The 144179-nt window shown below is 37.8% G+C and overlaps 1 protein-coding gene and 1 long non-coding RNA gene across 3 annotated transcripts; both read left to right on the top strand.

The window, feature by feature from the left end:
* The first annotated feature begins 32328 nt into the window (after nt 1-32328).
* On the top strand, nt 32329-34745 carry LOC145987294 (uncharacterized). Its single transcript, XR_014441647.1, has 2 exons — nt 32329-32404; nt 34384-34745. It is a non-coding gene; the product is annotated as an uncharacterized LOC145987294 (long non-coding RNA).
* A 12067-nt stretch (nt 34746-46812) lies between these two features.
* LOC145986687 (aminopeptidase N-like) lies at nt 46813-107694 on the top strand. Of its 2 annotated transcripts, XM_083120999.1 has the most exons (12): nt 46813-46914; nt 53326-53685; nt 61823-61922; nt 63241-63322; nt 65738-65927; nt 73098-73290; nt 75355-75629; nt 77919-78124; nt 98430-98597; nt 100586-100729; nt 105586-105667; nt 107327-107694. In XM_083120999.1, exons 2-12 carry the CDS (start codon nt 53398-53400, stop codon nt 107501-107503), a joined length of 1905 nt encoding a protein of 634 aa, XP_082977125.1. In that variant the 5' UTR covers nt 46813-46914; nt 53326-53397; the 3' UTR covers nt 107504-107694. The 2 variants fall into 2 exon arrangements, with proteins under 2 accessions (XP_082977125.1, XP_082977126.1); XM_083121000.1 differs by lacking the exon at nt 100586-100729.
* The last annotated feature ends 36485 nt before the right edge of the window (nt 107695-144179 follow it).

Genomic DNA, 144179 nt, shown 5'->3' with positions numbered 1-144179 from the left:
CGAGGGGATTTAATCGAGCGGCTTATAAACTTCACATACCTGGAGGCAACACTCTCCATGACAGGAAGTTGGACACACCACATGAAAGCAAGAAAAACTAAAACGAAAATTGCAATAGAACAAGTCATAAGGACAATAAATGAAGCCTGAAATGCCTTTCCCGGTCATTCTAAACCTCTATTCATCAATAATATTAGGAATATTAAACTGTGGAGTATAACTGTGGGGGTTAAGAGGGGGCAACACCACAACCGGCACACAAACAGAATTTTATAGGAGGGTAATGGGAGTAAGCAGAGGTACGGGTATCTGTGGGATCCTCAAGGAATTGGGCTTGAACAGAGACACGGTACAAGCACGGATGAGGGTTGTTAAATATTGGATGCGATTATCACAAGAGGGCGAAACTACGCTGAGGGGACAATGTTTGGAAATACAGACATACAGACAAGAGAGGAAAGCTATCACAATTGGGGTTGGGAAGTGATAATATCCTATAGAAAGCGGAATGTGTTGGGTATGGGAAGAGGGAGGGGCATTTCAACAGAAAAATCAAATCAGAGCAGACTGCCAAACGAAGACCTCAATCAGGGAACAGCTAAGAGTAATGAGAATGGGGGAAATTGAAATATATCCATGTTGTGGGGGAAAAGAAAGAAGCGCGCTGGCATGGTTCAGGCTAGGTGGATGGAAACAATTAAGGAAGAGGGACGAAGCAGGGGGAACGATATGTTCTTTGTGCAATGGAGAGGAGACGGAGGAGAATATTCTACTGAACTGACCTTCTACACGATACCTTAGGCACAAGTGGCTGAACTTAACAGGGAGGGAGGTGATAGAAGTGGTAGACGACAGAATAAAGGTAAAAGAAGTGGGACAGGAAGTGGGAAAATACCTGGGAGATGTAAGACAAGTGAAAGATTGAAACTGAGTACAGGCATATATATAGAGACTGGAGGTCAAAATGAGCCGGCCACATGACTTTATTTGCATGTGAAATATTTGGATTGTTAAACTATACTTATTATGTTTAATTCTCTTGTATCTGATCAAACTTCTAGGAGTTATTTGTATACTAACGTAAGGAGGGAAGAGGAAGTGTGTGTAAAGCAAAATTTATGTAGTGCGTACAGCTAGCACAAAGAAAATGTAAATACGTATTAAATTACAAAGTCGCGTTTCTGCTTTTTCGGTTAGTCGCGACGATGAGTGAAGATATAATGGATGAAATGGGACGTGCATGTTATTTTATATATTCCCACTTGGCCCCTCTTTCATCATGATGCTTCACATTGACCACTCCTGCATGGTGGTTTGCCTGCGTGTTAACGCTTTCTTCGATTATTCTCGGTACTTTACAACGTTCATTTGTCACATTAAGTAAGACGATTTTTACATGTGCACCACTCAAAATGGCTTCTGTGTGGATACCTTTCTTCAACATCATTGTTTTTCACAAACTTTCGGAAGTCTTAATACACCGTCTCATACATTAGCGACTACTTCTGAATTGAGTCGGCCAGCGATTATTGAACGTATCTCAGAAATATGTTTATTTGCAATGCACTTTGCTTCTTCAAGTAGCGTGAAGACTGATGTATAAACTATGAGATGACTCGTGTCTCTGGCTATGGCCTTTGCGGTTTGATTTGATATGTTTTCGTTCATATTACTTCGTTTTTCTGCCAATTTAGGATAACCACGAACACGAGGACTGATGATGATATGGTGAGATGGATGAAGGGACAATATGGACGACAACACGAGTCCCACAGAGGATTATACTGACAGTGAGTCTAGACGTCAGAGCCTCGGTAGTGTTCAAAATGCAGTCCAAGGTGCACTACTTGGAAGTGAGGGCCTCTTCCGGTGATCATTGGTTATCATAGATATAACAGTATTACCTCCGTAAATGATCTCAAGGATTTGTTAAAGGCCTGAACCTGCAATTAGATAAGCAACACATCTCAGGAAACTTATCTTGATATGAAGACCACCCAGCCTTAATATGGGCTGCTTCAGAGGGCTATCTGCGTCCTCATTGGCTACCATACAGTGTGCTTTCAGATATATTGGTTGATCAAATGTGATGATATTTGTGTGATTTACCTCTTTGAGTGCCCACAAATATAGTGCAATGTGGATTGAATGCATATCTGGAAGTGAAGAAATCGCTGGTTTCCCTGGATGATCACCTTTTTCGATTATTTGCAGCAGGACCTGCTACAGATAGACTTGTGTTGTGTGGTCCATATATGTTTGTTATTGTCCATTCATCCATCCTTATCTTCGTGAATAATGAAAAGTGGCAGAAAAACGACGTAATATAAACTAAAGCAGATCAAAGAAATTCTGAATAGCCTTAGCCAGAGGCACAAGGGTTCATTTCATAGTATATGGAGCACTGTTCAAGCTACTTGAAGCAGCAGGGTGCATGTTGCTAATGAACTTATTTCTGAGATACGTACAATAATCGTTGGCCTGTTCAATTCAGAAGTAGACGCTAATGCAATACATTAGGATGATCGATATTCTTCCGAATTTCATTAAAGCCGAGCGTATTGGGATGTGGAGTTTACATCTTCAACCAGTTATGCATGTGTTCTCCTTTTGCTGCATCAGGGGCAACACCTGAGCTACAAGTGCACGTCCGTATGCACAGGAAATGATTAAATTTAATATGTTAGCACCAGGTATCTGCAAAAGATTCTGCAATGGACATTCTGGCAAAGTGACTGATTAAAAACCGTATCATAATAGCTCAATGTATTGATAGTGGCGGCAATTAGACGTGGGGCATGGGGAGCAATGTGCCTCCCCCATACACATTTTTTTTTGTCCCAGCACTATGGTCTCCTAATGCTAAGCCTTGCCTACCAGTGGATGTGACCCAAAATCATCTGCTTGAATACCATTTTCAATACGATTCTTTCTAATTGCAGTAGACTATAAAGAAAGGAAACTGTCCATGCCCTCCCCCTTCCCTTGCTTAGTTCAGACACCTAATCGCTGCTACTGTGTGTATACATTTTTAAACAACAAAAACAACACGTAACAAACGCAAATGAACGAGACACTGCAGAAGACAAAGTATTATCAGCAATATCATAAGAAATGGAACACGTAAGATATTGGGAAACTTTGCTTTAAAGTTCAGATCTCCTCAACCCTTGACACTAAAAGAACGAAAAAAAAAATCTCTAGAGGAAATCATAAGCTATAAATTTTGTACAGTAATTTTTGGACGTACATTACATAGTTTCTTACATATTTGCTGTTTTTATGTTTAAAAAATACTTTTACGTTAATTCTAAAAATGAAAGAAAATATTTGAATAAGATTTTTGGTAGACCTATCAAACAAAAAAAAACAACAACATAATTTAGCAAATTTTCTGCTTTTACATTTTGGTTATCTCCACATTTGTGTACATACATTGTACCGCTTTCGATATATTACAATATTTTAGTTTTCAAGGTAAATTTTTGCCGCCATTTTGCAGGATGGCGGATTTTCCCCAAACATTTGAAATGTGGATACTTTATGTATTATTCACCACACCATTCCGCACAATCTGGCACAAAATGATTTGTATTGGAATTATTTCAGGTTAAATTGTTTATTTCCTCTACTATTAATAATGTATGTAGAGATAATAAATGTGTAATTACCATTTTGAGACTTCGTTTTAAACGTTTTTCAAAGAAAAAGATGGTATTCGGAGGACATTTTGTGGGAGATTGCATTTACCACGTTTGCTTCTCTCGATCTCCTTTGCTTTCATTTGCCTTTTTTATTATCTCAGGGAGAGGCCTTCGTCCCATCGCCCCCTTGCGTGTAGAAATTGGCATTAATGAAATAAATACCATTAATTGCCATCACCCTTGTTTAATTCAACTTAATTTTATATGTGCTTTGTTCACAGTGAAGGCGAAAATAAGTTAAAAACCAAATTGGTATGTGGCTCACAGAAAATAGCATGATATGATTCAATACATTTAAATATTAATCGCGCCGTCTATAGTATAGTAGTTTCACTTTTGTTCCAATGTCGATTACGGATTCTTCTTTCTTCCCATAGCTTCCATAGAAGAAATTTTTGCCACATTTCAAAATTTGCATCAAGAGAAGAGTGGGACTTCCTGTTCGAGAGGTATCTCAACCTGCCTAGCTCTTACGACTCTGAGAGCAGAGACCGCTTCCTTCGGTCGCTGGTTACCTGTATTAGGGACGACTATAAGGTTCAAAGGTGAGTAATGGATTTATCTCTCCATAAGAAGCTGAAGATTTTAACTTAAGCCCGATTTAGACGGAAGCCTTTCTTTTAGCATATATGCTTTCTAAAATCTTATAGCATTTTTTATGACAGACAGTGTTTTACATGGTAGCATTTCATGTAACATTTCCGTTTGCAAATGCCATGCGAAGCGTGCAGAAAACATTAGACTCTTCAGCACGAATGGCATACGAGTTACCCGGTATTCACTTAATAACTAAACATTGTTAAGACGAAGAGATGTAATTAATAAGAGGAATGATTATTTAATTTACGAGGTACCGTGTGAACAAAGTGAAACCTTTCATATTTTTTGTAGCGTTGAGTAACCATAAATTTCACCTATAAATTCAGATATTTCTGCCAGTGGCCGGTGTTACAATTGAAAAAAATATTTATGCTATAAAGTACGAAGTTAAGCAGCGCCACTGATTTGTACAGTGTCTCTCAAAAGTTTTAGTACAACGACATTTTAAACTAGGCAACCCAAATTACGTAAGGCGCTTGTGGGTTGCGTGTAGTGTTAGACAAAGTTTCAAGGTTGCCATATGCACAATAGATATTTATGAAATACGCAAAAGGAATAACAACAAGCATTATTGTATGAAAGTCTAAAAAAATATCACCATCAAATTTGTCGCAAAAGAGACATATTTTCTGAAAGAAAGAAAATCGATTTTCTAGTATTTCATCGGTGATGAGTCTACACAAAGAAAAGTATTTCTTATTTGCGACAAATATAATACTGATATTTTTTTAAAGTTTTATATAATAATAATTGGTTTTATACCTTTCCCGTATTTCATAAATATCTATTGTGCTTATGGCAACCCTGAAATTGAGCCAAACTCTACACGCAACCCACCATCGCCTTACGTAATTTGGGTTGCCTAGTATAAAATGTCGTTGTCCTAAAACTTTTAAGAGACACTGTACCTAAAATGGTTACGTATGAAATATTTTTCCACTCGGTTGTATAGTCATCGACTTTCAAAAATGTGAAGTGATGCATTGTCTTCATATTCTTCGGCCGCCATTATATCTAAACTCGTGACCTAGAGCTCGCATTCTGATTGGTTACGCTACTCGAAATGCTAAGAAAATTAGAACCGATTCTATCTATGAAAATGTCTTGGAATATGCCATGGCAACAAAATGATATAAGATTTCACTTTACACGGTAGAATTAAGAAAATGTTAAGAAAAATGCCAAGGAAAATACCTTCGTCTAGAGCGGGAATTGGGTTATCACAAATCAAAAAGTTATGAAGTAATTCATGCTCCCCATTGGTCATTTAGCAAAAGAAGCACGAGTAAATGTTATTGAAAGTAATTATATAGTTATATCCCAACAAACAAAATAAAATATTTGAACATCATAAGATAGAATCCTCCTTACTATCGGATTAAAAATTCTTGATACTCGAGTTTGGACTCCAATTAACCTGTAGATCTACATAGAAACGAGTTAAGCTAAAATTTAGCTTATTCAATTATGCATTAATCTATGCTAAACAAATTTATTTCAAGTATGCCTTCTATTTGTTATCGTCGTGAGAACAAAAAGTGTTTTCTTCTAAGTGTTGTAATTGATCGCTCTCTTTGAAATTCTATAAATAAAAAACGGGTGGTTCAATCGGTGTGCAATTCTAGTACGGTGCAGGCAGAAACGTTTTTGACATAGTTCTTAATTTTCAGACTTTCAAAAATTTGTCAAAAAATTGTTCTTATTAATTTTTCCAAACACCAATTTTTAGTATTGGATAGTCCTACAAGTACAGAATTGGTCTTGTTCTAAAGCTCTTTGCATATATTCTTAAAATCCATTATCATTATCAATTCATACTTGCGAAACTGATTTTTAACAATTTTTTATTGAATGAAGTAAAGATTTACGTAGAACTTGGAAACACCGCACACAGCAATGACCTTTTAACCGTGGAAACTGTGGGCTGTCACTGCATGCGGTGTTACGGTTAATCTCATTCAAGTCCAAACACGAATCTTAGAATTTTATTCTCAAAATCTTTGTTCCTCTTGTAATGTAAGGAATTCTCTGCGTCAAAACACTAGAGCAATATTGTAGTAATATATGAATTTGCTCAAAGTAATTGAAACTAGACATTACGAATAAATAAGTCTAAGGCAAAAGTTAAAGTGTTGGTTTTACTAATCTTCGTTACTTTTACAATCTTTGAAGCAAACAGATTTCAATCCCTAGGAGGAAATCTATTGCTTGATGACATATTGATGGTTGTCTTTCCATATAATTGGATCCTTTACTGTAAATCAATACAAGTAATTCCATTGAAAGAAGCAAATATGACTTCATAACTAAGCAATCTAAATTAGTTTTAATTTTTGCAGAGTACTGGATCATATATTGGCCAAGAAAGAAGGAATTACCATCGATCAAGCTAGAATGGTGTTTTATTATTTCACTATGAATCCTTGCGGTATGAAGAACATGCTGAATCATCTCATTTCTAATTTAAGCGGATGGAAATCACTGTAAGTAAGAGTTCAATATTTACAGATTTTCTTGATGCATTAAGGTGCTTGTAGATGAATATTTTCCTCAAGTGAAGCAACTGCTGAAACGTGATGACTACAGTTGGATCGCTCTGTATCTTTTCTATTTCTAAATATCTGTTCTTTGTAAATATTTGTTTTAATAATCATTTCAAAACCAATTTCGAGACAGAAGCACCTTTCCTTTCCCTGAACTTTTTGGCTCTATCTGGTCTCACGCGTCTAGTTGAATACACGTTACAAGGTGGAACACCAACTCGACTATTTCGTGGATTTGGTATCAAGTAGTGCGTCTTGGGTCTGCACCGTTTGCACTACTAAAGCTGTGCAGTGTGTGGTGCATGGTCACGTGGTGCGTGATATCTAATCAAATGAAGATTTAAGGCAGCAGACAGACATCTGTTGAATCTTGTGAACTTGAACACCCCCATTCGTCTACTTGGTTGATATCAATTCTTTGCACCAGCCTGACACCTGGATACACCAGCACTACACCTAGAGTCAAAAAGTGCAGCGAACTACACACGGACAGTTAAAGCTCTGGCCTTCACTGGATTGTTTTTCACTCATTTCGAACTGTTTTTACTTCCTTATCAAGTTATCCGAGAAAGAGTACAATTTTAAGTAAAGTAACTATCATACAAAGTCTTTAATGTAGATTTCGGGGATCGTTATCTACGGCTATGACAGCCGCAAGCGACTAGCTCGTTTCGCAAGAGGGACGCAAAGGTGATGAGGTGACACCCCAGATAACACTGGGGAACAAAAAAAAGATTTTATTTTGCGGCATAAAGTTTAATAACAGTTTCAGCACACAAAACAACTGTGATTGCCAATTGTATGATTGGTTCAGTTGAATTGACTCCAGTTATAAAAATAAACACACCATGGAAAATGTAGGAGGTAAAATTACTCAACGCTTTTCTCGGTAATATCAAAATTTGATAATGTGCTGAAATTCCTATAAGAAATTTATTTATTTAGTTGTAAATTGTTGCTAGGCAACTTATGAAGCATTGCTAGGCAATATATCGGACACTCAACAAACCTTAAGGAAGAATACCAAAACATAAAAATGGTTTTCGAAAAAAATTGAATATGCTGAGCATAAGTGGCTCGTGGGTGTGGATTTGAAGATGGTGTTTTTTTTTTACTAGGACAGCAAAGTGGGTACACAAAATATCCCTATTTGCTATGTTTGTGGGATAGTCGTGCTAGAGAAAAGCATTGGACGATAAGAGTTTGGCCCCCAAGGGAAAATATTAGTGGGAAAAGCTAATATCATTCATGAACTGCTGATAGATACGGACAAAATCATCCTTCCGCCACTGCATATTAAACTTGGGTTGATAAAACAGTTTGTCAAGGCCTTAGATACAAGTGTTGATTGTTTCAAATATATATGCCACACTTTTCCAGGACTAAGTATTGAAAAATTGAAGGCAGGAATCTTTGACGGACCACCACAAATTCGTACACTTATAAATGATGCCAATTTTACAACTTACATGTCTTACATCGAATCTGAGGCCTGGCTGAGCTTTGTGTTCGTCGTCAAAAACTTTTTGGGGAATCACAGAGCGGAAAAGTACCCCGATATAGTTGGAAATATGTTGAAAAATTTTGAGAAATTGCGAGCTAATATGAGTGTGAAGATACATTTTCTACATAGCCACATTGACAGATTCCCTGAGAACGTTGGTGATTTTAGTGAAGAACGGGGAGAAAGGTTCCATCAGGATATAAGGATAATGGAAGAAAGGTACCAGGGACGGTGGGATCGCCACATGATGGCCGATTACTGTTGGAGCTTAGAGAGGGATTGTCCTAAAAAGCAATACAGCAGGAAATCGTATAGAAAACGTTCCACATAGTTTGTTACTTCATTGTGTACATATTTTCTTAATTATTTTGATCATAGGCCTATATAAATTTATTTTTATAATAATGATTGTAATCACAAGAAGAAATATTAAATTGTTATTGGAAGTACATTTATATGTATGTCTTATGTTTCCGCCATTTTTGTTTAGTTGCATTTATTTCATAAATTAGAGCCAATTCAGGAAATATATTATTATATCATTATTCAGCAGCATGAAATTGCCCTAAATTAGCTCTCAAACAATGTGCCGCAATTTCACTGTTCCCCAGTGTAATTAATGGAACACTAACACAAGCAAAGGGGCTCGTCCCTGTGAAATAAGAACAACACTTAAACATTCGATATTAACACTTCAGGGACGACTGGTCTGGCAAGGTTGTAAGATGAATAGAAATGGGAATAAAGGAATGTTCGTTTACCTGTAGATGTAGATGTGACGACACGGTCCCTGAAAAGACACTTCAATAGCGCACCACTCCCGCGGTAATAGTTTACGTATGAATATATAATCAGCCAATAACGTGGAGGCAAGAACTATACACGCGATAAATTTCTGAGTACAACTGGGGCTGAGAAATGATCTCTCGAGCTATTTATGGCGGATTTGAATTTGCGATTGTTAAAACCGTTAGCGATTCCGCGTCTGTCGCAAACGGTGCTTTAAGTATAAAGCTGCGATTACTTATTTTTGTTTCATACTATTTTGTGTTAGTGGATATTTCATCCGCTGAGGATTGCCGGTGTGTGCTTATAAGATGCTCTTTCCAGCTTCTTCAACCGGCCTCTTAATGAAGTGATTAGACTATCAAGTTGTGACGCCAGGGGTCCCGGGTTCGAATCACGCCTTTTCCATGATACGACACACCTGCCTGGGGCAACAAATTGAGTTCACGAAGGGAAGTTAATCTTTTTTGTTTGTGACGTGTACCCGGCCAGTTCAGTCAATTGGAGAAGACAATTTATTTACACCAACCCCCCAAAAAGTAATGTTATACAAGAGGGGTGAAAAGAAGGAAAAAAATAACAGAAAACCATGCACTTAGTATTCTAAATATGCTGGAATATAAGCACTGGACCATTTTCCGGTTCACTATACTGACGGCGTACGTATTATGAGATTTCAGCTGGTGCTGACAAAGCATTTTCTCATGTCAGGTGCTGACGTCGAACACGTTTATCACGCGTCACATGGAACACTGAAGCACTTAAACGTTGAGATAGTGAAAAAAAGGATGCGTATTGCCGATTCTCAGTAAAGGGTCAGTCCTTCTTGATTATTGTTTGGGTCACTCGGAATGTCCATACACTTTGAACCGTTAGTTTCATATGTATTTTTTTAAAAAAAAAAACTTACCGAGAGACACTCGAGAAGAAAAAAATTGGTTTAAAATATACACAGAGGTGTAACCTGAGGGATTTACCTGTGGAGTGTCTCTCTCACAAGTAATGAAATTATATAAAATAGTCAAGGATTTTTTTTTAAAAAATGAAATATTAGATGTATACATGGACCGTGCCGCCCCCAAATACTATTGTCTGTCTATTTTTAAACTAATGTTGTTGATGTTACAAATGTTGTTAAAAGGTTTGTCAAGTTTTTCTGCGATGTCATAAAGAGAAAATGTTCCGTGATGGTACACTCTATAAGTTTGTGTTTTCTACGTGAAGTACTGGGTTGAAAACAATGTGAGGCCAATGGGAACAAAAAAAATACTAACGTTCTTTATTCACTGACGTAGTATACTCCATTAGCAATCGCTGTGGTGAGCGTTCAATGGGTAATGGAGATCGTCCGAAATGTTCTGTAAGATCCAGCGACGGATTTCGAACACACGAACAGTTTAGGCGTATCTTTGCGAACCTGGGGTCGACGGGCAGCGACTGCACTGTTATCCTCGAAGGTGCGACGATGTGACTGCAGCGGACTGATGAGTATATAAATTGGGCGATGGAAAAGGAGCGGCTGCCAATGCGGAAATGGCAGGTGGAGCCCTGAGCATTCTTGATGTGAGGCTCTGTCTTCGGGGTGCATCTTCTTGAGGATCCTGGGGTGGACGGAGATGGGACTGGGGCGTACTAGCTTAGACTATCTGGGCTTTTCTGGTCCTGAACATGATGAATCTGTAGGGGGGGGGGGGTTCAGTTAATTGCTGTGCATGAACAATCTTCTGGTGGTTGCTGGTCACAAACGAAGTTCTGGTGATAACTGGTCACGAACCTTCCTGGTGGTTACGGCTCATGAACCTGATGAAACCGGGGGGAGGGGGCAGTGCATAAGGGGTTTGCCGAATCCCTCTTTGGCGGCCCTTGATGGCTGAGACGAACGGTGTGGAAGGTAGGGTCAGGGGGTAGCTAAAAAGGAAAAGTTAAACCAGATCATTCCGAAAAATATTTCAGAGTATTGCACTCAATGTGTACATGGGACCAGCTTATATTCTGAATTTATTTATGAAACAACTGCGATGAGAAAAGGCAAGGCCCTAGCGTAAATATATTCGTTACTATGGGAACTGAGGAGATAGCAGAAATATACGCATAGGAAATATCCTGTAAGGGCCGCATTCCAAAATATCAACAAATACAAACTGTGATTGAGAGGGTAGACACTAAAACGTCATGTAAAAAAGTCCATGAAATGTATATAAAAATGTAGAAACTCAATAACATGTAAAGCGGGTAAAAACAGGAAGGAGGGGGAGAGGAAGGATTCCCCCAAAAACACAAAATTAATATGAAATTGCAAACCATAAGGTGTGGCGAGACTGTAGGGTCTAGCCCCAATAGGCTGTATGGCTACGTCCTTGGTAGCGAGACGCACTAAATACGTCGGGCGGCCTGAACAACGAAAAACTAAAGAAAGCGTTTGACAAAAAATTTTGGAGGGTGGAAAGGCATTCAAAATATGCAAAATGAATGTAGCGGGAACGGTCCAGAAGAACCTGATGTCAATTATATCCTAATCGGAAGAGGGGATACGAGAAAACGAAGCCAAAAGAAAAAAGTTCATGCATTTCGCAGAGGGAAATAAATGAAAGAAAAGCAAAGCAAACTCCACCACGTACAAAATCTAAGGTAGGCGACGCCAAGGTACGCGGGTTCGAATCCAACTGGGCCTTGGTTGATTGTGAATATCCAATCATCAATTTCATCATTTCATCACACATCCCCATCTTCGCAAATTAGCCACGAGGCACAAACCTCGAAGTAAAATGAACTAAATAAATAAATAAAATCTAACGTAGATTATTATGGGGATCGTTATCTACGGCTATGACAGCCGGGAGCGATTCGCTCGAGTGCAAAAGGGACGCAAAGGTGATGAGGTGTCACCCAAAATAAATAATGGAACACTTACACAAGCAAAGGGGCTCGCCCCTGTAAAATAAGAACAACACTAAATCATTCGATATAAAATTTCAGGGAAGACTGGTCTGACAGGGTTGTAAGAAGAACAGAAAGGGGAATAGAAGAATGTTCGTTTACCTGTAGATCTAGATGTGACGACACGGTCCCTGATATGACACTTCAATACCACACCACTCCTCGCGGTAACGCTTTACGTATCAATCGATAATCAGCCAATAACGTGGAGGCAAGAACTGTTCACGTGAAAAATTTCTGAGTACAACTGGGACTGAGTAATGATCTCTGGAGCTATTAATGGTGGATTCGAATTTTTATCGTTAAAACTGTTGGCGATTCCGCGTCTGTCGCAAACGGTGCTTTAAGTATAAAGCTGCGTTTACTTATTATTGTTAAATAGGATTTCGTGTCAGCGGATTTTTCATCCGCTGAAGATTGCCGATTGCCGGTGTGTGCTTGTAGGAAGTTCTTTCCAGTTTCTTCGACCGAGCCTCTTTATGAAGTGATTAGACTATCGAGTTATGACTCCAGGGGTCCTGAGTTCGAGTCACGCCTTTTGCATGATACACTATTACCAAAATAATGTAGTTATAATAGATTCATGATGGTTTGAATTATTTTGGATAGGTAGATAACGTAGATATCATAACCTTTTTGTGTGTTTAGCTACCAAAAAACAGAATCTCTGAACGACAATATCTTCTGCTCATCAAATTTTTTGTCGGGTTGTAATGGGTATAATTCGGATTGAAGGATTTATGGGGATACAGTAACACCATCCAAAAATTGAAGGAGGTATTATGCGCCCCTATTTCTCAAGTCCTTGGTATTTTTAATAGTCGTTATACTTAACATTACATTACATTTTTATTCCTTAACAGTTATGCTGTAGTGACAAATAGATTGGAGTCTTTTTTTTTCGAGAAGAATTACTATCATGTGATAAAAATAGTTTAGTATTAATACAAGAAAAAGTTCAATTAAGTTTGAGTGCGTTATCAAAAACAATTTTTAAAAGAAATCATGAATTCAGTGTTACGCACAAAAAATACACAGGTGCAAAACAAACAAACATTCAAATCGTACAAACAGTCCGTGTCGAGTTCGCTGCACTTTTTGACACTAGGTGTAGTGCAGGTGTATCCAGGTATCACACCCAGCCATTGTTTAAGTTGTTTATATAATTCATTTTAATCTGTGTTACTGGTGAAATAAGACAATCTAATCTACCGAACATGGAAGAACTACAATCACAGAGACGCTGACCAAAGTCAACAGGATATAAACGTTGATAGAGTCATATAAAAGAAGAAGAAGAAGAATTAAGTTATTTACGGTATTAAGCGGTTTGTATAGAAACATATTTGCTGGTCCAGTCACGGTAAACTTAGCATAATGTCTACACTTGTATAATGGTACTTTTGGAGATTTAAGAAGTGTGCACAGTCATAATTTACATAAATAACGTTTGGATATTCAATACTGGCTTTAAATGAAGCATCTGTTTAAATTAACGGCTTCCATTATGTTAAGGATTTTCACAGAAACCACCATCTAATTTTGGAGTTGACTTTAAGAAAACATTTACATGATAAAGTCTTCTGAAATTTGTGTATCTTCTCTGAGTAGGTTTTAAATGCCGAGCTCCATATTGGGAGATATATTCTTAAATTCCACGGACTGTTTTCATATAAATGCTCAAAAATGTAATATATGGACAGGAAAAACAACTGCAGTTATAAAACACAACACTCAATTACAGTAGTAGTAAATATGATAGGATAAGGACCGGAAAGGAAGAGCTCTCTTCAGCAGATTTGTTTACACTTGAACCTAGCTCAACATGAGCATATGAGCTGTTTGCTCTAGTGTGGAACTCTGCCTAATCCAAGATTTTTGTAAAAATGCCTTCTCAGAAAGGAAGAGCTTTTTAGATTGATTTGCCTATACTTACAAAAGGCACTTCTGTGAGATTGTTGTCCATAATCCTGTCAAAAATATGCCCCTCTTGATATTTTTTTTTACCCACACCTAAAACTAGGCCACCCTCACCTATATACACACCCACACCCACACCTACACATATTTACTTCCAATTTAAGTTTAATTGGACCTCAGCCTCAATCCAATATTAAAACAATGCAATATGCAGAACTCCTCTAGAATTGCTCCGTGACTCTCTCATTTCTCACATCATAAACATATGATTTTTCTCCTATGAGAATAACACTACATATGGTGTCATCAGGTAAAGCCTCATGAAATTCACAGATAATTTTAATGTTTGTTCTGTCACTCACCACAACTTGTTTTCTTTTTGAAGTGTTAATTACAAACATAGGTCTCTGTGCTTTGAATTCATCAGGTGTGTAGTACATGTCAGTATTGCCTGTAGTGACTCTCTTGAAAGCCGAAAAAGCCTCATATAATTTGAGGAAATCATTCTTGGACATGTCTAAATTGTAATTTTCTCTAGGAAATACCTCATTTCTGCCATTTTTAAGATATATGTTCTTGATGTTGCAGTTATCAAATTTGCTTGAATTTTTTTCCTGATTATTGTGTCTTCCAGTCTGAAACAATACCACTACAAAATCAGGCATGTCATATTGTATGCTGGAGAATGAGTTTGTAGCATCAAACTCATAATATGTACCAGATGCGGGCTTCTGTACATATTGATATGTATAAAATTGTAAAGGAATTTGTGGATTTTTTATTATATCTGCTTTGTATTTAAGAGCATAACTGGCCTCGTATTCAACAACAGGGATTCTTAGCTCCATAGTCTGAATAACGCATTTGCCTGCATCAGGTAGGGTATTAGGCAGAGCTTCTCCTGCAGGGTTTATTGCACTGTACCTCATCAAAGCATTATTATCATTTGCAGCTCTTCTAAATGTAATTCTTAACCCACCCTTCCACATAATTTCTTTGTAATCTGAGAAGAATCCTGGCAATAGGCGCATCGGGAACAGCACAGTGTGGTTTTTAGATAATATCTTATCACCAGCCTCGAATCCTCCTATTTTGTAATATGAAGCCTCGGTTTTGGATAATTTCAATGTGGCCAAAGCTGTGGAGGTAATGCCGGGATAATCCACTCTGTTTATAACAACGCCATGCTTTCTGATCTCAATTTCAGAGAATAGATGAGGCACAAAATTGTCTACAAGTCTTATATTTGAATTTGCCGGATAATCTGTTCCATCGAGCTTTACAACATCAAATTTGATGTATAGATCTGCTCTGTGAGGGTGTATAAATCCATCCCCTACATCAAGATCAACCTCAATTTCTGTGTTGGGTTGATTTAAATTTGCAAAGGTCCTCCTGTTTGGAGGGAATGATTGTAGCTCATAACTCTCAATATTTTCCATTGTATGTATTTTTATTTAAATATTAATCTCTATGATTGCAGTTGTTGTGGCTCCAGCAAAATCAACTAATTCTTCTTTTTCATTAGTGACCATCAATTCAATATAATCTATTCTGTTGTGGCACACAGGAAAATATAATGTTGGGGATGGATTGTAGATGATTGGCTCCATAAATTCAGAATTAGGCTTGAATGTTGCAATAATACCTGTTTGTTTGTGAGAGCCTATACCATTTGATTTGGTGATCATACCCTCTGCCACATTACAGTGAATATTTAGAGTCTCTATGGCTAAGAATTTAGGTATATTCATAGCAGTGTGTTTGATGCCTGGTTCAAGTTTTGTGTTGTTCTCAAATCCTAACAGCTCTCCTATAGTAGCCAGATCCACTGTTTCTGTGGCAGATACAATCTCTACTCTGTGAGTGACAGAATTTTGACTTAACACTACACCTCTGGGTAATTGAGCATTTAGAGTGGACAGATTATACTGCCCTGGAGTGATGACAATTTTTTCATCCCCTACTGCAATTGTGTTGTTGTGGTGTGTAATATTTGGGATTAGGTACATGCCGTAAAATGCTCTGAGAGCTATTGTTTTGGGATATACAATGTCATCATGCAATTTAAGTTTCAATATTGAATTTTGGCTGGTGAGATGGAATACTCCCATGATGTTTCAGATACCACAAGGCTTTTTGAAAATCTTCAATTGATGGTTTATTTATTTGAGACATGTATCTAAGAACAGATAAACACAAATGTCCGCAATTAACATCTTTGAAGTTTTGAACACGGGCATTATTGTAATAAAGATTAGCTGAATTTAGATATTTTATTAAATTTTCAGGTGGAACACCTCCAAATGAATCAAATACAAATGCCTCATTTTTTAAATATTTAAGATAACAGATCCAGTGAGTGCCCTGATTTTTGTACTCATCCAAATTAACAATGCCACACTCTTTGTTGAGTGGTTGTTCCGGTAAAGAATCAGACATGTACACACCTCTAAAATGTTTGATGCCCAGTGGGTTGATTAAAGCTTCAATATCTTGGTTTGTAAGCGGCTCTTGTTTTTTTTAAACTTATTCATGGCTCTCTTAACACCTTTGCCCTGTTTCTCCATGGCCAGGTTATGGCGCCTCTGCTCATCTAATTCTGCCCTATTTTTCTTGGCATCTATTACTGTTTTTGCTATGGCAGCTGAACCCCCAGCCAAGCTCCCAACAGCCCCGAGGGCAGCTAAGATGGCAGGGATGGTAAATATAAATCCCCCCACATGTGATTTTTTTCTTGATTGCTGTAATTTTTTTAATTGGGGGGTACTAAGCAACAATTTCATACCATGCCCCTTTGCAAGACAAGAATTTTTTTTCTTGCGCTGTTTTTTGGTCAAAAGACTGTCAATAGTTTTAAGAGATTTGAGACCTGCATAAGGTACTTGATACATAACACCCTTGGCCTTCATTGTAGGTTTATTATATACATATTCACAACCCCCACCCCAGTTTTTGTTTGGTGCTCATAGCTATGGTGGTTCCCAATGCTGCTATTTTTTCACTCAAAGAAGCATCTTTGCTTACAAATCTGCCAAATGCAGCCTCTTCTAATTTCTTGTCTGCAACATGTCTCTTGTCAAGATCAGAATGTGTGTTGTATGCAATATCATGGTCTCTACAAGCAGCATCTAAAGGATTAACACCAGGATCACCTCTGTTTAATCTATGGTCCAATTTTGTGCCTGGACCACAATATTGATAGCCTGGAATGTGTAGTTCAAATGGCAGCTTGTTTATAATGTCATTAACAAGGCCCCGACCCTCAGAAATATTCCAAAATTTAGGTGGTAGAGTATTAATAATTTTTATGAGATATCCAATCCCCTTAGTGTCATTCACTATAAAATTAGACAATTTTGTGCTTATCATGTCCATAATTCCAACCTTTTCATTGTAAAAATTGTTGTTCCCAGCATTTTCCTCCCCAGCTATCACCAATAACCTATCTACAAGTTTCCTGACATCATCAACCCACACAAATTCTTTGGGCAGGGTGTTGTATTGTTTGATTCCACTGCCAGTCTTGATTTGTGACCATATGGGCTTGATTAAATTGTTGTATTTTGCCCCACTGCTCGACTTAACCCTTTTTTGTGTGGGATCATTGTTCTGGTATAGAGCATCTGATTTTATTAATATTTCTTTGTAATCCTCATAATCCTGATCTGTATAGCTGCCAGGCCTTTTCCTAGTCATCAATTCCCACAATCCAGGTGTTCCGGAGTACTTAACAAAAGCACCTTTTTCTCCAAGTCGAGATTCTGAATATACAATTATATCATCTCCCATAAATGTTACTCTGAAATTGCCAATTCTATGAATAATGCTGCCATCCTGCTCTGTGTCAGCATATAAGCCAAAAACCTCATCTTTATTGTCTTTAGGTGTGGTTAAATATTTTTGAGCAAGAAGACCCAATTCAATAGGATCCTGACTAGCCTCAATTCTTCTAGGAGCAATAGGACTAGGTGTATGAATACTGGAAAGTGGGGTGAATGGATAATCTAATATGTTCCTTGCAGCTACAGGTACAAGCTCTGTGATCAAATTTTGATTTTGCTCTGTAACAGTTTTGATATTCTTACCTAAATTATTAATAGCATCAATTACAGGCTGTTCTGTTTGTTTGTGTTTTTCATAAATTCCTCGGTTCTCTGATTTCCATCCCTTAAATCTTTTTACAAGATAATCTCTTAATTTAAGATCATCAATAATTGGCCTTTTCATGGTTATTTATATACGTCTCAACGTCTAGAAAATGTTTCAACGTCTAAAAAATTGTTGATTTTATTTCTGTATTTGCCACTATTGGGTGTTCTTGTCATATCAATTGTGACAAACCCATAACTGTCCTGGTTCCAGCACCTGCTGCAAAACTTGGAAAAATCATTGTAGCTCAAGTCCCCACCTACATATTCATCATGTATGTGTTTGAGGTTGGTATGGTCTTGATGAAACACACATATAAAATTGCTGTTGTCTCGGATTAGCTGCTTGGGTATTTTTGAAAAAGTCTGTGCCAGGTAGAAGCAATCAATGTTTTTGTGCCGGCCCTGTGTAAAGAAATTTCTAACCTTGTTTTGATTATCCAGTATAATGTCATCAAACACAACAACAGAATTATCGAGACATTCATGAAGTGGCTTAACATCTGGTTCAAAAGTGGCTATATCCAATCCATCATATAGCTTCATCAGCTGCTGATATTTTAATTGTTCCAAGCTCTTAGAGAAGATATACAAGTGCCTGTTTTTCCAGTCTAACCAGTTGGGTGCCAATAAAAAATTATCAACCATTAGTGTAGTTTTACCACAAGCAGATGGCCCAACAATAAGACACCTAATATTATCAGGCAGCAACTTGCCATTTCTCTTATTCTGTTGTTCAGGTTCTGGCAGCCTTTTTATAACATCCCAGGTGTTCATATTATTATTTTGTTTGCATCGATCCAGCTGTTTTCCGGATGACCCAGCCATTTGACAAGTAACTTTTTGCCTTTTCTGCGGATAATTTTTTCTATGAGATATGTGTCAGGCTGTTTAGTTTTGCTGAGCTCTTGTTCATAGAACCTGCCTTTGAGAATTTCTCCTCGGTGATCCTTTATTATATATGTGTTAAGGGTCCCGGGTTTAACTTGAACCACTGTAAATAATTCTGTGCTCCAGTTTCTTGTAAAGCCTCTCTTGAATAAGTGCTTATATTTGCTTATTCTTACTTGATCACCCACCCTGTATTTGGCCCTTCTTGTTGTTTGCTGATATTTAGGATAATAAACAGTACTGATCAATTTTTGCTCATCAGATGAGCTTATTACTTCAGAGGGTTTCATGTTGATTGTGGAATGGACCGAGTTGTTATATTTATGTAGAAGTTCTGGAAGAATATTAACCCATTTATAATTACCTTGAAGTGTAAATTGTTTATACATAAGATTTTTTAAGGTTCTGTTGAATCTCTCTACAATTGAGGCCTTGAGGTCACTGTAACTCAAATAATGTTTTATTGCCTGGCTTTTAATAAATTGTTGAAACACTGAATTATAAAATTCTTTGCCATTATCTGTTTGCAAATAGCGCGGGGATCTTCCACTCTGATTGATAATTGTCCTAAAAGCTTCTGTAACACATGTTCCAGTTTTGGATTTGAGTGGCACAGCCCAGGCAAATTTTGAAAATGTGTCTATTACAGTGAGTAGATACTTGTAGCCCTTGTTGATTTTGTCTAAGTTTTTCAACTGCCCACTTGCCATTTCAATCAAGTCGCTTTGCCATAAATCGTCTATGCCCTTTGTGACTACTGGGAGTCTCTTAAAATTATGTCTGGCCTGTCTGTGTAATTCATCAACAATAATTTTTCTAGACATAATATGTAAACAAGAATATTGCAACTATGGGGTGTTCAGCAGCTGAGACTGCAGGATTTTCTAAATATAATTTGTCCCCTATTTGTATTTTAAATTCCAGAGAGCCATCATCTTCTACATAAGATGTTTCTAATGTATTGGGGTCTGTAAAATCCTCCAATTCTACATTGGTGATTTTCACTTTGTTATCAGCATTTGTTATTGATAAGGTGGGGTAGTGGTGTGCCTGTGGCTGAAGCCAATATTTGATCTTGATTGGTCTCAATGTGCCCCCAACAAAAAACTGGTAATAAAATTGTGCAGGGGACAGCATATATATTTTGCCTCCTGGTGTAAATGGAGAATCATATTCTTTGTTGGGGATGCTGTACAATTCAAGAATTACTGAATGTTTTGGATTCTCGATTATGCCTGTTATTTCCTTTTCTGCTGTGAGCAATCTGCTTGTTACAGATTCAAGGTGCTCATTGATGGTCCTAACAATCTCATCGTGCCCAGGCTTGATTCTTATGTCAACAGCAAGTTTTTTGTATTGTTGCACAATTTCTTGTAGCTGGGTGGCAAAAACAGACAGAGCATTTGCTTGATTGGATTCCATGGTCCCTAGCTGTTGCTTGATATTAGCTACAATTTGTTGCAAATTTTCAACAACTGCCAATTTCGAATTTTGAGCAGTAAGATCATGGACTTGTCTTCTGATATCCTCAAACAGGGCATGCAGTTCATTAATATGTTGATTGGTTGGAAGAGTAGCAACTGTCTGAGTGAGATGTTTGATCTCTGCTTGGATATTCTTGATATCTTCTGATTTCAATATCCTATTCACTGCCCTCTTAATATTTTTAAGTTCCTGTGATGTAGGCAAATTTGATACTGTATTTTGCAAAGATTCAAGTGCCAATTTCACATTGTGTAATTCAGAAGCATCAGCCACATTTTGCATAGCATTTTGGAGCAGGGCTATATCTGCCTGAGAGGGTGTGGATTGTTGTAAAATTTCAAGCTTTGTTTGGATATCATCTATCAAGTGATGAAAATGAGATAGTTCAGATTCAGTGTTGAGGTTTTCAAGCTTTGTGATCTGTTGCTGGACACTGACAAGGGTATCTACAATCCCAGGCAATCTGGATTCTAGTACATTTGCCAAATCACTTTGCACTGCTGCTATTGTACCTTCAAGATGGGTTATGGAACTTTGAATTTTTCCAAAATCTTCATACGTTTCAAGTTGCAGCTTAATATTTGCTACACTCCGAGTTATTGCACTTAAAGCATCAGAAGATGGCAAATTGTTCATAAAATTTTCAAGTGTCTCAATTTTTTCTTTAACCTCGGCTATGGCATTGTTCAGAGGGTCCAGATTAGGTATTTGGAGTGACTGAATCTGTTCTTTTAGAGTGGAAATCACTAGATCAAAATCTTCTTGCGATTTTATGCTTTTGACAATTGTTTGGAGCTGTGTCTGGACATTATTTATCTGCTCTTCCAATTGTTGTTTCAGTTGCTCAGAGTTGTTAGCTTGGGTCTTAAATTTGGCTTGAAGAGCTGCAACTGCTTCTTCTAAACTTTGAAAATTATCTAATGTCGCCAGGTCAGTATATTTCTGAAGCAGCAACTTGAGTTCAGAATCAATTTTAAGAAGAGGGTCCATGCATTGTGATTGTAAATTTGTAATTTCTAATTGAAGACTGGCATTGAGAGTGGTTTGTAAAGCTTGTAAATCACTTCTTAATTTCTTGACTCTGACATCAAGCATCAGAATCTCATCACTGTGATCTTCATGTCTTGTATGGCCAAAAATATCATTAGGCATTTTGTTTAGTAGTTATTTATTATAGAGTATCTGATTCTTAATTCTATAAAAAAAGGTATAAGCTTATCATAAGATCCAGGGACCTCAATATATAAGCAGTCACCAGCAGAAACAGTATAAACAGTGCCAGAAACCATGTTTGAGTGCTTAATTCTGTAAATATTTCTCCCTACTGAAATTTTGACATCACCCTCAGGGGTTGTAATAAATTGCAATTGCCCACCTACAGGTAATTGGTAATAATTTAAATTATTGTTAAATATGTACAATATTTTGCCTGTTTCATCATCAACATTTGTAAATATGCTGTTCAGATGAATAATTAACAAGCCACTCAGTTTAGATATCATATCAGAAGAGGGTTGTGGTGCTGGCAGCTCCATAACAGCCCGTTTTTTGAACCCAAATAAGTTCATAGGCATGTTTATTTATTTCAAATCATGCTCTGTAATTGGGCATTGATTGCCATTTTTCAAATCACAATGACCCCATGGTAGAGTATGTATGCCACATGATAAAATGCATCTCTTATCATCATGTGGGTCCAGAGCCACTTTTCTTACAACATTTGAAGTCAATAAGTGATCCACACTCTGGATTCTGGATTCTGATGTTCTGATTAAGCTCTGGGATTTGAGGCAATTTTTGTAATCTTCAAATTTAAGCTCTTTTTCCACAGCTACTTTGCCAATGCCCTTGGCTTTTTTGACAACAGCATTACATGTTTTAAAACTGTACATCTTGGCACTTAACCCAGCAAATTCCACAATAACATCACCAAGTGTCTCATCTTTTAACTTGCCGGGCACTTTTTTGTTGTGGTGTTGTTGAATCTCTTTATGTTCACTGGTATCAAAGTATTGAAACAATTCAGGCTGGGTCATATCTTTATAAACATCTTCTGTTTGAATATCAAGAATAAAACTATCCGTGTCCATGTACATCAGTTTTACATTATCACCATAAAAAGGTTTCAGCACATCATAATACAATGTTAACATATGTAATTTGGACAATTCCAATATTGCAGCCCCTACATAAATAGGTTTATCAAACTTAATCCTTGTTTTTTTCATGTTGAAAAGTGCCATATCTTCATCATAAATTCTTCTGTAATTGAAATTAGGCTTTGCAACCAATTTTTTACTCAGGCTGGGGTCAGTAATTATTTTAACATCGGTATGTTTTCTGACATTTTCAATTGTTTTGCCATATACAGAATTTACCATCAATTTAAACAAGGTCTTATCAAATTCGCTCTTTGCAGATGTTCGAAGCTCCGTGTTTGTATCAATGTATGGTTTCAACCATTCTGAGTGCCTGAATCTCAAGACTTTGCCAAGTTTGGTCACTTGGACACCATGTTTCATCAGGAACTGGAGGTTCTTGTAATATATAACATAACCCTGTTTTGCCTCCAGTGTCATCATGAGCTTCTTCTGTTTAGAGCCAGGTGAGCACTGAACCTCGGGAATTGGGGGCAGATCAGAAAATTTGTTATGTAAATTATCTGGAATTGTCAAATCAACCTCTAAGAAGAGGCCATAGTTACTGTCATCATAGTTCTGAAGATCTTCAATATTGAAATCTTCAACCCATTCAAGCCCTGCATATGGCAGTTTTTGCATCATGGCATGACCATAGAGGCTGTTTGCATCCACATACAATATATAATTTGATGGCCGTGTTGGATCATGATCAGGCATATATTTGTTATTTGCTCTGGCATATCTCTGAGAACATTGCACCATCCCTCCTCTTATACCTTGCTCCATAAACAAGTACATATCTTGATCCTGGATCAGATCCAATTGCTTTTTGGTGTTTAAAAACATTGCAGACCATGCTAGGCCCGGGGCACTGAAAAAATACACTGGGTCCAGTCCATAATTTTGCATACAAAATTTTCTGAATGCCTGCATTATATCTGCTGAGATGGTCACATCAAGTTTCAAATAAGCCATGTGATAATCACCAAATGTCTTGCATTCGAAATTGTCCCACACCAATTGGGCACGGTGATAATCCTCATCAGTGATTCCAGATCCTCTGATTTTGCTGTAAAACTCTTCTTGTGGTGGCAGGGAACACTCATCAAATTTAGAAAAATCTGTGACATAGTCATAAGGATATACACCCTTCCGCCTAATTAATTCCAGCTCCTGATCTGGAAACACTGCACGTGTGATTTTGAATTCACCATCAGATAATTGAGTGGTCAGTGTAGCCAGGCTATCAGATAAAAATCTGTAAGAATCAAGAAATCTTATGTGAATAGGAACACCATTAACTTTAATTATTTTGCTAATAGATATATATTTCTCATTATTTTCAGCTAAAATATTTAAATTCTGTTTGTCAAACCCCTCATATCTGATCAGATGATGGAAATCATAATTGGATGCTCCATGACAAAATATGGGGACAAATCTTGGTCTCTTGATCTGAATATTACAGCTATTACACAGGGCCTGTCTATATCGACCATCTGTATGAGAATGGTGATGCACCTTGATATTTGTATCTGAAAATTCAGAATCACATAGTGGGCATTTTTCTGCATTGTTGAAATCTTCAATCTGTTTCTCTGTTAAAGGCAACATGGGTTTTGATTTTAATAAGATGTTAGATGCTATGTCACGGCACTCATTTTCTATTCTATGTGCAAATATTTTGATGGCATCTGGCCCCATGTATGAATCTATTTTGGTAACAACACCATCCTGTACAATTACATAACAAAAACTGGAAGGTTCATGTAGCTGGTATGGTGTAATAGATGATTCTTCAGGATCTGGGCTACAAAATGCAAGAGATTTGAGATTAGATTCAAAATCACAGACTATATATGCTGGGTGTTCCAACAAGGCTTCAAATTTTTTGAATTTGGCATTTTCACTTGGTTTAGGCATCACCATACGAACAGGTTTATGATTGCCACAATATTTCAGATGCTCAATTAATTTGTTTTTGGCAATTTCTGCACTCACTTTACAAACCCCATTCACTGTTTTTCTACCATCAAATACACTTAAACATCTTCTGCATATTCTGAATATTCTATTAGATTTGTCTAGTTGTGTTCTCACTAAAGCTAGAAGATTATGTATCAGAGTGTAATGATTTGTGCCATCCTCTTCAATTAAGAGCAGATCAATCGGAACAGTAGAATCATCATCAAGTATACTGATTCTGAGAGGTGCTATCAAGCAATTGCCACGGCCAGTGGAATAAATATATACATTAATAGATAATTGTTTGCCATTCATATCCCTGGCCCTTTTTTCAAATTTATCAATATTTTGAATAGTCATTGGATATTCCAAACCCTCCATTGCATCGTCAAAAAGATGTTCATGTTGTTTATAATAACTTATTCGCTCAGGATGCCTTGAAACTGGATACAAAGCAGCTAAAATACACCACAAAAAGCATTTCTGGTCGGTATTTTCAATATTAACCACGGCTCTTCTGTTTTTAATATTTGCAGGTAATGGCAGATATGTAGATCCTTGTAATGGGCAGAATTCAGAAATATTAACATATAACTTGTGTGGAGAGCCGCATAGGCTCCATCCAGACTCTCTTGCCTCAAATTCAGAATGTTTAATGTTCAATTGATCTATCAACCTGCTTATTATTCTGTCCGAATTTGCATTTGAATATACAGGTACAGTTTCTGTTATGTGGGGCTGTGTAAATTTTGTGCCGTTTGGTTTCTTATATTGTACAAACAATTTGAGGGACAGCTTATAAGAGCCATTTTGTGCATTTAGAATTGCCTGCAGATCAGGTTTTACACTGTTCAAGAAATTCTGAATACCACATCTTGGCTCTGATACAAACCGGTAATCCCTAAGTTGGGCATTAAAACTGCTATGGATAGGTGCAAAGCATGGCTGCTTTGCTGCTCTGGCATTAAGAGGTGCCTCATGCTTTCTCTTCAGACCAGATGTAGATGCTTGTGGGGGCAATGTTGATGACTGTGCGGAACAAGTATTTTTATGTGTATATGTGAAGTATTGCATGCTGTATTTTCTATTGCATTTGGGGCAAATTTTCGTGGGAGTTCTGTATTTGTCTGGGTCACAAATCTTTTGGTGTCTGGCCCAATTAGAGCTAAATATATTTTTATTGCACTGATTGCAATATTTTTGATTTGGCATTTTTGTTGTTTGTTTATTATATACAATTTCCCGGGTTTCAATTCAAAACTTTATACTGGATCAGTTGGGTTCAGCACTGTGCTTTGTGTGTATATATATGTATATGTGTGTGTATGTGTGTTAATATTTTTGGCTTTGGTATTTATATAAAATTTCCTGGGTTTTTAAATCAAATTTTCATGCCTATTATGACAGGTTGTAAGGCCAATAGCCCACAAGTGGAAAAATATTGATTCACACTGACCTAGCGCAAATGCCTGCACGAACATGCATATCTTGAATAGCAATGACCTTGTTATGCATTAATTTTTGTATAACAAGCTGGGGCAAATATAAGCCTGACCCTAAATAAGAGTGGATTACAACAAATATCAGATTTTATATTGTTCAATATGAATATTTAAACCAAACAGGTCTGTAAGTATGAGGAGCACTGTTAACAACACATCTGTTCTCCCCTGCCACTCTCACAACACTGACTGATGCAATGCTCGGGAATTTCTGTAACTAGCGGCACTGGTATTGATTTTTGTTTTACATGTTCTCCCCAGCGCCACTAGTTACAGAAATTCCCGAGCATTGCATCAGTCAGTGTTGTGAGAGTGGCTGGGGTCCAATTGAACTTAAATTGGAAGTAAATACGTGTGCATATAGGTGTGTATGTGTGTGTGTCTTGGCATAATTTCTGGTGTTGACAAGTTTATGGACTGGCTGATGCAATTTTTGTAAGTATGGGCAAGGAGCTCTTCCTTTCCGAGCAAAAATCTTGGATTAGAGGGGGTTCCACACTAGAGCAATGCTCATGTTGAGCTAGGTTTAAGTGTAAACAAATCTGCTGGAGAGGAGCTCTTCCTTTCTGAGCAAAAATCTTGGATTAGGCAAAGTTCCACACTAGAGCAATGCTCATGTTGAGCTAGGTTTAAGTGTAAACAAATCTGCTGGAGAGGAGCTCTTCCTTTCTGAGAAGGCATTTTTACAAAAATCTTGGATTAGGCAGAGTTCCACACTAGAGCAAACAGCTCATATGCTCATGTTGAGCTAGGTTCAAGTGTAAACAAATCTGCTGAAGAGAGCTCTTCCTTTCCGGTCCTTATCCTATCATATTTACTACTACTAATTACTCTTCTTGAGGACATTAATTTTCGAGTACTCACATGACCAAGCGGCAAAGTAAAGTTATTTCAAAATTCCACTACGAAGTTCTGCGTTGTACTTCTATTTTCTGTTTTTGTTATTGTGTATGACTTATAATTCTTAAATTAATCCCAAACGATAAGCAAATGTAGATAGGATAAACACAATGATATATAGATCCCAGATCAGGTTTCGAACCTGGAACCTCTAGCTTCGATTTAATATTTTCGCATGGTATTTTAAGATAATAGAGCGTACACGGATAATGGTAACATTTGACCAAAGGACGGGAGAAACGGATTATATTCTCGCCTCGAACATAGAAATCTATAACTAGCTTGGTACAGTGTCTCCCAAACGTTTTTGGACAACAATCGCAGGTAAAATGAAAGATCTTACATGGAAGATTTTACCTTGCTCTGAACTAAGCCAAAAGGCATTTCGCACCGATCTAATACATTCTCCAATACATTTCAAAATGTTATTGAATGTTTCATGTCGATAATTTGACCAATGCCTCAATTCTTGACGCTGAGACGAAATTTTCTGCAACTACCTCTTCTCTTCAGTCCCTTCTGTTCTTCTCTTCTCCTTCTCCTTCTTCTCTCCCCTCCTTCTGCTCTGCTTTTATCTCATATCGCCTTCCCTACTTTTCTCGCATCTTATCTCCATCCCACTCATCTCCATTCCTCGTATCTCCTTTCCTGTCTTAGATCTCCGACTTGACTGCACTCTTCTCCTCTTCTTTTCGTTCTTCTCTTTTTCTCTCCTTTACTCTACTCTCCACTCCCCTCATCTCGTATCCTCTTCTCTCATCTCGTTTTCCTTCTCTTTTCTCTTCTTTGCTCCATTTTTCTCATCTCTCCTAGAATCTTTTTCCATTCTCCTCACTACATCTCCTCTCCTCGTCTATCCTCGCTTTCTTCTCTCCTCTACTTTTCCTCTTCTCCTCTCGCTTTCTCTTTCTCCTGTCCTTTGTCACCTCTCGTTTTCTCTCATCACTTTTCCTTTCTTTAGACTCATCAGCGATGAAATACTATAAAACCTATTATTTTTCTTTCAGAAAGAATTTTGTAACTTGCGATATAATATTGATATTTAATACTTTGTACTTTTATACACTAATACTTGTTTTTATTTTTTTCGGATATTTTATAAATATTTATTGTGCATGTGGCAACCCTGAAATTAAGCCTAACTCTACACGCAATCCACCAACGCCTTGTGTATGTTGGGCTGCCTAGTTTAAAATGTCGTTGTCCTAAAACTTTTGAGAGACACTGTACATTGGTACAGCGTGTTGCGAAAGCCACGGGGCTCTCATTCATCGCTTATTACATGAAACTGTGATACATATTGACACCTATTTGTATTATTAAGTTTAGTGCTTTGACATACTTTCAAATTACGATTAGTTTCCAGTTCAATGATTCATTTTGGTTTTCGACCGAGATAGCACATGACTTCAGTCAGCGTGGCATGGCACTGATGCCGGCATTTTCGACCCGTGACGTCCCACATATTTTCGAGCACACACATTTAGCATAAATATTTATCATACATAACGAGTACTAACCTGTGTTATAAGAGTTGTTCAAAGTGGTGGCCTATGCATTCACCCATTCCAGGCATCTTTTGATGAAATTTTGATTGACGTGTTTCTTCTGTTTGCAAGTTGTTTTCTCGCCATTGTTAACCCGGCAGGACGCGCACTTTTTTACACAAACCGAAGAAATTTGCTTCTCAAATCCGAATTTTAATTGTATCAAAGCATGTAAAAAATAATACCTTAAACGAATAACCTAATTTCATTAAGTTTGAACATTTTTATTTCAATACACAAAGATGACCATAACGTAAGAACACTCCTTGGGTAAAAAATACCCAGATAAATAAATACTTCTCAAGTCCGAATTGTAATTGTTTTAAGGCATGCAATTAGTAATACCTTCATTGATTAATATAATTATATTAATTTATATCACTTGAATTGAATCACACATTTGATAAGACGAGGAAAAAGATAACACGTTGGAATATCAAACTGAAACATATGATCGTGCGTTGGGTGAAATTTACAAAGGCAGAGTTTCTACAGCACTGAGAGCGGAACTAAGGAACTAAGTTACTATTATTTGTAGGCTACCCTAAACAATGGAGTCTATATAAACAATCTCCACATTATATATAAACTGAAAGACAATGTACACTGGCCTCATCAAGTATTTCTTTACCCTCTCCCTCCCGAATCGAGGCTCGGCTAAACGAAAAACCACGGTTAAGGTCTCAAGACAGCCAACACTAATTGACATACGTGGAGGAGCAGTTGGCAGAGCACACTACGTCGCCAAGGACACGGGTTCGATTCCCGGCCACCTGGGAATATGTGTTCTTTAGGAGTGTCCCTTCATCAATATCATCATCATCATCATGAACCCCTCCCTCTAATTCTTAAACATAACTCAGGTATTCTAATGGTTGTTAATATATTCTTGAAAGCAGAAGTTAAGCACGAATGATTTTCCGATTACATGCGCTTCATGACGAAATATTGTAAATAGTTTATCAAGCAATTAACATGCAGACCTCCTCGATGTTGTAGTTGTAATATCGTCGCTTGTAAACGAGGATTTCGGTTTCGATGTGTGGAGGTACATTATGATTCGAGTCTCACTTTAAACTGTAGGTCGAGCCCCGATCAGTCTGTCAGAATAAGGAGTACACTTAAACAGCATTCAAACAAACGATTCTAGCTGCTGTAATTATAAAAATTAATATGCTGTCTAAGGCGCTGTGCTTTGGTCTCCGACTCCGGGACGGCATTGGCTTCGAATCCGCCTGAGTTCAGTCTCTGGGTTCTCGGCCGGTATATAGGAACGGTGGCAACCCACCATCCTGAAGAAATTGGGAAGCTACGAGTGAGTAGTGTAACATAACAATCTCCTCTAAGGGCTGAGGGTTCGATGTGCCGACTCCACGTCACCCCATTACCGGTTGAAGATCTCCACGATTGTGGTAGGTAGACTGGCAAGCGGGAGATACACCGAGGCCCTTCCAGGACTGTAGAGCCGTGGATTATTTTAAAATTTCCAAAATTTTTCTTAATTCGTTTTCCGTTTGATTTGTTTTGAAGATACATTCATGGCTCCAAGGTTCTAACATGGGACCTCTAGCCTCGTAATGCATTATCCTTACCCCTCCAAGGATCGGAAAATATAAATTCGAATTAATTTCATTAGGCGAAATGACTTCCGTCTGAAGAACATCACGTAACTAGTGAGGAAACCGATGCCCAAATTACAAGCAAACGAATGCGGGCGTGTAGAGGATACATTTTTCTACCCAAGTCAATGCACCTCGATCACAAACTTGTAAAATACACCCCCCTCCCCAATTGCAGGTTAAAGCCTTACGTTTTGGTTTAATTGAATTTTCATCTGTGTCATACGATCTCCGGCCAGATGTGAGCTAACTAATAATTTATTTATTCGATAGCAATTCAAGGAAACAATGGTATTTACACTCCCCTGTCAATTACAAAAAAACAGACAAAAGACCTGGTAACATTTTGAATATTTCTTGAAATACACATGTGGGATGTGACTAATATTTCTGAATATATTAAATATGACTGTCCCTCACAAAATATTCGCCCTCATCTATGACTCGACAGACACGCCTCTCTGTCTTTCATATACTACTGACAATACCGATTTAACCTCAAAGATTGCAGTTAATCATTGGTAATCATTATTTTACTTGGGTATATATTTAAAATTTACAATGAGACACAATACTACTATTTCCCTTAAAACAGGCTTCGAGATGCCTTCTGTCTCTCTCCAGACATTTTTGTTATTTAACGTCGCTTCTCTCTGCCACTCTTGCCCAGTCGCATGGTGAAAATGAACGATTGTTGGGTGAGATTTGTGAATGGACACTCCCAATTGGGACGCCTATGTCCAAGCTGAGACTCGAACGCGGAACCTTCGACGACGAGATCGTGAAGAGACAACTAAGGCAGCAAAGTTTTTTGTTACTTTATAGGTCGCTGTTCTATCTCCCATGTTAATCTCGACAAAGCGAAAGGATGAATTGATGAAATGACGATAACAAAAACAATCATGACTGGTCAGTTTTCGAACCTGGGACCTCCTGCTTTGCAATGCATTACGTTCTCCATTTGTTTCCAGATGTCTTGATTTGTCTCTAATTCCCCTACATTAGTTGTAATAAACATATATTTTGTAACAATATCAACATGTCAAATGCTATTTTTGAACTGACACTAACTCCTGTAAGAGATTACACGTGTGAGCGAACGCACACAGACACACAAACACCAGAGACACACATTTGTCACCATCATATAGAAATCCTAACTCAAACAGATACAGATAGATTCATTCCCGTGTTGCATTTGTAAATCCGCGCTTCTTTTACTAGTATGGTGACATCACAGTGAAATGATCCTGTAATTAACTGTAGATAAATCGCAATTAGTAGATCTGCATGAAGTTGTTTTCAGGTAAAAAAAAAATAGTGTTATACTTGATGTATTGTTGCCGGCACGTATGAATAAAATCAGAACACATTCACGGGTGGGCACACGCAAAATGAAATTTATGTATGTGAATATATCTGCAACCGCATCACTAATGTACGTATTTGTATTTTTGGTTACATAGTCACTTTTCTACCACTTCTGGTTAACGCGACAATCAGGATTGATAATAATTAAATGAAATTGACAAAGGGAACTTCACAAAAAAAAATCCATGTGCAGGCTGTGAATCGAAACCGGGCACTTCGGTGTCAAGATCGAAAATCGACTACGTAATGCCTTCGTCTGCCGAAGGGACGTCCATGCTTCTCAGTGAATATCATCAAATCTAAACACGCCCTCCCCCTTCCTCCTGTTGGTTGTGTCGATCGAGTTCATTCAAGGTCTTGTTTGAATCGTGTTCAAGCGATAAGCAGGTGGGCAGTGTGGATTGAAACGAGGCCTCCTCGGACATGTTTTCTTACTAGCCAGGACCGCATTGCGTAGTACAGCATTATCAGATTAGAAATAGGCTACTGTACGAACAGAACTTGCAAGAATTACTAAAGAGGAACTTTTGCATGTCACAAAATTTCATAAAAAAATGCCTAGAATACAATTGGCCACCACTTTGAGCAACTATTGAAACACAGATTAGTACTCGTTATGCAATATATATATATGCATGCTAAAGATTTTTGCGTAAAAATAAGCGGGACGTTACGAGTCGAAAATGCCGGCATCCGCGACATGCCGCGCAGCCTGCAGTCAAAATGAACTCACTGATGCGTGTTTTTCTCTCGCAGGGATGCTGACCACCCTACATTGTGGATAGATTTGTTTACAGCTTCCATTGGGCATATCAATACAGAGGAATATCTTCAGAAGGTATGAAGTTTTTCTGTTTCTATTTCTTTTAAATTAATGATAGATTCTCTCCATTTGTTGATTGTCATTGAACTCTTCCCTACCCAGATAGCACAGTAAGCTCTCTTCAATTTTCAAACAAGCTTTTCATGTAAAGCAAACAAGGTTTCTGTAAGCTTACAACAGGCTTGAATCAAGCCAACTAGTTACGACGTGTCAAGCAAACTTGTTACTGAAAGCTACATGCTTGAAACAAGTTTGCATCATGTTAATATCAAGCTTGCCGTATTCAACTGGCTTTGACAAGCTAAAGCAAGCTACATCAAGGATTCCAAATGCTTTCGTGCTATCTGGGTATCTTCGTTGTTTTGCTTTCAAAGCATTAGGTGTACGGTAAGCGCCATAAATGATTCTAGTTTACTTTATAGTTAAGAAGAAGCATGTTGTAAGCATGGTGGCATAACATTTCAGGATTATACGTATACTTCACCTGCAGAATGATCGGCAAAGTTGATGGTAAGGGATTAGTATACGTTTGTTTTAAGCCAATTTTTGCACACATAGGCTAATCGAGACAGGACCTACAGTTTAAAGTGGAAACCGAACCACTACGTGCCTTCACAAACCCTCTATTACAATGCGTTACCACTAGGCAGTTGAAGAGACCCCATTGGTGGCAAGGAAGTCTCGACGTGATACGTTGATGACATAAGCATAAATGGAGTAATAATATCCTTTCTTCCCATAAACCATTTAAAATTAACGGTACAGCAAAATCTGCCATAGAGCATAAACTATACTTTCAGTTATTCAGTTTGTCGAGTTATTGTTGATTCTGATGTGCAATATTATGGTTAAAGTCAATGCCGGATCTACAAATCTTGCCCCCCCCCTCGCAAAATATTATCATAGTTCCCCTCTACTTACGTACCTTTACTTGTCTGCGGGATCCCATCCACTATGAGGTTTTGCGGCTTGTAGATCCGGCAATGGTTACAGTCCTCACTCGAACGCCATTTCGTTATCTTTGACACAGCTCAACAGAAAACCGTCCGGATGGGTATCTGGTTTCGAGCCACCACGTGTTTCTTTTTCTAAAAGGTATGTAAAATTACATTTAATATTTCTTTCCGATCGAAACGCTGTTACCTTGTAATGATCGTGTGCAGTGTTCGATCCCCTTGGAGGCACATTACATTCTTTCGGATCCCACTTCAGTCCTGATTAGTCTCTCTAAGCATAAAATGACGTAGTACAAATTTGAATTAGAACAGAGAGAAAGAAATCACTTGTGGTTGCTCGAAATTAATTGCTCCTGAATCAGTGATGACGGGGGAGGTGGTGGGGGATAAAAAATTCCCCACTTCCGAGAAATTTTCAATAATGTAGCAGAGCATTCGGACAGTAACTAAGATATTTGGCAACCATGTTCAACTTTTCTTTCATCCACTTTAATTGAACGTAGAACGTACTTTTTGCGACTTTTTCGTCATACACGACTTATAACTAAAAGTCAATAGAAAGAATACATTTTAATATAGTTCGTTTTGCTAACTAGGAATATGTAATAAAATTCTATTTCAACGAAACTCAATTATATGAACGTGCACGGATGGTTTAATGTGAATTTCAATTGTCGTAGCGAATCTCAACTTCTCTCAGATATTTCAACGATTATCCAATCAACAATTTGCTGTGGAATGGTCTGACGTGCTTGTGCAATCGTATCGAAATTTAAACTTAATTTAATTACATGTCAGAAGTAAGGAGAATTTTGGATTCAAAACTGTCCTGAATCATGGTAAATATAGGGACTTGAATCACAGTGAGACTAGTGGCTCACAGTAGGAACGTTTTCATTCCACCCAAAATCAGAGCAAATCATATTATAATAAGTATCTTTGATATTTCTATTATTGGGGTTGCCCAGCCTAAATCAGGGTTATCTTGTGTATAATAGATATGTTCCAGTTCCTAATTAGACCTTCCTTTGTCTGCAGGCGAAGAAATTTTACGACGATCACAAAGGAGAATTTGGTTCTGAAGAAGAAGAGATTGTCGAACGGCTGTCAAGAGACAAGGTGAGGGTTCAATGGACAGAAGAGAACGTCGGTGTAATAAAGGAAGCCTTGGGAGAAATTAACAGGGAATTCGAGAACGAAAACTTATAAGTTCTTTCCTACCAATTCTTGCATATTATTCTGATCAAAGTGACATAACAATTAAAGTCAACAGCATTCAAGATATTTATCTATTGTTCACGTATTTATATTGTAGTATAATCTTTCACAGAGTACCGACTATTGTCATTAATTGTATCATTATATCAACTGGTACATAATACAAGCACAGTTTGCATGCATCAGTGTTTTTATTGTATTCGTATGTACTTGACCATTTGGATTTCATTTTATATTTTAGTATTAGTCTCTCCCTCTGTGGGCAGCCTTGGTCTCTCTCTCTCCCGTTTTACAGTACGTTTGGCAACATGCTGTGTATCCGACGTTCATTTGTTTCGTCTCTCCCTGAACTTTCGGTGCCTTGTGACTCGAAAATGCCCGATGTCAGTCGAAGAGAAATTAACTGATCCTTGATTTGTTGTTTCCCAGCCGCCGGTGGGAATTGCGAGCTGTAAAGTCGATGACTCATAAGTGTTCCACCCATAGACAAATAACCAGTTTCACCCACGCCTATTCGTGCGTGAGCACGCGTCAAGAAGGTTCATTCCTCGGGGCTTAGCTGACGTGAGTGCAGCAATACCGTGAAGCGCCGAGAACGGGTAAAAAGGTAAAGTGCTCACCTTTGCTTAGCACCACGCCATGCAGGCATATAGGGGGTGTGGGGTTAACGTCCCACACATTCTTGATCCGGTCGTGAGTGGGGTTGATATGATCAGCATCTCGCCCCTGACCGGCCTGGGTTCGAACCCGGGACCTTTAGTATGGTAGTCAGACGCGTTACCGACTTGAGCCAGCGCGGATGAGAACGGGGCAAGTGAGTAATATGACAAGAACTTAGAACAGTGTTAGTGCTTTTCTTTGTCAAAAAATAAAAAGAGAAATATGATTCTAGAAGAAACCATACTGATACATTTTGAGTCAGGTTTGCAAAACCCAGTGAAATGGACGTTCATGAATTTATATGTGGAGAGTTTATCCTTAACATCGACGAAATTCGGCAATACAGATACCGACAAATGGAAGATGTGTTTATTTGAAACTAGTGCGACTGCGAACAGTGACGAAATTGCTTGAAGAATTCCACGGTGAAATGAACCATCTACGATAATGGGACGATTGCGAATGTGACATTTAGCAATGCAGGTAGGGTAGTGATATTAATTCGTATATCATTTACCAGTGGAAGTTCATAATATGTAAGTGTGTGAAAAACTATGTGAATACGGCACTGTAGATGTTCCCGATGAAACGTGGAGCACAAAATTCCGATACCCAGTGCACAGTGGCGTACGGTTGATAAAAATATCCTTGAAAAAGCCTATTCAAATCTTTTTTTGGCTGTCAATTATTATAAAGCTTAGTTGATCAATTCTGGTCAGACCTCTACGTGTGAGTGGCTCGAATGATCATTCGAGATCTACCTGTCAACGGCGAAATTTACTGTATTGCATGTGCGAACACTGGCAAATAGAACTTACAGTGATGCCGTTGTGAACAAACTGATCAGTGACGGGAATGTAGGAAACAGCAAGCACATCACAACTGCAACCAACCGAACAGAAGAAGGAGCAGCAACCCATCTACTAGAGTCACAACGACATGGAACACGAACAACAAGAATGGACAATAGAGATAGAAACCAAAAACACGATAACCAAAATTCATGAAGACAACTATGTACCACCACCACAGTTAGTGAAGAGAAGCAGAAAAACAACATCCCTCACCCTCACCCCCTTGCGCTGGAAGCCGACACACCCACCAATCCCCAAAATGAGAAAAGGGAATCTGAAGAAGACAGTAACTTGTTGTCAAACTACGAAAGCGACACCAGCAAGAAAGTAAAGGTAAGTCAAAGTTGGTTTAAAACAAAACCGAAACATAAATTAGAGGAATGGCAAATTCAGTAGCTAAACGACGTTCCACCATAAAAATGGAAAACTACTACCAGAATAGTGCTTCAAAATTCAGTCTAACTCCTCAGGAAGTCGTCACAGTGTTAACCAACACCGGTGGTACATGAAAACGTCGACCAGTGTAACAAATAATTATGGGGAATATAAACAACATAAAGTGTATACTAGTTCTAATTTGGTTAGTTCTAGTGTTAAATAGGATAATAGAGACGCAAGTTATACGGGTGGCAAACATAAATATTAAAAAAACATGCAAAGTGAAACTAGGTCTCTCCGTAGATTTCTTCAAAACTCAAGTAATGACGTTGCACCACTGCATGCAGTGCTTAAAAAGTACTTAGATTGCCATCACATATATATCGAGTATAATAATTACACTCCCAGTAGCACAGGAAACACAGCAATTTTAATACGTAAAGGATTAGCCTTCACCAAAGTTAAAAATGACGCTAACGGAACAATATGGTCCTTGTCTATAGTTAACGTCTATGGTCCTTCAGGATCACGATACCGAAGAGAGAGGCGTAATTTTTATGTGCAAGACGTACCGCAATGCATCGCAGGGAGTGCCGGCTCATTGTACACTCGTGAGCGAAAAAACCGCCCACCATCGAAAATTTCAAAGTCCAAATTTGCACGATGTGACAACAAGGCGGAACAGTGTAGCAAACCTCACATGCGAGAAAGTAGCATCGCCAGTACGTCGATGTCTTGGTGATGCTACAAAACATATGTAATTGATGTATTTATTTATTTCTGACGAATAATTGCAAATAATTAAACAATTGATAAATTTCGCAACACGTTCTTTGCTCCTGTTTCATTCCTCAACATTGCTGTTGCTGCAGATATCTTCTGAAACTCTGTGAATATGTGAAAGATGATTCGTATGTTGGTTCCAAAAAATGATAAAATATATTATTTTCAACTTGATATACATTACTTGCTAAATTTTTGCATAAAATGAATATTGAAAAAAAAATACACAAACATGCGCGCACACAAACAAGCACCCATAAAACACACATATAGCCAGAAATGAACACAATATCAATGGGGTGTTTGGTCACATAAACAAAACGCGTGTTGATCTTAATTACGTGTCTTACCGTGTCGACAATGAAACTGCAAATGGTGCGAGTTCTTCACAGTTTGTAACACTGTCGATCATCGTGGCAGTCTTTCCGACTCAGTTTTTGGCTTGTAGGAGCAGGTTAAATTCCTACAGGCTACAACAATCATACGTAACGACATAAAAAGTATCATGGCCACAAAACCAAACTGTAATGTATTGGGGAAATATGTCAACAGATCTCTCGCGAAATGCAAAGTTGCAAGAAGTGGCTGTCAGTGGCGTCGCGTGCGGTTCACAAGCGGGTGTTTACAATATTTTGTTTTATATACTGATTGGAGATTTAATACTCTCCCTTGTAACTTCATCTTCAATATTGAACAAGTAAGAATAACAGTTCAACTTATTTTCAACGATTTCCCCACAAAATCATGCTATATCTGAAGTAATACAATACTTTTTTATTCAATTAACACCCTTTTAATTACGTTATTTACAATTAGTAAGGCTAGTGCAAACTAATTAGTATAACATGCAATCTAAGGTATGTACAACGCAAGATTATCATACTTCGCAATATACTTTGTATTACACGGACCATATGTTAACCAACCACATTCATTCAGCATTGAAAGCACGTGCATCGTTAGCGGGACAGAGAGGAGGGCGCGTCCAATGCAGAAAAAAAATGTATATATAAGATATTTGGGTATTGTACAGGATGTCTCATCACCGATGAATCAACCATCAAATTTTCCGTTCTTCCTAAAATAATGTATCAATGGGAAAACGACGTTTTTCCAAAAGACTCAAAACTTCTCTCCTCGTCCCGCCCACAATAACTAGGTTGTGATGCTGTGATTGATGTATCAGTCAATGTGACATTGCTTGTATTACTTCTTTCCTAGTGTTTCGTATTTTCCCTCCTAGCCATGGTTCAGAGAGGGCCTCCCTGATGGCGCAGTGGTAACGTCTTCGCCTTGTAATCAAGGGGTCCCTGGTTCGATACCCGGTGGAGGCACAAGTGGTTCGGATCCCACTTTAAACTGTAGGTCCAGTCCCGATTAGCCTTACTGTGCATAAAGTGGACTTAAAGCAACAAATCAATCAATCAAACATATTTACCAACCTTGATCTCATACATTGCACGAGACGAATCGTTCCAATTCAGATGCAGTCTCTTTTCAAGCGAGTCGCATGTGCAAATGGTAACAAACGGCCAGGACGTGTCTTGTGTTTGTCCATGAATGGCCGCCTCCAAACAATAAACAAGGAAAACAAAATTGCGCGTTCACAACGTTGCATCCACATAACCAATTGTACTTCGTGTACAAGTAATTTTTTGAATGTTCTTTTAATAACGCATTTTGAAGTACTTACCTCTTGTACAATGTAGAGGTCCAGCTGGTGAGGGCCCATCCTTTTTACTTGAGTTCGTTCTGCTTCGCTCAATCGCGAAAATGACTTTTCTTTCAAACAACTAACAGTATTCACAAAACACAACACTACACCACACACACACGCACGTCTGAAATCCAGTGCACATAATTTCACCCAACCGCTTGTCAATAGATATCTTGCTCTCGACATGACACTAACCGCCCTTTACCCGTTGCCGCCAAAGAGCATAGGCTTTTTTTGTTGCCCCGAAAAACTAACTGTACTTGATCTTTCCGAAACAAACGTGCCCCCTTACAGATCTTCCACAGCAGCAGTGTTGCCAACAATGGAAAAAGAAGTTGCTAAATCTTCAACATGCGCTAACTAAAAATCGCTGAATCAAATTTGCTGGTGAAAAATGCAAAATGTATTTTAAAAAAAAATGCTGTGGGGAACAACTTACACGAGGTTTATTCAAAGTATGTGCGTTTATATGCACATTAAAAATGCATTTAATTTCCATTGTGATATTTTAAATGCATATATTATTTCAACCTTCTAACTTCAAAAAAGAAAATATATATATGTAGCAAAAATACAGCTCTAGTTTTCTGAAAGTTATATTTTGTTCTTTACAATAAGCATATTCTAATAACGTAGAGAATAGTAAAAAGGATTTACTAATATCAATTGATAACTTTTTTCGGTACCAACTATTTAGGCCATAGGACCCCATACTATTCTGAGTATAGTTACCAGAGTAATGAGCGTTGAATTGATGTAAATGTAGTCGGCACTTTCCTTTGCAATTTAAGTTGGTGAGAGTTATTTCTTTGGCATGAAAAACGTCGATTACTAAATGAAAGTTGCACAGTCTGAATTGCCCTTAGACGCACATGCGCAAATCATATAAACTTTGAAAGATATTATGTAACTCCTGCAGACTAGTTTCTAAAGAAAAGTTCACTATTCCGTGAATTTTAGCACCCACTGGAATTTAAAATCCGGCAGGTTTAGCGACTTCTCACTAAAGATTGCAACTATGTAGCGCCGATCTTTCCGAGTCCTCCTAGATATGCCTTGTATATGCTGCACCCTGGTGCAGAATGTAAGAAGTATTGCAGCTTGGATCAGGGTTCGCACCACAATGTTCGCACAGCGCAGTGAACATTTTCGGGCTTCAGTGGCCAACCAAGCCCCTTAGCTGCCAGTTCACAACACACAACACAGCCATTGTGTTCATCGCAACCGTGGAACACAATGGGAGTCAATGTTACCAACTATCTAGAAAAGTTATCAGACGTGAAAGACGTCGTGTCAGTAAATTGTGTGTGTGTGTGTATACTCGAACATCAAAAAAGTAGTATTTCGAAGAAATATATGTGTGTGCATTTAATATGTACATACAAGAGTGTTCACGTGCTCATACGAACATTATCACGCCTGGTGGCTGTACGAAACGTGCCATGCGGCATCTGTAGAACGAGACCGGATGAGCATATTGAGTGGAGAGAGTGAGTGAAGGAGAAGACAGGAAGTTAGAGTATTTGGTTAAGGCGTTGTATTATAAACTCATATTGACATTTTGATCCCATGGTCGAGTCTCCACTCTGCCAATTCTTTTTTTTTCTTTCCTTTTTTTCCGGAATATGGTAGAATTAAATAATATATGATTATTAAAATTGCCCTAATGTTTTACCTATCGTTTCAAACCATTTGAAAATAACTTTCCCAAGCACGACATTTTTTGGAACTAACATACGAATCATCTTTCACTTATTCACAGAGTTTCAGACCATATCTGCAGCAATAGCAATGTTGAGGAATGAAGCAGGAGCAAAGAATGTGTTGTGAAATTTATCATTTGATTAATTATTTGCAATTATTCGACAGAAATAAATAAATACATGAATTACATATGTTTTGTAGCATCACCAAGACTTCGACGTACTGGCGATGCTACTTTCTCGCATGTTAGGCTTGTCGTCACATCGTGCAGATTTGGACTTTGAAATTTTCAAGGGTGGACGTTTTTTTTTCGCTCACGGGTGTACCTTGCAGGGGACTTCAATTGTATGCTCTTTGATTCAGATCAAACACCGGTACAACTTTTCACTAGCTTTTAAATACTTAGTCCAAAAATTAAAAGTCAACGATGTGCGTGAAGAGAAACAAGGAAATGCACGAAGGTATACATACGTTATCGCAAATACTGCTTCACGACTAGATAGGGGTTACATTTCCCACGTGTTGAAAGAAACAATTATATATCTTAGACTTTTACCTACAATCTTCAGTGATCATCAGTCTTTGATTACCAATATGAGATCACCAGTACCATTATTAAGAATTGGGAGGGGCTCTTGGAAGATTAACACAACGCAATGAACAGATTAAGCAGTTAGAATACGTTTCGAACAGCACTAGGCAAAATGGATCGAACGGCCGTTATACGAAAAAAACGTCCACCGGTGGTGGCACGAAGTTTTCAAAACGAATTTAAAGGTTTTGTCAACAATATTCTTGGGATAAACTACAAGCTATACTACGTAGTTTTTGTAAACTACTTTTGACCCACTCACTAAGGTCTCTCATAATGTTAAAGCCTTGTCTACCAAGACAAAGTAAACTGTCCTAGCCCCATCCCCAATTTTGGCCTCTGATCATCAGCTAACGTGACTAAGATAGCATCAGCAACAGAAAACATACCATTGTAACTTCCTGTTTGCTTGACGATACCTCCTTGGTCATTCTACATAGTACAATGCAATGGAGCACATTTAAAAATAATATCACTATCAACAGAGGCAGGGGATATGAATATAGAAGCTACGTCGTAAGAACATGTTAACAGTATATCAATTGACGACCTTTGTGTGGGTTTTTCACATTGTAGCAATGACGAGACTGGAAAGCGAGGGGGGTGTTAAGTATGCTAGGAATAGTTAAAGATGGGTCTATAAAAAGGCCCCTCTGCTACTAAGTAATCCTGCAGTCTGATTGATCTGGTTCGGCCTATCAACATTGATTACAGAGCAGGAGAGTTGAGGGAAGATATAAGTAAGTTGGACACGATTTTTCTTGATCAGATCTAAATCCTCAAAGCTGAAACTTAGGTCGCAATTGCAGATTTATATAAATCTTTAATCTGAACGCGATGTTCAATATGCTGCAATACTTGCTATTTTGCTATAAGCACTTAACTTCTGTAGATCCTCTCTGTGTACGATTAATCTCTATTATATACCTAGGTAATTATGTAAAGGCTATCTTCGACCTGGGTCTGAAACACACACACACATTTATTTATAACTAAATTATTTTCAAGAGCCGAGGAAACTTGGTAAATCTTCAATGAATATTATATCGTACATAATAAATACATGATAGCATCTATAGCGTGGGAAATTCTTTCGCATTACAGGTATTTCAATGTAATAGAGGGGCTTTATAATTTGATTAGAGATAAGAGGACGGTATTTCGAAACCAACACAATGCAATTTCCTGCTCATTCTCGTAACCTACTCCATATTCGTGACTTGGAGTCATAAACTTATTTTAGCAAGCCACAAATTTGTTCCGATGCAAACACTCACATAAAGTACTTTTATTCACCCTACTACGGTTTGGTGAATGCATAATTTGTGGATATTTGTCACGAAATTCGTTTAGTTAAAATTGAAATGTTTCAAGACTTAAATAAGTAAACAAACCAACAACGTCATAAGGTAAGTTTGAACTGCGTTTGCAGATGCATTATTTGGCTGCTAACACACATTCGAATTTCAGATGGAAAATCAGTATAATTTATGCTGTAACAAGATAATATATATAATTATTTTCCTTTTTAGATTTAATCAGATTTGAGGCTTTGTGGTTTCTAACACTGCGTAAGGACATTCTGTATTGATTGCTGGTTCCTCTAAACAGGCGAACTAATTGCTATGATTTATATTTATTTCAATTGAATCCTAATTTTGGTGTTTCAGTCCATATTTTTTCTGGAACATTACAAAACGTATCTTCAAGTAAAAGCACTTACAAGATGTACCGATAAATAAAACGTTGTGTAAGACCACCTACAAAAAGATAAGAGAACTATATTCCGTGTCGCAGGCCTTTCCAGAGCCAGTGCAACGAGTTCATTGCCCATGTAGAAACTGATATATCTAGTTTCGAGTTTCGGCATTATTATTATTATTATTATTTTGACAATGTACTCCGCATTAATGTAGTTCGTAAATTGTCCTCATGATGATAACACTAAAAATTACATTTCCACATGGATTCAAAAACACGTAACCACTCGTTCCTAAGGACAGAGCTACGTGGGAATTGTTCAGAGAAAACGTTTGTTTGACATAACCAAACCATAGTTTCTAATGATCTAATATTTGTTTAAATAGGCAACAATCACATTATTGTTCACCAGAACTAATTTATTTTAGTAATGGTGTATATTTGTTCACAGCTGAATAATAATATGGTCAAATCTACTAGATTTTACAAAAGGGCAGCCATACCTTGTGTTTATACTCACTAAGAAGCCAAACCCAACAGGAATAGGCAAATAAGGGCCGGAGACGGATAAATACTGTTGGAAAGCTTATGTTTCTTTTAACATATTCCTTTTAAACAGTAGCGGCTTTTGCCTATTCGCACGTGCACACCCAAATAAATCTGTAATGCAAAACATTATTATTATACTTATTTATTGAACTCTATCTCCTTTGTAACATCAAGTGTTCCCACGCCGCTCCACCAAGAGAGATGGTGGAGAAGCCTGCGATTAGTGATATCAATCCGCGTCGACTGAGCCGCGCTTGGGACTTGAACGCAATGTTATTCTCGCTCCCTATGACGCTGTTCAAGCAGTCGCGTAGAGGACGCTGATTGGGTCTTTTAGCTTGATCGCCGTGCGTGGGGTGGTTGCATCATTATGGAAAGCCGTGAACGTGCGAGCAAATGTAGTGTTCCCAACCCATAATATTAGAGATCGTGTGACAGAGTCGAGCCAACCCATACATCATTTCAAATTCAGGGATTCTTTTTTTTTTAACGGGAAATTTCGATGGCATTTTGTCCCTCCGAATTGTGTCCCGTGCATGATAGGGGAAGACAAAGGGGAAGGTGATGAGGACAACAGAAAGGGAGACGGGTGTTTTAAACATTACTGATATTGCCTTTGCTTAGTGCATCTTGGCCAAAATAAAGGGTGTCTGTGGCGCAGTAGCCGAATTATCAACCCACGCGAAGGGAGTGTACATCAATCAGCCAGCTGTTAAGAATTGTGTGTTTCTGTTACTGAGTTGCAAAATTGTTTAGCGCTGTCTAAAATCTCGTACCTCTTTCAGTGTAAACTGCTTGATTTCTTGATGAGTAGGGAAACACTACACAGCGAGAAGAGAGACTTAATATTTAACGTTGTTGAATTTTTGAAGGGAAGTTAGCTACATACCCTGTAGCAACTGCAGCAATATATGTATACGGCGGAAGGGAAGGAAGTGTAATAACTACAGACCAATTACGCTTTTGAATGTCGCATACAAAATCTCTGCAATTCTTCTACAAAATAGAATCTCCGAAATTACAGAAAACAAATTGGGCGAATATCAAATGGGATTTAGACCAAATAGATCTACAGTTGACAATATATTCATACTGCGACAAATATATGAAAAATGTTATGAATATAATATCGAATTGCATAACATATTTATCGATTTTATGCAAGCATTTGACTCAGTAAATAGAAATATAATTCCTACATGTCTAAAGAAAATTAATGTTCCAAACAAACTAATAAGATTAATAAAGATGACATTACAAAACACTACAGCAGTAGTAAAAGGAAACAATGATTTTAGTCAGAAATTTGCAATAAATAGAGGAGTAAAACAAGGAGACCCATTATCAGCAATTTTATTTAGCATAGTCATGGATGAAATAATTCAGAAGTTGGAAATCAGAGGAAACATTTCAACAAGATTAAGACAGGTCGGTGCATATGCAGACGACATAGTAATTATTACAAGAACTAAGCAATCAATGGTGGACTCACTAGTGAAACTAAAGCAACAGGCAATGAAATATGGATTAATAGTGAACGAAAAAAAGACAAAATATATGAGGTGTACAAGAAGAAAAATCCAACAACAAAAAGAGGATATAGATACAATGCACATAGAGCAGGTACAGTCATTTAAATATATCGGGTCAATAGTAAATGGAAACAATGAAATCGAAGAAGAAATTAAAGAAAGGATTGCAGCTGGAAACAGAGCATTTTATGCGAATAAGATGATATTCCAATCCAAACTAGTTACCAGAAAAATAAAATTAAAGCTGTATAAATCCATAATAAGACCTGTGGTGACATATGGCTGTGAAACCTGGGTGCTGAAAGAAGATAAAACTCGAAAACTAATGATATTTGAAAGAAAGATATTAAGGAAAATATATGGCCCAACGAGACAATCTAATAATATATGGCGAATAAAAACAAACGAAGTGCTTGAAATATTAATAAAGAGTAAGAATATAAGAAGATTTATCAAATCACAAAGATTGAGCTGGTTGGGTCACATTGAAAGAATGCCTGAAGAAAGAATTGTGAAACAAATTTACAATTGGAGACCTGTTGCTACAAGATCACAAGGAAGGCCCAAAACCAGATGGATAGACGATGTCAGAAATGACATAAGAAAATTGAAGATACAGAACTGGAAGAAATGTGTGTTGAGTAGAGAAGAGTGGAAGGATGTAATTGAGCAGGCCAAAGCCCATAAAGAGCTGTAGCGCCTTATAAGAAGAAAGAAAGGAAGGGAAGGAAACATTCTGAAGTACGAAGAAGGGCAGTGTGAACTGAGTGAGTACTGTAATTTTCTTAAAGATTTATTATTCTCTTGATTTCGCTTGATTTGGTTGGTTCGATCAGTCTGTCATTAGATAAAGAACAGCTAGATAGATTACAATTGATTTCCTCCATGAGGTAGTTGGATCGTTTTATTTGGTGTACGCCAATGTTATTTTTCTCCTTGTTCATTAATATCAGCGCAGCGGAGGAGGAAGTTTTTATGAAATATATTTTGCAAATCGACAATAGTATTGATATTATAGATCGGTATTTCTATGTATTGAGTTATTTTGTCAGATTATTGAATGTTGAATTACATATTGCACAAAAACATTGCTCTTCTCGTGATTGGCTGGATAATTTCCGAAATATATATGAAATTTGTAAAAAATCCGTTTTAAAAAATCATGAAATATAACTCTATCATATCCTCGTTTTCAGTGAAAGTTTATCAAAACTTGGGTTGCCAATATATTAAGCATCAATATGTGCTCAATAACGGGTGTGAGTATTTGACAGGGGTAGTTACAACACTTCTGGACGCGTGAATAAAATGCACACCAATAGAGGCAGGCCACGAGCCGCCACTGCCTGACACCAATTCAACGAAGTAGGTTGTAGGTGAGTCCACGTTGCACCGTGAAACCAACTACACGCACGAGTGCAGAGAGAGTCAAAAAGTGCAGCGAAATAGATGGAGCTTCTATTCATCAGCTGTCGTGACTAAGATAAAATCTGCAACAGGGGAAAACATACCATTCTAACTTCCTGTTTGCTTTACGATATATCCTTGGTCATTCCACGGTGACGCACAAACAGAAATAATAATAATAATAAGAAAATAAAGTTCATTATCAACAGCGGTAGGGGATATGAATACTATAAAAGTTACCTGGTAAAAAAAAAATGTTGGCATTCAATATTATTGACGACCCTTGTGAGGATCTATCACAATGAGATGATGATGAGATTGGAAAGGGGGAGGGGTGTTTAAGAACGATAGGAAAAGCTAAGGATAGGATTATAAAAGGCCTTTTGCTACTAGGCAATCCTGCAGTCTGGTTGATCTGGTTCAGACTATCAACATTGATTACAAAGAGAGAGAGAGAGTCGACGGAAGATACAGGTAAATTGAACACGAGTTTTTCTTGATCAGGTCTAAATCCTCAATGCGGAAACTTATGAATCCTGAATGCATGTTCAGTATGCTTCAGACCTTGCTATTTTACAATGAGCACTTAGCTTCTGTAAGTCCTTTTTGACTACGATTAATCTTTATTTTATAATTATGTTTAGCTTCTGTTTGACCAGCGTTACGGGCTTAATGTTGAAGAAATCAAGCTCAAGAGGGGCTAACACACGCACACATATTATTATTATTTACAACTAAATATTTTAACCTCAATGAACAATTTAACTTAACATAAAAACATATGTTTTTTTTGTTGTGAAGTTTTAATATCATCTTTATTCATCTTAAATAATAATAAAACAGACTGCTTGCTTCACAGTTAATTTGCTACATTCCAACAATGTAACATTGACAAGATCCATTGTATAACTGATCCTTTTTTAAAGACGTTCTTTTTTATATAATGAAATATGTAATGTTTTAGTATCTGACATGTCGCAAGGGACATTCGATGTTGATTACTGGCTCCTATGAACAGACGAGAAAATATCCATAATTTATGTTGTAATACGATCACAATTTAAGTATTTCTGTTCATAGTTTTTCTGATACATTACGAACATTTGACTACATGAAATAGTACTTAGAAGATGTATCTAGAAAAGAAAAATGTGGCCTAAGACAACCTGCAAAAAGAGAGGAAAACTATATTCAGTTTTACAGGCCTTTCGAGAACCAAGGGCCAGTTTAGGCGTGGTCAGCGCATCAAGTTCATTGCTGATGCAGCAACTGAGGTTTCTGATTTCGAATTCCGGGAAGTATGTATTTTCGGATGTTGTTTTCATCAATGTCATCTCATCTTCGCATTAGCAAATTCAGACAGAATAGCAACGCTAAATAACGAAAACTACTCCAAAAATACCAAATTTTGCTCTTTTTCTGACATTTTCACAGTGTACTCCGTGCCACCATTGCATTCAAGTACCTTCTAAATTTTCTCATGACGGTAACGCTGACATTCCACATGGAATCAAAAACGTAAACATTCGTTCGAAAGGGCAGAGCTACATACATGGGAATTCTTCAGACAAATCGTATTACTGTTAAGTCTTGTTTCCATGTTCAAAAGGCAAACTTTTATAGTATAAAAATATATATAAAAACGTAACGTAAAATCTTATTGTGCATATTCGTCTGAAGAAGACCCTGTTAGAGGGTGGAAACGTTACTTTCTTATGTATATTCTTTATACAATTAAAGTTTGCCTTGGTCAGCTTTTTAAGGTTTTATTTACAAAAAAGTTCAGGAATGCAGTACGATCGGCGAAGCAAGTGGTCCCGCGGAAATGGCCTCCGGCCTCTCTGAAGATGTCGACGTAGCCACGCCCATCGCAACCTGACAGGTAAGAAGGACATCCCCTCAGGACCCACTGGTGTATTAGTGAAAACAGCTGACAATCTCGAACCTAGCGGAACGAGTACAAACGCAACTAGTGCACACTCCGTTTCTGATAACTCGCCAGAGAATGTACATTCAGTCAAAACCGTTCACGAGAATCAAACAATTCGAGTCCCCATGAGCATTATTTATCAAAACCTAAGAGGTATACGCACGAAAACGAATCAGTTTCTTCTCAGCATTTTGGCGAATAACTACGACGTGGTCTTGTGCGCTGAAACTTGGCTCAACACTTCAATATCCAACTCGGAAATATTTTCAGAACAATACAGTGTTTTTAGATCGGACCGCAACCCACGAGAAAACGGGAAAACCCTAGGAGGTGGTGTTCTTATTGGTGTAAAGAAAGAACATTGCCCTGAACTGGTGGATTTACCGTTAACTGAACAAACCATAGACTGTGTAATTATAAAATTAAAACCGGAACATGCACATGCCATCTATATTTCTGTAATATACATCCAGCCGTCATCACCCCTACCGGTATATGAAACTTTGTTCTCCCACATAACCGCACATTGTCCTCTAGGGGCCCCATTGCTCATCGCTGGTGACTTTAACATCCCTGACATAACTCATCCTACTAACGACCTCCTCACGTTAGGTTCCCACTGTCGTGAATTGAAGTACTTTATTGATTTTAATGATCTCAAAAACTTAAATACTATACAAAATGCCAACGGTAAAACCTTAGATTTAGTCCTAACAAATATAGATAACGTAACGATACTCCGGCAGGATGCACTGGTGCCGGAAGATACTCACCACCCTCCCCTAGGAATAAATGTACCACGCCCCAAACCTAAGCGTAAAACTTCAAAGTCGAGTATTAAGCGATACAATTTTAAGAAAGCTGATTTCGTCAGTATGTTTCAGAAATTTAAATCAGCTAACTGGGAACAATTACATAAATACAACGATATCGATCTTGCAGTGGACAAATTTTATGAAATAATTAAGTGTATATTTGATGAATGCGTCCCATTCTCCAGCTCAACTTATTCTAATCAGTACCCATGTTGGTTCACGCTAGATATTATAAAAGGTATAAAGATCAAGTCGCACCACCATAAAAAATGGAAACAAAAACAAGGGAATGTAGGGTATCATGAAGCTAACTTTAAAGCCCTAAGAACGAAATTAAAAGCGGAAATAAACAAAGCTTACCAAAACTACCTTAACAGCTGCGAAGCTAATCTGACTAGCGACCCAATTCTATTTTGGTCTTTAGTTAAGAATCAAAGGAAGAATCCACCAGCCCAACCAACCAAACTCAATGGTGAACCTATCGATAACAATAACATCCAGAATGTTTATGCTACATATTTCGAATCTGTCTTTTCCGCGGAACCGTCCTCTTACGAAACCACACGTACGAACGCGCTCCCGAAATCCCAACTTAGTCTCTTAAGCATTACAGAAATCTCCCTAAAAGAAATCGAAAAAGCCATCAAGAAACTCAAACCAAAAAGAGCAGCTGGACCGGACCTAATCCCCCCCTACGTTTTTAAAGGTTGCTCAGAGGCGCTCAAGTTCCCTCTCCACACCCTCTTTAATTTAATCTTGAAAACAGAAAAATTCCCCGCAAGTTGGAAAACGACGGAGATTTGTCCAATCCCCAAAGCAGCAGATAAGACAGACATAAGTAACTACAGACCAATCGCGAAACTGTCAGCTCCAGCTAAACTCTTTGAGCAAATAATTTATAATCATATTTACTATCATGTCAAACCTATCCTTTCTCCACACCAGCATGGATTTGTACAAAACCGTTCAACTGTGACTAATCTCGTCGAATTAACAAATTACGTTGCGTCAACTATTGACGATAAAGGACAGGTCGATGTAATATACACGGACTTTTCAAAGGCCTTCGACACTGTACACCACGATACTTTAATTCAGAAACTAGCTTACATCTGCCTCTCCCCGCAACTTATAAAACTACTTGCTTCATATTTACAGAATAGACGACAATATGTCATGCACCAAGGACTAAGGTCCTCCTATTACGTAGCCAGCTCCGGTGTCCCCCAAGGTTCGAACCTAGGCCCCCTGCTGTACTTGATTTTCATTAACAATTTACCAGATGCACTAAAAAACTCCGAAAAATTAATCTTTGCTGACGATGTCAAAATTTTCAAACAAATTAAAAGTGATCACGACTGTACGAAATTACAAGACGAACTTAACGAAGTACTTGATTGGTGCAAGAACAACAAGGTTAATCTCAATCTCAAGAAATGCAAAGTAGTGTCATTCACACGTAACAAACATCCCATACAATATTCATATAACATTTCCGACGTAGAAATCCTAAGAGAGAATACTGTAACTGATCTTGGAGTCACATTTGACAAAGTTTTAAATTTCCAGACACACACTGCGCGCATCCTCAGTGAAGCGCACAGGAACCTAGGATTTGTGATGAGAATGTGTAGCCAGTTTAAGAAAAAAGAAACCTTTTTACTACTTTACTATACGTTTGTCAGATCAAAACTTGAATATGCCTCAGTCGTTTGGGACCCGTTATTTATAAAGGAAATCGAAAAAATAGAAAAACTCCAAAATAAATTCTTAAGGTATTTAGTATATAAATTAGATGGCATTTATCCAAAATTCACTTCGGGTGACATCTTACGCAACATGCTGAGTGTCCCGTCCCTTGAAAAAAGAAGACAGATGCACCAGTTAACATTCCTTTCGAAACTTGTCAATGGAAAAACAGACTCCTCCGCACTTCTCGCAAAAATAAACTTTTACGTTCCATGCTCAAAATTAAGACCCAGAAATGACCTCTTTAAAATTTCACGCGGTAGAACCAGGATGGCTGAAATGGATCCCATGAGGAGGATGTGCGCGTTGTACAATATAGTCTCCAATAATACCCCTGACATTGATCTATTTAGACCTAAAAGCAAACTTATTATGTGAACCCTGTATATAATAGCATTGTAACCAAATATGTTGTATACTTTATGATATACCACCCTTGTATTATATATTGTTGTTATATAATGATTATTCTGTTCCGTCTCATACGTAGTTATTTTCTACTTGTCTTTGTTGTTTTCTCTTACCAATTTTTAATTACTTGTTTTGTCAATATGTATGTAAACTGAACTCAGTTAACCTCAAAGCACTGTAACTGGGCATTTGCCTGTAGTGTTTAATAAATAAATAAATAATGTACAAAAATTGTTTAAATAGGCAATAAACATATTAATGTTCATCAGCACTAATTTGAATTATTAATCGTGATATTTGTTCATAGACACCAAAATGAACTGGTCATATTTAGTAGATTTAGCAAAAAGGCTACAAAATTCTAGTTTAGGCTTACCAAGAAGCTTAACCGAACGTGGATTGCAAGCTCAGTCAGGTTTTCTGCGTAAACCTATCTGGGATGTCCTTCTCAGTCGGTTTATTTGTCCATACAATAATTAACGACTCTCTATTGTTCATTAACTATTTATATTTGCATTCCCTCCTTTTAAACTTTAATTTTTCTATCATGACCAATGTAATGCCTTTTTTATCACAATATCAACGCTCAGATTGAAGAAAGTGCAATCAGTTTTCATACAGGAAATGGCATTCCAACATTCGGTATGTAAAAGAACAACTAACGTGTTATATGACCGGAAATATTTCATGTTGCCAAGAGCATCTTCCATATTTTTTTCTGAACAGTTCGCAAATGAACATTGTCAATATACTTCCTATTTGCCTGACCGGAACTGTAAGCGATGATGACGCAATCATTCTGAAAGATCACAACGGTGGCATGCATCACGGTGCTATATAAAAATTCATTTCATTTGGAAATAGTTTTTTTTTTAAAAAAAAAATCTGAAGGACGTAAGGGTAACATAAGCGAAAAGGTTTGTTTTTCGTGCACTGTTTGCTTAGCTGAGATAAATAAAATTGGGCCAACATTTTAAAGGGGTATCTGAAATTCTGCCTGATCCCTTTGATTAACACTACAGTTCAAGAACTAAAAAATCATGACTTTCATGTTTCCATAATTATGCATCAATTAGTAATACACATATTTGTTCAAACAAATAGCTATTTTATTCACAAAAATTTGTATGTTTTTAATTTAATTAATTTTTTTGGTGCCTGACAGGCACAACCCGTCCAGTCACGTAACAACAAGAGTTGACAACTTTACACAATATAAGATATAGATTTTTTAATTTGGATTTTTCATATTTAGCGTCGCATTCCGGTTCCTATTCGCTGATGCCGTCGATGGGGATGAATGGTGAATAGGTGGCACTAATGAAGCAACATTTGCCCGTGCTAAAGCCGAGACTGGAACACAGGATCTTCTGTAACGATTACGTGAGTCGACCACTCAACCCTCTCGTCCACCTGTGTGGCTTTCGTGACGTGTGTGCAGACTTCCTTTAATACATACATCTGTTATGAAACCATGAAGTGCATTTTGGTCCATAGACAGTAATTGCGCTAATTTCTAGCAAAGGAGGTGAAAAGTTATGCAATTGACTCATATCGCATGATCCGGCCCATCTTAAAACTGATCAAAGTGTTCACATAATCATCGCTGGTAATTCTATGATTTATAGCCACCCCGATTACGTAGTGCTAACATCGTCGCCTTGTTATCAAGGAGTTCCTCGTTCGATACCAGGCACAGTCACATAGTGGTTCGGATACCACTTTAAACCGTAAATCCAGTCCCGATTAGCATTTCAGTGAATAAAGAGGACTTAAAAACAAACCATAGCAAACATATAATTTACACTTTGGGCAAGAAAACCCAATGCATCCCTAAATTCTGAATGTTAAAATCTTTCATCTTGTGTACAAGGTGTGTGCCTTTTGGGGGGACGGGGGTTACACAAGGTTACTTCCTCGGAATATGTGTGACTTGTGGTTTCTAAACTAACCAACCTTGTATTGTTCTTGTTCTTGCAGATCATCAGCCAACGTTAGTGAACATTGCCTCCAAAAGCGCTTTACAGCGAAGTCTTTCGCCGGTGAAAGAAAATGAAAACTGGGCACATGGCGTCGACCAACAAGGTTTTGTTCCCGTTATTGTTTCTTGCAATTTGCAATTTCAAACAATCCCAGGAAAGCTTTGTTGAGGTGGCGGAACCTCTGCACAGAATGAGAAGTGTCAGCAACTATAAAATCGTGGACACTGATTGGGAAAAGTCTCTTCTGGATGGATCCACAGCTGACCAATGGATAGACGGTCTGACCACGGAGGAATGGTCGGATGATATCAAGCTCCACAAAAAATCAATTAGTGTGCGCTCTGCTGAAATGCCGGAGGTGAGTAGATGTGGTCAATAAGCTTATTTATTTTTATGGTAGTAATGTGCAGTAGTGTGCGCAAGATTTTCGAAGGGAGCATTACGTATACTATTTCAAGTAGCCAATACTTGTTTATGGCTCTTTGCCTACTTTTGAAGTTCATTTTTTTTACACTCCTGCCGTTGTATCTCCCGGTGGCCAATTACAGCGCAAAAAGGTTATTTTGACAAAATCCCGTTTCCCTGCTGACTGCTTTGGGGAGGGGAATTTTTAAAGTTACCGCTTCTTGCCCGAGTAAGTATAATTATTTTTATCAATTCGGTAGATAATCACAGAGATCATCAATACACATCCAAAATTATTATAAGCTATTTCACAACTGTCTTTTATCCATATTCTTTTTACTTCGTGCTAAAATTAAACCTTAGTCAATTTTCCCCTTACTACACGTTCATGCTCAGCATGAACGTGTAGTAATCTAATTTAATCTTTAGAAAAATATCCTCACAGCAGAGTTAATTGCCAATGTAAGATTCATGTCTCTCTCTCTTTTTGTACGAAATTACGTAATTTAAAATTTCTTTTGCATAACTTTCTGTATACCCTGTAGTCGTTAACTTGTTTTTACCGTATGTGAGTTTCTGATTGTGTCTTTCCAATTGCATTGTTGTCTTGTATTAAAGGATACCAGATTTGATCCTCAGTGCAGGCATATTACATAAAGATTCAAATTTCATCTTAAAACTGTAGGCCAATTCTGATTAGACTACCTGAGCATAAAATGAACTTGAGAAGAACTTTCACACGTAATTTTAAAAAATGAATTAAATATTAATATTAAACTATTAAAATTTTCATAAGAATTAAAAACTTTACTATTCTTAATATGTGTGCGAAACTACTTGTGCATGTATCCCATTTAATACTTAAGATCGGTATGCTACTACAACGGAGACTTAGATCTCAAAGTAACTTATAATTGGGAGTGGAAAATAGCAGGATTTTGATTGAATAATACAGTAAGAACTGCATATCCCGGAACCTCTATAAGAAGGAAACCTGTAACTACAAAAAAAAAAAAAAAAAAAAAAAGTCCCCAGAACGGACCTATTTTATACCTGAAAATGACCTGCTTAAGGCGGAAACCTCCTTAACGTGGAGACGGGGAACACCATTTAGAGACCAACGAGATGTTTTTATTCTCAAAAAGACGGAAATTTTTTTCCTTTATTTATATCGCTTGCAAGAAAACAATCCAATACTGCAAGTGGAACACGCCTCTATTGCCACTCGCTTATCGGTAACATTGTCGATATGAAAGAATGCGCTACAATACTCATAGATGTTACGATTCCGTTTCTTTCTCTCATCTCTTACCCTCTTTCTCCACCTTTCTTTGTCTATTTCTCCGCTATTCTTTCGTCATATTTCTATTTTTGTTGTTATCTCTCTTTGTTTGTTTCATATTTTCTTTATCTCAATCTTTCTTCACCTCTCTCATTCCATCTTTCAATCTTTCTCTTTCCCTCTATGCACATCGCTCTACGACGCCAGGGGTTTGTGAGTGTCCATTTTACTTCGTTTTTTGTGCCACTTTTGGCTAATTTGCGAAGATGGGAATGAGTGATGATATGATGAAATTTATGAATGTATCGCATTTTTATTCATGTACGTACATGCATTAGTACCCTGCATTATAAGTAATGCGAAATGTAAATCTGTCTTTCCATTATTTCCTTCAGCGCTCTATACTGTATTTAAAGTTAACCTATATAAGAAAGAAAACTGTTAAGACGGAGAATTTTGCTCGGAACCATCATGTTCCGGGATAGACAATTTTTACTGTATAAAAGAATGAGAGGCCTCCCTGATTGCATAAAATAATGTCACCTTGTAATCAAAGGGGTCCGTAATGGAGGCACAGTGGTTCAGGTCCCATTTTAAGCTGTAGGTCCAATCCCAATTAGTGGAGGCACATAGTGCTTCGGATCCCACATTATATTGTAGGCGCAGTCCCGATTAGCCTCACTGTGCATAAAGTGGACTTAAAACACCAAATCAATCAAACAATTAAACCAATCCCAATTAGCATATCGAAGCATACAGTGAACTTGAAGAAACACAATTTGTACTGCGAGAAAGTTAGATTTTTTAAAATATACTTGTCTTTTGATTTTTGAGGCCAATCAATTTAGTTTCTGCGTCAGTTTTCCGTGCTCTAGGATAGTGTTTCCCAATTACCGGACTTGGTCTAGCATCGGGCCACTAGAGTTCATTAGATCCAGTGGTTGCTAACTATTTTAAACCCTATATTATATTTGTCAACAAGACTATACATATACCATATGCCATCATTTATTTATTAATATTTAACTTCAAGGATGGACATTAATGTATCAATTTTAAAAAAATCGAAAGGGGTAAAATTTTTGAGCTGAGCATGGACTATTAAAAAATAAATTTACTGTGCTGTGATCTCACGATTGACAACCACATTAGGTGGCCAAAATGTGTCAAGACTTGCTCCACGAACAGGCTTACCACCCATTACGTCACATTATATATATATATATATATATATATATATATATATATATATATATATATATATATATATATATATATATATATATATATATATATATATAAAAAAGATAGAATACAAATATTTTATGCTAAATACAAATGCAAAGTATCCATATCTTAGGTATATTAGGCTCAGTCAATAAATAACGAGGCAAAGGATATTTCACAGCATATACGTAACGAATCTCAGAAGTAATGTCCACCACTGTTTAGGCATTTATTCCATTGTGACAACAGTCGCAAAATAGTACCCTCGTAGAACTCCTTAGGCTGCTGTTAGAACCAATTGCGCACGTACTCCTTGACGTCATCGTCATCGTCCGATTGAAAAAATTGTCCCCGCAACGCTTTTTTTTCTCCGAAGATGTGTAAGTCACACGGGGACAGATCTGGACTATAGGGGTGTCTCCGGACTTCCAACTTGTTTGTTTTTTCAGACACTCCTTTGTTGCGTTGGCTGTGTGTGGTTTATCGTTGTCGTGCAATAGGACGACACCACGAGAAAGGTGACCGGGACGTTTCCATTTGATTGCCTTCCTGAGCTTCGTTCATGTTTCACAATACCGCTGGGCATTGACCGTAGCTCCATGCTCCAGGAAATCGACGAGGAGCGGTCCCTTGCGGTCGAAGAAGAACAAAAGCATGACCTTGTCGGCACTAGTGTGGAGGGTCTTGAACTTTTTTTGGTGGAGGGGAATCTGCCTGCTTCCACTGACGAATTTCCGTTTCGACTCGGGCTCAAAGTGATGACACCAACTTTCGTCGCCGGATATATCCTTTCCATTCGTCGGTGGATTTCACAACCCCCTACATCTTTCGTTGTCAAGAAGCGCACTACACCCCACTGCTCCTCTTTGGATGCTTCCATTACGCGTCGCACTCAAACATGGAATGACTGGACACTGCCGATGTTCGGTTAGCAGCCTTTGTGCATACCTTGCCAGACACGTAACGCCATCTAGTGCGAGAACGTGCGCGAATCAGTTTCGTCACTCTTGCATCTCCATTTCGGGTCCGTCGACCCATTTCTAACTACCACAGTTTTGGTGTAATATCCTCTGCCTCGTCATTTATTGACTGAGCCTCATAGAGAATAAACAGCATCATAGAGGGTTCATTCAGGGACGTTGGAACTTTATTCGAAGGGGGGTGGGGGTGGGGGTGGGAGTGGCAAGTTCTTAGATCCACCACCATTTTTTTCTAAATCTCTTTTCATATATATATATATATATTAATTATAATAATTAATATAAATTATGTTAATAATTATATATTTTATTTTTATATATTCATGTAATTTATATTACATTTTAGATTAAATTATAGATGCTGCTGCCATCGTCCTCTCCGCTCTAGGTAATATAATTGCACAAACAAGCGATGATAAATACATTAACCAGCCAATCGATGCTCTGTTGACGTATTCAATTTCATTTATTCTTACTAAACTGTGATGGTATGTATATATTGGATCAATACCAGCTTCATTGAGGTCACATCACGATCTAGAAGAGGTGCTCCTTAATATATCAAAGTTCTTAATTGTTCAAGACTCTTTTTTAATCATATAATTTAAATATAGAAAATTACCAATGGCTAGAACAAAGTTTGAAGAACGTAATGACTGAGAATAGAAAGCAACCTTTGGAGAAGCCCTTGCATCGCGGGTTTGAGGGGTCCTTATAAAATATACTGTTCTGATTTCACAACGTTCATCGGAAGTGAGCTCCCTACCACCCTACCAACACTAAGACCGATAAAACTTTCTTACAAGCTCCATAAATTGCTTAAAGCTGAACCTAAGGAGTCATCAGCACAAGTAAGAACAACACATAACCACACAGAGGTTGATACTGGCTGCGGGTCCAGGCGCCAGAGCTCTGATGGGAAATGTACAGTAGAACCAAAGGCAACGTAGACACACGAGTCAGTGCATCGTACTCCCTCCTGGAGGGGAGGGGCAGAGTGAAGCATATTTTGACAACTCATCAGTAAAACTGAAAAACTTTTCTCAGATAAAGAGTACAATTAAGGAAGTCCTCTTTTCAACTGCAGCTAGAAGATCACTTGCTTGGGATGGTTCACTTGGACAGCTCTGCTTAACTGACAAGGTTGAAGAAATTTAACAAAAACATGAAGTGAATCATGTTTTTCTAGAAATCGAGTTTCACACATTGACAATAGTTTTTTTAATGTCTGGTACATAATGAAATGTATTCCTTTTTAGTATTTCTCTTCTGCATATATATTCGTATTATTAAAAAGAACACATCAACTTCACTTACTGTACCAAAACAGTTTTTTTAAAAAAAATAACTTAGTGGATGTTATTTTCACTTTCCACAAAAAAATTAAAGAATTTTCGGGTCTGAATCTTGGACCCACAACCTGGATACGTCATTGCGAGGGATTAGGGGTTGAGTATCCGCTCACCGCACATGTATACTATGTATCCACCGACTCCCAAACTTTTTATGTGCAGAGCCAGTAACTATTTGAGCGATTGATTGCAAGATTTTGCACCATACTTACGCTAAATATATTGCATAATTTATAATTAATTTTTATTATGAACAAAGACAAACCAGATGTGGAACGTGGGCAGTAGTTTTGGTGGCCGTGACCTAATTAATTAAAACAATTTAAGGGACGTTGTATCTCGTAAACATTTCATGTTGTAATACTAGTATATGTGCAACGGGGAACAAAACATCTCGGGGTCGCAGATTCAAACCTAGTAACCAGCCATCCTATGACATTCTCTACAGTTCTCATTTCTGTAAGGTTAGTGCTGATGTTGCACCTTTAATAATTAATAAACGGGAACATTTCTCTCCCGTTTTTTTGGCGGTTTTCAACAGTCCAAACCCCAGTAGTAAATAATCTGGTAGAGAACGTTTGTCTGTAAAAGAGAAATTTGCATATTTGCTACGTAAATTTGGAATCTCCTCCCTCAAAATAGTCTCGCTCGTCTCCTATCACCTACTCACTCGTATTGGTGAGTTACTCCTTTCCAATCATCGTTGCGTTTAATCTAACTTTATAAAGATGTGACGTTAGGGATAACTTTTCAAAACTGTCATGAATTTTCAAGAATATCACTTACTATTGTCAATTATAATCAACTTTATATGCTATTTCGAGCGCGATACATTGTCCCCTCTCCCTAGGAATCGAACCCTGTCCCTTTAATGATAAAACGACTGCATTTGCCACTACGCTTTCATCGGTGAACAGCCAGTTTTTGTAATGTTAAGTTATTCTCGGAATCGTAACTGAATGATAGCAAAAAAAAAATTAAAATATCATGCAAGCCATTAAAAATATTCTTAATGCTCCTTAGAACAATTTTTGTTTTCAGAATTTAAAATAGCGAAATGATTCTTGGAAAGGCAGACAAAGAAAATATTACCCCCCCCCCCCCCCCGCGGATGGACCTAGGTTAGGGCCATACAATAAACTGAGATCCTGTAACCAAAATATTTTCAGAAGTCTGAAAAAATCGAAGATTTTTCTTCCTTAGTCGGAAGTACAGTGTTGTATACAATCGTAATTTTCTACTATTACGTAAGAGCAATAAGGAGGCAAAACAAACAAGAAATATGTGAGGTTCTAAGTTGGTGTTTCTTTTCATGGTTAGACGTTCATTATATTTAATTTTGACGCGCTGTGGTGAATTTTTATTCTTTCATGTAAATTAATATTACCACGTCCTGATTTTATAATTAAATTAAAAGTGCATATGAGCAATTTTTGATGGCAATGTTTGAAGACGTATTTTATTTAGTACTTGTTTAAAATATAATTTCTATAATTTGGGATATTTTTAAGTGTGTCAAAAGAATCAATGTAGCTCTGCCCCAGCGCCCCCATCCCCCCAAGAAAATCCAGCGAGAGACGAAATGTGGTGCGATGTGTTACCGTGCGATCAATGTTCAGTTTTAAATGTATACGTTCAAACAGGGGCAATTACAGTTGAACATGTAACAGATTTTTCCGTGAAGGAATCATGTACGTGCTTCATTGGAAATAGAACGAACACTTTGTTGTTAAGCTTTTAATTTTGACGGCTTTACCCTTCCACAATAGCTTCATCTTATGTAAATGATCAAGAATAATTTTATTCTACTGCTTACCTCGAAAAAGAAGTTTTCTCTCTTCCCCTGCATCCACATTTTCAGAAACACATTTGATATGTTTATGTTAACAATGACACGACGCGGTGGTCGACGGACTCATTGTTATTCACAAGTTTCCGATTCACCCGATAACTGACTACACCAAACTTCAACTGAAAATTTCAAGTCAAAGCTAGGAGAGACGTAATTATATTTCGAAACTCCCATCTGGACAATGCTTCCCGGACAACGGTGTTGTGGACATGCAATAGCAGGAGGGAGGCCAGGAAATCTTCATAGGATATTTGGTTCCTCCACAACAACTGTTTCGCGGAAATATGTCGGCTTGGATCTATTTCGGAACTGCAGACCGTTCATATCTGAGTGCACCGACCTCTTCCCCCCACCCCTCCCTGGAGCATTGTTACAAGCGAGTGTATTTGTAAAAAAACCTGTTGGAACTGGAAACAGGATGAGGGAATTCCTAGGAGGGTTAATTCACGTTTGCACTTGCTTTTTAAAGACGAAACTGCCATTCTAAATCTGCTTAGCGATCTGTCAGTCAAGTACTTCTTCTCTTGTTCTTGCTGTTAGCGGAAACTTCAGCCCATGTTCATTTGACGAATGTAAAAATATTCTCTCAAATTTTATTCAGAACCACAAATGAGCAGAAAAAATAGTACATTTTTTTATGGCGCGAGTGGGGGGGGGGCAAAAAGACCATATTACCCCCCTCGATGATGAGTGGGGAGCATGATGCCCCCCCCCCCTGGTTCCGACGTCCCTGGGTGCATTTGATAAGTGTGTAGCACTATTTTCTTTCTTGTTCATTAGCCAAATTCAAACAATGAATATTACATCATATGCTATTAGATTCTATTTACAAAATACATACAAAACTACTCTAGTTTTGCGAATGTTTATGTACTACATAGATGTATTTAATAAGCCTACTGAAATAGGAAGTTCACACTTCCATTCGAAGAAGTCTGCATTTTTGCAACTACTGCTTGTGTCTGGTTATGAATTCCATGTTATGTATTTTATTTATTTTGAATTAGATATGAGTGTCTCTTTACAGTAGAGAAATAAATTAAAGCTGTGGAACATGAAAAGCGCAGCCAAGTAATGTATTTTAATTTATTTGAAACATTTTATGGAAAGAAGCCCAACCAAAAACACAAATTCCGCTTTCTATCCAAAAAAGCCGGTTTTTTCGACCATTCCCAAATCTATTTTTACACATGTTAACAATAAGAATCTTAAGAAGTGTAGTGCACGTTTACCCAATAGGGTCTATGTGTGATTTTGTTATTTTGCAGTATTCTTGCATGTTGTTTGAACGGAGTGTTTTTCTTTGTGGTATTGCATAATTTTGCATGAACCATAGTAGATATTTTCTTAAATTGGAAAATTGTATACATATACTAACTCTATATTCTCTCAAAAAGGATGATCCCATATCCAGATTAAGAAGGAGATATCTGAACTTTTTCCTTTTTGGTTACGGACGAGACGACGGATATCCCTATAAAAGGTCACAACAAGATGGTACAGTATTTTTACATTAATTATTCATTCTTTATATATATATATATATATATATATATATATATATATATATATATATATATATATATATATATATATATATATATATATACATATATATATATACGAGATATGTAACTTGGGACCTAACTTTGGAGGGTCATAATCGAACTTGGAGTTTAACTGTGGGAGGCAGAATCAAAGAGTTATCAACCCCATAAAAATTTCAACTAGGACTATTGTTGAAAGCCAGAATATACTGTTACATTTGAGAAATCGTAAATATTGCTGGATTCTTTGATACTAAGGTTCCAGAATGTTAACAAATGTACCATTGACTTATAAATTTTTATTAACCTGAAAATTTGTGGGGTAAGTGTCCTCTTGGCCCAACCAAATTACGCCTCTGTATAAACTTTCGAGATCTATGTTTGAATGTTCCTGTTTCAGCACATCACGATCAATTTTCTACTTGTATACCAAACTAGTAAAAACTGCCAAACTTGCGAACCATCACTGGTTGGAATATTTATTTATATATTTGGGTTTTAATATAAAACAACGCAAGGATTATTCTCGTGTAATTTGTAAATATTTTTGCTTAAATATTGTGGATAAAATAGCTACACGATTTTAGGTTTGGAATCCTTAGATTATCATAATTACTTCAAATGAGTAAAAGAGTTTAATACAAGAAGGTTAACAATGGAATCTCCGAAAGTATTGAAAGTATTTAATTTAAACGACTTCATGAAGAATTCACGACCTAGAAGGAATTTAATAGAGGCGGACAACTCGGGTAACAGCCCCTAGCGCCACCCTCGGGGGCACCAAAAGGGACGTCCCGCTTGAGTAGCGCCAAAACTTCATGTCTGATTACGTAAGCGTAGCTATGTTTTCTTAAGAATTTGGATTTGTGTAGACAAGGATTAATTGAAGTTACTGCTGCATAACACAATAATTATACTGCAAAATCATGTAGCAATTTAAGCTAAGAGAATCCTCTCATTTTGATGTCATTATGTACGAATTAAACACATACCTAAAATGAACCTCTTTTGAATGGTAACACGTGAGACATTTAAAAAAAACGGTATTTTTAATTATTAAAACCATAAATTTATTCCATATTTCCATTGGAGAAAATAGGGGACCAGAAAGGATGGAAGGGTGGAAAAGAAGGGGCGCCAAAAATGCACCTCACACGGGTGAAAATTTTATGTTGAGCCACCCCTCAATCTTGATGTAAAGTTAATACCAAAATGACCATTACATTTCTGGTTGGTTAAATAACTGAGAATCGTCTCTTCTTTTCCAGATCTTGTGATTAGGTCAATGTTCAACGAAACAGTTTCTCCAGCTAATTACCAGAAGACGTTGAGTAAAATGGACAGTGAGGGGTAAGTATTCAGAGAGATTGTTATGTGTATGTGTGTATAATGGTATGTGTGTGTTTTTTTGTGTGTGTGTCTACTGAAACCGCCAGAAAAAACCTAATGGGTGGAGAAGGAATATTTACTTGGGAGTGGGGCATTACATTTAGTGCACAGCTGAAGAAGATCACACGCAAAAATAACATTATTTCTTGTTGACTGGAGGGTTATCGTCCCTCCTGTCCCTCTTGGTGCCGTCTCTCTCTTTTCTCTCACTCCCGCCATCTCCATGTGTGTGTTTTGAAACGTTTGTCAAAGTTTAAGAACATTTTATGCACAAATAAGATAATCGAGATTGAACCTACAGTTTCAGGTGGCCTCCACCGAGGTCGAATGTGGGACACTTGTTATGTTGGTGTTCCAATACGTTTCATTCCGCTTGTGCATTTCTCACCCTCTCTGTGTTCTTACATTCACTAGATTCTCACTCTCTCCCTATTCTCTTGTTTCATTGATTTCCTTGTTGCTTTCTGCTTCTCTCCCTTCATTTCTCTCTCTCTTTCTTTGTGAATGTTTTCTCTTGCCTGCGCCGGACCCTGTGGCCTCTGTGGCGGAGTGGTTAGCAGAGCGCGCTGCAACGCCAGGGGTTCCGGGTTCGAGTCCCGGGTAAGACATGGATATTTGTGTTTGTCTAGATGATAAGAAACTGAGAAACTGTAACAAATTAAAAGTGTAAAAGTGTGAATGGTAGGTGATACCTCCATGTAGGTGGCATTTCCTAAAAAAAAAAAAAGAGTGGTTAGCAGAGCGCGCTACAACACCAGAGGTTCAGGGTTCGAGTCCCGGGTAAGGCATGGGTATTTGTTTTTGTCCAGATGATAAGAAACTGAGAAACTGTAACAATTGAAAATTGTAAAACTGAGAAAAATTGTGAATGGTGGGGTATACCTCCGTGTGTGGGGGGTGGGATATTTCCTTTATATGAAAAAAAGTGGTTAGCACATCGCGCTGCGACGCCAAGGGTCCCAGGTTCGAATCCCGCACAGGATTGGTTGTTTGTGAATGTCCATTCATCAATTTCATCATTTCATCACTCATCCCCATCTTCGGAAATGAGCCAAGAGGCACAAAACGCGAAGTAAAATAAACTCAATCAATCAATCAATCTCCTTCCTGCCCATGTCTCTGTTCTTCAGTTTGTCAATTCATTTTCTTTTATTCTATGTTTCCACTCCTCTTTTCATTTTCTTATCACTCCCCTTCTGTTCCTATTTTATTCATCCCTGCGTATGTCTCTGTGCCTTTTCTCCAGTAAAATAGTGTATTAACCTCTTCTCTTGTTGGAGGACACTCTGCAACTGTTATCCACTAGTATGTCTGAAATAGTATTTTTAGTTTCAGATGTCACTACACAATGTGATCATTGTTTACTACATTATTGTTATATTTTAGAAGAGTCTGCAGTGATTTCTTAGTTTCAATCTTCAAGAGAGGGACGATCCTCTCTTGCAATGATGCTTGACAATCAGTCTCTCCTTTCTTTATCTGCTTCCCTTTCTCACTTTCCTTCTCTTTCTTTTTCGCTCTCTTTCAATGTGTCCCTTTTTCTGTTTTTCCCTCTTTCCTTCTACCACTTTTCTCCCGCTCTGTGTTTCTCTCTCTGTATTTTTTTTGTCTGTCTCCTTTTCTCCTTCTCTTTCATCATTTCTCTCTTCCTTTTTCCCTCTTCCTTCTATCGATCTCCCTCTCTGCCCGTATTTATTTATTTTTCTTCTCTCCCTCTTCCTATATTTTTTCTCTCCATTTTCTTCTTCTCTTCTTTCTCTCCCTTTCTCTCTCTTTCTCTCTCTCTCTCTCTCTCTCTTCTTTCTCGCTGTGAATATGTCTAAGCTGCTGCTATTCATCTACTTATATCTCTTAGTCTCATCCACTCTTTCTCTCTCATGATCTCTGTTTTCATCTCGTTCTTCTGTTTGTCTGTGTTACATTTTTCACTCTGCATGCCTTTGTCGCTTGAGGGTTAGAATCAGGAGAACATTTGGGAAAGCGGTCTTGCAAGCAAACTATCCTTTGAGGGATATGTGTTATGTGCCTTAGTATGTGCAAGGGATAATTCATTTCATCCAATCATTGTCTACCCTCACATGTTTGCTAAAGCGACTTAAAACAAAGCAAATGCGAATTCGCTCTAACACACTTTGTTACTCTGTGGATCTTCGTTCGTGTCTGCTTACTGCCTTATCTTACTTACTTTCTCTCTCTCTCTCTCTCTCTCTCTCTCTCTGTCTCTCCCCCCTCTCTCTCTCTTTCTACTGTTTACCGTTCTGCCACATACACGCACGCACACAAAAAGTGAGAGAAGAGAAGAGAGAGTGAGATGAATTTTCAGAGATCGCTAGTACATTTCATGTCAGAAAAACATTCGTAATTCATTCTCCTCAGGAAATCTTCATACGACGACGACGACAAGAAATATTTTTGGCAAACTTTTGATGAGCTCTGCCACGAGGATGGATCATTGCCTGCCAGCATATCTCTCCCTGATGTTGCAGCCATGTGGACCAATTACAGCAAATTTCCTCTTGTCAACATTAACAGAAACTACGAGAACAACACAGCAACTCTAAGCCAGGTAATATAAAATATTTATAAAAAAAAAAAGAATGGGTATATATATTATACATGAAGGCTGAGTCGATGCCGATGTATCGGAAAGTATCGGATGGATTTAATTTACCGATACTGGCCGATACTTTGGCGGTGTTTTGATGTTTGAAAACTGCGCGCGACACTTTCGCGGAGTCTAATTATCCTGAAAGTTAAGTAAAATTCGAATTTTCAATTGATTTTGTACCATTCATATCAGGGTGAAATTCATTCGTTAACAAACAGAAAAGAGATAAAAATAATTACTAAAATCACTCCTTACGAATTTCATGTCTCTTGCACATTCATTGCTATGGATACCTGCTGATAGTGTTATTATTAAAAAGCGGATCAAAGAAACAATTAAACCGGGTATGTATTTGGTTGATGTGTTAAGGTATATCACCAGTTTCACGTTAACCAACTATGGCACAAGACAAATCAATAACATTGGATTGGATATCTCTGACGAGTACAAATCTTGTCAATGGAAAATTGGTCGAAATTTATTAGGTTTTTTAAATGCACTCAATCCATGGCCTTGCTTGAAGAGACTTTATGGATGCATATGTTTTTATCATTGTGTAAAAAAACCTGCATTTTGTGATTAGATAACAGATATTTTCATACCCTGAAGTATTTCTTTACTGCTTTAAAGGAAAACTCTGGTAAATTGATGCTTATTATTGAATAATCATTCACTAATATTAATAAAAAAATTGGGCAACAATTTTCAAGCATCGGTATCGGTAAGAATCGTAAGAGTATTGGTATCGATTCAAAGGGGTATCGGCTCAGCCCTAACATAGTTTATAATGTACGTGACACACATTGTCTTCTAATGTAAACCGATGTCCTTTTTAGTACTCTTTTCTTCTCTCCAAAAGGTGTCGGTTGTTTCCTTAGAGTATAACAGAAATTAACTTGGTAAGAACTAATGTTCTTGCTAATTCGGAACACTAGATATATTTCAGGTGATCATTAAGAAACTGGCGGGGGAGAGAATTACTTAATTACTTTATTAGTTATCGATTTGAAACGGTGATGTTTTCTTTAGAAAAATGTTACCAAAGGTTTATGGGAATATTGACAAATTCATTCATTCATTTATTGTTTTCTGCCCAAGGGCAAGTCTTTTCTTCCTTCCTCCTTGCTGTTCGATCTTGAGCCTTTAGCTTTGTAGCATCGTCGGAATCACTTATTTAGACGTCGTCAATCATTTGGTATCCTTTTCTTCCCTTGATGTTCTCTCCATTGACCATCCCTTCAATGTCATTCCTTACTATACAATTTCTTCTCATCCAGTGAACAAACCAATTTCTCTTTCTCTTCGTTATTATCTCCAGCATTGATCTCTTTTCCCCAACTCTTTCTAGCACTGCTTCATTTCTTACATTTTCTGTCCATTTCACCGGTTCTATTCGTCCCCATAGCCACATTTCTAGAGCTTCCAGTAGCTTTTTGTCACTTGTTCTCAGTGTCAACGTTTCCGCACCACATGGAGCTGCACTCCGTACAATGCATTTCATTAGTTTTTTCCTCGGATCTTTGTTGATAAATCCACAGAAAATATTTTCCTTCCTATTAAGGGCGTCCGTCGCTTCTATATCTTGACTGCATTTCATATCACCGCTTATGACGTATCCAAGATATTTAAAGATGTCTACTTGTTCGATTCTCTCACCTCTGACACTCATTTTTTGCCTTTCTCGGTTCCTTTCCGATCACTATGGTTTTCGCCTTCTTCACATATATTCTCATGTCCATCCCAAACTGTTCACAGTGGGTATTCATTTCTGCAAGAATGGCATTTATGGTCCTTTCATTTTCTGACAACAGGGCCATGTCATCTGCAAATCATATACAAGATATTGTCCTTCTTCCTACTGTTACCTCTCTCTCTTGCAATGGAAACAGTTTTAAGTATATATTCTAAATAGTTGTTGAACAATGTAGGGGAAAAACAGCATCTCTGTCGTACCCCTCTTCCAATTTCATTTCCTTTACTCATTTCTTCTCCTATTCTCACTTGTACACGTTCTTTCATATATAATTTGCAGATAAGCCTCCTTTTCTTCCAATCTACCCTAATATTCTTAATAATTCCTGAAAACTTGGTCCAACTCACTCTATCAATGGTTTTGTCTAAATCGACAAAGGGTACAGCTATTTATTTACCCCATTTTCCAGATATCTTTCTGCAGTTTTTCTCAGTAAATCTATGGCGTCTCTCGTATCTATTTCCTCTCTAAAATCAAAATGTTCTTTCTCTATCTTTGTGTTTATTTTAGAGTGTAGGCATCTATTTAAAATTCTCAAGAGCACTCTTGCTGATTGTGATATTAAACTGACTGTTCTATATTCAGCACATTTCTTGGAGTTATTTCTCTTCTTTAGAGGTACTTAGATTGTTTCCATGAAATCTTTTGGCCATACACCTTCATCATACATTTCATTGCATAAATGTAGCATTTCATTCTAGCCTTCATCTAGATTACTTTATGAGTTCTACAGGAATTTGGTCACTTCTTGTTTTTTTTCGTTCTTCATTTCTTTGAGTGACAGTTCCAATTCATCCATCATCGTGAGTAGTCCTTCTTGTCCTCCTTCTTTTTCTATTCATCATGTATCTGGTCCGCCTTCTTTCCCGTACAGATCCTTCACATACTCTTCCCATCTTCTCAGTATTTCTCGTTTGACCTTAATTTCGTTTAAATTCTCATCTTGTATCATCAACATAACTTCCCACTTCTTTTTGTAAAGCAAAGGGATTGAATTTCACGGTATATCAGGTCATATCATCTTCTCTTTCCTAATTCTTTAATTTCTTCGCACGTTAGTTTCATCCATTTTTTTTGCCTTATTTGCTTCGCTTCTTATCTGGTTACTGAGTTCTCTGTATCGTCTTCTTTCTTTCTGTGCATTAATGTTCTTCCATATTCTCCTTTCTTCAATTTTCTCGAGCATACTTTCTGTGATCCATGGTTTTTTGCATTTCTGTCTTTCCCGGCACCCTATGGTGTCTTCGACGGCTTTCTTAAGGCAATTTTTTTTTCATTCCCAGATCGCGTCACTGATTTTAAACATGCTATTTTACTTCAAATACACTTTCTTCAAATTCTGTTTCAAACCTATTCCTTTGTTTTTCTTCCTCTAGTATCTCGATATTAGGTTTCCTTATTTTCTGTTCTCTTTTTATCTTCTTCATAGACAAGCATATCTCTCCCTCTAGTAGTACATGGTCTGAATTTATGGCAGCTCCTGGTAAAGTTTTTGAATTTTTGAGGCTGTTTCTAAATATCTAGGATGTAGTCTATCTGATGTCTTTTGCTGTCCTTTGGGCATGTCCATGTGTATCTTCTTCTCGTACGCTGTTGGAAGAGAGAGTTTCTAACAATGAGTGAGTTACTCTTGCAGAAGGTGACCAGCAATTCACCTCTCTCGATTCTGTCCCCTAATGCATATCTTCCTACTCCGATTCCTAACTGGCCTTCTCCTACTACTGAAGTTCCAATTCCCCGTTACGATAACGTATGCTCTCTTTTTTTATTTTCCATTATGTCTTCTATCTTCTAGTAGCTTTCTTCTACTTTGTCGTCTGGCAAACCGCTATGTGGCATGTAGACTTGTATAAGCACTAGGTCTTTCTTCTTTCCCTTCAGTCGTTCCATAATTATCCCCTCATCCAGTGGCAAAGCCTCATAAGATGCCCGGAGGCCAGGCCTACCCTAATACGGATTGGCTATTACGGATTATCTTGTTACTTATAATTTCATTAAACGACACCTTAATACAAGAAAACTGAAATTCTAGGCCTTACGATCATTTCAATAAATTTCATCCCTGCCAGAGGCTTTATCGTCGCATGTCGAGCCACTTCTCATAGAGCCTCAGCTGGTCCCATAACATTATATGTGATTCATGCGGGAAAGCATAATTTCATTGGCGCGTTCGCCCGAAATGGAGACAGTGATTACGGCCTCAAGCAAGGATGTTAACCCCCAGCGTAATTGTGCTAAATGTAGTTCAATTTGAACTTCGTTGGCACCTAGCACCCTGTGTTTGGGATAGTGGTAAAATGTATCATCATCTATAAGCATGCGCCCCTGGGAGACAGATAAGTTGAATTCAGAGTAACATATTTTGAAAAAATAAATTTAAAAAAAAATCTTATTTGATCTTTTGATCTGATTATTATCAGATCTTATTTGTTTCAAACAAAAGGTAGCATGCCGAGCCAGCCACATATGGTCCACCGTCTTCTTTTCATATTTTCTTTATCTTTCCTCACTTAGCTCACGAGAAACATTTTATTGAAGGAAATTGCTAGAAAGTTGGGGTCACAGATAAAAAATCCGCCGCCTTTTGTAGTTGTCGAATTTTCTCAAACTTTGTCAAGCGATTGAACCAATTATATTGGTTATACCATTGTATTTAATTTGATGGGGGGAAATTACCAATATTATTTAACTAAACAACAACGCATTTTCGAATCACAACTGCCCCCAAAATAGATACACAAAATGAACATAAGACCTAAGTCATCCGAGCACAATTTAGTTGCATTTAGCAAAGTTAGTTGCATTTAGCAAATTTAAGAGTTTAATCAGCACACTTTTCCTGATTGGGATGTTGGCTACGCTGAAGACACGGTTAAAAACTCGGCTTCACATCTGTTTCTTGTCCAGCGCGGGGTGTCCAAGAAGGGGAAAGGGAAGGTGAGAGTAGAAAGGTAAAGACAACTTGTTCAGAGGGCGAAAAATGTTTCTATCATTGTGTTCTGCGCTTTCGTTAGTTTCTCGATTTACTCCCGTTGCTTTCTTCCTTTATTGTTATATTTTATCTTTTCATTCACTTATTTTTTTATAGTTATTTCATTGTTTTCCTCTATTTTACTTCGCTTTTTGTGCCACTTTTGGCTAATTTGCGAAGATGGGGAGGAGTGTTGTATGATCAAATTGACGAATATCCATGCCCAGGCCGAGTCGAACCCAGGACCCCTGGCGTCGTTGCGCGATGTGCTAACCACTCCAACACGAGGGTCTGGTTTCATTGTTGTGAGCGTGAAGTGAGCAAGGGGAAAAATAACTTGTACAGAGGTTGTTCGCTTTATATCCGACCATTTTCAATTTGGTGCTGCCACCTGGTGTATCATGCTGGAACTATGGGTCTGCTGGCGGGAGCAGTGTTGTGTGTGACTTTGTAGGTGTGTGAGTGTTGGTAGTGAATGTTATCAAATGGCGCCGAAAATCTTTCGGTATTGGGAGGGTTAATGGCCCTTTTGCATGCTACGTTTTCATACGTACGCATTGTGAAACAGTGTCGGGAGAATGGTTTAACACTCGGGGTGACTACTGCGAAAGCTATTGTGGCCCGTTACACACAACAGGCTCTCCTTGCGAAACATTCACCCACGAAAACCACCAGGAGAAGGGCTGCAAGCAAAGTGTCACCCGTAGTGCAAAGGGGGATCCGTCGATTGGCATGCCAAGAAAATCCCCCGACTCAACGTAATATGGCCCACAGATTTCACCTCGCACCGTCAACTGTGAACAGCGCCTCAGGTTGAAGAGTGTGCGGAAGGCCCGTGTACACTACCTTCTACCGCGTCACATTGCCGAAGGCAAGACAAACTGCAGGAAACTGTATGAAAAGTACCAGGCGTGTTCCAAATGGAAGTGAGTTGTCACAATGGATGAATCATATGTCCATCTCACTGCTGGTGCTCGCATTCGGACGATCACATACCGTGACATTGACGGCAAGGGGCGTAGCAACTTTGTTCGTCAATGCAGGGAAAGTTTCCCTCGTGGCTTTATGGTTGTGACGGAATTCGGATATGAGGGTAAGTTGATGATACGCAAGGTGGACAAAAACGTGAAGGTGAATGCCAGATACTTCCAAGACTCCATTCTGACACCTATCTATCGGAGAGACATCCACAATTGTATGGAATGGACGAGAACCAGGCGGACAAACTTCGAGTCATACCGCCAGAACATCACTACGTTCTTATCAGGAAATGGCAGAGGAATTAGGAATTTGTGTCATTCCTTTTGACGACATTCCTGTGAATTGCCCAGATGCCAGTCCAATGGATTTTTGTGCATTTGGACTGTTGAAACGACGTCTTCAATATCGCCGCCCGCGCGTCCTGGATGGTCTATGGAAAGCTTGCAGGGAAAAGTGGGACAGAATTCCCATTCCTATCCTGAGCCGGAGCTTGCTGCAATGGAAACTGCGAAGCCGAGTGATAGTTCACAATGCTAGGGGTCCAATAGAACATGGTCGGTGGTGGCGGCGCGGTATCTCAAGGTGAGTACCCGTCATAAATGGTAAGATATAAAGCGAAAAACCTTCTGTATTAGTCTGGAATGCTACAAAAACAAGAATAGAAGCTTATTACAGGGCATAGGAAGAAAGAAGGGGCATTGAGGACTGTCACTCGATTGGCATCTAAAGCATCAATCTACAATAAAATCTAGAAATACGATTTACGAGTTAGCACACATCAAGAGTTAAGAATATGTTGTTACATTTTCAAAAATAACTTTAAGGTTATATTTTTTATATTTTTAAAAAAATTCACCCATAACAACACGAACTCACAGCTTGTGCCTACCCTTCCAGTGACACCACGCTTCACCACTGCTCTCATCCACATACTGATATTACTAAATCTCTTACACGTGGTCCAAGTACTATGCCAAGGCCATGAATTCCTGGGGAGTCTCCTCCCGAGTGAAACATTGACATATTGTGGAATGTAAATATTAACTAACCCTCTGGTATCACCAAATCCCGGAAGTTGATTACCGCAGCAACATACGTATCTCTCTCTTTCTAACATCGACCTCCGTGGCAGAGTGGTTAACACAGCGCGATACAACGCAGGGCTTTCGTATTCGAATGCCAAATTGAACATGGGTCTTATTTGTGAGTGTATCTTTTTTCATGAATTTCATCATGTCATCACTCATTCTCATCTTCGCGATTAGCGAGAAGTGGTAACAAAGCGAAGTAAAATAAACTAAATCAAGCAATATCTCCCTCTTTCTTCAGTTTACAACATTATGTGCGACTGTTATATTGTTTAGAGTGTAGACTTAAGAATAGAAATGAAATCATATGGAATGTTCTCATACGTTAATTACAGAAAGTCTACATAGAAATGAAAGGCGAAGAAACAAATGAGGACCTGCTGTGGACAATTCCCATACCCTACACAACGCAAGACGAGCTTCAGTTCGTTGATAGGAGAGCTAAGATCTTCCTACAAGAGAAGAAAGGAGTGCTGACCGGCCTTCCAGATAGAAACAAATTTATCCTTGCCAATCCAGAGTATGTAGGTGAGTTCTGTACCACGTATCAATTTGCTTCCATGGGTGACATGTATCTTGTATTTGAGGAGGTTTCTTCCTTACATTTTCAGCGTGTCAATTAAACCCTTATGTTTGAAATGGGATTTTACTAAGAAACTAATTGTCTTTTCAGAGCAGTAAATGAATCAAGTTATCATTTTTAGTATTACGTAGCAATTCAAACAGTGGCTCTAGAGGAAAACATTAACAATTCACAGGCCTGCATGGGGTTGGATGACTCACAGGTGACTGTTGCCCCTGAATTATTTCAACATGCTGATTCCAAAAATAAAATCCATTTTTACCCATGACGTGTAGTTTTTTCAGAAAATAGCAATATATTAACTGCCTTAAATTCACAATAAAATGTGTAGTTCTATGATTTCCTCAATAGATGGTTCTGTTTAGATAATGGGTAAATACTAGCTTTCTGCAATACAAATCCTCCAATTTCGAACTGTAAATGCACATAGAATAGTAAGCATTTAATCCACCTTCCATCTTCATAAGACACATTGATATGAAAATTGTAAACTTTGATTACGTAAATTCAATTTTCGAAATCCCCCATAAAAATTTCCTTTACAAAATGTCCAAAACTCAATGTTTTAATGTAGTGTGTTGATTGAACTTAATGACGGAGAAAAATTATGGTATTGGGAAAAATTCTGCGTGATGGGAAGAAATATATGTCATGTGCCCGATCAGAATTCAAAATACTTCCAGAATCCTATTGGTTTGTAAACATCCGAAATTTCCTTTGTTTAAATTTATTTTTTTGAATTCTGTAATGGACTTAATGGAATGGCGAATATGATAAATTTTATTGTAAAATTGGTAAAAATCTGACGTGATGGGGGAAAATGAATATCATGTGCATGATCAGCAAGCAAAATACATCCAGAATCACTTATTGGCTTGTAAGCAACCTAAATTTTGCTTGCTTAAATTGATTTTCTTGCGTTTTGTAATAGGCGTAATGGAATGGCGAAAAGGATAATTTATTTTGTGGAATTGTGAAAAATCCTGACGTGATTGAAAAAATGGACGTCATTTTCGTGATCAGCACTAAAATTACTTTCGGATTCACTTATTGATTTGGAAACAACCTAAATTTCCTTTGCATAAATTAATTTGATGCATATGATGCGTTAGGTAAAGGATGCAATGTTATGGCGAATATGATAATTTTGATTGTAAAATTGTGAAAAATCCTAACGTGATGGGAAAACATGGATGTCATTTCCGTGATCAGCATTCAAAATACTTCCAGAATCACCTATTGATTTCAAATCATCTGATCTTTTTTTTTAAAAAAAATGTAAGGTGGTTGGTGGATTTTATAATCACTAACTACAAAGTAAATCATTCATCTTCTCACCTATTTCCGTAGCGATCACTAGTCCAATGCATCATCTGAATTTTAATTTTTCGTCCTTTGAAGAAATTAATAGTTATAAGTCGCGTTGCATAAGCGACTTGAACCGACCTCTGTGGGGGAGTGGTTATCACAGCGCGCCACTACTTCAAGGCAGCCGGGTTCGAATCCCGTCTGGCAATTGGTGTTTCTTGTGAGTGTCCAATTTCATCATATCGTCACTCATGTTCGTGAACATTATAACAATGTCGACATATTACAACTTCGACTTGACCTTCACGCATATCATTTACCATTATGTTTCCCAACAAGGATGCTGTACAGGCGAGTTTCATGTGACGTCATTGTCCGCACAGCCGGCATGTTTGCATAAGCAAGAGAATGTGAAAAAAACTTGAGCTTCTGTTTGAAACACCAAATACTTCATATTATACCATCGTAAAAAAGTTTCAAATCTCCCGCTTGAATTCCGCATGTTTACAAGAACTGGAATCCATCAAGGCTGCTCGAAGTCCCAATTCAGCAGATTGTGACGTAGTTGAAAGACACCTATAAGTTTCTCTTGAACTACAGACATATTTAGTATGTCTTAACTATAGCTACAATGGAGTTTTTCCTTTTAAGCATGCACTGAATATTTTCTTGTTTTTACACCATTGTCTGAAAACTTCCAGGCTTTTACTACGTTAACTACGACACCGACAACTGGGACCTGATCACCCGGTACTTGAACAGCGACAACTTCAAGAACATCCCCGCCTTAACTCGTGCCCAGCTGATTCACTACAGTGCCTACCTATGTAAGTCAGGCGAACTCTCCTACGCCCACCACTTTCGCCTGCAGCTCTTCCTTCGGAGGGACCTGGACACCGCAGAGACATGGATAATGACATCCATGACCCTCCTTGACTCAGCCCTTGACGGTACAGATGCATGGGAGAATTACAAGGTATTATTATGATTATCATTATAGAACTGGTGAACGTAATGGTAAAATACAGAATGATTATTGTCTGTGGACCATTATAAACTTACTACGGATAAAGAATGGAGCTGACGATATTTATTCTGATGCTAATTGAATGCTAAACTCTCCCAAGGTTTTTTGTACACACCTCACATATGCTCTGTGTGTCAACCTTTACTGCTGTGGCAGCTAACTGAATGCTTCGTTATTCTGCAAATTTTCCGCAATTTCTATATTTATATCAAAAGTCGCTAATTCGGAGGAAATATGGCGCTAAAATAACAATAACCAGAAGTTAGACGTGCAATTCTATTTTGGTAGTTTGTCAGTATAGCAATGTTCAATATGTGTCAATGACCCTTTGGAAATGTAAGATCGCATGATCAATTATTATGCAGAAGGATGTTGTTGCACCAGGTTTCAGCGCCATATTTGCACCTGAAGATGAAAATTTTAAAAATTCATTTTTCTTGAGAATTGCGAGATGACTGCACTATCAATAACTCACAAGTTTTAGCAAGGAACAATAGATATTTCCGAATTGAAATGAACTGCAATGATATTAGTTTAATTCAAGAACGTTATACAATAACGAATGTTACTAGTGGAAGCCCTGCAAGAACATTAAACAATGAAAGCGGGGAAATGCGTTTCAATTCACCCTGCCAAAGGATGCTTGTAATTATGATCCTTATTTATTTCATGTTAAGTCATGTCTCGGTGATTTTAATAAAGTTAAGTATTTAGACGTTGATAAGGACGAAGTTTTACCAGTTGCTTATTTGATGGAGTGGTTTGACTCAGTGCCTGAGTGGACTGTTACAGATAAAGGAAATCCTGCACCTTTACTTGAAGCACCAGAAACACATGGAAGAATATTTGACAATATAAATGATGTCGTCTCGTTACCTGTTGCTTAGACCAATTGTATGATAAATGAAAGTCATTGGGTACAACTCCGAACAGTGACAACATCAGTTCCTACACTTAACTGGTCACAATAATCATAACATATTCATGTATCTTTTAGCCGATGTTCCTACAATCCATGTAACCAAATCCTGTCGTCATGATAACCAACGCGAATATAGTTTCGGTTACCATTTCATTATATACTGATTCTATCAGTTACTTGTTTCTTAAATGTTTAATTGACACAGGTAGTCAATGTAATTTGTTGGATAATAAGGTTTGGATAACTTTAAGTTCTTTACTACCAAATATAAACTGGAACCAATGGATGGAATTCAGTTGGCTTGTATCGTGGGTGAACAGCGTGTAAAAGTGGCAGGATTTAAATATGCCATTATGCAATTAGGTAATGAATTTGTCTACGTTGGTTTATTTGTAGTTACACAATTACACGCCTATTTGATCTTGAGAGCACAAGTACAACTGCAATAATAAATTATCGTAATAAAACAAAAAAAAAAAATAATAATAAGAGAAACCTGAACCACTATTCATAAAGAGTTATTAAATCTTAAAAGGATTAAAAATAAAAATAAAATGTAAAATATACTGTTGAACTCAGTATTTGAAGTAGTAAGGAAGTATCATGTACTTTTGTTTCGAGCTCCACAAATAATTATAATTCTTGTATATCTTGAATCTTGTAAAATTTTCTCGTTTGAATCTTCTCAGTGGATGATTCTGTTTATGTAGCTTCTGAAGAAGGGTTACGGCAACGAATATTGTGAAGCTCGAGTAGCTGATAACTTATTTAATTTATTGCTCAAATATAAACATGTGTCATTTATTGCAAATATTATTTTGCTTTGAGGAATATATAATATTGGACATTTAAACTGAATGTTAACAAAAATGTGCAAGAGTAAAAATGTAGTTCAAAATTGATATTTATTCATTGAAAGATTTGTTATAGTATTAAAAGTTGTTTTGAATGTTAAAAATTTGAATGTTATGTCACTCTTTGATGTGTATAATCAAGAACTTGTATCATTGAGGTTAACCAATGTACGATGCCTATATTTTATTCAGCTCGGCAGGGGAGGTTATTATGACCGTCTTATTTTATAACATTCACAATTTAAATGTATTAACGATAATCTGTGATAAGAAGAAAGACATTTCATCATCACTGTTAGTTTTAAAACATATTATGGGATATGGTGTAATACACATAACTTGTAATTTGATGTCTGTGTTTTATTTATAACAAGAATTTATATATTTTGTGGTTGTTGCTAATTTGAAACATAGCAGAAACATGCTGCATTGTCTAAAGCAACGTTTGGGTGTCCCTTGCAGAACTACCTCATTTACCTGACAAACCCAGCCTACCAGGAACTGGGAAGAAAGGACCAGGAAGGGGATTCCCCATCAAGGAAGATGGCGAGGAGAATCGTACGAGGAAGAAGGGTATTAATCGGAGCCAGCGAGCAGGTTGCAAGGTACAGACAGAAAGTCCAGAAGTGGATGGAGTCGAAGAACCCGGACAAAGAGGTGCCGGTGCGGTGAGTAATTTTGCTACTCCCCCTATACAGTTTGTGGGAATAGAAAGTATGACTAATTTTTTTCATGAAGCGTGGCCAGATATGAAAAACTATGTTAATATTCTGCGACCTGGTAGTAGATTTTACGTCTTTAGCTCTGTTTGTGCACAATGTGTTTTAACTTATAGTACAGGAAAAGAACGGGAAAAAATTTACCTAACCCCGAAATATTTGCAACACATGGAGCAAATACACATGTTTTTGTTGCCATATTCTGCCGAAGGGTGTAGTGAATAATACATTAAACATTCACCATCCAAATGTTTTCGGAAAAATCCACCATCTTGGAAAATGGCTGCAAAAATTCACCTTCAAAACTAAAAAACTGTAATATCCCGAGATAGGTGCATTGTACACAAAAAGTGAAGATATCCAAAATGAAAGAGCAGAAAAGTTAATAAATTATGCTTTTGTTAGATAGAAGTTCCATAAATCTTAATTGAACTAGCAAGTATCAAATATTTTCTTTCATTTTTTGAATTAGCGTAAAAGTTGGTTTCTAACACATAATACAGCAAGTATGTAAGAAACTAAGTATTTTACGTCCAAAAATCACTGAACAAAATTTATAGCTTATGAATTCCTTGAGAGATTGCCTTTTGATTCGTGCCTTTAGTGTCAGGGGTTGAGGAGATATGTAATTTAAAGCAGAGTCATGTGTTTCTATATATTTACATGTTCCATTTCTTATGATATAGCCGAGAACATTGTTTTCTGTAGTGTTTTGTTCACTTGCGTTTGTTACGTGTTGCTTTTGTTGCTTACAATCTATGCACACAGTAGCAGCGATAAGGTGTCTGAACTGAGCATTGGAGGGGAGAAGGGCATGGACAGTTTACTTCTTTATAGTCTACTGCAATTAGAAGAAATCGTATTGAATATGGAATTCAGCCAGATGATTTTGAGTCAAATCCACTGGTAGGCCAGGCTTAGCATTAAGAGACCATAGTGCGGGGACAAAAAGTGTATTTTGCTCACAGAATATTTATTTTGTTGCTAAAAAGAAATCTGTATTTTTCGTGATTATATTGGTCTCCTAAGTGATATTATTTTTTTATATATATACATTGTGTGTGTAAAGATTGAAAAATCGGATGTTGGCAAATGACATCACTGTGAGTGGAGGGAGTTTATCGTTTTTTACTCCTTCTACATATGCATACCATTAACACACACTTCTGTTGCAATATTGACACATTTATAATGTTTGCTTAGTGCCCGTGGTACATTACATTATATAATAATATACAGGTAACATAATATTAGAAATTGTATGAAGTAGATTTTTTGCAGATATTAGCAATGCATGATAACATATATCATCTTTACAGGGTTCCTGTTCTACTGTTTTGGAAGAATATAACATTTTTTCCTCATTATTTCCCATGACAATCTCTATACAATTATTATTCTTGTTAAAACATAGTCCATCACATTGTAAACCCTGAATCCTGCATTACCATGAACAATCCCCCATTGTACAGTGTGCCTCTCAACCATGTCAATTTTCTGTCATATGTTGGAACTTATCGTAACACACATATTTCTTTGGCGTCATTTCAAATATATTATTCTAGGGACTAGTACTTTCTTTCAAGTTGTTGCCCTCTTGAACTAAATCCTCATCTTCTATATTTGGTGACCTGTGCGTCCCATTTTCACAAGAGTACACTGTTTCCTATTTGAATGAATGATTTGGTGTTTTAAGTCCACTTTATGCACAGGAAGGCTAATCGGGACTGGACCTACAGTTTAAAGTTATGTCCAAACCACTTGTTCCTCCACCAGGTATCGAACCCGGGACCCCTTGATTGAAAGGCGACGACGCTACCACTGCGCCATCGGGGAGGCCCATGAGTTTCCTATTATCATTTCTCATAACTAGAGCTTCTGAAATGTCTCGTCTGAAGTTCAACAGATCATTTCTTTCTTTTTAAGATTCTCCCCACGTAGCATATTTCGTAGTCAACGAAATGAAATATTACTTCCAAGGTTCACTTTCATGACTTGAAAAATATTCATTACAAAGAAAAAATGAAGTCCATTTTGTCAACACCTCCAATTAAGTCACTCTACTCCTTAGTCATCCATGTTGTGTGGGTAAATCACTGACTGTCATTCAGTTCTCGTGGCAATTACATCACGTCAAAATTTGACATCCTTAGAGCCTGGTAATTCGTTACCTTCATAAATGGTAAAATATAACAGCTAATGAAAATTAGAAACAGATATGAATAGCATTCACAAACGCCACGTCCCTCCCTTCTCGCACACACGCCAAGGCTCCCCCTTCACATACACACGCCTGCGCGCGCGCCCACGCACGCACACAAACACATGCAAACAGTGACTTGTCCAAGAGTTTCATAGTTCTTACGTTTTAGTTCCTCTCAGTTATTTCTTTTTAAAGAAAATTTTGAATCAAAAGCGGGGTTTTAACTCCTAGCACCAATCCCTAGGTACGCCACTACATACATTTGGGGGGTGTAAGGCGCGCTCCTTCCACGTAATGCACCCAAAAGTCAACGTTACTTCCACGTAGTACACCCTGGACTGCAGACTAACGAGGCTCTGGCGACTGGCCCCATGGCCAGTATAAGTTTGTTTGTGTTGTCTTGTGTTTTGTCCTTATTTGTGCTGAGTGCTCCTTTACAGCCTCCGCTTTTAACGAAAGTCAGAATGTTTTATGGTTTTAGTTATGCAACGTTAGAATTGTTATGTGTAACGATAAGGGGCTGGACCCCGTATCATGTGACGGGTGCAAAATAGCCTTAGTGCTGACGCACCCAAAAATTTTAAATTCAAATTCAAATTCAAAACACACATTTGTATAAAGAACAACTTAAAATACACAAAAAACTCACTGAAAACCTTAAGTTGTGTACATTTACGTGTACGTACCAAATATCGTGTAACAATATTGGCTCACGAACTCATTGAGCAGGACCCTGTGGCCGAGTGTGGGTGAGTCATCGGGACTCTGGCGTGCTAGACGACGCGAAACGCGTAAATTTTTAAGTTACGTAAAGTTGGTTGAATTGAAGGAAAAATGGAAAGTCGTCGCGTAAATACGCTAAAGTTATGGATTTCAAGTGTGAAGAAGTGCCCATCATCGCTGATGCTTCATCGTTGGATACGGGATACTCTTGCATTGACTGAAGACCAGGTATTAAGTATTGAACTGGACCAATACCGTAAGTGTGTATATATTAAGTTAGTGACGCGTCTATTAGGTGAACAGTTAATTAATAAATTTGAAGGGAAGTTAGTGTATTGTGATGAGGATGATGAACATGAAATTAGATTAGACTGGGCTGATAGGACAACTACACTAGTGAGACTACATGTTATACCAATGGAAATAACCGATAGCCATATCCGTACAGTGCTTGCGCAGTATGTTGAAATTAAGACCCCTCCGGTGGACGAGCGATATTCGGATGAGCATATTTATAAAACTCGTACAGGCAATAAGTTGGTGAAAATGGTTCTGAATAAGCCAATCCCGTCCTATGTATCAATACAGGGTATGCAATATTGGGTAACATATTATGGACAGAAACCTTACTTGTAAAATATGTGAAGACACTCAACACACAGCACGGTTTTGTCCACAACGACGTGGTGCTATGGGTGAGCGAGTGATACAAGATAATATTGGAGCATGTGCTACTCCTGTAGAAATCCAGCCTAAGCAGTCATATGCAGCAAAGGTACATAGACCACCTAGCCAACGTTCAGCGCATGAGACGGATATAAAGGCTGACACACAATTTACAGTGTTGCCAATTCCAATGCAGTTGGAAGAAAAAAAACTGTGAACAATGAACGCGATAAAAATCTGCAAATAGAGCCGAAAAAAGCTGATGTTGTAGAACACCAACTGGACCCTACCAAGGAAACACCTCTACCTGTGTCTATCCACAGCAAATCGTGGGCGGAAGATGTGGCATCCTTAGACAACTTCCACAGTGATGTACGGAATAACGTTTTGGTGACTGACAGTCTGGAAACAACTGATCAACAGATGCGCGAGTCTGACACTACGAGTAATCGTGAAATGGAGACTGACATGTACGAAGCAGGAGGATCCCATACACTGGAGGATCAACAAAGCAAGGTTCAGTTTGGTGAAACCACAACAGGAACGAAGGACAATGCCAAAAGAAAATTAAATGTGAAGAGACTCCAGTAACAGAAGCAGTTGAAGAAGAAAAAAGTACAACAAAATGTGGCACCTAACCCCCACCCCAATAAGAATGTGAAGCAGCAGGCAATAGCCCCTTCCCCAGTGCGTATAACCAGATCCCAAAGTGTGACAAATTTGGCCACGAGTGTTGATTTATAACCTGTGATCGGATCCAAATTCAGTGTTTCCCCTAGTGTGTCTAGTGAATATGTGGGTGCAAGTAAAAATGGAAGTCAGAAATAGTAGGTGTAAAATGAGTAAAGGTATATGATGTTTGATCAGGTGATTGGTGTGAAATATTCCATGCATAGCCAGAGTATAACGTACAGCTATTTCTTTTTCCTTTTAACAATCCTTGTGTATAAGGTAGACCTAAAAACAGTAAAACAATGTATATATTTAACAGTATTGTAAAATCAAGTGTTTACATACCCATAGTGATGCTTACCACCATTAGACTTGCTAGTATAAACATAAACAAACTACAAAACAAAACAAAACAAAGTGCATTGGGGGACTTTCTAATTCAGTCCGCTATAGATATTGCTCTCATTCAAGAAGTAGCAATAACTAATTATGAGTTACCCTCTAGTTATATTGTGTATAATAATTCCACATATTCAGCGCAAGGAACAGCTGTATTAGTTCGATACAATATACCTGTATCAAATGTAGAATACCATCCGAGAGGTAGAATTACAACTTTACAAGTGAAAAGAAAAACTGTGGATATGTAATCTGTATGCGCCTTCAGGTAGAAATCAAAGGCAGCAACGCAATGAATTTTTTGCAACTGAAGTAGCGACGGAACTTCAAGGTAATAAGCAACATATTATTTGTGGAGGCGATTTTAATTGTGTTTTGTTGCCAAAAGACCAGCGCCCTGGATTTAATACATCCAATGAGCTTCCACAGTTGGTAACTGGATTTCAATGGAAAGATGCATGGGGCACTTTGCACCCAACAAGTGCAGGCTTCACATATGTAAAGGATGTGGGTGCTTTGCGGTTAGATAGATTTTATGTTTCACCATCAATTTTCCCTAATATCACTAATGTTAATATGGTGCCAACTTGCTTCTCAGATCATAGTGCAATTATAATGGCGGTAAAAATGCAACTGCCAAATATACAATATGGGTATGGATATTGGAAAATGAATATATCTTTATTTGATGATCCATTTTTTGCTGACAAATTCCAAGAGAAATGAAAGTATTGGGAACCATTAAGGGCGAAACAAATAAATCTAAAGCCAGCTATCAGACGATTTTGTAGACAATATAGTAGGGAACGGAACCAGGATTGCAATAATAAATACAATTTTTATTATCAAGTGTTGAGAGAGCTAACTGATGAAGGGGTAAGAGGGGGAAAAGTGCAACAGAACATTAAACAAGTACAGGCAATATTGTTGCAATTACACGCGCAAATAAGAAGTGGGTGCAAAATACGTAGTAAACTTTTACCTTTTGACCCTCTTGAAATGGCCAATATTCATGTTCTACATGAACGTAATCGTGAAAAACGTCAAACGATTCATAAGATAATAGACGAAGATAATTCTGAACATAGTAATGTGACTGACATAAAGGAAATCTTTTACCGCGCTTATCACTCTAGATTTCAAGGAACAAGTTATGATCTAGCTCAGGAACAAATATTTTTACAACAATTTCCGGAAATATTTTCTGTTAATGACAACTTGCAGATTGAAAAGACCTTTACAGCTGCTGAGGTGTTCGAAGCGATTCTAGGAATGAAGAATAACTCATCGCCAGAAATAGATGGTATTCCCATAGAATTTTATAAAAGATTTTGGTCACTTGTAGGTAATATTGTGACACACTGGATAAATGCAGTATATAATCAACACTTCTTGGAAAGGACGAGCAATACAGGTGTAATCGTCCTGGTTCCCAAAGTTCCTAACCCTACGATAGTAAAACACTATAGACCTATATCTTTGTTGTGCACGGATTATAAATTTTTTGCAAGATGTTTACTTAGTAGTCTTTTGCCCTATATGGAAAGAATGATCGGTGTCCATCAATACTGTTATGGTAATAATAGATCGATCTTTACTGTTTTACAAACAATTCGTGATGTCATAACTAGTTATAGACATACGACCATACAAGGTCACCATGGTATAGTGGCATTGGATTTTCAAAATGCTTTTGATACTTTACAGCACGAATTTTTATATGCTGTATTTTTAAGGATGGGTTGTAGTCCAAAATTTGTAAATGCGATTAAGAGTTTATATACTGATGCCAAATCTCGTGTAAAAATCAATGGTTTTTTAAGTAAGACATTTCCTATACAAAGGGGTGTCAGACAAGGTTATCCCATGTCTATGATAAGTTTTTGTGTAGCATTAATGCCATTTTTATAGGTACTTGAAATGCAATTGCAGGGGTTAAATATTCACTCAACAATGATAAAATTATTATTTTATGCTGATGATGTCACTGTGTTTGTGAAATTGCCGACAGATATGGAAATACTTGAAAATGTGATAGAAAAATACAGCTCGGTGGCTGGCCTAAAGCTTAACTATAATAAAACTCATTGGATGCACTTAGATGCTACAAACCACTTGTATCAAAACGATAAAATTCAAAAAGTAAATGCACTGAAAATACTTGGAATAATTTTTACCCACTCTTTACAAGAAATGATTGCTCAAAATTATTCAACATGTATTGCTGGCCTGAAAAGTGTGCTTAAACAAAACAAACTTCGTGCCATTAACTTGGTTGCCAGGGTAGCCTTTGTAAATATTTATGCGAGTTCAAAGCTCTGGTTTGTGGCACGAGTGCTTCCGATGAGGAAATTGGATTTTGTACAGATAAGGAGTGCGAAAAACTGGTTTGTTTGGGCACACCAAATGCTGCGGGTAAGTCACGAGAATGTGTGTCTACCGGTACGGTGCGAAGGACTTGGCCTGATTCACGTGGAGTTAAAGAGCCAAGCTCACCGCGTACAAGCAGATATGTCAATGTTAGTAAACTTCCCAAACAGTTTAAAACAAACACCATACCATTGCAGTCTCCGATCGCTATGGCAACGGTGCCACCGCATTATAAATATTTACAAGAATCAGTGCTAGAAATTTGTTATATACTACTTTCAGCGAAACCTCTTGAAATACCAAAAGTATCTCAATTATACAAGTCACGTTGTTTGGCAACACTGCCTAGATGCAAGATAATGATTAAACAAGCAACCCATCCATGGCATAAGATATGGAACAATGTTCAAGCACCACATTTATCGCCCTTGGTAAAATCTCCGTGGTACTGTGTGGTACAGGATGTAGTGGTGACGGAAGAGAAATTACATAAATTAAAACTGTTACAAGACCCAGTATGTGGTAGGTGTAAACAAAATGGTTCGATTTCACACTGGCTAAGTGAATGCATACGGACACGTGAAACATGGCAATATCTATGTGTGTTATTAGGAAAAATTTGACGCACCCATCCCAATGCGTTTACTGTGCATAGCATAATGTTACCTACGTTTTCGTATTTTCCATGTACTAAATTGCGTAGTGTACAATTGTTGCTTGGACATTATATATTGTTTGTCTGCATATATAAAGGTATAGATTTTCATGATCAATTTTTAATATATGTTAAACAGGAATATCATAAAGTGTCTCAAGATAAAAGAAAAATATTATTCGCACATTTTTTAAAGGTGCTGATGGAATGTTAAAGTACAAAGAACTATTGTTATCCAAAAACTGTAAAATTACCGTATGAAAGAAAAATTGTAAATAATAATAATAATAATAATAATAAAAAAGTGGTTAGCACATCGCGCTCCGACGCCAAGGGTCCCGGGATCGAATCCCGCTTGGGCATGGTTGTTTGTCAATGTCCGTTCATCAATTTCATCATTTCATATATCATCCCCTTATTCGCAAATTAGTCAAGAGGCACAAAACGCGAAGTAAAAGAAACTAAATTAAACAAACAAAAAAAACGAACTCATTGCTATATAATTTTAACACACAACTCACAATGTTGGCAAATAACGACAACAGCTCTTTAAAAAATCTAGCTGCTCCAAAAGACATTGATTTCACAAAATCATATATGGTCACCTTAAACTGATCATTAACAAATATTATTCACATGCTCTAACTGTAAAAAAATATTTCTTACTCATAATAACAAAGAAAAGTTTACTCACGTGCGTGGAACAATAATCTGATCGTGCCACACACCTCAGGTATGACGTCATCAAATCTCCAATTATGTTCGTCTTACAATGCCACTAATGGAAATATCGAAAAACAACATGTTGTCAATTGCCCGATTCGTGATAGAAAGGAGTCGACTCAACGGAAAAACTTCTGAGCCCGTTCTAACATTGACTTGCCAAATGACGACCCGGTGTGCGAAAGGAGTATGGAGGGGGGAAGAACTACTCCCTATGCCCCCACGTCTAATCACGCCACTGTCAATACATTGAACTATTAATATGATACGGTAAAATACAGTTCTAAATCCGTCACTTTGCTTTCGAGTCCACTGCAGATAATTGGTGCTAACATGTTACACCCTCATCACCTGACGGCCCGGCATTGCATTACAGTCGGGATTGACAGACCTCATTGAATGCAATAAAATCGATTATCCCACAAATTTGTTTAATATTTTGGATTAGTGCCATGTAAATAAATCCGATATTAAGTTAACTAAAGAACATGATATAACATTTTTATACTCTTTACTCTTTCACTTCCTTTAACGTCGCATCCTATCACCAGTGCTATTCTCACTGTTCATAGATTGGGTAGCATATGAAATTAAAATGGACCAGGATTCAATCCCACGTATAGGTGTGCAAAGTATATCAGTCTTTATGTATGCAGACGACATACTCATCTTGTCCGAGACAATAGAGGGTTTACAAAGGGGCATACGTAATAGCATATATGAGGGGTGCAACAAATATAAAATAAATGTTTTTCTTTTTTTAAAAAAATCGTTGCTTTCAAAAATAGCTACATATTTAGCAGACAGGAGACATGGCCATACAGGGGAATTTACATACCTGGGGGCAACACTCTCCATGACAGGAAGCAGGACACAGCACATAAGAGCAAGAAAAACTAAAACAAATTTTGCAATAGAAAACGTCATAAGGACAATAAATAAAGCACCTCAAATTCCTTTCCCCGTCATTCAAATCATCTATTTATCAATAATATTAGGAACATTAAACTATGGAGTACAACTGTGGGGGTTAAGAGGGGACAACACAACAACCGGCACCCAAACAGAATTTTATAAGAGAGTAATGGGCGCAAGGAGAGATATGGAAAAAGAGAGAGAGAGAGAGAGAGAGAAAGAGAGAGAGAGAAACAAAGACTCGGCTAACTGTGGGATCCTTAAGGAATTGGGCTTGAACAGAGACACGGTGCAAGCACGGATGAGGGTTGTTAAATATTGGATGCGATTATCACAAGGGCCTGAACTACGCTGAGGGAACAATGTTTGGAAATACAGAAAAGGGAGGAAACCGTTCACAATTGGGGTTGGGAAGTGAAAAATCTCGTATACAATAGCACAGTGTGTTGGGTATGGGAAGAGGGAGGAGTGGGGTGCATTTCAACAGAAAACGAAATCAGAGCAGACTGCCAAACGAAGACCTCAATCAGGGAACAGCTAAGAGTAAGAGAATGGTGGAAATCGAAATATATCAATGTTGTGGGGAGAAGAAAAGAGGCACTCTGGCATGGTTCAGACTAGGTGGATGGAAACAATTAAGGAAGAGAAAGGAAGCAGGGGAAAATATATGTTCTTTGTGCGATGGAGAGGAGACGGACGAGCATATCCTACTGAACTGCCCTTCTACGCAAGACCTAAGACACAAGTGGCTGAACTTAACAGGGAGGGAGATGATAGAAATGGTAGACGACAGAATAAATATAAAGAAGTAGGACAGCAAGTGACGAAATGCCTGGGAGAAGTAAGGGAAGTGAAAGATTGAAACAGAGTACAGTCATATAGAGACTGAAGGCCAAATGAGCCGGACACATAACTTTATTTGCATATGCAATATTTGGATTTTTAAACTATACATATTATGTTTAATTTTTTGTATCTGATCAACTACTAGGAGTTATTTGTATACTAACGTAAGGAGGCGAATATTAATACACAATTTTGAGGGAACAGAAAGTGTGTGTAAAGTAAAATTTATGTAGTGCGTAACGCTCGCACAAGTAAAATGTAAATACATATTAAAGTACAAAGTCTCGTTTCTACCTTTTCGGTTAGTCGCGACGATGAATGAAGATATAATGGATGAAATGGGACGTGCATGTCATTTTATATATATATTCCAACTTGACCTCCCTCTCTTCATGACGCTTCACACTGACCACTCCTGTATGGAGGTTCGCCTGCGTGTTAACGGTGTCCTCGATTTTTTTCGGTAATTTACAACGTTGATTTGTCACATTATATAAGGCGATTTTTACATCTGCACTACTCAAAATGACTTCTGTGTGGCTACCTTTCTTCAACATTCTTTTTCTCTACAACCTTTCGGAAGCCTCAATACACCGTCTCATACATTAGCGTCTATTTATGAATTGAGCCGGCGAACGATTTTTGAACGTATCTCAGAAATATGTTTATTTGCAATGCACTTTGCTTCTTCCAGTAGCGTGAAGAGTACTGCTTAAACTATGAGATGATCCCTTGTGTCTCTCGCTATGGCCTTTTCGGTGTGATTTGATTTGTTTTAGTTTATATTACGTCGTTTTTCTGTCAATTTTGGCTAACCGCGAACACGAGGAATGATGATGATATGGTGAGGTGGATGAAGGGAGAATATGGACGACAACACGAGTCCCACAGAGGATTATACTGACTGTGAGTCCAGACATCAGAGCCTCGGTTGTCTTCAAAATGCAGTCCAAGGTGCACTACTTGAAAGTGAGGTTTTTTTCGGTGATCAATGGTTTCGTAGGGTTAGCAGTATTACCTCCGTAAATGGTCTCACGGATTTGTTGAAGGCCTGAACCTGCCATTCGACAAGCAACACATCTCAAGAAACTGATCTTGATATGAAGACTACCTAGCCTTAATCTGGGCTGCTTCAGATGACTATCTGAGTTCTCTTTGGCTACCATACAGTGTGCTTTCAGTTATATTGGTTGATCAATGTGATGATATTTGTTTGATTTACATCTTTGAGTGCCCACAAATATAGTGCAATGTGCATTGAATGGATATCTGGAAATTGTTACGTACCCAATAGGACCAAGTAATGTAAATAGTTTGCCAAAGAGGAATAGAGATGGCAGCACCAGGCGTGCAAGATTAAGAATTAGCGTATTATATGTGAATAACCTTATTAATAAGAACAAAGCAAATTGGAAACATGAAAAAAATAGAATCTGATATATGAAAGCAAAGAATACATATAAAAGAAATAAATTAATGTATATACTTGATAAATCAAACTAAACTTCATATGTAAATTGATCAGAAAACTAAAGAAGTGAAAGCACTGCTACAACTTTGTGTCTGAACAGATCTTGAATCTGTTTGATTTGATTTCCTTTCCAATAGTGGAAATTAACCCAGTTGCGGCGAGTTCCAGTCGACGCCCCACAGCCGTGGCACCTACTTGGATGCGCGTGTCAGTCGTTTGACACCAAGTACACCCTAGGTTGGACATACTCAGTGTTGGCGCGTTCCAATCGCATCCACTGGGAAGGAAATTAGTATAGTTCCCAAAGCCGAAGGAAAATGCTGTTAGAACGATAAAGTAATCCCCAAATCTTACAAAGAGCTGAAATAGATGGAAATTAAGAAGAAAGTCCATATCCAAACCATCAGCGAAGAATGAAATCCAGATCCATGTACATTAAGAAGGAAGTCTAGATCCATATCGTTCATTAAGAAGGAAGTTCAGATCCAGACTGTACATTAAGGAGGAAGTCCAGATCCAGATCGTCCACTAAGAAGGAAGTCCATATAGATGAATATTGACATCAAGAAGAGATAATAAAAAGCATATTGAGATGAAAATTGACTGTGAAAGAAAATTACACGAGAATGTAGCTTATCATGTAAATAATCTGATTCCATGAATCCTGTGTTCGAATAATATATACGTTTAAACGTCTCCATTGGAAGGCATCCTGTCTGGTTTCGTTGTCTACAAAGAAGCCTACCATTTAGATATTCTAGCTGAGGTTTAAAATTAAGATTTATGTACCTTGCACCAAATGGAGGTAGCATAGTAGTGAAATCGCTGGTTTCCCTGGATGATCACGTTTTTCAATTATTTGCCGCAGGACCTACTACAGATGGACTCGTGTTGTGTGGTCCATATATGTGTGCGATTATCTTCTTGATTAAGCAGAAAAACTGGCAGAAAAACGACGTAATATAAACTAAAACAGATCAAATCAATTCCAAAAAGCCTTAGCAAGAAACACAAGCAATCATTTCATAGTTAATTTAGCGCTCTTCAAGCTACTTGAAGAAGCAAAGTGCATGTTGCAAATGAACTTATTTCTGAGATACGTTCAATAATCGTTGGCCTGTTTAATTCAGAAGTAGACGCTAATGCAATACATTATTAGTATGGTCGATATTCTTCCGATTTTCTTTAAAGCCGAGCGTATTTGGATGTAGAGTTTACATCTTCAACCAGTTATGCATATGTTCTCCCTATGCTGCATAACGGGAACACCTGTGCTACAAGTGCACGTCTGTATGTACAGTGTCTCTCAAAAGTTTTAGGACAACGACATTTTAAACTAGGCAACCCAATTTACACAAGCCGTTGGTGGGTTGCGTGCAGAGTTAGGCTCAATTTCAGGGTTGCCACGTGCACAATAGATATTTATAAAATACGCGAAAGAAATATAAACAATGATTATTGTATAAAATTATTAAAAATATCACTATTATATCGCAAATGACAAAATTCTTTCTGAAAGAAAAAAATAGGTTTTCTAGTATTTCATCGCTGATGAGTCTACAGTAAGGAAAAGAGGTGAGAGGAAACGAAAGGTTACAAAGGAGAGGAGAAAGAGAAAGCGAAAGGAGAAGAGGAAAAGTAGAGGAGAGAAGAATGATAGGATAGACGAGGAGAGGAGATGTAGTTAGGAGAATGGAAAAAGATTCGAGGAGAGATGAGGAAAAAAGAACAAAGAAGAGAAAAGAGGAGGAAAACGAGAGGAGAGGAGGAGACGAGAAGAGGGAAGTGTAGAGTAGAGTAAAGGAGAGAAAAAGAGAAGAACGAAAAAAGAGAGTGCAGTGGAGTCGGAAATCTAAGACAGGAAAGGAGATAAGAGGAGAGGAGAAGAGTGGGATGAAGATAAGATGCGAGAAAAGTAGGGAAGGCATTATGAGATAAAAGCAGAACAGAAAGAGGGGAGAGAAGAAGGAGAAGGAACTGGAGAGAAGAGGTAGTTGCAGAAAATATCGTCTGAGCGTCAAGAATGGATGCATTGGTCAAATTATCGACATGAAACATTCAATAACATTTTGAAATGTATTGGAGAATATATTAGATCGGTGCGAAATGCCTTTTGGCTGAGTTCAGAGCAAATTAAAAATCTTCCATGTAAGATCTTTGATTTTACCTGCGATTACACCACTAAAGAAATGAACGTAATTTTTAATATTTATAAGAATTATTCAATTTTTCTCCACTTCTCGGTTCGTTGAAATTGAGATTTTGTAACTCAATATTTCCCCTCCCCCCATCGTTAATTCCAAACTGAATCATTCCGTTTCACATGGCGTGGACATTGAACACAATGCGATATGTCTAAAACTTACGAAAATTTTCTGCCACCGGAAGGGTTCGAACCTACGACCATCAGATTGACAGTCCTGAACGGTAGCCACTACCCTACAAGCTTTCGCTGCTTAAGCCAGGAAGAAGGAGCTGACCAATGTGAAATGTAGATGTAACTCTCCTGCATGTAACGTGCAAACAAGTATTGTTTGCAACAAAGAAAACGAAAGTAGTACGACTCGGCGAAAACATTTAATGGAGAATTGCACATGGTGAGAACTTTTCATTCGATATTTGCGGAGGTATCCTGGCATTGAACTCAAGTGGGAAAAGGGGTAAAATTAGCATGTCCTGAATTGCCACACATATAAATAGTTATTTCATTAATATTTGTCAATGTCTTTGAAGCAGTACACAATTATCGTTAGAGTATCATAATTCACGATGTTATATATAAAAATATCCCGTTGAACGTGTGTCAATTCATTTATTTGTTTATTTTTTTTTAATAAATTTCATATGCAGAACAATGTAGGCACTATATACTGCTATTACAAATAATGTTACCATGCTCTTGTTTAATGGAAGGGATTCTTTTTTAAGGAACATTTAGTATGGAGGATCGAACGTGGGACCGCAATGTTTTCAAGAACTCTAACCAATACACTACGCCCTTTGTTTTCTTGGAGCTACAGTTCCTAATTATTCTGTCGCCTCAATATTGTAAACGTTATCTGCAAAAAAGAAGTTAAATACTCAGATATAGCTCTGTACTTCTAGAATTACTTTATACACATGCATTTGAAATTTAACTCTGAATTTCTTTCTTCGTATTAGTATATCTAAGCTTGTGAATATATTTTATTTGTAATTTTATAACGGTTTCATGAACATCTACAAAATAGTTCCTTATAACTTGGAATATGGTGAATAGATATGAAATGTCTTGAAATTAATTTTCGACCACTAGATTTTGGCAAGGGAATTATGTGTGATCCGTTTCCAGTCATTCATTGCTTAAACAAACATTTTAAAACTACGTGGAATTTTCATTCTGGGATAAGTTTCTTTACTTGCTACATGTATGGGAACTACACTCTGTCCCACTTATCTCTGGAGCAGGTGAACGAAGAAAAGTATCTGAGCAGCGATAAACACGTGAGAGGAATGGGATTGCGTAGAGGGAGGAAAGCCACTGCAGTTACCAGCCTTCCCAGCAGCGTGCACTGATTCGCTCTGTCCACTCGATCCCCTCTCCCCACTTCTCTTCCGCTATGCGCGGCTTTGCTCCAGAGATGCTGGGACAGGGTACAGTTAATTGTTTCTCAAAAGGTATCATCTATGTCTGTATGCCACACATTGAATTCTTACTCACATGGAAAAAGAATGTCAATTTGTATTCAGGGGTAGTTTCACAGTTACAAACTATTTTGGCCTTGATGAGAAGTTTAGTGTAAGTAGGCATTTTGTTTATAATTTTGAAATTGAGGTCGTCTAAGGTTGAAATCCTCATATTTAGGGCTTGAACTCGTCATCCCAAGAGGTTGAAGATCGTCCTCTACTTTGTGCGTGACCTTCTTTATTTTTCTATTCATAATTCATCCTCATCGTCGCGATTAGCCAAAGGTAAGATAAGAAAAGTCCTCCTCCGTGACCGTGCGGTCAAAGGAGCTGTGCTTTGGACTCCGACTGCAGGACGGCATGGATTCGAGTCCGCCTATGCTCACTCTCTAGGTTCTCGGCCTCTGTATGGGACCGGTAGAAACCCACCATCGTGAAGAAATTGGGGAGCTACGAGTGAGTAGCGTAACCCGGTCTCGGAAATCTCCTATGGGGCATGTTCCTGGGTAAACAAAAAATAATCGATCAGACAATTCGATCATCGAAGGGGATAAAATAACCTCCGGTTGACCAAGTTGCCAATATAAATAAATGGAATACAGATTGTCTTCAAGCTTACATTGTTAAAAAGGAGCGGATACACGTATTACTATCCCAATAATTATTCAATACGGTTTTTTGTTTGTCAGGAATTATCACTTAAACTATTGTATGTTGAGCTGGTGCCTACCTAGCCGCCTCTGATGAAATCTACCATTCTTCAGATTCTCTTTAAAATTCGACTCTGGTCACTTGTAACATGCTGGGTGAAGACACTGTGCATCGAACCACAGTGTTTTGCGATAAGAAGCGGCCTTGAATAGCGTGAGTGAGTCACTTTGATCGCGAGCAAGCTAGACTACCAAGCTTGTCTGCCTTTGAAAACCAAGTCATTTTTTTCACGGTTTCCGAACGCGATTGCTATTGTAGAAGTATATATTCCCTCAAAAGAGCAAGAAAGGAAATTCGACCAATGTTCTCCCGTCGTCTAAAACCAAATATTATCTATTAAACGAAAAGTTCACGATTGTCAATAAACGGTTTAATCTATCTGAGCATAAGGTGAATGTAAATACTAAATTTAATAGAAAGGTTCTCCAAAATTTCTCTTCCACTGTCTACGTAAGGTCAGTACCCAGGGGAGGGTCCATGTGGGCCATGCTCCCCCCTCGAACCCTAAAATATTTAAATGTGAACCTATAAATAAATAAATACGAAAATAACATCGTCGATTTTTGAAATGTGTAAAAATTTCAATTTTGCTCTTGCATAAATGAATCTGTTTCTTGCGCAAACGTCTTCAAGCTGCAATATTGGGTGGTTTTAGTTTTATAATCTTTGATGCAAGGCTAGCAGACGTCCGATTCACCGATTTAGTCAGGACAGTGCGTTACTTTCAATCCCTGTCCCGACTTTTTCGAACTGCAATCGTGATGCGAAAATGTCTCTCTATTATTGTTTTTTTGTTAACTCACAATTAGACATGTTCTTTATTGTATGAATAATTCTAAGTACGCAACATAGAATTATGATGACTTTTTAATGGCGCTCGCACTATTTGAACTATTTTGTAATATCTGTCTGTCTCTCTCTCTCTCTCTCTCTGGTCTATGTCAATGACAGAAATACAAGCAATATTCTTATTTATTTTTAACCCAATTAAAGGAAAGCGTAAGCATTTAAAAGAAATAAGAAAGATCATCACTGTTGCTCTTCCTTAAAAATTGTTGTTCTTCGAGTAAGAAAAATTAGAAGGATTTAGTCCAGCACCTTAACACAGTGTCCCACGAGTCTCTCTTGACTAATACTGTCAAATGTGACATGATTTTATGAATAAAATTTTCCGCCTGTTTACGTATAACGTTGCACAGATTTGGTAGTTCGCACACGGTGTAATTATTTCGTGTTACCTTACGCAACAGCAAATACATTTCATAAGACTGTTCTGGACACAAGACTTGCATCAGTAAACAAGCATTTTGTCTGTTACAGTATCACAGGAAAAGAACATCGTCCTGTAATGTTCAAGCCTCTAGATATTTTCCATTAGTAATGTCTAATCACAATAATAAGTTAGAAGAAATAACTCGCATTTTCACAACTACCAATATTCTCGTTTTTAATTACTTCGAAAATTATTTCTCGAAGATATCGGTTATACTACAAGAAAGCAAATCAAAATTAAAGTAAAAGTTCAACTACACGTATACCAAACGACATTTAAAGGAACAGAATACTTAGAAAAAAATGTTGTTTCATTCGAAGGTAAAGGCGTGGTGTAGCGGTTCTTCTACCTGGTTTAAGGAACGAAAGCTTGTAGGGTAGTAGATACCGTTCAGGATTGTCAATCTGATGGTCGTAGGTTCGAACCCTTCCGGTGGCAGAAAATTTTCGTTAGTTTTAGACATATCCTATTGTGTTCATTGTCCACGCCGTGTGAAACGGAATGATTCAGTTTGGAATTAACGATGGGGGGAGGGGAAATATTGAATTACAAAATCTCAATTTCAACGAACCGAGAAGTGGAGAAAAATTGAATAATTCTTATAAATATTAAAAATTACGTTCATTTGTTTAGTGGTGTAATCGCAGGTAAAATCAAAGATCTTACATGGAAGATTTTTAATTTGCTCTGAACTCAGCCAAAAGGCATTTCGCACCGATCTAATATATTCTCCAATACATTTCAAAATGTTATTGAATGTTTCATGTCGAAAATTTGTCCAATGCATCCATTCTTGACGCTCAGACGATATTTTCTGCAACTACCTCTTCTCTCCAGTTCCTTCTCCTTCTTCTCTCCCCTCTTTCTGTTCTGCTTTTATCTCATATCGCCTTCCCTACTTTTCTCGCATCTTATCTTCATCCCACTCTTCTCCACTCCTCTTATCTCCTTTCCTGTCTTAGATTTCCGACTCCACTGCACTCTCTTTTTTCGTTCTTCTCTTTTTCTCTCCTTTACTCTACTCTACACTTCCCTCTTCTCGTCTCCTCCTCTCCTCTCGTTTTCCTCCTCTTTTCTCTTCTTTGTTCTTTTTTCCTCATCTCTCCTCGAATCTTTTTCCATTCTCCTAACTACATCTCCTCTCCTCGTCTATCCTATCTTTCTTCTCTCCTCTACTTTTCCTCTTCTCCTTTCGCTTTCTCTTTCTCCTCTCCTTTGTAACCTTTCGTTTCCTCTCACCTCTTTTCCTTACTGAAGACTCATCAGCGATGAAATACTAGAAAACCTATTTTTTTCTTTCAGAAAGAATTTTGTCATTTGCGATATAATAGTGATATTTTTAATAATTTTATACAATAATCATTGTTTATATTTCTTTCGCGTATTTTATAAATATCTATTGTGCACGTGGCAACCCTGAAATTGAGCCTAACTCTGCACGCAACCCACCAACGGCTTGTGTAAATTGGGTTGCCTAGTTTAAAATGTCGTTGTCCTAAAACTTTTGAGAGACACTGTACAGGAAATTATGAAATTTAACATGTTAGCACAAGGTATCTATGAAAAATTCTGCAATGGACTCTATGGCAAAGTGACCGATTAAAAACCGTATCATAATAGTTCAATGTATTGACAGTGGCGGCTATTAGACGTGGGGCATGGGGAACAGTCCCCCCCCCATATACACTTTTCGTCCACTCACTATGGTCTCTTAATGCTAAACCTTGCATACCAGTGGATTTCACACAAAATCATTTGTCCGAATTCCATTTTCAATACGATTCTTTCTAATTGCAGTATATAGAAAATAAACTGTCCATGCCCTTCGCCCCCCCCCCTTCTCTTGCTCAGTTCGGACACCTAATCGCTGCTACTGTGTGTAGACATTTTTAAACAACAAAATCAACACGTAACAAACGACAGTGAACGAAATACTGCAGAAGACAATGTATTATGAGCAATATCATGAGAAATGGAACACGTTAAATAAATGGAAACTTTGCTTTAAAATACATATCTCCTCAACCCTTGACACTTCAACCACGAAATAAAAAGCAATCTCTAGAGGAAATCATAAGCTATGAAGTTTGTTCAGTGATTTTTGGACGTACATTATATAGATTCTTACATATTTGCTGTTCTTTTTGTGTCGGAAACCAACTTTTACGCTATTTTTAAAAGTGAAAGAAAATATTTGAATCTTTCTAATTCAATTATGATTTCTGGTAGCTCTATCAAACAAAAAACATAATTTAGCACATTTTCTGCTCTTTCACTTTGGATATCTTTACATTTTGTGTACATACAATGTACCGTCTTCGATATATTACAATATTTTAGTTTTCAAGGTAAATTTTTGCCGTCATTTTCCAAGATGGCGGAATTTCCCAAAATAATTGGATAGTGGATACTTAATGTATTATTCACTACACCATTCCGCACAATCTGGCACAAAAAAAACATTTGTGTTGAAATTATTTCTGGGTAAAATCGATTATTTCCTCTGCTATTAATATTGTATGTAGAGGTAATAAATGTGTATTTACCATTTTTAGACTTCGTTTTAAAAGTTTTTTAAAGTCAAAGATAGTATTCGGCGTTCATTTTGTGGGAGATTGCATTTACCACGTTTGCTTCTCTCGATCTCCTTTGCTTTCATTTGTCTTTCTTTATTATCTGAGGGAAAGGCCGTAGTCCCATCGCCCCTCTTGCGAGTAGAAATTGGCATTAATGAAATATATATCATCAATTGCCATCACCCTTGTCTCTAAATTCAAGTTAATGTTGGATATATTTTGTTCACAGTAAAGGTGAAAATAAGTGAAATACCAAAGTGGTATGTGGCTCAAAAACAATAGCATGATATTATTCAATACATTTAAATATTAATCGCACCGTCTGTAGTATAGTAGTTTCACTTTTCTTCCCATGTCGATTACGGATTTTGCTTTCTTCCCCTAGCATCACTAGCAGTGCTCTTTGCCACATTTCAAATTTTGCATCAAGAGAAGAGTGGGACTTCCTGTTCGAGAGGTATCTCAATCTACCGAGCTCTTACGACTCTGACAACAGAGACCACTTCCTTTCGACGCTGGCTTCCTGTGGTAGGGACGATTATAAGTTTCAGAGGTGAGTAATGGATTTAACTCTGCATAACTCGCTGAAGATTTTAACTTAAGCCCAATTTAGACGGAAGCCTTTCTTTTAGCATATATGCTTTCAAAAATCTTATAGCATTTTTTTATGACAGGCAGTGCTTTACACGGTAGCCTTTTATGTAACATTTCCGCTTGCAAATGCGATGCGAAGCGTGCAGAAAACATTAGATACTCTTCAGCACGAATGGCATACGAGTCACCCGGTATTCATTTAGTAACTAATAAATGAAAAGACGAATAGATGTAATTTATAAGAGGAATGATTATTTAATTTACAAGATACCGTGTAAACAAAGTGAAACCGTTCATATTTTTTGTAGCGTTGAGTAACCATAAATTTCACCTATTTATTCAGATATTTCTGCCAGTGGGCGGTGTTTATAATTTTAAAAAAATATATTCTTCTGTACGTGTACTGCTAAAAAGTACGTATTTAAGCAACGCCATTGATTTGTACCTAAAATGGTTACGTATTAAATGTTTTCCACTCGATTGAATAGTTATCGGCTTTCAAAAATGAGTAGTGATGCATTGTCTACATATCCTTCTGTCACCATTACATCTAAACTCGTGATCTAAAGCTCGCGCTCTGATTGGTTGTGCTACTCGAAATGCTAAGAAAATTAGAACCGATTCTATCTATGAAAATGTCTTGGAATATGATGTGGCAACAAAATGATATAAGATTCCACTTTACACGGTAGAATTAAGAAAATGTTAAGAAAAATACCAAGGAAAATGCCTTCGTCTAGAGCGGGACTTTGGTTATCACAAAACAAAAAGATACGAGGTAATTCATGATCTCCATTGGTGCATTTAGCAAGAGAAGCACGAGTAAATGTTATTGAAAGCAATGATATAGTTATATCCCAACAAACAAAAGAAATTATTTGAACATCATAAGGTAGAATCCTCCAATATCGCCCTTACTGTTGGATTAAAAATTCTTGATACTCGAGTTTGGACTCCAATTAGAAATTAACCAGTACACGTACATAAAAACGAGTTAGGCTAAAATTCAGCTTTTTCAATTATGCGTTAATCTATTCTAACCAAATTTATTTCAAGGATGCCTTCTATTTGTTATCGTCGTGAGAACAAGACAAAGTATTCTTTTAAGTGTTGCAATTGATCGCTCTCTTTGAAATTCTATAAATAAGAAACGGGTGGTTCAGTCTTTATGCAATTCTGGTACGGTGCAGGCACAAACATTTTTGACATAATTCTTAATTTTTAGACTTTCAAAATTTGTCAAAAAATTGCTCTTATCAATTTTTCCGAACAACTATTTTTCAGTATTGGATAGTCCTACAGGTACAAAATTGGTCTTGTTTTAAAGCTCTTAGCATCTGTTTCTAAAATACATTATCATTATCAATTCATACTTAAGAAACAGATTTTTAACAATTTTTTATCCAATCAAGTAAAGATTTACGTGGAACTTGGAAACACCGCACACAGCAATGACCTTTTAACCGTGGAAACTGTGGGCCTTCACTGCGTGCGGTGTTACGGTTAATCTCATTCAAGTCCAAACACGAATCTTAGGATTTGAAACACTAGGGCAATATTGTAGTAATATATGAATTTGCTTGTTTTGTGGATTTTTATCTGAAATACTTCATATTAAACGAGAGGGGAACATTATGAAAGGAAAATTGTCTGGCATTACCTGAATAAAGTGAACTTCAGAAACTCAAAGTAATTGAAACAAGATATTATCAATAAATAAGTCTGAGGCAAAAGTTAAATTATTGGTTTAAAACTTAGTTACTTTTACAACCTTCGAAGCAAACAGACCTCAATCCCTAGGAGTAAATCTATTACTTGATGACATAATGATGGTTGTTTTTCCATATAATTGGATACTTTACTGTAAATCAAAGCAAGTAATACCATTGAAAGGAGCTAATATGACTTCATAAATAAGCAATCTAAAATTAGTTTTAATTTTTGCAGAGTACTGGACCATATATTGACCAAGAAAGAAGGAATTAAAATCGGTCAAGTTGTAAGGGTGTTTGTTTATATGTCTATGAATTCTTGCGGTAGGAGCAACATGCTGAATCATCTCATTTCTAATTTAAACGGATGGAAATCACTGTAAGTAAGAGTTCAATATTTACAGATTTTCTTGATGCATTAAGGTGCTTGTAGATGAATATTTTTACCAGGTGAAGCAACTGCTGAAACATGATTACTATATTTGGATCACCCTGTATATTTTCTATTTCTAAATATCTGTTCTTTGCAAATATTTGTTTTAATAATCTTTTCAAAACCAATTTCGAAACAGAAGCCCCTATTAGTTCCCTGCACTTTTTGACTCTCTGCTTTCACGCGTCTAGTTGATTACACGTTACACGGTGTAACACCAACTCGTCTATTTCATGAATTTGGTATCATGTAGTACATCTTGAGTCTGCACCGTTTGCATTACGTTCTAAAGAGGTGTAGTTTGTGGTGTATGGTCACGTGGTGCGTGCTAACTAACCAAATGAAGATTTAAGGCAGCAGACAGGCATTTGTTGTATCTTGTGAACTTGAACACCTCCACTCGTCTACTTGGTTAAATGTCGTTTCCTTGCACCAGCCTGACACCTGGATACACCAGCACTACACCTAGTGTCAAAAAGTGCAACGTACTACATACGGACAGTTGAAGCTCTGGCTTTCACTCATTTGTTTTTCACTCATTTTGAACAGCTTTTACTTCCTTATCAAGTTATCCGAGAAAGGGCACAAACTAAGTATGGTAACTATCCTACAAAATCTTTAAGGTAGATTTCGGTGATCGTTATCTACGGCTATGACAGCCGGAAGCGACTCGCTCGCTTCGCAAGAGGGACGCAAAGGTAATGGGTGACACCCAGATAAATGATGGAACACTAACACAAGCAAAGGGGGTCGCCACGGAACACACGAACAGTTTGGGCGTATCTTTGCGAACCTGGGGTTGACGGGCGGCGACTGCACTGTTATCCTGGAAGGTGCGAAGATGTGACTGGAGCGGACTGATGTGTAGATAAATTGAGCGATGGAAAAGGGGCGGCTGCCGATGCGGAAATGACAGGTGGAGCCCCAAGCATTCTTGATGTGAGGCCCTTTTTTCGGGGGGGGGGGGAGGCATCTCCATGAGGATCCTGAGGTGGACGGGCAGCGACTACACTTTTAACAACTTAAGGCATGAAGATGGGACTTGGGCGTACTAGAGTAGACTATCTCGGGCGTGGCTAGTCTTGAGTATGATAAATCTGCGTGGGAGTGGCTTCAGGTAATTGCTGTGCAGGAAGAAACTTCAGGTGGTTGCTGGTCACGAACGAAGTTCTGGTGATAGCTGGTCACGAACCTTCCTGGTGTTACGTTTCAGGAACCTGATCAATCCGGGAGAGAAAGGGGGGGGGGGTGATGGACTTCTGTCCTAGATAAGAGGTTTGCCAAGTCCCTCTTTGGCGGCCCTTGCTGGCTGAGACGAACGGTGTGGAAGGTAGGGTAAGGGGGTAGCTAAAAAGAAAATGTTTACCAGAACAGTCCGAGAAATATATCGGAGTATTGTATTCAATGTGTATATGGGAGGAGCTTATATTCTAAGTTTATTTATGAAACATCTGCCAGAAATAAAGGCAAGGCTCTTGCGTAAATATATTCGCTACTATGGGGACGGAGGAGATTGGTTACGGTAGCTATAGTAGTAATATATGATATATCCTGTAAGGACCGCATTCCAAAATATTAACAGAAATAACTGTGATTGGGAGGGTAGACACTAAAACGTCATATAAAAAAAAGTCCATAAAATGTATATAAAAAGTGAAAACTTGATAAAATGTAAAAAGGGTAAAAACAGGAAGGTAGGGGAGAGGAGAGATCCTCATAAGGTGTGGCGAGACTGTAGGGTCTAGCCCCACGAGGCTTTAGTAGCGTGACGCGCTAGATACGTCGAGTGGCCTGAATGACGAAAAACTAACGAAAACGTGTGAAAAAATTTTTGGAGGGTGGAAAGTCATTCAAAATGTGGAAATGAATGTAGCGGGAAGGGTCCAAAAGAACCAGATGTCAATTATATCATAATCGGAGGAGGGTGGTACGAGCTAACGGATCCAAAAACAAAAAGAAAAGTTTTAATTTCGCGGAGGGAAATAGATGAAAGAAAAGCAAAGCAAACTCCACCACGTACAAAATTTAAGGTAGATTTTGTGGATTGTTATCTACGACTATGACAGCGGGAAGCGACTCGCTCGCCTCGCAAGATGGACGCAAACGTGTTGAGGTGACACCTCAGATAAATTATGGAACACTAACACAAGCATAGGGGCTTGCCCCTTTGAAATAAGAACAACACTTAATCATTCGAAATTAACACTTCGGGGATGACTGATCTGGCAGGGTTGTAAGAAGAATGGAAAGGGGAAAAAAGGAATGTTCGTTTCCCTGTAGATCTAGATGTGACGACACGGTCCCTGAAATGACACTTCAATAGCACACCACTTCCCGCGGTAACGCTTTACGTATCAATCGATGATCAGCCCATAACGTGGAGGCAAGAACTGTTCACGCGATAAATATCTGAGTACAACTGGAGCTGAGAAATGACCCCTCCAGCTATTTATGGTGGATTCAAATTTCGATCGTAAAAACCGTTGGCGAGTCCGCGTCTGTCGCAAACGGTGATTTAAGCATAAAGCTGCTTTTACTTATTTTCGTTTCATACGAATTCTTGTCAGCGAATTTTCCATCCGCTGAAGATTGTCGGCTTGCAGGAAGCTGTTTCCAGCTGCTTCGACCGGACCTATTTATGAAGTGATTAGACTATCGAGTTATGACGCCAGGGGTCCTGAGTTCGAGTCACGACTTTGGCATGATACGCTATTACTAAAATTGAGTAGTTATAATAGATTCACGATACTTTGAATTCTTTTGTATATGGAGATAACGTAGATAAGATAACCTTTTTGTTTGTGTGTTTAGCTACAAAAAACGAGATTCTCTGAACGACAGTATCTTCTGCTCATCAAAATTTTTGGAATCGTTGCAATGGGTACAATTTGGATTGAAGGATTTAGGGGGATACAGCAACCCCATCCAAAAATTGGAGGAAGTACTATGCGCCCCTGTTTCTCCAGTCGTTTATATTTTAAATAGCCGTTCTCCTTAACATTACATTCAATTTTTACTGCTTAACATTTAATCTGTAGTGACAAATAGGCTGGAGTCTTTTTTTTCAGAGAAGAATTACTATCATGTGTCAAAAATAGATTAGTATTAATACAAGATAAAAGTTACATAATGTTTGAGTGTATGATCAAAAACAATTTTTAAAAGAAATCATTGATACCCAATTGAGTGTTACGCAGAAAAAATACACAGGTGCAAGACAAATAAAAATTAAAATCGTACAAACGAGTATTCACGTTACCAACCGCAAAGAAAATTCAAAATTCCACTGCGAAGTTCTGCCTTGTGCTTATATTTTCTGTTTTTGTTATTGTGTATGTCTTATAATCCTTGAATTAATCACGACGATAAGGAAATGAAGATAGGATAAACACAATGGTATATCGATGCCAGATCAGGTTTCGAACCTGAAATCTCTAGCTTTGATTTACTATTTTCGAATGGTATTTTAAAATAAGAGAGCGTACACGGATAATGATAACATTTGACCAAAGTACGGGGAGAACGGATTATATTCTCGGCCCGAACACATAAATCTATAACTAGCTTGGTACATTGTTACAGCGTGTTGCGAAAGTCACGGGGCTCTCATTCATCGCTTATTACATAAAACTGTGATATATATTGACACCTTTTTGTATTATTAAGTTTCGTGCTTTAACATACTTTTAAAATATGATTAGTTTTCAGTTCAATCATTGGTTTTGGACAGAGATAGCACATGACTGCAGACAGCGTGGCATAGCGCGGATGCCGGCATTTTCGACCCGTAACATCCCACATATTTTTAAGCACCCATATTTAGCATGTATATTTATCTTACATAACGAGTACTAAACTGTGTTATAAGAGTTGTACAAAGTGGTGGCCAACTGCATTCACACATTTCCGGCATCTTTTGATGAAATTTTGATTGGTGTATTTCTTCTGTTTGCAAGTTGTTTCTTTGCCATTCTTAACCCGGCAGGACGCGCGCTGGGTAAAAGAAAAAGAAGATATTTGCTTCTCAAGTCTGAATTTTAATTGTATCAAAGCATGTAACTAATAACATCTTCAACGAATAACCTAATTTCATTAAGTTTTAACATTTTTATTTCAGTACGCAAAGATGAAGTTGAGAAAAAAATGAGAGAGAAAAGACGGTAAGAAGAGCGTTTTCTGCCATAACGTAAGAACGCGCCATAGGTAAAAAATATCCAGAATTGTAATTGTTTCAAGGCCATGTGTTTAGTAAAAACCTTCATTGATTAATATAACTTTATTAATTTCTAACATTTGAATTGAATCACACATTGGATAAGACGATGAAAAATTAACAAGTTTTGATATCAAACTGAAACATATGGCCGCGAGTTGGGTGAAATTTACCCAGGCAGTGTTTCTACAGCACTGACAGCGGAACTAAGAAACAAACTGACTATTATTTGTTTGGAACCCTAAAAATGGAGTGTGTAGAAACAATCTCTACATTATACATCAACTGAAAGACAATGTACGAATAGAACTTGCAAGAATTACTAAAGAGGAACTTTTGCATGTCAAAAAATTTCATCAAAAAATGCCGAGAATGCAGTTGGCCACCTCTTTGAACAACTGTAATAACACAGGTTAATACTCGTTATGCAATATATATATATATATATATATATATATATATATATGCATGCTAAAGATTTGTGCGTAAGAATAAGTGGGACGTCACGAGTCGAAAATGGCGGCATCTGCGACATGCCGCGCAGCCTGCAGTTAAAATGAACTCGCTGATGCGTGTTATTCTTTGCCAGGGATGCTGACGACCCTACATTGTGGATAGATATGTTTACGTTTTCCACTTTGGATATCAACACAGAGGAATATCTGCAGAAGGTATGATTTTTTTCTCTTTCTTTTTCTTGTAGATTAATGATAGATTCTCTCCATTTGTTGATTGTCATTGAACCATTCCTTACCCAGATAGCATTGTAAGCTTTCTTCAAGCTTCAAACAAGCTTTTCATGTAAAGCGAACAAGCTTGTTGTAAGCTTACAACAGGCTTGAATCAAGCCAACTACTTACCACGTGTCAAGCAAGCTTGTCACAGAAAGCTGCGTGATTGAAACAAGTTTGCATCATGTTAATATCAAGCTTACCGTATTCAACTGGCTATGACAAGCTACAAGCAAGCTACATCAAGCTTGCCAAAAGTTTTGGTGCTACATCGGTATCTTCGCTGTTTTCCTTTCAAAGCATTAGGTGTACGGTAAGCGACATAAAGGATTGTAGTTTACCTTATAGTTAAGAAAAAGCATGTTGTAAGCATGGTGGCATAACATTTCAGGATTATATACTTCACCTGCAGAATGATCGGCAAAGTTCATAGTAAAGTTTTAGTATGAGTTTGTTTTTAAGTTACTTTCTGCACATATAGGCTAATCGAGACACGACCTAGAGTTTAAAGTGGAAACGCAACCACTATGTGCCTTCGCAAACCCTTTATTACAAGGCGTTACCACTAGGCATTCGGAGAGACCCCATTGGTGGCAAGGAAGTCTCTACCTAATACGTTGATGTCATATGCATAAATGTAGTAATAATATCCATTCTTCCCATCCACCATTTAAAATTAACTTTACAGCAAAATCTAACATAGAGCATAGACTATACTTTCAGTTATTCAGTTTGTCGAACCATTCTTTATTCTGATTTGCAACATTATGGTTACAGTGAATGCCGGATCTACAAATCTTGCCCCCACCTACAAAATATTATCAAAGCCCCCCCTCTCCTTACCTACTTTTGCACACGTACCTTTACTTGTCTCCGGGACTCCCTGCACTGTTGGGTTTTGCGGCTTGTAAATCCGGCAATGGTTAAAGTCCTCATTCGAACGTCAGTTCGGTATCTTTGACACATCTCGAGAGGAAACCTTCCGATCGCGTATCTAGTTTCGAGCCAGCACAAGTCTTTTTTCTGGAAATCGCTCTTGTCACCTTTACTTGCAGTGTTTAGACATCCATTCATTCACTGCGACGTTATATTCTCAAGGTCTCCACATTTAAAAAAAAAAACAAAAAAACAACACAACCGAGCAAATATAACGCAACTGCAACTTCACGTTAAGAAATGTATACCGAAACTAAATTGGCAACATCTAATTTAATCCACGTGGACAGTGCTTTATACGAACGCTATTAGTGGGAAAGGTTTGAGGGAAGGATATTTTGGGCTCGACATGGCCATCGAATTGATTTTATTGGTGATACAATTCGATGCCCCTGACATTCCCTCCCCTCGAAGTTTGGTATCCTTCCCCTGGAGGAAGTTCCTGGATTCAAAACTGTCCGGAATCATGGTAACGATAGGGAATTGAATCACGGCGAGGCTAGTGGCTCACAGTAGGAAAGTTTTCATTCCACCCAAAATCGGAGCAAATCATATAATCATAAGTATCTTTGATATTCCTATTACTTGGGTCGCCCAGCCTAAAACAGGTCTGTGTATAATAGATATGTTCCAGTTCCTAATTAGACCTTCCTTTGTCTGCAGGCGAAGAAATTTTACGACGATCACAAAGGAGAATTTGGTTCTGAAGAAGAAGAAGAACAGATTGTCGAACGGCTGTCAAGACACAAGAAGAATGTTCAATGGACAGAAGAGAATGTCGGTGTAATAAAGGAAGCCTTGGAAGAAATTAACAGGGAATTCGAGAACGAAAACTTATAAGTTCTTTCCTGCCAATTCTTCCATAGTATTCTGGTCAATGTGACATAACAATTAAAGTCAACAGCATTCAAAATATTTATCTATTGTTCACGTTTTTATATTGTAGTATAATCTTACACAGAGTACCGACTATTGTCATTAATTGTATCATTATATCAACTGGTACATAATACAATCACAGTTTGCATGCATCAGTGGTTTTATTGTACTCGTGTGTTCTTGACCATTTGAATTTCGTTTTATATTTTAGAATTAGTCTCTCCCTCCGTGGGCAGCCTTGGTCTCTTTCTCCTGTTTTACAGGACGTTTGGCAACATGCTGTATATCCGACGCTCATTTGTTTCGCCTCTCCCGGAACTTTCGGTGCTTTGTGACTCGAAAAATGTCTTATGTCAGTCTAAGAGAATTTAATAGATCGCTGATTCGTTGTTTCCCGGCCACCGCGGCGGTGGGAACTGCGAGCTGTAAAGTCGGTCACATAGGTGTTCCACGCCAGTTCGTGCGTGAGGACGCGTCAAGAAGGTTGATTCCTCGAGGCTTAGCTGACGTCAGTGCAGCAATACCGTGGGACGCCGAGAACGGGGCAAGTGAGTAATAGGACAAGAACCTAGAACTGTGTTAGTGCTTTTGTTTATCGAAAAATAAAAGAGAAATATGATTCTAGAAAATACAATACTGATAAATTTTGAGTCTGGTTTGCAAAACCCAGTGAAATGGACGATCATGCATTTTTATGTGGAGAGTTCAGCCTTAACATCTACGAAATCTTGGCAATACAGATTCCGACAAATGGAAGATGTGTTTATTTTAAACTAGTGCGACTGCGAACAGTGATGAAATTGCTTGAACAATACCACGGTGAAATGAACCATCTACGATAATGGGACGGTTGCGAATGTGACATTTAGCGTTGCAGGTAGAGTAGTGATATTAATTCGTATATCAATTACCAGTGGAAGTTCATAATAATCAAGTGCGTGAAAAACTATGCGAATACGGCACTGTAGATGTTTCCGATGAAACGTGGAGCATAATATTCCGATACCCAGTGCACAGTGGCGTACGGTTGATAAAAAATATTTTTTTTTGTTTTCAATGATTATAAAGCTTAGTTGATCAATTCTGGTCAGGCCTCTATGTGTGAGTGGCTCGAATGATCATTGAAAATGTACCTGCCAAACGGCGAAATTTTCTGTATTGCATGTGCAAACACTGGCAAATAGAACTTACAGTGATGCCGTTGTGAACAAACTGATCAGTGACGGGAATGTAGGAAACAGCAAGCACATCACAACTGCAAGCAACCGAACAGCAGAAGTAGCAGCAACCCATCTACCAGAGTCACAACGAGAAGGAACACGAACAACAAGAAAGGACACCAGAGATAGAAACCAAAAACACGATAACCAAAATTCATGAAGAGAACCAACAACAACCACCACAGTTAGTGAAGAGAAGCGAAGGATTATAACAGCAATCCGACCCACCCACCAATCCCCAAAATGAGAAAATATAATCTGAAGAATACAGTGACTTACTCAAACTACTAAAGCGACACCAGCAACAAAGTGAAGGTAAGTCAAAGTACGCTTAAAAGAAAACCGAAACACAAATTAGACGAAAAGCAAATTGAGTAGTTAAACGACGTTCCACCAGAAAAATGGGAAACTACTACCAGAACAGTGTTTCAAAATTCAGTCTAACTCCTCAGGAAGTCGTCACAGTGTTAACCAACACCGGTGCTGGAAGTGAGGAAAGTGGTGCATGAAAACGACGACCAGTGTAACAAATAATGAGGAATATAAACAACATGAAGTGTACACTAGTTCTTATTTGGTTAGTTGTAGTGTTAAATATGATAATAGAAACGCAAGTGATACGGGTAGCAAACATAAATATAAATAAAATGCAAAGTGAAACAAAGTTAAAGTCTCTCCGTAGATTTCTTCAAAACTCAAATATTGACGGAGCACTACTGCATGAAGTCGTTAGAAAGTACTTAGATTGCCATCGCATATATATCGAATATAGTAATTACACTCCCAGTAGCACAGGAAACACAGAAATTTTAGTACGTAAAGGATTAGCCTTCACCAAAGTTAAAAATAACCCTAACGGAAGAATAGGGTTCTTGTCTATAGTTAACGTCTATGGTCCTTCAGGATCACGATACCGAAGAGAGAGGCGTAATTTTTATGTGCAAGACGTACCGCAATGCATGGCAGGGAGTGCCGGCTCCTTGTAAATTGCAGGGGACTTCAATTGTGTGTTCCTTTATTCAGGTCAAACACCGGTACAACTTTTCACTAGCTCTTAAATACTTAGTCCATAAGTTAAAAGTCAAGGATGTGTGGGAAGAAAAACAAGGAAATGCACGAGAATATACATAAGTTATCGCAAATACTGCTTTACGACTAGATGGGGGTTACATTTCCCACGAGTTGAAATCAACAATTACCACGTAACGCAACTCCCATGCTGCGTTTGGGATCGAACCAAGAACCTCTAGATTTAATTGGGTGATGTAGCTATTCCTCATTCATCTCTCAGATGGTTATCACTCGCTTGGCCTAAATGTGATAAATGCAAGAGGTTTCCTTTTAAAGGAATGGCGATAGAAATTAGCTTAGATTAGATATGGGTTTTATACTCTCCATGACTGAACCGATATGGATTGGTTAAAGAAAGGATATTACTTGCCTTACAAATATATGGAGATTGTTCCTAGCTTGTCCTCTCAACTATCACTTGTCTGACCTCCCTGTCAGACATCGAATCTATCACACACCATCGTCCAATAATCGTTCCCCACTTTGCTCCTCTCTCACAATCCGTAGTCCTTACTCTCTCTCGTATTCTCGCCAACTGATCATACTTCCTGACAATCCCAACACTCACCTCACGTTTGCCTAATTGCTTATTCTGCATTCCTTTCTCTGCTTCCTGCTATCCTAAGACTTTATACTTCTTACCCAATACCTTGGGTACGATACGTAAGTTATTCTTTACTAGGAGCTTTATTAGCTCAATATGTTAACCACCAATTTTCAGCAGTTGAAATGGTAGATTTGATTTTGGAATCAGTAGTCATTCACAATCGAACATATCGCAGATATGTTAGCAGTGAGAATATCGCAGTAAAATAAAGTTACAGGACGAAAATTGTAGCGCTATAGCAGCAGTAGAATTCTGCGTCTAAATGTCTACAGTATATTATGAAGAGTGAACACCAAAATTCGGTGTCTAAATGTCTACAGTATATTATGAAGAGTGTACACCTTAACTACAATATATAGTAAATACTAAGGGGGTTCAGACGGAAACAGAGAACTGAGCAGTAGACTGTACTTATGTACATCTCCATGATAATATTATTTACAATTAAGAGTAAATATGTCACTACATATGCACGGTCCATCTACTGGACAATTACCGACAGGTTCATTGTGGAAATTGTATTAACTACACTGTCTTCAAGAAAATTCCCAAAGGCTTAACACTTATAGTAGGCACACGTTTCTTGTAATTTGGTCGAAAATTCAACTACTATATCATCGAAGTCCAATTCAGAAGAAGTTTATGTTCAGTGATTAATAAACAAAGATTGGAGAAGCGATCCTGTCCCATGGCAGCACGAAGCCTGTTTTTCACTAATTTCATTTTTGAGAAAGATCTTTCTCCGCTGCAATTTGTTACCATTAAAACCAAATACATTCTAAAGAGAATATCGACATTGGGATATGTACTGCGGTACGGGTCCTTACATACAATATTATACATAGACAGTTCCATTGGGATGTCTTCCTGATGTTTTACATTGCTACTGCCTACTAAGTGTGCAAACTGTATCAGCTCATTATCTAGCGAGAGTTCCAGATCCTCCTCGTAGATGTTCGCGAGCTGCAGATGTAATTTGTGATGGAGTTGCCAGCGCAAGTTCATTTAGAATACTGAACCTCTTTGCGACAGTTTCATAGGGAAAAATCCTGTCTGCGGGTGATGAGGTGATTTGATCAATCACTGGTAGAAAACTTCCCACTCTGAAATGCTCATTAGGCGAGAGATGGATTTGGGGTTCATTTTCATAGTCAAGAGGATTCAGTCGGACGTTTCTCACCCGCTGACGTGAATGTTCCTTATTGTTCTGTGTCACTTCTTCTGGCTATCGCCTCATATTCAGAAAACGAGTACCTTTTTGATTCTACGAACATCTTAAAGATCTCAAAATGTCAATGGCAGACTGAAAAACTAACTTTGGATCCTGGAGTGTTTTGCACGTAGCATCAAATCTCTCTAAAATGTCATTCCAGAAGACGGCTAACAATGCGAGTTCCAGGGACAACATCTGCCATGAGAGCCCATTGATGCACCGAGAGAGAGCGCTAGTATCTCTACAATTTTTTTTCCATAGAAAAATTCGCAGTTCTAATACGATGTTATTAACGAAAGAAAGTTATGTACTTCGAAGGATTATTTATTATCTTAATCGTATCTGAGAATTGATTGTTTGAATAAGTGTACATTATTTCCACACCACAGCCAAATCAATCCACGGTATAAAGTATACTGAGCTTCAGATATCTACAAACAGATCGACTGAGAGCTATGCTACAATTGGATCCAGAAGAGTATAGACAAACGACAAAATATTTTCTTAATTTTATTTTTAGAATACAACCTCTTATGTAATTTTTCACAAGGGTAGCCAGCTGGTTAAAATATTTTTGGTGGAGGCCCTTCACAGCTTCCTTATGGTGGCAAATGTCCCACTTGCCATAGGTTAATCCGGCCCTGCCTTTAACTACAATCTTCATTGATCATAAGGCTTTAATTACCACTATGAGATCATCAGTACCATTAATAAGAATTGGGAGGGGCTATTGGAAAATGAACACATCGCAATGAACAAATTAAGCAGTTAGAATAACTTTCGAACAACTTTGGGCAAAATGTATTAAACGGCCGTTATACGAGGAAACGTCCACCGGTAGTGGCACGAAATTTTCAAAACGAATTTAAAAGTTTTGTCAACAATATTATTGGGTCAAACTACAATCTTGGGTCAAACTACAAGCTATACTATAATACATACACTGACCTCAACAAGTACTGCGGCAGTTTGTTTCTTTGTAAATCATATTTGCACAATATATAATTCACTCTAGACGTGTATCAATATACGCTGTATAAAACGCACCTTATTACTAACTTCGTTGACCTGTACGACAGACTGATTTTACCCACCTAACAGTGCGCAAATTATGTAACAAATACAGCAAACAAAAGTTGCATGAGTCGCACATAGTACAGAAATATCTCCAATACAACAGGAAACGTTTTCGTAAACTACTTTTGACCCACTCACTAAGGCCTCTCCTAATGTTAAAGCCTAGTCTACCAAGACAAAGTAAACTGTCCTAGCAACATTCCCAATTTTGGCCTCTGATCTTCAGCTATCGTGACTAACATGACTAAGATAGCATCAGCAACAGAAAACATACCATTGTAACTTCCTGTTTGATTCACGATACCTCTTTGGACATTCTAGTACGATGCAAAGTAGCACATGAAAAAATAATATAATTATCAACAGAGGCAGGGGATATTTCCTTGGTTCGATCAGTCTGTCATTAGAAATAAAGAACAGCTAGATAGACTACAATTGATTTCCTCCATTTGGTAGTTGGATTGGCTTCTTTGGTGTACGCCAATGTTATTTTTCTCCTTGTTCATTAATATCAGCGAAGCGAAGGAGGAACTGCTTATGGAATATATTTTGCAATCGACAATAGTATTGATATTGTAAATGAGTGTTTCTATGTATTGAGTGATTTTGTAAGATTATCGAATGCTGAATTACATATTGCACAATAACATCGCTCTTGTCGTGATTGGCTGGATAATTTCCGAAACATTTGAAATTTGTAAAAATTCCAATTTAAAAAATCATGAATTATAACTCTATCATAGCCTCATTTTCAGTGAAAATTGCTCAAAAGTTGGGTTGCCAATATATTAAGCATCAATATGTGCTCACGAACGGGTGCGAGTATTTGACAGGGGTGTTATAACACTTCATGACGCGAGACTAAAGTGCACACCCATAGAGCCAGACCACCAGCCGCCACTGCTTGACACCAATTCAACGAAGTAGGCTGGAGGTGAGTCCACGTTGCACCGTGAAACCAACTACACGCACTAGTGCAGAGAGAGTCCAAAAGTGAAGCGAAATAGACGGAGCTTCTGATCATCAGCTGTCGTGACTAAGATAACATCAGGAGGAAAAGGGAAAACATACCATTCTAACTTCCTGTTTGCTTCACGATACATCCTTGGTCATTCCACGGTGAAGCACATAAAGATATAATAATAATAAGAAGATAATATTCATTATCAACAGCGGCAGGGGATATGAATACTATAAAAGTTACGTGGTAAGAACCTGATAGAAAAAAAAGTTGGCACTCAACACTATTGGCGACTATTGCGAGGATTGTGAGATTGGAAAGGGGGGTGCTTAAGTACGATATTAAAAACTAAGGATAGGATTATGAAAGGCCTTTTGCTACTAGGCAATCCTGCAGTGTGGTTGATCTGCTTAAGACCATCAACATTGATCACAAACAGAGAGAGAGAGTCGACGGAAGATACAGATAAATTGAACACGAGTTTTTCTTGATCAGGCCTAAATCCTCATTGCTGAAACTAAATCCTGAATCCTGAATGCATGTTCAATATGCTGCAGTGCTTGTCATTTTACAATGAGCACTTAACTTCTGTAAGTCCTTTTTGACTAAGATTAATCTTTACTTTATAATTTTGTTTAGCTTCTGTTCGACCAGCGTTACGGGCTTAATGTTGAAGAAATCAAGCTCAAAGGGGGCTAACACACGCACACATATTATTATTATTATTTACAACTAAATTATTTACCCTCAATTAACAATTTAACTTAAATGATGCAACTACTTCTCTTGTAGTCTACGGTTGTTACAAGCATAAAAACATCTTTTTTTCTTTGTTGTGACGTTTAAATAACATCTTTATTCATCTTAAATAACAATAAAACAGACTGCTTGCTTCACAGTTAAGTTGCTACATTCCAACAATGTAACATTGACAAGATCCATTGTATAATTGATCATTTTTTAAAGACGTTATTTTTATTTAATCAAATATGTAATGTTTTAATATCTGACACGTCGCAAGAGACATTCGATGTTGATTACTGGCTCTTATGAACAGACGAGCAAATATCCATAATTTATATTGTAATACGATCGCAATTTAAGTATTTCTGTGCATAGTTTTTCTGATACATTACGAGAATTTGACTACATGAAATAGTACTTAGAAGATGTACCTAGAAAAGAAAAATGTTGTCTGAGACCACCTGCAAGAAGAGAAGGAAACTATATTCAGTTTCACAGGCCTTTTGAGAGTCTAGGGCCAGTTCACGTGTGGTCAGCGCATCGAGTTCATTGCCGTTGCAACAACCGAGGATTCTGATTTCGAGTTCCATGATGTTGTTTTCATTAATGTCATCTCATCTTCGCATTAGCAAATTCAGACAGAATAGCAACGCTAAATAACGAAAAATACACCAAATATATCAATTGTTGCTCTTTTTCTGACATTTTGACAGTGTAATCCGTGCCACCATTGCATTCAAGTACCTTCTAAATTGTTCTCATGACGGTAACGCTGACATTCCACATGGAATCAAAAACGTAAACATTCCTTCCAAAGGACATGGGAATTCTTCAGACAAAACGTATTACTGTTTAGCCTTTTTTCCATATTAATAAGAACTTAAAATGCTGAACAAGGCAAACTTTTATAGTATAAAAATATATATAAAAACGTAACGTAAAATCTTATTGTGAATATTCGTCTGAAGAAGACCCTGTTAGAGGGTGGAAACGTTACGTTCTTATGTATATTTTTTATGCAATTAAAGTTTGCTTTGGTCAGCATTTTAGGTTTTATTTACAAAACGTATAGTTTCTAATGTACAAAAAATTGTTTAAATAGGCAATAAAGATATTATTGTTCAGCAGTACTAATTTGAATTAGTAATCGTGATATTTGTTCATAGACACCAAAATAAGCCGGTCATTTTTAATAGATTTAGCAAAAATGCTACCAAATTCTTGTTTAGGTTTACCAAGAAGTTTAGCCGAACGTGTATTGCAAACTCAGTCAGGTTTTCTGCTTAAGTCTATCTGGAAGGTCCTTCTCAGTCGGTTTCTTTGTCCATACAATAATTAACGACTCTCTAATGTTCATTAACTATTTATATTTACATTCACTCCTTTTTAACTTTAATTTTGCTATCATGTCTAATGTAATGTCTTTTTGATCACAATATCAACGCTCAGATTGAAGAAAGTGCAAACAGTTTTCATAGAGGAAATACCATTCCTACGCTTCGGTATGTAAAAGGACAACTAACGTGTTATATGACCGGAAATAATTCATGGTGGCAAGGACATCTTCCATATTTCTTTTCTGAACAGTTAGCAAATGTACATTGTCATTATACTTCCTATTTGGCTGACCGAAACTGTAGGCTATGATGACGCAATTATTCTGAAAGAGCACAACGGTGGCATGCATCACGCTGCTATATAAAAAAATATTTTTACTCGGAAATTGTTTCTTTTTAAAAGAAAAAAAAAATCTGAAAAACGTAAAGGTAACATAAGCGAAAAGGTTTGTTTTTCGTGCATTGTTTGCATAGCTGGGATGAACAAAATTGGAAAAACAGTTTAAAGGGTCATCCGAAACTCTGTTAAATGTGCCTTCCTGATACCTTTGATTAACACTAAAGTTAAAGAACTTAAAAATCATGATTTTCATGTTTCCATAATTATGTATCAATTAGTAATACACACATTTGTTCAAACAAATAGCTATTTTATTTACAGAAGTTTTTTTTTTAATTTAATTGATTTTTTTTGTTCCTGATAAGCACAACCAGTCCAGTCACGTAACAACAATTTCACCCGTGTACTGAAGGGTTGACAACGTTACACAATATAAGATAAAGATTTTTTTATTTGCATTTTTAATATTTAACGTCGCATTCCGGTTGCTATTGGCTAATCCCGTCGATGGGGATGAATGGTGAATATTGCACTGACGAAGCAACATTTACCCGTGCTAAATCCGAGACTGGAACACAGGATCGTCTGTGACGATTACGTGAGTCAATCAATCACTCAATCCGCTCGTCCACCTAAGTGGCTTTCGTGACGTGTGACGTGATTTCCTTGGATACATAGAATACATCTGTTATGAAACCGTGAAGTGCACTTTGGTCCATTTTGATCGTTGGAAGTGAGTTATTGTGCTTATTTCTAATGAGATGAAGATGTATGCAATTGACTCATATCGCATGACCCGGCCCATCTTAAAACTGATCATAGTGTTCATATACTCAAAATTGGTAATTGTATGATTTATAGCCATCCCGATTACGTAGTGCTAACATCGTCGCCTTGTTATCAAGGAGTTCCTGGTTCGATACCCGGCACAGTCACATAGTGCTTCGGATACCACGTTAAACCGTAGATCCAGTCCCGATTAGCCTTTCTGTGTATAAAGAGGACTTAGAAACAAACTACAACAAACATTTAATGTAGACCTTGGACTAGAAACCCCAATGCATCCCTAAGTTCCGAATGTTAAAATATTTCATCTTGTGTACAAGGTGTGTGCATTTTGGGAGAATGGGTGTTATACAAGGTAACTTTCTCGGAATGTGTGTGACTTGTTGTTTCTAAACTAACCAATCTTGCATTGTTCTTGTTCTTGCAGATCATCAGCCAACGCTAGTGAACATTGCCTCCAAGAGCGCTTTACAGCGAAGTCTTTCGCCGGTGAAAGAAGATGAAGACTGGACACATGGCGTGGACCAGCAAGGCATTGTTGCCGTTATTGTTTCTTGCAATTTGCAAATTCAAACAATCCCAGGAAAGCTTTGTTGAGGTGGCGGAACCTCTGCACAGAATGAGAAGAGTCAGCAACTATAAAATCGTGGACAATGATTGGGAGAAGTCTCTTCTGGATGGATCCACAGCTGACCAATGGATAGACGGCCTGACCACGGAGGAATGGTCGGATGATATCAAGCTCCACGAAAAATCAATTAGTGTGCGCTCTGCTCGAATGCCGGAGGTGAGCAGATGTGGTCAATAAGCTTATTTATTTTTATGGTAGTAATGTGCAGTAGTGTGCGCAAGATTTTCGGAGGGAGTATTACGTATACTATTTCAAGTAACCAGTACCTACTCGTTTTTGCATATTTTCCTGCTTTTGAAGTTCATTTTTTACATTCCTGCCATTGTATCTCTCGGTGTCCAATTACAGCGCAGAACGGTTATTTTGGCAAAATGCCGTTTCCATGCTGACTGGTTTGGGAGGTTGATTTTTAAAGTTGCTGCTTCTTGCCCGAGTAAGTATAATTATTTTCACCGAATCGGTTGATAATCACAGAGATCATCAATACACATCGAAAATTTTTGCAAGCTATCCCACAACTGTCATTTATCCATATTTGATTTCACTTCGTGCTAAAATTCTTAAACCTTAGTCAATTTCCCCTTACTGAACGTTCATGCACAGCACGATAATCTAATTTAATCTTTAAAAGAAATATCCACACTGCAGAGTTAATTGCCAATGTAAGATTCATGTCTCTCTGTCTCTCTCTCTCTCTCTCTCTCTCTCTCTCTCTCTCTCTCTCTCTCTCTCTCTCTCTCTCTCTCTCTCTCTCTCTCTCTCTCTCTGTACGAAATTACGTAAGTTAAAATCATGTTTGCATAACTTTCTTTATACCCTGTAGTTGCTAATTTATTTTTACCATATGTGATTTTCTGATTGTGCCTTCCCAATGGCATTGTTGTCTTGTATTAAAGGATACCAGATTTGATCCTCAGTGCAGACATATTACATAGCAGCATTAAGCCTTGTCTCCATGATTATGAAAAAATATAAACATATAAACTAAACGTAACGTTTCAACTTTCTAGCAAATTCTTCTTCAGACTCTGTATCAAGTACAAAAGTAACAAGATACAAAAAACAGGGCATTATATATACACAAACATTACTCCCTCCAGACTATTAGAAAATTGTTCTGGAACTTTCTAGCAGGTGGCTTTCCCTTGTCAACTGTACTTTCACCTAAAAGGCTAAACATATTTACTTCCATATAGAATGTGGTTGGGCTTTATATCTCACGCTGTTTTTCCTTCATTTTTCTTCCTTCTCCTCTCCTCTTTCTCTCTTGTCCTTTCCACTCTTTCTATAACCTTCTTCCATTCTTTGTTTAACTTCAGTCCCCCATTCCAATTCATTGTGTCCTCTTCACCTTTCTTCTCTATTTCCTTGGCTTGCTTCCATCTCCTCACTAGCATTCTCTTCTCCCTTCCTATCTGCTTAGCCCCATCCCGCTCTATGTCATGTCCTGTTTCTCTCGTGTGTTTAAATATCGCATTTCTCTCTCTCTTGAGTCGTACATCATCCCTATGTTGTTTCAACCTGTCTTTCAGTCTCTTTTTCGTTTCTCCTATGTATACACTCTGACATTTTTTACATTTTACTTCGTAGATAATCCCTTCCTCTTCTCTGTTTTCATTTTTCTTGTTTGCATTCTTCGCTATTCCTAAGATGCTTCTCCCTTCCTTCCTGTAAGTTTTAATGCCCGCTTTCCTAAGCACTTTGCATATCTTTTCTGTGGTGTTCCCCATACTCCTTATTCCAAACTTTCTCTCTTCTTCATTCTCTTACTATTTTCCTTTCTCTTCCTCTTTTTCTTCAACTTCCAAATCTGCCCTTCCTCTTTTCTTCCTTCTTCTGTTTATGTCCAATCTATCCTGCTTCTCATAGCCATTCTTTTCAAGCTGTTTCCATAGGCTATTTATTTTGCCTTCTTTTTCACATTCCTTCGTGCATATTTTCTTTATTCAGTCCTCCATATTCTTTTTAAATTTATTTTTGTCACCTCACTTACATCACTTCTTTTCTGGCAGAATACCCTCTGCTGCACACTTCTTCTGATGCCAAGCGGTTTCAATTTCTTCTCCTCTCTTCCTTTTCATCAATATATCAAGGTAGCTTAACTTGTCTTCTTCTTCTATTTCAAGTTCCAATAATATCCCTCTTTCTTCATCTTGTATTTCTTTGGCAAAAATGTCGAGCTGCCTCTTCGTTCCCTTCCATTTGCCAAAACAATCGTCCACATATCTGCAAAACAGAATTATTTTGTCACCTTCTTTTTCTATCACTTTCTTTTCCCATTCATTCATAACTAATTCAGCCAGTGCTGGGCTTAGGCTAGAACCTATATTCAGTCCTTCACTCATTAACATTATTTTATATCCCAGTATACTGTAACCTTTATTCCAAATGGTTTCCAGCGCCTTCACTACCCTTTCACTATTCCATTCTCCTATAATTTCTTGTCCCATTCTCTTTTTAATAATGTCCAAAACGTGTCTCCTCTTGATGCTCGGGAACATACTTTTCACGTCTAAGCACGTCGTCTTCATCTCATTTAACTTAAGTCCTTTCATGAGGTCTACTACTTGTTCACTGTTCTTAACTGCTCTACTTTCTTGCTGTGTTACAAACACTTCAATAACTTTCTATAATTTATTTTCCAAGGGTTCCAAAATATTGTTTCTGCAGTTCATTACTGGTCTTAACTTTATCTCCTCTTTGTGTATCTTTGGAAAGCCTTTCAAACTTGGTAGTCTTCCTGTTTCGTTTATGCATTTCTTGAATCCACTCCTCCTACAGTCTTGTATGACCCTTTCTTTTATAGTTTGTTCTTCTTCTGTTCCACATATCTCCTCATATCCGTTTTCTTTTAGGTCTTCAAACTTCCTTTCGTACCATTCTCTTTCCATCACCACAATTGCTCCTCCTTTATCTGCCTGCTCTATCACCACATCATTTCTTTTCTTGATTTTCTTCATCCCTTCCCTTTCTTTTTGACTCAAATTATCTACTTTTCCTTGCTTTCCCATTTCTTCCTTCAGTATTGCTGCTGTTCATCTACTAATCTTGTCTCTTTCCGGTTCTTCTTCTATATGGAGCACTGTTTCTTCAATGTCATATATAATTTCCTCATAATCTACATTTCTTTCTTTAACTTTGAAACCTCTTCCTAGTTTTAAAAAAGCATCCTCTTCTTCTGATAGGTCTACATTCCCTATTACCACAACTCTTCTTCTGGTATCCTCTTCTTCTTCCTCTTCTCCCCTTTCTTCTTTCCGTCCTAGTCCCTCTCCTATCTTCTTCAACTTTATTTTTATTTTCTCTCTAAATTTCTCCTGCCAGCTTTTCATTTCGTAAAATGTATATTCTCTCGTAAAAATCTCTCGTAAGAATCTTACACTTTTGTACTTGATACAGAGTCTTGATGCTAGAAGGATGAAACGTTACGTTTAGTTTATGTTTTTAATAAAATAAATTACTGCCTTGGTCAGCATATTTATATTTTTTCATAATCATGGAAACAAGGCTTTATGGTGTTATAATTGGAATCTCCACCCACAAAATTGTCTCGCTCGTCTCCTATCACCTCCTCACTCCTATTGATAAGTTACTCCTTTCCAATCATCGTTGCGTTTAATCTAACTTTATAAAGATGTGACGTTGACATGTTCTTGTAATTACTTCACGCGTTGTATTATTATACTATTAATATTAACTTAATAATACTCAGCGGTGAACGATGAGACTCGGTGAAGTACACAGACTCCTCTCAGGTACAGGGATAGTGTTAGGCAAAGACAATATTCACAGCACAGAGAAATAAAACCACATTACTGCAGTATGTATAAACTGAAAGGTTTTATTCTTTATTTATTGCAATTATAATGCAAATATACTTGAGCCGAAGGCGAGGATTTCGCTTTGTCGATGAATTGACTCAATTAAAACGCATAAACTCAATGCGTGGCTATCGGCAAACCTATGATCACATAGACCTAGCTTGCGCCCCGAACTACCACACCAAGAGATATGCAAAGATAACTGAGCCAATATTTGCTCTTTAGCCTTTTATTTCCAAATTAATCCTTAGGCTAGCTTTATTATTTAACGTAGAATGGTTGCAGTATTGTGCATATCATCAATGCATGGCTATCGGCGTACCTATGATCACATAGGCCTAGCTTGCGCCCCGAACTACCATACCAAGATGTATGCACAACACAGAGGAGTTCTTTTTAAGTTTAAAAGCTTCGTCGATCCGTGGCGAAAAAGTGTGATGATTTCTTACGTGATATCCTCGCTTTTATACTATTTTCGAGAACACAGATTAAAGTACAGATGAATCATTCACTATCTACAAAAGAATACTATCAACAAAACTTACATCTATACATCTTTAGAAATACAAATTCGTATAGTGCACTCTTGCAAACATGAAGGATACATTAAACTACTCATAACAGAGCATAAAATACAATAAACATTAAACAAAAGATATACATTACAAACAAGGTGCATTATTACATATAATAACAAAGAAATTACGCTTTCTTTTACAAAAATAAATATCTTAGTGACATATCTTCTACTGGTGACGTCACATAAAAATATGGATCATATCATCTGCCCCTTCCTTTCGGAAACTAAGTTTCAGGAAGGAAGTTATCTACCTGGAGGAAACTTAGTTTTAAAGTACAAATTCTTTCTTTTTTTCCTCCGAAAAACGCACCAGTTTTAGGTTATCCAAGTTAACCTTATCATATAATTCTTTAGTCCTTGAAATTAGCAATGTCACAACACTATTTTCCACTTTATCCACTAGATAAGGTCCTATCCACAACATAAATAACTTTTGAATGGTCTTATCTAGTGAGGAGCTTAAGGAATGGTTTTTAACCATCACGAAGTCTCTAACTGTCACTGTCTTGGCGTTTCTCTTCTGTTTTAAATCCTTCGACAGCTTCTTCTTCTCCCTGACTTGGGCTAAGAATAATTTGGACTTCCAATCCGGTTGGGCTTCTTCCCGTTCGGGCCAATTGAAATGTGTTAGGATCTCTCTGTGTATAGGATGATTGAAGAATAGTTCAGCAGGCGAATATCCAGTGGTCTCAGAAATAGAATAATTAATCAGCAAAACGACTGGAGTCATATGTTACCATCAGGCTTACCAACAATTAAGGTGCTCGGACAAGATGAATATCAGGCACAATAACATCTCATTGTTTCCACTTTATCAGTTCTTCTTTCAGGAGCTTTCTTTAGGCTATACGTATGGGATATGGAGATCGACGCACAGGTTCTGTTGTGGTTAGTTCAATCTCACACTGGACGTTTTTAATAGTACCCGGTCTCTCGGAAAATACATCTCTATGCTTCAATAAGACTTCTTTTAATTGGCTTCTACTCCTTTCGCATAAAATCTCATTTGCATTGACCTTCTGAAGAATGTCGTCAGGACTAGCCGTCCACTGATCGACATGGGAATCTTCACAGACTTTTGTTAGATACGTCCCTGTCGAAGATTCATTATTCACGAGGTCCTGCTCTAGCGGAACTCCGTCTGCGGTGAGGGATAACTTCTCGCGCTGTAGGTCAATTCCTGCTTCATATTTCCTGAGGAATGGGTAACCCAAAATAAAGTCAGCTTCGAGACCTTTCAAGACAAACATGTCCTCCAATAAATTTCTTCCAGCAATCTCCAGATATACTTGTCTACATCCCACAACTCTAGTTTTGTTTCTCCCAGTGTAATCAGTCAGCCTAACATCTGGACATGTTTGTAACTGCAATGACGGCAGCTTCTCTTTAATCTTCTTCCAAATGGCGTAGCTCATGAGATTACATTCTCTGCCAGTGTCCAGAACACAAATAAAATCGACACCTGTTACAGTTGGCTTGATTAATGGAGCCCTGGGTAAATTTTCCTTTCTAACTGCCTGTTGTAGTGCTGTATCTAAACTTTGTTCTCCTTCATTGAGAGTCAGCACAACAAAAATATGATTATCTTCACTATTTATAACGCTGTCATCGGTTCCCAGAGAAGTCCAAGATTTTAGCCCAACCGTGATCGGGAACGAAGAATTCACGTTGGGCGACTGGCTAAATCCGACTGCATACCACTCGGATTAGCACTAGTCGATGGTGCCCAACAAAAGTATCTTGTTATGTCGACGCTTTGACGTTGCTCGTTCGTCAAACGTGACGCAGAAGGTTCAAACGGAGGCGCCGTCGCTCTGAAGTTACTGGGTTCAGAGGCGTTACGTGAAGAGTCACGGGAATGGTCCTCTGGATCAGATCTGGAATGACGTGGCCTACGTGCGTAGTTGTTCCTGCCATCTCTTCTAGGAGGATTACGCCGCCTGTTGTAATTGGAATATCCATTTGTATGGTTATGCGTAACTTGTCTGACCCGGTGGGGTTGGTTTCCAATTCTATTTTGTCTAGGAGCATTTCCCTGACCAGCACCTTCTCTATTCCACACCGGCTTCCAACTGTCCTGCTCCTCAAGCACCTCGAATCTTTTCAAAAAATCAGCCAGTTGTCGTACAGTTCGAGGAGAATTAGCCAAACTCAAACTGCGGGCTCTATATGGAAGCTAGGAGATGATTAAGATCACTATCTCTGGTTCTACATAACGAGCAGACAGATTGCGGTAGGCTGAGTAAATGGACCAAGCATATTCCTCCATACTCATACCAGACTGCTTTGAATACCTGCGAGATCTCACTGCTGTCAGCTGCCTCTCTTTGACCTCTTCAGAAGCATATTGCTTGCGAAAACGGTGGCAGAAATCAGAATAGGACCTGAACTCCAACTGATTTGCTCGAAACCAATGCTCAGCCTGGCCTTTTAATAACCGAGGAATAATTTCCAATCGGTATTCGTATGGAACTTGCATTAAATCAAAGTTGATATTAAGTTCTTTTAAATACTGTTCAGCATTCTGGGCTTCCAGGTCTCCCTTGAATTTGGAAAAGGAATTAAGGTCTGTCATCCTTGGGGTTCCTGTCGTTGCTGATCGCTGAGTTCGCGGTGGTGACTCATCTGACCCGCTTCTCACATTTCCATGCCTTCGTGTTCGCTTCCCGATATTCGCTTGATACTGAGAGTCAGAGCTGGTGCTGGAAGAGGAGAAACTGCGATTTTTCTTCCTTTCTAGACGTTTCCTCTTTGCCCCTTCTTCATAAGGACGATGCCGTGTCCTGCGAGATTCACGCTCTCTGTAACCTCTGTCATCGCCCGAAAGACTAAAGGTAGGTGGAACAGCAGACGCCACTTCATTAGCCCTTGAATCAGCAGTAACTCGTTGGCGACATACTTGTTTGTCTTTTCTAGTTCTCTCTCCACCTGTTCTGTCCATCGCTTCATTTAGTTCAATGTTAATGGTTGGCAACACTGCACTCTCAGCAACTGCAGACGGATGACCAGCTGTTCGAGATCCAGTTTCTGTTTCCATTTGCCGGGAAACGTGCATGGTATCTAACTGATTCGTAAGTTGTTCTACTTGAGTCTTTATTTCTTCAACATCCTTGCTTCCTTGAGACACAACTACGGAAATCTGACTAATATTTTCTTGGACCTCAGCCCGGAACTGTATTTTGTCAGTCTCGGCCTCGGCCAATATCTGTTCCATCGTCAGCTGTTTTTCAATAATCTTATTGCACTCCTCAGTGAAGCTCGAATTAATAACCTCTACATCGATGCGAACACTTTCCGTGGCTTTATTAACATCGGCTGCCAAGCTAGGCCGAAACTCATCAAAGTCCATCTCTCTAGCCTGCCGAATTTCTTCAGAGAATCGGGCCCTAGTTTCCTCGTTCTCAGCCTTCAGTTGTTGAATCCCACAGGCCATCTCGCCTATTTCAGCTCTTAATACTTTTATAGATTCATTGTGCTGCTTACCGATATCATCCTTTAGCAACGCACATTGTCTGAGAATATCTTCCTTTAATATGTCAGATTGTCTACACATATCAGCCTTCAGTACTTCAGACTGTTTGCAGATATCAGCTTTCAAACTGGTAATGGAATCAGCTTGCTGTTTAATATCAGCCAGTAATTTTTCCATACTTTCGACTTGTTGCTTGCTAATTCCTTCAATCATGGCTTTTAATGCTTTGAACATATTTAATGGATCAGATGAACTATCCGTAGAAAATGATTCACAATCTTTACAAACCAAATCGGTAGCATCGTGGCTTTCAGTTCGAATATCTAAGCCACAACATTCATAATGTAGAAGCCTTGTACATTTCTTGCATACAAATGTGGTTCTTTCTTTATCAATGGCCCGACAACAATCGGGAACATTAAGCTCTGAACTTGAAGCAAGATTTTTATTTGCGCTACGCAAATGCTTCTTTTCCATTTCGAAACGAAATAGCTCTGTGCTTTTCTACAACTTTGAAAGTTCAGTGCTCTTGCACAATTAATCTCAACTCTAAACAATTGTCTTGCCCTTGTACACTACAATATCGAGCCAACACGTTGAGCTGCCACTTGACATGTAATTACTTCACGCGTCATATTATTATACTATTAATATTAACTTAATAATACTCAGCGGTGAACGATGAGACTCGGTGAAGTACACGGACCCCTCTCAGGTACAGGGATAGTGTTAGGCAAAGACAATATTCACAGCACAGAGAAATAAAACCACATTACTGCAGTATGTATAAACTGAAAGGTTTCACTCTTTATTTAATGCAATTATAATGCAAATATACTTGAGCCGAAGGCGAGGATTTCGCTTTGTCGATGAATTGACTCAATTAAAACGCATAAACTCAATGCGTGGCTATCGGCAAGCCTATGATCACATAGACCTAGCTTGCGCCCCGAACTACCACACCAAGAGATATGCAATGATAACTGAGCCAATATTTGCTCTTTAGCCTTTTATTTCCAAATTAATCCTTAGGCTAGCTTTATTATTTAACGTAGAATGGTTGCAGTATTGTGCATATCATCAATGCATGGCTATCGGCGTACCTATGATCACATAGGCCTAGCTTGCGCCCCGAACTACCATACCAAGATGTATGCACAACACAGAGGAGTTATTTTTAAGTTTAAAAGCTTCGTCGATCCGTGGCGAAAAAGTGTGATGATTTCTTACGTGATATCCTCGCTTTTATACTATTTTCGAGAACACAGATTAAAGTACAGATGAATCATTCACTATCTACAAAAGAATACTATCAACAAAACTTACATCTATACATCTTTAGAAATACAAATTCGTATAGTGCACTCTTGCAAACATGAAGGATACATTAAACTACTCATAACAGAGCATAAAATACAATAAACATTAAACAAAAGATATACATTACAAACAAGGTGCATTATTACATATAATAACAAAGAAATTACGCTTTCTTTTACAACAATAAATATCTTAGTGACATATCTTCTACTGGTGACGTCACATAAAAATAAGGATCATATCAACATTAGGGATAACTTTTCAAAACTGTCATGAATTTTCAAGAATATCACTTACTATTGTCAATTATAATCAACTTTATATGCTATTTCGAGCGGGATACATAGGTCCGAAGCACTAAAATTGTCCCCTCTCCCTAGGAATCGAACCCTGTCCCTTTAATAATAAGACGACTGCATTAACCAATACGCTATCATCGGTTTACAGCCAGTTTCTGTAATGTTAAGTTATTCTCGGAAGCGTAACTAAATGATAGCAAAAAAAAGTTAGAGTATCATACAAGCCATTAAAAATATTCTTAATGCTCTTTAGAACAATTTTTGTTTTCAGAATTTAAAATTGCGAAATGATTCTTGGAAAGGCAGACAAATAACATTTTACCCCCACCCACCCTGGCTGACCCAAGGTCGGGGCCATACAATATACTCAGAGCCTGTGATCAAAATATTTTCAGAAATCTTTAAAAAATCAAAATGTTTGTTCCTTAATCTGAAGTACAGTGTTCTATACAATTGCAATTTTCTACTATTACGTAAGAGCAATAAACAGGCAGGACAAACCAAGAAATAGGTGAGGTTCTAAATTGGTGTTTCTCTGCATGGTTAGACGTTCATTATATTTAATTTTGACGCGCTGTTGTGAATTTACATTGTTTCATGTAAATTAAACGACGCACGCTTTTAGAAGCGATATCGGGCGGGGCCACGCAGAGGGTGTGCGTGGCGATCAGCCAATGGCAGGAGTGCAACGTTGTACAGTTAGGAGACTGCGGCTCGGAAGTTAAAAGCCGTGTTCTATATTATTCTTGCGCGCAGGAAGTTTTCAAAAAACTCGCAATTTAAGGTTCATCCATCATAAGATGGGGCAAGACATTTTGAACCTGACTGTCCAAGTCCCATGAGTTATCATTCCTTGAAGAAACAAGGGAAACATCACCTTTCATTTCCTTCCGCCTGTTTTTTTCCTTTCCAACGTGTTGACGCAGCTGAGTTGTTGTGTCTAGTAAAAACTGTGGGTGTTAAATTCGCCTCGATATAAAAAATGAACCTTCATTGTTCTGGGCATTCTCGAACATTGAAAGTCTGGGTCAGTTTGAGTTCAGCGTTTTCGTAGCAAGACCAGTGTAAAATTATTTGCTTATCGTTCACTCGTGCGCCACAAAGAACAGCCCTTTCGTGCAATAGTGTGTGTTCCGTGTGCTCCTTTTATTTTAAATAATGCCACTCTCAGAACCTAGCACCAGTAGTACAGGCACCAAGGGTGCAAAATCTAATCATTAACCTCCAGGAGAGTGACTCGGAAATCTGTGACAAGGAGACCGAGGAAGACGACGAGAGCGGTCGCGCTGCAACGCCAAGAGTCCCGGGTTCGAATCCCGGTCAGGCTTGGTTGTTTGTGAATGTCCATTCATCCATTTCATCACTCATCCCCATCTTCGCAAATTAGCCAAGATGCACAAAACGCGAAATAAAATAAACTAAATCAATCAATCAATCAAAAACGACGAGAGCGGTGATGAATAAATAGTACCTTCAAGCTTCTTTCAGGTATGGGTTTCTTCGTATATGCTACAGTGATATGATATTATAATCCTGTGTAGAAATATTCACTATATTATTTCACTGTACTCATACATACTGTGCATGCATTATCAAAATAATGGACACATCGCGAATTTTCCGTCTTTCCCTTACGCTAGCAGTTAGTCTGGCAACAGCACAATAGCACTGTCTGCGTATTGGCCGAACTCATGTTCCTTCTAAAGAGTGCGCCGTATAATATTACCACGTCCTCATTTTATAATATAATTAATAGTGCATATGAGCAATTTTTCATTGAAATGTTTGAACACGAATTTTATTTAGTACTTGTTTAAAATATAATTTCTATAATTTGGGATATTTTTAAGTGTGTCAAAAGAATCAATCTAGCTCTGCCACCGCGCCCCCATCCCCCAAAGAAAATCCGGCGTGAGACGAAATGTGGTGCGATGTGTTACCGTGCGATCAATGTTCAGTTTTAAATGTATACTTTCAAAAAGAGGCAATTACCGTTGAACATGTAACAGATTTTTCCGTGAAGGAATCATGTATGTGCTTCATTGGAAATAGAACGAACACTTTGTTGTTAAGATTTTAATTTTGACGGCTTTACCATTCCACAATAGCTTCATCTTAAGTACATGATCAAGAATAATTTTATTCTACTGCTTACCTCCAAAAAGACGTCTTCTCTCTTCCCCTGGATCCACATTTTCAGAAACACATTTGATATGTTTATGTTAACAATGACACGACGCGGTGGTCGACGGACTCATTGTTATTCACAAGTTTGCGATTCACCCGCTAACTGACTACTGGCTACTGACCCTGACCAACACCAAACTTCAACTGAAAAGTTCAAGGCAAACCTAGGGAAAACGTAATCATATTTTGAAACGCCCATCTGGACAATGATTCCCGGACAACGGTGTTGTGGACATGCAATAGTAGGAGGGAGGCCAGGAATTCTTCATAGGATATTTGGTTCCTCCACAACACCTGTTTCGCGGAAATATGTCGGCTTGGATCTATTTCGGAACTGCAGACCGTTCATATCTGAGTGCACCGACCTCTTCCCTCCACTTTCCCTGGAGCATTGTTACGAGCGAGTGTATCTGTAGAAAACCTGCTGGAACTGGAGGCAGGAAGAGGGAATTCCTAGGAGGGATAATTCACGTTTGCACTTGCTTGTTAAAGACGAAACTTCCATTTTAAATGTGCTTAGCGATCTGTCAGTCAAGTACTTCTTTTCTTGTTCTTGCTGTTAGCGGAAACTTCAGCCCATGTTCATTTGATGAATGTAAAAAATTATTTCTCAAATTTTATTCAGAACCACAAATGAGCAGAAAAAATAGTACATTTTTTATGGCTGGACTGGGGGGGGGGGGGATCAAAAAGACCATATTGGCCCCCTCGATGATAAGTGCGGGGGCATGATGTAGCACTATTTTCTTTCTTTCTTGTTTCTTTCCTTCATGTTCATTAGTCAAATAACAATGAATATCACATCATATGCTATTAGATTCTATTTACAAATTACATACAAAACTACTCTAGTTATGCAAATGTTTATGGACTACATAGATGTATTTAACATACCCACTGAAATAGGAAGTTCACACTTCCATTCGAAGAAGTCTGCATTTTTGCAACTACTGCTTGTGTCTGGTTATGAATTCCATGTTGAAAGTTGTATTTTGATTTAGATATGAGTGTCTCTTTACAGTAGAGAAATAAATTAAAGCTGTGGAACATGAAAATCGCAGCCAAGTAATGTATTTTCATTGATTTGAAACACTTTATAGAAAGAAGCCCAACCAAAGAAAAACCTTCCTGTTTCTTTCCAAAAGAGCCGTTTTCTTTTCACGATTTCCAAATCAATTTTTACACATGTTAACAATAAGAATCTTAAGGAGTGCAGTGCACGTTTACCCAATAGGGTCTATGTGTGATTTTATTGTATTGCAGTATTCTTGCATGTTGCTTGTGCGGAGTGTTTTTCTTTGTGGTATTGCATAATTTTGCAAGAATCATAGTATATGTATACAATTTTCCAATATACTAACTCGATATTCTTTCAAAAGGATAATCCCACATTCAGATTAGGAACGAGATATATGAACTTTTACCGTTTTGGTTACGGACGAGAGAACGGATTTTCCAATAGAAGGTCACAACAAGATGGTACAGTATTTCTAAATTAATTATTCATTTTTTATATATATATACAACGAGTTGTACATATACGAGATGTGTAACTTAGGACCTAACTCTGGAGGGTCAGAATCGAACTTGGAGCTTAACTTTGGGAGGCAGAATCAAAGAGTTCTCAACCCCATAAAAATATCAACTAGGACCATTGTTGAAAGCCAGAATATACTGTTACATTTGAGAAATCGTAAATATTACTGGATTCTTTGATACTAAGGTTCCAGGATGATAATAAAATTACCATTAACATACAAATTTCTATTAGCCTGAAAATTTGTGAGCAAGTGTCCTCTTTGCCCAACCAAAATACGCCTCTGTATAAACTTTCGAGATCTATGTTTGGATGTTCCTGTTTCAGCACATCACGATCAATTTTCTACTTGTATACCAAACAAGTAAAAACTGCCAAACTTGAGAACCAGCATTGGTTGCAATATTTATATTTGGGTTTTTATAATAAAAAAAAAACACAAGGATTATTCTCGTGTAATTTGTAAATATTTTTGCTTAAATATTGTGGATAAAATAGCTACACGATTTTAGATTTGGAATCCTTAGATTATCATAATTACTTCAAATGAGTAAGAGTTTAATACCATAAGGTTAACATTGGAATCTGCAAAAGTATTACGTTTAATTCAAACGACTTCATGAAGAATTCACGACCTAGAAGGAATCTAATAGAGGCGGTTTAAGGGCCGGGTAACTCGGGTAACAGCCCGGGGCGCCACCCTCGGGGGCACCAAAAGGGAAGTCCCGCTTGAGTAGCGCCAAAACTTGATGTCTGATTACGTAAGCGTAGCTATGTTTTCTTAAGAATTTGGATTTGTGTATACAAGGATTAATTGAAGTTACTGCTGCATAACACAATCATTACTGCAAAATCATGTAGCAATTTAAGCTAAGAAATTTCTCTCATTTTGATGTTATTATGTACGAATTAAACACATACCTAAAATGAACCTCTTTTGAATTGTAACACGTGAGACATTAAAGAAAAAAACGGTATTTTTAATTATTAAAACCATAAATTTATTCCATATTTCCATTGGAGAAAATAGGGAACCAGAAAGGATGGAAGGGTGGAAAAGAAGGGGCGCCAAAAATCCACCTCACAAGGGTAAAAATTTTATCTTGAGATGTAAAGTTAATACCAAAATGACCATTACATTTCTGGTTGGTTAAATAACTGAGAATCGTCTCTTCTTTTCCAGAACTTGTGATTAGGTCAATGTTCAACGAAACAATTTCTCCAGCTAATTACCAGGAGACGTTGAGTAAAATGTACAGTGAGGGGTAAGTATTCAGAGAGATTGTTATGTGTGTGTGTGTGTGTATAATGGAATGTGTGTGTTTTTTTGTGTGTGTGTAATGACGCCGCCAGAAAAAAGGTAATGGGTGGAGTAGGAATATTTACTTGGGAGTGGGGCATTACATTTAGTGCACAGCTGAAGAAGAATACACGCAAAAATAACATTATTTCTTGTTGACTGGAGGGTGATCGTCCCTCCTGTCCCTCTTGGTGCCGTCTCTCTCTTTTCTCTCACTCCCGCCATCTCCATGTGTGTGATTTGAAGCGTTTGTCAAAGTTTAAGAACATTTTATGCACAGGTAAGGTAATCGGGACTGAACCTACAGTTTCAGGTGGCCTCCACCGAGGTCGAATGTGGGACACATTGATTTGTTGGTGTTCCAATAAGTTTCATTCCGCTTGTGCATTTCTCACCCTCTCTGTGTTCTTACATTCACTAGATTCTCACACTCACTCTCTCCCTATTCTCTTGTTTCATTGATTTCCTTGTTGCTTTCTGCTTTGCTCCCTTCAATTCTCTCTCTCTCTCTCTCTCTCTCTCTCTCTCTCTCTCTCTCTCTCTCTCTTTCTTTCTTTGTGAATGTTTTTTCTTTCCTGCGCCGGCCCCTGTGGCCGAGTACGTCGACCTCCGTGGTGGAGGGGCGTCGACCTCCGTGGCGAAGTATTCCGCTACGAGGCGAGGTAGAGAGCAGACGTGTCAAGCGAGCGCTCCCCGAACATTCGTCAAGTAGAGTAGAATCAACACGCGGAACTTAGTTTCTACAGACAGGTGAATATTATATTAACAGCAGAGCGAGCAGCTCTGTATCAGTGACGTTAAGTGAACGTATGTAATTTCTCAGACATGCCGGTCAAAAGGTTAAACACTTTGCAATTTTCCTTTGCAAGAGTGCAGCAAAGACCGACCACGCTCGCCATTCACGAATGGCTGAGAGATGTAGTGAAATTGCGCGTTGCGGATGTTTTGAGTATTGAAGTAGACTTCGTAAAACACCAAGTGTTGGTTAAAGTAAGCACCGAACAATTTTGCAAGGAAATAATAACACGTAGTACGGGAACTTTCGTATTCTCAGACGACACGGGAGAATATGATATTCCAGTACACAGAGCAGACAAACCTGTTACAATCGTTCGTATTCATCTAGTTTCCATGGAATTACCAGAAAGTGCCATAACAACTGAAATGTCTAAATACGGAATAGTACTAACAGTACGAGATGAAGTGTATTCCACCTCCCTCCCCTATCCAGTTAGAACGGGCAGGAAGATAGTCCGTATCATTTTACAAAAACCGGTGCCATCTTATATTATGTTAAATGAAGAGCGTTATTGGACTATGTATGAAGGGCAACTCAAACTCTGTTTTAGATGTAATGCACAGGACCACTTACATCATGAGTGCCAGCATAGGGTGGCAAGGTCGACACGTACTACAGGATACGCTGCAGCGGTGGTTAATACACTCCCCAGTTCTTCACATCCTCATACGGAATCAACTGCTCAAGACCAGAATACCAGAACCATTTTACCAGTACCGGCATACCGACAGGCTACACCAGCGGACCACAAGGGACAACACGAGCAGATGGTAGTCACTGAAGACTACGAGCCCAAGGCAAGTACTACGATTCCCAAATCCCCACAGTTAAATCAGCAAGAAGATAATGCAAGTGATGGTAACAAGGAAAGTATGCACGAAAGTGCAAGTGAAAGTGTAAGTAGGAACGAATCTATAGTCCCAATTACTCTATTCGAATTCCCGAATCAAGACCCCCAAATCCCTACAAATTCGATGTTCGCAGAAGCAGAATTTCCAGAACCTACTCCCAAAAAACCCCGCTCACGATCTGCCAGGAAAGCGAGGAAAAATTCTACAGACAATATGACCTTACGTCCGAAGAAACACAAAAAGGATGACATGTTAAGTACAGCAGTAGAAGTACAGCTTAAGTCCAAGAGTGAAAACCCTATTCAACCGACCCCTTTTTAGGAAAAGAAGAAAAAAGTTTAGAACTAATAGGGGCAGGGACACATAAACCAAGTGATACAGTAATGCGTACAGTTCTTGTCTCAGATAGTGACGAAGAGGTATGGGTGCGTCTGCCCAGCGTCAAAAGTGGAACAATTGCAAAGCGTAAAGTACTAATAATTATTAATGCATTGCTTAAATAAGATCCTTACATCCCTAATGTACATATTTACATTAGCAACGATTAACCTTAACAAATTACAAAGTCAGAATAAACTAATGGCGTTAAATGATTTTTTGACACAGTCGGATATTGATATAACCTTCCTACAAGAGGTAGGCATTGACAATTTTTCATCTTTGGCAAGGTACAATGTTCATAATAATTTTACTGCCACATATCAAGGCACAGCAATAGCGGTGCATCAAAGAATTGATTTACATAATGTCACCTTCCACCCATCAGGAAGATTAATAAGTGCGGAATTAGGTCCTTTGTTTTTATGCAATGTATACGCGCCTTCAGGAAGTCATAACAAGCATGAACGAGAACATTTTTTTTCAACAATCTTAAGTCCAGAATTAACATCGCATACATTAAATGCGTTAGTGGCTGGCGATTTCAATTCCGTCCTAGACAGGCAAGATCAACAACCAGGCTATAATTTTTCCCGGGCACTATATGAATTAACAAAGGGCTTAAAGTTACAAGATTCATAGAGACCAACCAGGATTTACACATTTTACAACTCAAAGTTCTTCACGCATTTACCGCTTTTATATAGCGAAGGGTTATAAAGAAAATGTACATAGTGTAAGTGTGTTTCCCGTTTGCTTCAGTCATCATAGTGCTTTAAATTTAAAAATAAAATTGGAACAAAACAAATCATGTATGGGAAGAGGATACTGGATGCTAAATTGTTCAGTATTGGCGGGAAAAAAATATGAACTGCTAATAAAAGACACTTGACTAGAGCTAGTTAGGCGTAGATCACCCATTAAGACCCTAACAGACTGGTGGAATTCATTGTAAAACCAAAATTTCGTTATATTAGTAAAATGTATAGTATCGAAAAAAGTAGAGATTTTAACAATATGTATAATTTCTATTATGCCGGGTTACACGATTTACAAAGGCTAGCATTACAAGGTAATGTAAATATGCCTTACATTAACGAGATGAAATCAAAATTACTCTCTCTACACCAAAAAAAGAGAAACATCGTTAAAATTCAAAGCAAAAAGTTACCTTTGGATAATGATGAAGAGGCAAACTTATATCATATTTTACAAGAGCATAGACAAGTTAAAAGTCATCTAATAACAGATATAACACATGATACAGGAGAGATTACAACTAATCCCAGAGTAATTCGGAATGCATTCTTACAATATTACTTAAAATTAATGGGTCAAGCTCATAATCCCGTAGAATCCGATTGGGACTTTACGAACCAAGTAACAGAAAGAATAACTGAAGAAGAGCGAACGGAAATTAGTAAACCCTTTACGAACACCGAAGTAAGAAATGCAGTTTTCAAAGCGGCCAGAAATAAATCAACGGCAGAGGATGGCCTGCCCTCAGACTTTTATCAAACCTTTTGGAATCTAATTGGGGATGTTTTCACGCAATGGGTCAATGATGTATTACAGAGTGGTAAATTAGGGTCCTCAAGTCGAACAGGAATAGTGGTTTTCGTTCCAAAAAAAACGAAACCTAAAGTGTTACTACAGCCCGATTACAATTCTAAGTAGCGATATTAAGATTATCAGCAGATGCATAAACAACCGCCTAATTCCTTACATGCATAAACTAGTAGGGGACACACAATATGCATGTAATTCTCAAAGAACAATTCATGATTTATTACAAACTATACGTGATGTAATTATTACAACACAAACCCAGCAAGTCAACAAAGCAATTATATCAGTGGATTTCTCACAGGCTTATGATAGAGTTAGTCATAAATATATGTACAGTGTTTTAAGGGCTTTTGGTTTCGGAGATACCTTTATAAAATGGATACAAATTTTTTACGGAGACACTAAGTTAAAACTAAAACTTAATGGGCGACTTACAAAAACATTTCTAATGAAACGAGGTTTTTTACAAGAAAGTCCACTCAGTAGTGCATTATATGTATTAACACTGGTTTCCTTACTTAAAAGATTACAAGAAATAAATGAAGGCATTTCTGTCATGTCAAAAACGATTCAAGTTAGTAGTTATATGGATGACATTACGTTATTGTTAAATAACGAAAGGGATTTAGAGAATGCACAAAAGTACTTGAAATATTTCGAAAATGTCTCGGGTGCAAAGCTAAATTTAAACAAAACGTTTTTGTTACCTTTGGGAGTCAACAATTTGTTTAATAATAACACTAGTGTACGTGTAGCACAGAAAGTGAAAATACTAGGTATACATTTTTTATACAAATATCCGAGATACCATCGAACATACTAGTCGGATAGTGACCGAAAAAGTTATATATACTTTACGTGCAAATCAACTCAGGTTTCTTTGTTTGAAATCGCGAGTGAGATACGTAAACATCTACGCTTTTTCAAAGTTTTGGTACCTATCCAAGACATTGACCATGTCAGCGAAGCAAATAGCTAGGGTGAAGCTTCAGGTTGCCAAATTTCTCTGACATGATTCAGTGTTCCGCGTGGCCATGAGCGAGCTAGTAGTGGGATTGATGATATTACCAGCACCACTTACAAGTGTAGAAAAGAAGAGGTTATTTGATTGAACAGCCCGATTTGCCTACACTTAAAACAAAGGCAAGAGGGGCTTATACCCTAATTCTTCAAGTGTGATATGCTTTTAATTTTAAGAAATTTTGAATTCTAGTGTAGAAAAGATGAACCCCCCTCAGACAGATTTGCCTACACTTAAGACTATGCCAAGTTCCTATATGATTTTATTGTTTACAGTGTGTTTTTCTGTCAAAATCCCAGGAATCTTGAATTGATATAAAGCTCATAGCTACTGGGTTCTGAGACCCAGTAGAGTGTGGTGCATAGCCCCATGGTTTTTATTGCCTTGTAATCAGGAGGCTTCTGGGTTTGAGTCCTCATAAAATGTGAAGCCTCCCCTGATGGCAAAATGTTAATATTGTTGCCTTGTAAACAAGAGGCTCGGGTTTGAGTCCTGATAAAATGTGTAAGATTGAAATACATGTGGCAAAATAATATGTCCACACGTGAGATTTTGAGAATAATTATTGCTAGTTGATATACAACTGATAGCTCCCAGATCTGAAACCTGGTAAAAAGTGTTGTACAACAGCATAAAAGAGCAAAATTATTTTATATTGTACAAAGACTGAATCTCTCAGTTTGCTTATTTTCTCATGCTCTACAACCCCCCGATCAATACAATATGACAAAAGCAGGCTGTTTCATGTTCTTTCTAATCTTTGATCAATCCCACGTCCCGGCCAGCAATTAATTATGCTCGCCTGGGAGATTATATCTGCTGGCATGCAAGAAATATAATCTACACTGTGTCTTTTCAGAGGGGAAAATTACATGTCATCCATCATGTTATTTACTCAAAGAGAAATTATTATAGAGAATATTGGCTTCTTTCTGTATGCCTGGGAGATTATATCTGCTGGCATGCAGGAAATATAATCTACATTGTGTTTTTTCAGGGAAAAATTACATGTCATCCATCATGTTATTTACTCAAAAAGGAATTCTTATCTACACTGTACCCCTTCAGGGAAAATTACATGTCATCCATCGTGTTATTAGCTCAAAGAGAAATTCTTAGTAAAAATAATATTGGCTCCTTGGATGTTGTCATGCAAGCCTGAATTGCATTTAGGTTTGGTCTTGTCGCAATAATATAAACCTGAGTCTGTAACTTACAGAATATTATTGCATCTTTCTGTATTTGAGCTTTCCTGCCACGAGCAGAAGTGCTATATTTGAGCTTTCCTGCCACGAGCAGAAGTGCTATATTTGAGCTTTCCTGCCACGAGCAGAAGTGCTATATTTGAGCTTTCCTGCCACGAGCAGAAGTGCTGTTAAATTTGGGTAGGTAATATATATAAAAGCTTTCCTGCCACGAGCAGAAGTGCTGTTAAATTTGGGTAAGTAATATATATAAAAACTTTCCTGCCACGAGCAGAAGTACTATATTTGAGCTTTCCTGCAATAAACAAGAGCTGTTTATGAGCTCTGTTGTAATGCAGAAGTGCTGTTTATATGAGCTTTCCTGCAATACACAAGAGCTGTTTATGAGCTCTGTTGTAATGCAGAAGTGCTGTTTATATGAGCTTTCCTGCAATACACAGGAGCTGTTTATGAGCTCTGTTGTAATGCAGAAGTGCTGTTTGATATGAGCTTTCCTGCAATATGCAGAAGTGCTGTTTGATATGAGCTTTCCTGCAATACACAGGAGCTGTTTATGAGCTCTGTTGTAATGCAGAAGTGCTGTTTGATATGAGTTTCCCTGCAATATGCAGAAGTGCTGTTTGATATGAGCTTCCCTGCCACCAGCAGAAGTGCTGTTAAATTTGGGTAAGTAATATATATAAAAGCTTTCCTGCCACGAGCAGAAGTGCTATATTTGAGCTTTCCTGCCACGAGCAGAAGTGCTGTTAAATTTGGGTAAGTAATATATATAAAAGTTTTCCTGACGGCAAAATGTTGATATTATTGTCTTGTAATCAAGGGGATTCTGTGTTTGAGTCGGCCCTCTAGAATTGCTCTGTGACTCTCTCATTTCTTACATCATAAACATATGATTCTTCACCTATGAGAATAACACTACATATGGTGTCATCAGGTAATGCCTCATGGAATTCACAGATAATTTTAATATTTGTCCTGTCATTAACCACAACTTGTTTCCTTTTTGAAGTGTTGATTACAAATATGGGTCTCTGTGCTTTGAATTCATCTGGTGTGTAATACATGTCAGTATTGCCAGTAGTGACCCTTTTGTATGCTGAAAATGCTTCATATAATTTGAGGAAATCATCCTTGGACATGTCTAAATTATAATTTTCTCTAGGAAATACCTCATTTCTGCCATTTTTAAGATATATGTTCTTGATGTTGCAGTTATCAAATTTACTTGAATTTTTTTCCTGACTATTGTGTCTTCCAGTCTGAAACAATATCACCACAAAATCTGGCATGTCATATTGTATACTGGAGAATGAATTTGTAGCATCAAACTCATAATAGGTACCAGTTGCGGGCTTCTGTACACATTGATATGTATAAAATTGTAGAGGAATCTGTGGATTTTTTATTATATCAGCTTTGTATTTAAGAGCATAACTGGCCTCATATTCAACAACAGGGATTCTTAGCTCCATACTCTGAATAATGCATTTGCCCTCATCAGGTAGGGTATTAGGCAGAGCTTCCCCTGTAGAGTTTAATGTGCTGTACCTCATCAAAGCATTATTATCATTTGCAGCTCCTCTAAATGTGATTCTTAAACCACCCTTCCACATAATATCTTTGTAATCTGAGAAGAATCCTGGCAACAGGCGCATGGGGAACAGCACTGTGTGGTTCTTAGATAATATCTTATCACCAGCCTCAAATCCACCTATTTTGTAGTAAGAAGCCTCGGTCTTGGATAATTTTAGTGTGGCCAAAGCTGTGGAGGTAATGCCGGGATAATCCACTCTGTTTATAACAACACCATGTTTTCTGACCTCAATTTCAGAGAATAGATGTGGCACAAAATTATCCACCAATCTTATATTTGAATTTGCCGGATAATCTGTTCCATCGAGTTTTACAACATCAAATTTGATATATAGATCTGCTCTGTGGGGGTGTATAAAGCCATCCCCTACATCAAGATCAACCTCAATCTCTGTGTTGGGTTGTTTTAAATTTGCAAATGTCCTCCTGTTTGGAGGGAATGATTGTAGCTCATAACTCTCAATATTTTCCATTTTTTTCTTGTATGTATTTTTATTTAAATATTAATCTCTATGATTGCAGTTGTTGTGGCTCCAGCAAAATCAACTAATTCTTCTTTTTCATTAGTGACCATCAATTCAATATAATCTATTCTATTATGGCACACAGGAAAATATATTGTTGGGGATGGATTGTAGATGATGGGCTCCATAAATTCAGAATTAGGTTTGAATGTTGCAATGATGCCAGTTTGTTTGTGAGTGCCTATGCCATTTGATTTGGTGATCATACCCTCGGCCACATTGCAGTGAATATTTAGAGTCTCTATGGCTAAGAATTTAGGTATATTAATAGCAGTGTGTTTAATGGCCGGTTCAAGTTTTGTGTTGTTCTCAAAGCCTAACAGCTCTCCTTTAGTACCCAGATCCACTGTTTCTGTAGCAGATGCAATCTCTACTCTGTGAGTAACAGAATTTTGACTTAATACTACACCTCTGGGTAATTGAGCATTTAGAGTGGACAGATTATACTGCCCTGGAGTGATGACAATTTTTTGATCCCCTACTGCAATTGTGTTGTTGTGGTGTGTAATATTAGGGATCACGTACATGCCATAAAATGCTCTGAGAGCTATTGTTTTGGGATATACTATGTCATCATGTAATTTGAGTTTCAATATTGAATTTTGGCTGGTGAGATGGAATACCCCCATGATGTTTTAAATACCACAAGGCTTTTTGAAAATTTTCAATTGATGGTTTATTTATTTGAGACATATATCTAAGAACAGATAAACACAAATGTCCACAATTAACATCTTTGAAATTTTGAACACGGGTATTATTGTAATAAAGATTAGTTGATTTTAGATATTTTACTAAATTTTCAGGTGGAACACCTCCAAATGAATCAAACACAAATGCCTCATCTTTTAAATATTTAAGATAGCAGATCCAGTGAGTGCCCTGATTTTTGTACTTATCCAAATTAACTATGCCACACTCTTTGTTGAGTGGTTGTTCTGGTAAAGAATCAGACATGTACACACCTCTAAAATGTTTGATGCCCTGTGGCTTGATTAAAGCTTCAATATCTTGGTTTGTAAGCGGCTCTTGTTTTTTTAAACTTATTCGTGGCTCTCTTAACACCTTTGCCTTGTTTCTCTATGGCCAGGCTATGGCGCCTCTGCTCATCTAATTCTGCCTTATTTTTTTTGGCATCTATTACTGTTTTTGCTATGGCAGCTGATCCCCCGGCCAAGCTCCCAACAACCCCGACAGCAGCTAAGATGGCAGGGATAGTAAATATAAATCCCCCCACATGTGATTTTTTTCTTGATTGCTGTATTTTTTTTAATTGGGGGGTATTAAGCAACAATTTCATACCATGGCCCTTGGCAATACAAGAATTTTTTTTCTTGCGCTGCTTTTTGGTTAAAAGGCTATCAATAGTTTTAAGAGATTTGAGACCAGCATAAGGTATTTGATACATAACACCCTTGGCCTTCATTGTAGGTTTATTATATACATATTCACAACCCCCACCCCAGTTTTTGTTTGGTATTCATAGCTATGGTAGTACCCAATGCGGCTATTTTATCACTTAAAGAAGCATCTTTGCTTACAAATCTACCAAATGCAGCCTCTTCTAATTTCTTGTCTGCCACATGTCTCTTGTCAAGATCAGAATGTGTGTTGTATGCTATGTCATGGTCTCTACAAGCAGCATCTAGGGGATTAACACCAGGATCACCTCTGTTTAATCTATGGTCCAATTTTGTACCGGGACCACAATACTGATAACCTGGAATGTGTAGTTCAAATGGCAGCTTGTTTATAATGTCATTAACCAAGCCCCGACCCTCAGAAATATTCCAAAATTTAGGTGGTAAAGTATTAATAATTTTTATAAGATATCCAATCCCCTTAGTGTCATTAACTATAAAATTAGACAATTTTGTGCTTATCATGTCCATAATTCCAACTTTTTCATTGTAAAAATTGTGAATGCCAGCATTTTCCTCCCCAGCTATCACCAATAACCTATCTACAAGTTTCCTGACATCATCAACCCACACACATTCTTTAGGCAGGGTGTTGTATTGTTTGATTCCACTGCAAGTCTTGATCTGAGACCATATGGGTTTGATTAAATTGTTGTATTTTGCTCCACTGCTAGACTTGACTCTTTTTTGTGTGGGATCATTGTTCTGGTATAGAGCATCTGATTTTATTAATATTTCTTTGTAATATTCATAATCTTGATCTGTATAGCTGCCAGGTCTCTTCCTAGTCATCAGTTCCCACAATCCAGGTGTGCCGGGGTACTTAACAAAAGCACCTTTTTCTCCAAGACGAGATTCTGAATATACAATCAGATCATCTCCCATAAATGTTACTCTGAAATTGCCAATTCTATGTATGATGCTTCCATCACGCTCTGTGTCAGCATATAAGCCAAAAACCTCATCTTTGTTGTCTTTAGATGTGCTTAAATATTTTTGAGCAAGAAGACCCAATTCAATAGGATCCTGAGTAGCTTCAATTCTTCTAGGAGCAATAGGACTAGGTGTATGAATACTAGAAAGTGGGGTGAATGGATAATCTAATATGTTCCTAGCAGTAACAGGTACAAGCTCTATGATAAAATTTTGATTTTGCTCTGTAACAGTTTTGATATTTTTACCTAATTCACTAATAGCATCAATAATAGGTTGTTCTGTTTGTTTGTGTTTTTCATAAATCCCTCGGTTCTCTGATTTCCATCCCTTAAATCTTTTTACAAGATAATCTCTTAATTTAAGATCATCAATGATTGGCCTTTTCATGGTTATTTATTTATGTTTCAATGTCTAGAAAATTGTTGATTTTATTTCTATATTTACCACTATTGGGTTTTCTTGTCATATCAATTGTGGCAAACCCATAACTGTCCTGGTTCCAGCACCTACTGCAAAACTTAGAAAAATCATTGTAGCTCAAGTCCCCATCTACATATTCATCATGTATGTGTTTGAGGTTGGTATGGTCTTGATGAAACACACATATAAAATTGCTGTTGTCTCGGATCAGCTGCTTGGGTATTTTTGAAAAAGTCTGTGCCAGGTAGAAGCAATCAATGTTTTTGTGTCGGCCCTGTGTAAAGAAATTTCTATCCTTGTTTTGATTATCCAGTATAATGTCATCAAACACAACAACAGAATTATCGAGACAGTCATGAAGTGGCTTAACATCTGGTTCAAAAGTGGCAATATCCAATCCATCATATAGCTTCATCAGCTGCTGATATTTTAATTGTTCCAAGCTCTTAGAGAAGACATACAAGTGCCTGTTTTTCCAGTCTAACCAGTTGGGTGCCAATAAAAAAATATCAACCATTAGTGTAGTTTTACCACAAGCAGATGGCCCAACAATAAGACATCTAATATTATCAGGTAGCAAGTTGCCATTTCTCTTATTCTGCTGTTCAGGTTCTGGCAGCCTTTTTATAACATCCCAGGTGCTCATATTATTATTTTGTTTGCATCGATCCAGCTGTGTTCTGGGAGTCCTAGCCATTTGACAAGTAACTTGTTGCCTTTTCTGCGGATGATTTTTTCTATGAGATATGTGTCAGGCTGTTTAGTTTTGGTGAGTTCTTCATAGAACCTGCCTTTGAGAATTTCTCCTCGGTGGTCTTTTATTATATATGTGTTAAGGGTCCCAGGTTTAACTTGAACCACTGTAAATAATTCAGTGCTCCAGTTTCTTGTAAAGCCTCTTTTGAATAAGTGCTTATATTGGCTGATTCTTACTTGATCACCCACCTTGTATTTGGCTTTTCTTGTTGTTGGCTGGTATCTAGGATAATAAACAGTGCTGATCAATTTTTGATCATCACATGAAGTTACTTCAGAGGGTTTCATGTTGATTGTGGAATGGACAGAGTTGTTATATTTATGTAGAAGTTCTGGAAGAATATTAATCCATTTATAATTACCTTGCAGGGTAAATTGCTTATACATATGATTTTTTTAGGGTTCTGTTGAATCTCTCTACAATTGAGGCCTTGAGATCACTGTAACTCGAGTAATGTTGTATTGCCTGGCTTTTAATGAATTGTTGGAACACAGAATTATAAAATTCTTTGCCATTATCTGTTTGCAAATAGCGCGGTGATCTTCCACTCTGATTGATGATTGTCCTGAAGGCTTCTGTAACACATTTTCCAGTCTTGGATTTGAGTGGCACAGCCCAGGCAAATTTTGAAAATGTGTCTATTACAGTGAGTAGATACTT

This window comes from Lepisma saccharinum, chromosome 4 (assembly GCF_977018435.1).
Source record: "Lepisma saccharinum chromosome 4, izLepSacc3.1, whole genome shotgun sequence".
In the NCBI taxonomy this organism is placed as follows: Eukaryota; Metazoa; Arthropoda; class Insecta; order Zygentoma; family Lepismatidae; genus Lepisma; species Lepisma saccharinum.
This window is presented reverse-complemented; position numbering and strand designations above follow the sequence as displayed.

Coding starts and splice junctions, on each gene's coding strand:
- LOC145986687 (XM_083120999.1), top strand. CDS start 53,398: ATGAAAACTGGGCACATGGCGTCGACCAACAAGGTTTTGTTCCCGTTA. Junction 61,923..63,240: donor TAAAAGGTCACAACAAGATG/GTACAGTATTTT, acceptor CTTCTTTTCCAG/ATCTTGTGATTAGGTCAATG. Junction 73,291..75,354: donor TGCCAATCCAGAGTATGTAG/GTGAGTTCTGTA, acceptor GAAAACTTCCAG/GCTTTTACTACGTTAACTAC.